Here is a 144,179-nt window from a genome sequence, read left to right on the forward strand (position 1 = left end):
CCCTGTGATCCGTAGATCTACGCTCTCTCTATTGAGCTAAGCGGGCAGGCTTAAAAAGTATGTTTTTATTTTGTGTTTTTTTTGTTGGGTTTAGAGTCAAACTGACAAAATTTATGTATTATGGCAAAATTTCCAGCTTTTGATGACGAAGAGCTCGAGTGCAGGACAAGTCGCCTTTTTTTAGTGATCTGAAGTCAGCAACTTTAAAACCACTCTATTATGGAGACCCTGGATTCAGAGTGATATACTGTATTCACTTATAAAAACATGCATGTACTATATAAAATATGTAGAAAGCTATCCATATCCATCACAACTGAATTTGAATATTCAGCCTACTTATAAAAAAACACATACTGGGCAATATCAGTTTTTAACAATTCTATTTTATAGATATTATCATTTTAAAATTTATGACAATAGGACTAGGTGGGCTGGATTCATTCAACACTGAGCTATACAGATCACAATACTGGTACACAGAAATGTGCCATATTGTTTGAAATGAGCTTTTGACATGTCCTGCGAGTGTATCCAATTGATACGCACACAACAAGCCTAACTGAAATGGGCATAAATCTGGCTAAATCGGTGTACCGGGCAAAATCGGCTTAAACAATCAAGCCCTCCTAGTGTGTTGTACATCTAGAGTCATGTCCCTTTAATTTATATTGATATTATATATGACTCTAAAGAACTAAAAAGGAGGGTGACAATATTAGATTTCTAAATTAAAGCAGCTATAAACTAACCATAAAAAACCTTGTCAATTGTAACAAACAGTCATTGGGTGGGGGAAATACTTATTTTAGGAAACAATGTCATTGTGATTCGATCACTTAAAACAATTTAAAAATTCAAGAAGTTAATCAACCATTTTGGAAAATCTTTTGACTGTCACTAATTTATTACTTATACATGAATTTAGGTCTTGCAAAATCTGGAAGAAATTCAAGACAAACACTTTCGCAGAATATGTGAATCAAACAATAACATTGCAAAAATATAGGAATCAAACCTTTTCTATCAGCTTTAAGCGTAAACAAATTCATCTAGCACTACATTTACTACTAAATCGATATATCATCCCTGAATTGAATGCAGAAGGAACTTAGTATAATGTTTATGAAGCCTAAGTTCTAAAACAAATATGTGATTTTGCGTCACAGTCTATAAAGTATTCAACGTTTACATCCAGGTCTACTGTCTATTTCACAGAATAAAAAGAACTCAAGTTGAAATGTACTTAGATTTAGCGCAAAATTCAAGGTGATGGCATACACTTGAAGCGTTCAAATGCCGCTTTTTCAAGCAATTCTCTCTGCGATGGGTGCGCTATTTTAATCATTTCATATGCTCGTTGTCTAAGGTTTTTACCAAACAGATAGGCAATACCATATTCGGTGACAATATAATGGACATGCGCCCTGGTCGTGACAACACCAGCACCTGAAAATAACATAAAAACGTTTTTCATGTAAAATTTTCCTCGAAGAAAATAATCTGAAATGAAACTTCTTGTTACCTGACAATTATCATCGTTATACCCCATTATCATTCATGAGCAACTGAGCCGCTTTGATTATGTGATGCTGTGTGACAACTCTTCAAAACATTATTCTTTAATATCTTATTCATGTGACCTCACTGTTACATGTCATATGACTGCCCCTTCATTGTGTGTGTATTTAAGCTTATTTATAGTCGCCACTGGTAACCAATATGGGCCACTCCTCCTGAAGACTGTTAGTAATGTTAGTTGGAGAATTGTGCAAGATACAGAAGACACTGATTCCAGAAGCTTCCCTGGTTCTTTATCATGCCAGGTGTAAAGCACCCATACATGGCACCCATACGTGGGACTCTTATCCAAATTTTAGTAATTTTTAGTTAGAGGAGCGGGGGCTCTAACTCACGACCCCTTATTTCGTAGTCAGACAGTGTTACCACTGGACCACTGCATACATGCTTCAGCCCCTTCATTTTCAATATAACCTGTTTAAGTACCTAATGATCTTCAGTTTTTGCAAGCGTCTGCTGATACCTAGAGATCTTCAGTTTTTGCAAGCGTCTGCTGATCATTTTCATGATAGTGATACAAGCAAACCATGCATCAAGTGATATTCTGTTTCTCGGGCTGACAACAGACATGTCATTGTCACTCTTATGCTATATTATTATAGTTACTGTCTCAAGAATCAAAGTTTTAATTTCATCATCATCATTTATAAAATTTACTTAAAGAGAACTTGTATGCAGCCATATGTTGTAAATGTACCTATGTTGATCTGAAATCAATCTAATAAGTACACAGTCACACTGCATTCCCTACACAGTCACACTTCATTCCCTACACAGTCACACTGCATTCCCTACACAGTCACACTTCATTCCCTACACAGTCACACTTCATTCCCTCGAACTTGACCAGGTTATGCCAATATTTTTGTAGGTTTAAACTTTAAAGTCACAACGAAATAGTTAAGGACATTATTACAGCTACTTTTCTGCTTTAAGATGGCGGACCTTTCAAGAACTAATTAATACAATAGCAGGCATCTAAAAGGAACCACTAGCTTTTTGTAGACCATCCACCTGGTGACTTTTTCATATGAACTAATTCAGCCTCAAGCAAGGTCAAACCTGAAGTAGTTAGGGGCAAGTAATCCAATCATAAGTGCTGGAGAGGCTAAACCTCTTCGAACAAGTCATCAATACAGGCTACCAGTTGTGATGATAAAGTAACCCTTACCCTGCTAAATTTCTATAATGAACTTGTCCATCTTTCAATTTGGACAGTACGATTAACTGTTAAAAGGGGTGCATACAAAAAAGATACTGACTAAATGGCGAACAGTGCAGATCATGGTCAGACTGCACAGATGTGCAGGCTGATCATGTTCTGCACTGGTCGCAAAGGTAGAATCAATCGTGTCCAGCATGGTAAGGGTTAACTTGAGATGACTTTTCTACAATTCCTGACTCTGAAGTCATGCTGCCATCATAATTACTAACCTTCTTTCAAAGTAGGAACAACACGTGATATTCCCTCATCTGTTGTGGATGTGCAGGCTATAATTGGTTTACCCTCTCCATCCAAACTCAAGGCTGCTCCTCTGACAAAGTCAATCTGGCCACCAAAACCTGGAAAACAAATAGTTGTAACTTATTTCAGGTTTTTCAGTCTTTTACTGATTCATAATTATTAATAGTAGTTTTGGCTGTTCTGAAACCACACATTAGTTTATAAAAATGTATACTTTACTTGTACAGAATTATATTTTACTGTATAAATACACAAGTTAGAGCCTCAATTTCAAGAAAGTGGCTGAAACAGCAAGAAATATTAAAGGGACTAACCCATGCATTTTAGACAAAAATAATTTCTCTCAAAATTCTCTGAAAAGTAAGAACGTATACGCTGAAAGTGACTAGTGGTATAAATTTAATGACATGATTTTCACAAGAAATTCTTATAAATAATCAAAAATATTGTGCAGAAGGTAGTAAATGGTTGTAAGGGTTTTGAAATAGTACAGAAAATTTACATAATTCTTGCATTTTTACCAACATCTAACTTTTATTTTCGCCTACTTTATCATTTTACAGTGTCATATAAACATTCTATGCCAAACTTGGTGGAAATGAACATGTTGAAAAAATTCACCCGATGTTGCAGGCTGATGTAGCATATCTTTAAGAAAAATTGTTGTGTAGACATATAAGATGCTTGCCTTTGAAAATGATTTATTTTATTAGCATACGAAAATCATTTTGTTAAAACAAGATGACCATAATGACATAATGAAATTTCGCTCTACCATTTTGAGCAGTGACAAGTTTTTTTGTGGCCTTAGAACGAATTTTAATAAGGTACACCACACATGAGCCTACTCCCCCCTCCAGTGTTGAACTGAGTATGACATCGTTATTTCTATTATTTGACATAGTGACCTAGTTTTTGAGCACAAGTGACCTAGATATCATCAAGATAAACAATTCTGACCAATTTTCATGAAGATCCATTGAAAAATATGACCTCTAGAGAGGTCACAAGGTTCTTCTATTATTTGACCTAATGACCTAGTTTTTGAAGGCACGTGACCCACTTTTGAACTTGACCTAGATATCATCAAGATGAACATTCTCACCAATTTTCATGAAATATCTCATGAAAAATATGGCCTCTAGAGGTCACAAGGTTTTTCTATTTTTCGACCTACTGACCTAGTTTTTGACGACAACCGTTCGAACATGACCAATTCACAACTGAACTTCAATTCAGAAGATCCATGAGAATGCCTCTAGAGTCAAGTTTTCTATTTACTATCAAGATGATACATTCTACTGATCAAGATTTTCATTGAAGATCTCTTGAAAAATATGGCCTCTAGAGAGGTCACAAGGTTTTTCTATTTTTAGATGTACTGACCTAGTTATTGACCGCACGTGACCCAGTTTCGATCTTGACCTAGATATCATCAAGGTGAACATTCTGACTAATTTTCATAAAGATCCCATGAAAAATGTGGCCTCTAGAGAGGTCATAAAGTTTTTCTTTTTTCAGACCTACTGACCTAGTTTTTGACCACACGTGACCCAGTTTCAAACTTGATCTAGATATCATCAAGGTGAACATTCTGACCAATTTTCATGAAGATCCATTGAGAAATATGGCCTCTAGAGAGGTCACAAGGTTTTTCTATTTTTAGACCTACTGACCTAGTTTTTGACCCCACGTGACCCAGTTTCAAACTTGACCTAGATATCATCAAGGTGAACATTCTGACCAATTTTCATGAAGATCAATTGAGAAATATGGCCTCTAGAGAGGTCACAAGGTTTTTCTATTTTTAGACCTACTGACCTAGTTTTTGACCCAACGTGACCCATTTTCGAACTTGACCTAGATATCATCAAGGTGAACACTCTGACCTATTTTCATGAAGATCTCATGAAAAATATGGCCTCTAGAGAGGTCACAAGGTTTTTCTTTTTTAGACCTACTGACCTAGTTTTTGATCGCACGTGACCCAGTTTCGAACTTGACCTAGATATCATCAAGATGAACATTCTAACCAACTTCCATAAAGATCCCATGAAAAATGTGACCTCTAGAGTGGTCACAAGCAAAAGTTTACGCATGCACGCACGCACGGACGATGGACGCCACGCGATCACAAAAGCTCACCTTGTCACTTTGTGACAGGTGAGCTAAAAATTAGTTTTTCAAACAAAACAACATTTCAGGTAACATAACAAGAGCTGTCAGTGGACAGCGCGCTCGACTATTCTCAGTATACAATAAGCATATTCTAAGTCGAAAAGGGGCCATAATTCAGTCAAAATGCTTGATAGAGTTGCCTCCTCCTTTTTACAGACTGGGGTCATGATGGTAAACAAGTTTGCAAAATATGAAAACAATATCTCAATGGACTTTGAAACTATTTGGGGTGGTACGCAAACTTTAACATTTATTCTAAGTCAAAAAGGGGCCATAATTCAGTCAAAATGCTTGATAGAGTTGCCTCCTCCTTTTTACAGACTGGGGTCATGATGGTAAACAAGTATGCAAAATATGAAAGCAATATCTCAATGGACTTTGAAAACGTTTGGGGTGGTACGCAAACTTTAAAATTTGTGTGACGCCCACGCTAACGCCGACGCCGGGGCGAGTAGGATAGCTCCCCTATTCTTCGAATAGTCAAGCTAAAAACAGGTAACAATCTCAATCCTGGAAAATGTCTACAACATACATTTACCAAGTCTGCACAAAATGTGTTTAAGGACTGTTAAAAGATATAGAACACTGAAACTACTAACTTTTCTCTAATTTTGTTTGTTTGTTTTGTTTTAGGTTTAACGCCGTTTTTCAACAGTATTGCAGTCATATAACGGCGGGCAGTTAACCTAACCAGTGTTCCTGGATTCTGTACCAGTACAAACCTGTTCTCCGCAAGTAACTGCAAACTTCCCCACATGAATCAGAGGTGGAGGACTAATGATTTCAGACACAATGTCATTTATCAAATAGTCACGGAGAACATACGCCCCGTCCGAGCATCGAACTCACAACCCCGCGATCCGTAGTCCGACGCTCTACCTACTGAGCTAAGCGGGCGGGCCTTTTCTCTAATAAACTGTTTTAACAGAAACTATGCAAGAAGAGCTCCACAAAGAGGGGCAATATTCCCCCTGTTTCAGATCAGATGAGATGTTTGTTTAGGGTTGGGGTGTAATGTCACTGTAGGAGGGGGAGGAAGGAGGTTAATGTATGCATGTGTGGTGTGTGTGTGGTGGTGGGGGGGACTGTAATGTGATCACCACTAATCTATATTCTAAGTTTAAAGTCAATTCCTTCAATAGTTCTTAAGTTGTGCCCTAGACACAAAACATGACGGACAGATTTGTCCTTGCTGCAACATTGACTTCTGACCTACCAAACCCATTCATGCCTGTTGTTATACTTAAGCACACAAATATAAAAGTGTTGTTTTTTGGTGGGGGGGGGGGGGGGGGGGTAGGGAGTCGGTGGGCGAGGGGGCATGTGCAGCAAAAACTTGGAAGAAAAAACAAGAGGACCATGATGGTCCTGAATCGCTCACCTCTTCCCACATGACCCAGTTTTGAGTATGACGTCGTTTTTTCTATTATTTGACATAGTGACCTAGTTTTTGAGCTCATGTTACCCAGTTTTGAACTTGACCTAGATATTATCAAGATAAAAATTCTGATCAATTTTCATGAAGATCCATTGAAAAATATGGTCTCTAGAGAGGTCACAAGGTTTTTCTATTATTTGACCTATTGACCTAGTTTTCGAAGGTACATGACCCTGTTTTGAACTTGACCTAGATATCATCAAGGTGAATATTCTCACTACTTTTCATGAAGATCTCATGAAAAATATTGCCTCTAGAGAGGTCAAAAGGTTTTTCTATTTTTATACCAACTGGCCTAGTTTTTGAACGCACGTGACCCAGTTTCGAAACTGACCTAGATATCAAGTTAAGCATTCAGATCAATTTTCATGAAGATCCATTGAAAAATATGGCCTCTAGGGAGGTCAAAAGATTTTTCTAATTTTAATCCTACTGACCTAGTTTTTGACCGCAGTTGACCCAGTTTCAAAACTGACCTAGATATCATCAAGATGAACATTCAAACCAACTTTCATACAGATCCCATGAAAAGTATGGCCTCTAGAGAGGTCACAAGGTTTTTTTATTATTTGACCTACTGACCTAGTTTTTAAGGCACGTGACCCAGTTTCAAACTTGACCTAGAATATCATCAAGGTGAACATTCTGACCAATTTTCATGAAGATCCATTCAAGGGTATGGCCTCTAGAGAGGTCACAAGGTTTTTCTATTTCAAGACCTACTGACCTAGTTTTTGATCGCAGTTAACCCAGTTTCAAACTTAACCTATATATCATCAAGATAAACACTCAGACCAACTTTCATACAGATCCCATGAAAAATATGGCCTCTAGAGAGGTCACAACGTTTATTCATTATTTGACCTACAGACCTACTTTTTGACGGCATGTGACCCGCTTACGAACTTGACCTAGATATCATCAAGATGAACATTCTGACTAATTTTTATGGAGATCCATTCATAGGTATGGCCTCTAGACAGGTCAAGCTTTTTCTATTTTTAGACCTCCTGACCTAGTTTTTGACCGCACATGACCCTGTTTTGAACTTGACCTAGATATCATCAAGATGAACATTCAGACCAACTTTCATACAGATCCCATGAAAAATATGGCCTTTAGAGAGGTCACAAGGTTTTTCTATTATTTGACCTACTGACCTAGTTTTTGATGGCACGTGATCCAGTTTCGAACTTGAACTAGATATCATCAAGGTGAACATTCTGACCAATTTTCATGAAGATCTCCTGAAATATATGGCCTCTAGAGAGGTCACAAGGTTTTTCTATTTTTAGACCTCCTGACCTAGTTTTTGACCGCACATGACCCTGTTTTGAACTTGACCTAGATATCATCAAGATGAACATTCAGACCAACTTTCATACAGATCCCATGAAAAATATGGCCTTTAGAGAGGTCACAAGGTTTTTCTATTATTTGACCTACTGACCTACTTTTTGATGGCACGTGACCCAGGTTCAAACTTGACCTAGATATCATTAAGGTGAACGTTCTGATAAATTTTCATGAAGATCTTGTGAAATATATGGCCTCTAGAGAGGTCACAAGGTTTTTCTATTTTTAGACCTACTGACCTAGTTTTTGATGGCACGTGACCCAGTTTCGAACATGAACTAGATATCATCAAGGTGAACATTCTGACCAATTTTCATGAAGATCTCCTGAAATATATGGCCTCTAGAGAGGTCACAAGGTTTTTCTATTTTTAGACCTACTGACCTAGTTTTTGATGGCACGTGACCCAGTTTCGAACTTGACCTAGATATCATCAAGCTGAACATTCTGACCAACTTTCATAAAGATCCCATGAAAAATGTGACCTCTAGAGTGGTCACAAGCAAAAGTTTACGGACGCACGTACGGACGACGGACACCGCACGATCACAAAAGCTCACCTTGTCAATTTGTGACAGGTGAGCTAAAAAATACCTACCTGCCTACCAAAATTTTTCTGGTCAAGTATCCTCAACCTTTAGCCTACTGGCAGCAAGTGGTTTTGCCTTTGCGATGAATGCATGATGATCATAATTTGAACTGTTTGCTATTCAGTCAGTAAATTTTCAGTGAATACCCCTTTGATTAATAAGGGGTACTGCCCAAACTAATGATGGACCAGCTCTGTTGGCCATTTTGTGCAGGGAAGCGGAAATGTTGGCAATATGTACAACTAGGCTTGGTACTGATCACTCCTGTGAAGTTTTGTCAAAATCCGGCCAGCAGTTTGACCTGTGAATTCGGAAAAGATTTTTCTATTTTTAGCTCTTGCAGCCATTTTGTTCAGCAAAGCAGAACATGCAGGCAATATGCACAACTAGGCTTAGTACTGATTACTCTTGTGAAGTTTCGTTGAAATCCGGCCAGCAGTTTGACCTGTGAAAGCGGTACAAGTTTAATGGGGACGGACGGACAGACAGACGGCGAAGGCAAAAACAATATGTCTCCTACAGGGGAGACATAATTACTTAAAGTACCTACCAGAGTACATGTAACTTCCAATGGAATCGGAGCACACCTGTCCTGTAAGATCAACTTCAAGGCAGGTATTGATGCTTGTCACACGTGGGTTCTGGCAAATCAGCGAAATATTGTTGGTAAAGTCACATTCATGCATAGCTGGAAGAATAGCAAAATAGATACACAAATCAAATATAAATTCATCTATAAGTAAGTTGCAAGAAAAGTTCAAACATTATGTTTTGACTATATGTGTTTTGTACCCTGACACCATCAACAACAGATTCTGTCCAACAAACAATAATAATTATGAGCCGTGCCATGAGAAAACCAACATAGTGGGTTTGCTACCAGCATGGATCCAGACCAGCCTGCGCTTCTGCGCAGTCTGGTCAGGATCCATGCTGTTCGCTTTCAAAGCCTAATGGAATTTGAGAAACTAATAGCGAACAGCATGAATCCTGACCAGACTGCGCGGATGCGCAGGCTGGTCTGGATCCATGCTGGTTGCAAACCCACTATGTTGGTTTTCTCATGGCGCGGATCATATCCCTTTGATATATCTTGTTAATGCCACTTCAAACAATACACTTAAACACACTATATTACTTTCTTTTGCTAAAATTTCAATGAACACAATTTTTTCAACTTCATAAAAACGAGAGCATAAAACTGTATGGGTTGAACCCAAATAATCATTAATTTTTGTGGGGCATGGAAAATCCATGAAACTTAAATCATAAAGATTACCAAAGGACAACTATTTAATTAAAGTTTACATTTTGTGAAATGACGCACTAAATTATAAATGAAATTCATGGCAATCCATGACAGTAAGTTCCTTATGAATATCAGTGATGCCATAAAAATCAACAACCTTTTCTAACATTAAACAGAATTTTTTTTAACTCAAATCTGTAAAAAGTCAAAAAATAAAAATGATCATACAAACAAATGAGTTATCATCCAAGAACTTATATAACTTTCCGGTTCCCATGCCAAAACTGGCCACTATTTTTCCAGTCTGGATGCTTTTTTTGGCGTTTGTGAGTGCACCCTTCTCTACGAGATTTACCACTGTGTCACTCATCATTTCAGAGTGGAAGCCCAGATCTTTGTGGTTGTATAATTTATGCAGAACAGCATCTGGCAAATTTCCAATACCTATAATAAATACATTCACATGTACTAACTTAGGGACTTAGTGGTTGTATTATTTATGCAGAACCGCATCTGGCAAATTTCCAATACCTACAATAAATACATTCACATGTACTAACTTAGGGACTCCGAGTGAGCAATGACTGTTATACTGTGAAATCATTAATATTTGTGGGGGACTACTTTTCGTGGATTTCGTGGATGAGTCAATCCACAAAATCTAATCCCAATGAACAAGTCAAATTCCCATTCATTTTATGTTCAAAAGTTAAAATCCACGGATTCATATCCCCATGAAATTGCCGTTTTGACCAAAACCACGAAATTTCTACCCACGAAATTAAGTGATTTTACAGTATTTCTTCATCCCATTAAATGTCATTCCAGTACTACCTGCACTTAGTTCTTATTGGAATTTTAGTTTCAAAGAAAACCTAGGTTGCTCACCTGAGAAACACACCAAATTTCATGAACCTCAACTGAAAAATACAGCCTCTATCACATACAAAAGCTTTTTCTTTGATTTGTCCTAGCGACCTAGTTTTTGACCCCAGATGACCCATATTCAAACTTGACCTTAATTTCATCAAGGCTATCATTCTGATAAAATTTCATGAAGATCAATTGAAAAATACAGCCTCTATCGCATACACAAGGTTTTTCTTTGATTTGACCTAGTGACCTAGTTTTTGACACAGATGACCCATTTTCGAACTTGGCCTAGATTTCATCAAGGTTATCATTCTGACAAAATTTCATGAAAATCAGTTGAAAAATACAGCCTCTATTGCATACACAAGGTTTTTCTTTGATTTGACCTAGTGACCTAGTTTCTGACTGCAGATGACCCATTTTCGAACTTGGCCCAGATTTCATCAAGGTAATCATTCTGACCAAAATTCATGAAGATCAATTGAAAAATACAGCCTCTATCGCATACACAAGGTTTTTCTTTGATTTGATCTAGCGACCTAGTTTTTGACCCCAGATGACCCATTTTCGAACTTGGCCTAGATTTCATCAAGGTTAACATTCTGACAAAATTTCATGAAAATCTGTTGAAAAATACAGCCTCTATCGCACACACAAGGGTTTTCTTTGATTTGACCTAGTGACCTAGTTTTTGAACCCAGATGACCCATTTTCGAACATTGGCCTAGATTTTATCAAGGTAATCATTCTGACCAAAATTCATGAAGATCAATTGAAAAATACAGTCTCTATCGCATACACAAGGTTTTTCTTTGATTTGATCTAGTGACCTAGTTTTTGACCCCAGTTGACCCATTTTCGAATCTGGCCTAGATTTCATCAAGGTAATCATTCTGACAAAATTTCATGAAGATAGTTGAAAAATACAGCCTCTATCGCATACACAAGCTAAATGTTGACAGACAGACAGACAGACAGACAAACGACGGACATCGGGCGATCACAAAAACTCACCTGAAAAACAACAACATAAAATTACTTATTTGCCACTTGAATATGTATAACCAAATTACTGGGGAAGAAGAAGATAAAATAGTATATACTCCACATTTATTTTACATTTTTCAGTGAACTTTTACTGAATTAGATAAAAATATATCTGAAATACCTCAAATATGTTTTTCACTCATTACACATCTAGTGAGACTTGTTCTGTATTTACAAATAATTGACCATAAGCACGTATAATTTTACAACAGAAGGCTACAGTGATAGTGAAGTGTCTCATAACAGTTAACTTTTTCGTAAACCTGAATTAAATCAAGAGGGTATCAAATATGCAACATTTGTTTAAAACCATTGATTTTTCTATCTTACACTGCAAAAAAAAAATGAATTTCCTCTCCATACAAATGTATTACAAGCCTTATTGTCCATGTATATATAAATATATATGCTAATTAGAAACATTTTCATTGGTTGAAACAGATACCTGTCTGAAGTGTAGCCCCGTCCTCCACTAGATTATCAGATATCAGTCGCGCAATCTCGTTAATTTCCGGAGTCCTGATAATTGGCATTATTTCCGGCAAGGGTGTATTGTGTTCTACCATACAATCAATGTGAGACTGATGTATAAGCCCGTCACCCAGTGTTCTAGGCATATGTTCATTAACTTGAGCTAAAAATGAATAGATATATATTTAGTTCAAACCTATGAATACCATACTATAAAGTATTAACAAGGGAAGTTTCACAATTTCATACAATATCTATCGACCATTTAATCTATAATGTTCATACGCTAACATCAAGTCTTACCTATGTTGCAGTTGGACACTAAAAAGTGCAGACTCTACCCCACCAAAATATACATTGTCGTACTTAAATATACATTGTAGTACCTAAATATACATTGTTCTACCTAAATATACATTGTAGTACCTAAATATACATTGTTCTACCTAAATATACATTGTAGTAGCTAAATATACATTGTCTTACCTAAATATACATTGTAGTACCTAATATATACATTGTTGTACCTAAATATACATTGCCATAGCTAAATATACAATGCCGTAGCTAAATATACATTGTTGTACCTAAATATGTATTGTCGTACCTAAATATACATTGCTGTACCTAAATATGAATTGTCATACCTAAATATGCATACTCATACCTAAATATATACTGTCATATGCAAATATACACTGCCATACCTAACTATACATTGCCGTACCTAAATATGCATTGCCATACCTAAATATACATTGCCGTACCTAAATATGTATCGTCATACCTAAATATGCATTGCTGTACCTAAATATGTATTGTCGTACCTAAATATGCATTGCCATACCTAACAAGGCAGTCTGAAAGACAGCTAAATCCCCCGCCACTGCTATGGATAGTGAAAGAGTAAAACCTGATTTTAGCTGTGACCTTGACCTTGAACTGACATGGCTGACTCATGAATTCTGCACAACATCTTGATGAGGTGATCATTTGACCAAAGTTTCATGAAAATCCTTCCAGGGGTTTAGGAGATACAGAGCTGAAACCTTTGACCTTCAGTTGTGACCTTGACCTTGAGTTGACATGGCTGACTCATGAGTTCTTGATGAGGTGATCATTTGACCCAAGTTTGATGAAAATCCTTCAAGGGGTTAAGGAGATACAGAGTGGACACCAAACGGAAGGCTCAAACCTTCGACCCTTAATTGTGACCTTGACCTTGAGCTGGTATGGTTGACTCATAATTTCTGCACATCGTTCTGATGAGGTAATCATTTGACCTAAGTTTTATAAAATTCCTTCAAGGGGGTTTAGGAGATATAGAGCGGACACAAAATGGAAGGCTCAAACCTTTGACCTTCAGTTGTGACCTTGACCTTGAGCCGACATGGCTGACTCATAAGTTCTGCACATCGCCTTGATGAGGTGATCGTTTGACCCAAGTTTGATGAAAATCCTTCAAGGGGTTTAGGAGATATAGAGCGGACACAAAATGGAAGATTCAAACCTTTGACCCTAAGTTGTGACCTTGACCTTGAGCCGGCATGACTGACTCATGGGTTCTGCACATCGTCTTGATGAGGTGATCCTTTGACCCAACTTGGCAAGTTTTATAACAAGAGGACCATGATGGTCCTGAATTGCTCACCTCTTCCCACATGACCCAGTTTTGAGTATGATGTCGTTTTTTCTATTATTTGACATAGTAACCTAGTTTTTGAGCTCATGTGACCCAGTTTTGAACTTGACCTAGATATTATCAAGATAAAAATTCTGACCAATTTTCATGAAGATCCATTGAAAAATATGGTCTCTAGAGAGGTCACAAGGTTTTCCTATTATTTGACCTATTGACCTAGTTTTCGAAGGTACGTGACCCTGTTTTGAACTTTACCTAGATATCATCAAGGTGAACATTCTCACTAATTTTCCTGAAGATCTCATGAAAAATATGGCCTCTAGAGAGGTCACAAGGTTTTTCTATTTTTATACCTACTGGCCTAGTTTGACCGCACGTGACCCAGTTTCAAAACTGACCTAGATATCATCAAGGTGAACATTCAGATCAATTTTCATGAAGATCCATTGAAAAATATGGCCTCTAGAGAGGTCAAGAGATTTTAATAATTTTAGACCTACTGACCTAGTTTTTGACCGCAGTTGACCCAGTTTCGAACTTGACCTAGATATCATCAAGATGAACATTCTGACCAACTTTCATACAGATCCCATGAAAAGTATGGCCTCTAGAGAGGTCACAAGGTTTTTTTATTATTTGACCTACTGACCTAGTTTTTTAAGGCACGTGACCCAGTTTCAAACTTGACCTAGATATCATCAAGGTGAACATTCTGACCAATTTTCATGAAGATCCATTCAAGGGTATGGCCTCTAGAGAGGTCACAACGTTTTTTCATTATTTGACCTACTGACCTACTTTTTGAAGGCACGTGACCCACTTTCGAACACGTGACCCACTTTCGAACTTGACCTAGATATCATCAAGATGAATATTCTTACCAATTCTTATGGAGATCCATTCACAAGTATGGCCTCTAAAGAGGTCACAAGGTTTTTCTATTTTTAGACCTACTGACCTAGGTTTTGACCGCACATGACCCTGTTTCGATCTTGGCCTAGATATCATCAAGATGAACATTCAGACCAACTTTCATACAGATCCCATGAAATATATGGCCTCTAGAGAGGTCACAAGGTTTTTCTATTTTTAGACCTACTGACCTAGTTTTTGATGGCACGTGACCCAGTTTCGAACTTGACCTAGATATCATCAAGATAAACATTCAGACCAACTTTCATACAGATCCCATGAAAAATATGGCCTTTAGAGAGGTCACAAGGTTTTTCTATTATTTGACCTAATGACCTAGTTTTTAATGGCACGTGACCCAGTTTCCAACTTGACCTAGATATCATCAAGGTGAACGTTCTGACCAATTTTCATGAAGATCTTATGAAATATATGGCCTCTAGAGAGGTCACAAGGTTTTTCTATTTTTAGACCTACTGACCTAGTTTTTGACAGCACGTGACCCAGTTTCAAACTTGACCTAGATATCATCAAAGTGAACATTCTGACTTATTTTCATGAAGATCTTGTGAAATATATGGCCTCTAGAGAGGTCACAAGATTTTTCTATTTTAAGACCTACTGACCTAGTTTTTGAAGGCATGTGACCCAGTTTCGAACTTGACCTAGATATCATCAAGATGAACATTCTGACCAACTTTCATAAAGATCCCACAAAAAATGTGACCTCTAGAGTGGTCAGAAGCAAAAGTTTACGGACGGACGGACTGACGCACGGACGGACGGACGACGGACGCTGCATGATCACAAAAGCTCACCTTGTCACTATGTGACAGGTGAGCTAAAAATCCTTCAAGGGGTTTAGGAGATATGGACAGGACACGATTTTGTTACGGACGGAAAGACCGACGGACGGAAGGACGGACGGACGCAGACCATTCCTATAATCCCTCCGCCACGGCGGGGAATTAATAACTATACATTGCCATACCTAAATATGCATTGCCATACCTAAATATACATTGCCGTACCTAAATATGTATCGTCATACCTAAATACACATTACCGTACCTAAATATGTATTGTCGTACCTAAATATGCATTGCCTTATCTTAATATACATAGTCATACCTAAATATACATTGTCATATGCAAATATACATTGCCATACCTAACTTTACATTGTTGTACCTAAATATGCATTGCCCTATCTAATACAAATTGGCCAAGCTTAATATATCATGCCCAAGCTTACTATACATTGCCCTAGCTCAATATACATTGTCCTAGCTTATTATACATTGTCCTAGCTTAATATACATTGCCCTAGCTTAATATACATTGTCCTAGCTTAATATACAATATACATGACCATAGCTTAATACACACTGCCCTATCTTAATATACATTGCACTAGCTTAATACACACTGCCCTAGCTTAATATACATTTCACTAGCTTAATACATATTGCCCTAGCTTAATACACATTGCCCTAGTTTAATATACATTGCACTAGCTTAATACAGACTGCCCTAGCCTAATATACTTTGCACTATCTTAAAACATTGCATTTCTTTAATATACATTGCGCTAGCTTTATATACACTGCCCTACTTTAATATAAATTGTCCTAGCTTTATATACACTGCCCTTCTTTAATATACATTGCCCTAGCTTTATATACACTGCCTTACTTTAATATACATTGTCCTAGCTTTATATACACTGCCCTACTTTAATACATATTGTCCTGTCTGAATATACACTATCCAGCCAATATTAACATCAGCCTACCTATGACATACATGCACTTTAAACCTCTGGTAAAGTTAAATGCCCTTACCTATAATATAATCAGCAGCTTGGATAGCAGCTCTTGTACAATCAACACTTACACCCAGAGAACAGAATCCGTGCTGATCTGGTGGACTGACATGTATCAAGGCAACATCCAACCTATACACAAAACAGCATATAGTGAAAGCATTCACCAATTATGTCTTTGTACAGATTAAATTGTTTGCTTATTGTGCTTAATAAAATGTTGGGAATAACAACATATTCCAACAGTACTTGAAATACGAACAATTTTCCTGGCAAAAATCTTCCAACAACTTCCTCACATGAATCAGAAGTGGATAACAACTTCCTCACATGAATCAGAAGTAGATAACAACTTCCTCACATGAATCAGGAGTAGATAACAACTTCCTCACATGAATCAAAAGTAGATAACAACTTCCTCACATGAATCAGAAGTGGATAACAACTTCCTCACATGAATCAGAAGTGGATAACAACTTCCTCACATGAATCAGGAGTGGATAACAACTTCCTCACATGAATCAGGAGTGGATAACAACTTCCTCACATGAATCAGGAGTGGATAACAACTTCCTCACATGAATCAGGAGTAGATAACAACTTCCTCACATGAATCAGGAGTAGATAACAACTTCCTCACATGAATCAGAAGTGGATAACAACTTCCTCACATGAATCAGAAGTGGATAACAACTTCCTCACATGAATCAGAAGTGGATAACAACTTCCTCACATGAATCAGGAGTGGATAACAACTTCCTCACATGAATCAGGAGTGGATAACAACTTCCTCACATGAATCAGGAGTGGATAACAACTTCCTCACATGAATCAGAAGTGGATAACAACTTCCTCACATGAATCAGAAGTGGATAACAACTTCCTCACATGAATCAGAAGTGGATAACAACTTCCTCACATGAATCAGAAGTGGATAACAACTTCCTCACATGAATCAAAAGTAGATAACAACTTCCTCACATGAATCAGGAGTGGATAACAACTTCCTCACATGAATCAGAAGTGGATAACAACTTCCTCACATGAATCAGGAGTAGATAACAACTTCCTCACATGAATCAGAAGTGGATAACAACTTCCTCACATGAATCAGAAGTGGATAACAACTTCCTCACATGAATCAGAAGTGGATAACAACTTCCTCACATGAATCAGGAGTAGATAACAACTTCCTCACATGAATCAGAAGTGGATAACAACTTCCTCACATGAATCAGGAGTAGATAACAACTTCCTCACATGAATCAGAAGTGGATAACAACTTCCTCACATGAATCAGAAGTGGATAACAACTTCCTCACATGAATCAAAAGTAGATAACAACTTCCTCACATGAATCAGGAGTAGATAACAACTTCCTCACAATGAATGTCAGGTAGAAAACAACTTCCTCACATGAATGTCAGGTAGAAAACAACTCCATCACATGAATGACAGGCGGTTAACAATTCCCTCACATGATAAGATGCGAGAAAAAAACTTCGTCAAAAGAATAACAGGTGGATAACAACTTCCTGACATGAATGACTGATGGGAAGCAACTTCCACACATGCGCTGGAAAATAAACACATTTCTGAAAATTTAGCTAGAAGACAAAACTTGTGACCTCCTTACTAGGTTTATAACCTAATCACTTTCCCAAAGTAAGATTAAACTACATACTTGTAAATCTTTCTCCTGAACAGAAGTGGAATTTCACTGAGGAAGATTGACACTGCATCTGCTCGTCCCTCAGCTATGGCCTTCCTACAGTTTGCTCCAATGAACAGCGACTTTGATCGAAAAATACCTTAAGCACAAATGTACCGCATAATAATCATACATGTATCCCGTTATGGAGATTATAACACAAGGTAGTGGACTCGCAATGACACTTGGCAAATTCCGCATAACGTAAAATCATTTAATTTCGTGGGGCATGAAATTTCGTGGTTTTGGTTAAAACAGCGATTTTGTGGGGATATGGATTCGTGGATTTCAACTTTGAAACATAAAATGAATGGGAATTTTACTTGTTCATTGGGATTAAATTTCGTGGATTGACTCAACCACGAAATGTACGAAAATTAGTCCGCCACGAATATTAATGATTTCACAGTAACGTACTCTCGTTATGCAGTTCGCCATTCTCTCAACGTAAATACAGCTGAATGTGCACTCGACTTTTGGAAATTTCCAAAAAGATAAACGGAGAATGTGGAAATCGCATGCAGTGAGTATGTAATTTGGCAAATAACATTACTGGTTTACTACCTTAACCCTTATCATGCTGGACACGACTGATTCTGCCTTTGGGAACAATGTAGATCATGATCAAGATGTGCACTGTTCGTCATTCAGTCAGTATATTTTTGGTAAGCAGCCCTTTTAACAGTTAATGGTACTGTCCAAAGTGAAAGATGGACAAGTTCATTATAGAAATTTAGCAGGGTAAGGGTTAAAAGCATTCTGCCACATGAATAATATATCAGAATAATTAAAAAGTTGTATAGCTATCAACAACACCATAACTTTTTGATTTCCTCAGAGAAGAGAGCTTTTAAGAAATAACACTAAATAACCATTTTCTGCTTGGAATACTTTGCTTTCCTTTTTTTCTGTTTCATTTCAAAATTAATTAAATTAATTATTAGGAGTAAACTATTATTACTTTATACGAATGTATACAGTACCTTCATACTCTGGTTCAGTGTAAGTTGCAGGACCGACAGTTGGTATATGTATTAACTCAACATCTTTTAAAGCGGCTTTCTTTCCATAGTCAGCCAGCACTGACAGAAGGTAGTTTGGTGTTGCAGCACATCCATGGACAAATATTTTGTGACCTGAATATAAAATATAATTCTCTAAATTATACACTTAGAGAAATGATTCTTAATTCTTTTAATTGCTGTGGTCACTATATGCATCCACCCTGAAAAGTGTGGCATTCTATATGTCCAACTCTATTATATGTGGACCTCAACCACACTGGAGTATACCTTCAATGGCCATACCCTTCAATGGGTTCGGAAACAAAATAACTCTGAGAACATGTTACCAAGAGCGTCTTTGTCACATTACCATATCCACAAGACAGTGAAGGGCAGCACACTTGCGTTCCTTCAATGTTACCTCCACATTATCAATTAAGAGGCTAAGGGCACCACCTTCAAAAGACATTATGTGATCAAACCTGGAGTATCAATCCATAGTCTGGAACCCATACAAAGTAGGAGCAGAAACACATGAGCCGTGCCATGAGAAAACCAACATAGTGGGTATGCGACCAGCATGGATCCAGACCAGCCTGCGCATCTGCGCAGTCTGGTCAGGATCCATGCTGTTCACTAATAGTTTCTCCAATTCCAATAGGCTTTAAAAGCGAACAGCATGGAGCCTGACCAGACTGCGCGGATGCGCAGGCTGGTCTGGATCCATGCTGGTCGCATACCCACTATGTTGGTTTTCCCATGGAACGGCTCACATATTGGAGTTGGTCAAGAAGAGTGCTGAAAGACCAACAGATATTACAACATCAGCAGTGTATCCTCCAAGCTAGATCACCTGTGATGAGAAACATTCGAGTCCTGACAGACTACGGCCCAACTGATCATGATGTACAAATCACTGATGACCTTGTGGACATTCCAGCCAGCCAGTATCTCAGCCTAGCCTAGGACTATACCAGATTCTCCCATTGTCTCCCCATCTTACTGCAGATCTATACGTATTCTTTCCAAAACCATTACTGCATTGAACATTTTGCCAGCTGAAGTTGCAAAACCCCTGACATGCTATCCTTGCCATCACCCTCACTCTAGTTTACAGCAGCCTTGCTAAAAGTATTTACTGGTGATCCCCATTGCCATGCTGGGTGCAGCCACTGTAACCAGATAGGTCTGGGCCGAAGAGATGAACAGGCAGATTGACACACGTTTTTATTTCTTTATTTCAACTCTTGCAATCGTTCATCCTCTATCCTTCATTATCTTTTTTTACCTAGCACAGCCCATTGTGTAATTTTCAAGTGTGAGCTGCTTCGAGGTATGATGCAGATTCCAGTGTTTCCAAAAATAAGACTTATCTTGATTTGCAGGGAATGGTTTGCTGGTTATGTCGAAAACCCTACGATAACTAGAAGATGCTTTTGAAGAAAAACGCATGTCTCCCCCAATGCAAAGTCATAATAAGCAAGAAGTCAATAGGGGACAGAAGAATAAGTCAAAGAGACACTGATGGTTAGCTGCAACAGGGATCATATACTTGGCATGTCCAATCATCCGACTAAGTTTCATCAGTCTGGGCCTAGAGGCCTAGTTATGAATTGGAAACGGTTTTCCATGTTAAGGCCCCTGTGACCTTGACCTTTGATCGAGTGACCCCAAAATCAATAAGGGTCATCCACTCTGCATGTCCAACCATCCTATGAAGTTTCAACATTCTGTGTCAAATGGTTCTCGAGTAATTGATCGGAAATGGTTTTCCATGTTCAGGCCCCTGTGACCTTGACCTTAGCTCAAGTGACCCCAAAAACATCAAAGGTAGTCTACTCTGTAAGTCCTATGATCCTATGAAGTTTGAAGTTTCTGGGTCAAATGGTTCTCAAGCTTGACCTTTGATCTAGTAACCCCAAAAATAGTAGGGGTCATCTACCCTGTAAGCCTATCACCCTAATAAGTTTGAAGGTTCTAGGTCAAATGATTCTCCAGCTATTGATCGAAAATGAAGTGTGATGGACGGATGGCCCCTGTGACCTTGACCTTTGATGGAGTGGCCCCAAAAACAATAGGGATCATCCACTCTGTAAGTCCTATCACCCTATGGAGTTTGAAGGTTCTAGGTCAAATAGTTCTAAAGTTACTGACTGGAACTGGATTTCCATGTTCTGGCCCCTGTGACCTTTTTCTTTATAGAATGACCCCAAAATCAATAGGTGTCATCTACTCTGCATGTCCAATCATTCTATAAAGTTTCAACATTCTAGGTCAAGTTGTTCTAAAGTTATTGATCGGAAATGGTTTTCCATGTTCAGGCCCCTGTGACCTTGACCTTTAACAGAGTGACCCCAAAAAGAATAGGGGTCGTCTACTCCATAAGCTCTGCCATCCTGTGAAGTTTGAAGGTTCTAGGTCAAATCGTTCTCCAGTTATTGATTGGAAATGAAGTATGACGGATGGACGACAGGGCAAAAACAATAATAATGGTTAACCTTTTTTGTCTTTTCATAGACGAAAATGTATTGATTCATAAAATAAGTAGCTACCACATTAAGAAGCAGTAATCTTTACATATATTTTCATTTCACATTTTAAAAAACCAGTTCAATCAATAATCAAAAACTGATCAGAAACCAGTCGGACTATTTTGGATGGTCAATCATGAAAATGAACCGACTAAGCATCCCTATCTAAATCTCTATAGATTGTTAAGACCTGCCAGTAGTCAAAATAATTCAACGTTTAGATTGTTTTATAACTGTGACTGGGCAATCTAAAATAATGGAGGGTAATTCACAGTACACAGTCATGTTACGTCATTTGTTTTTTTCGCTTGCACATACAGTCGAATACCATTACCTCGATATTCAAGGGACTTTAAAAACTGCATCGACGTATCCGAAGTTCGACATAACGATATCGACTATCTGAGACTATTTTGTTCTTGTGTCGGACGTCCATTTGAATGTGCTTCGATAACGAAAATTACGCACATTGTTACTCAATCCTAAATGGCAGATTTTTACTCTGTCAAACAAAATATTTCATCCAAATTAGTTGTTATATTGGAAAACAGTTTTCCTGTTTGCAAGGTGTTTTATAAGACTAATTACTGGGAATTAAATGCAAACTTCCTGACATTTAAATTGGATTAAAGATTAAATAACAAACAAAACAAACACACAAACTAACTTGAATATGATTAATACATCGCCGGACAACAATAGGTTGATTTTCACACCTTACAAATAACATGGATATTTTTTGACAAGCTGTGATATCGACGAAGCCAGGTGCAAAAACAGTTAGTTAAGTTGACGGGACTGAAAAATCTCATCGAGCTAAACAAAATATCGAGCTAATCATATCGAGGTAATGATAAATAATTACATTAAGATAAATAGGGAAAAATCGGGACCGACTCAAACACATCGTCCTAACCGGAGTATCGAGCTAAACGATATCGAGGTAACGATATTCAACTGTATTGGCATGTAGATGTTGTAAACATTAATCGTGTACAATACATACATAGGTTTAAATCACCAGAAAATTCGTAATTTTGGAAATTGATAATTTTTACATAAATCAATGAGGAAACGAATCCCCTTTTAGCGTCGGCAGCGATGAAAATTCTATCGGAAATTTCCTCCACTATTTTGGTCTTTCGAGTACGTGCTTGACGCGAGTGGAGATACTGCCCATATAAAAATTATCTCAATATTTCCTAGGATCGTGTCAAATTTGTTGGACTAGACCTGTAACCCTGTAGTGTTTTAGTAGACCACTGGTGCCAGACCAGAAAGAAAATGCCTCTGTATATGTTATACCCTACCCCTAGGTATTCTGTAAGAACCATGGTCATGAAGGGGAAAATATACTAACCCGTTTCAATCGCGCATTTCATACCTAAAGCACGCAGTTCGGTAAATGTGTACTATGGATAGCAAACAACTGGTAATTTATCTTCCATTGTGTACTGGATACATTTCTTCAATACTTCTTATCTTACAAAAATAACGCGTAGTTTATAGCTTTTTCAATGTTACACAAAAAACTTGCTTGACCTTCCCTGGTGAAGTTCCGTTCTAGATTACAAAACCATTCTTATTGGCTGTTGTGAAAATGTATGTCAATCGTCATTTTACTACACGTGTTTGCTAATATGTGAAAATGCAGCATAAATGTGCAAAATGAATAAAACAAGTGAATGAAGTATTGCCATGCAATACAAAGTCCCCTACTGGAAGGCACCTAATTTTCTCTACTGCAGTATAACATAATGAACTGATATCTGTCAATGATGTATAAACAATATTGTACTACATATACAATATGTTATAACAACACACTTGGATTAAAATGTGCATATATAAAAACCCACAGTTGTTTTCATATTGATTTTTTTTGGCTGATTATAAAAATGTTATCATGTAAGTTATTTATAGTAACAACAAAGGGAAATTAATCTTTAAAAAAAAAAGAAAATCTAAATAATATAAGTCCACAAGAAACTCTTTACCAGGTAGAGATAGATCAAAATACACCTAAAAATTGGATGTAACATGCATGCTGTACCACAGAAAAGTGGTCTTGATTTTTCTCTACTGCCAGTAATAAAAAAGTTACAATAAAATCTATTTATAGTAATAACAAAGGAACGTAATTCTAAATACAAGGGTGCCTCATGGTGGTGAACATTTGGTCCAAGTTACATCAAAATCCCTCCATGCATGAAGAAGAAATGTTCCGTACAAAGTCATTCTTGAATTTGACCTTTGACCTCTAAATATGACCTTGACCTTAGACCTAGGGACCTGGTTCTTGCGCATGACATGTTGTCTCATCCAGGGGAATATTTGTGCCAAATGATATCTAAATTCTGCTTTGCATGACAAAGTTATAGACCGGATATGAAAAAAATCCTCTTGACCTTTGATCTCAAAGTGTGACCTTGACCTTTAAGCTAGGGTACTGGGTGTTGCGCATGACACGTCGTCACATCATGGGGAACATTTATGCCAAGTAATATTGTAATCCCTTGATGGATGACAGAGATCTGGATCGGACAAGGAAAAAAACCTTATTGACCTTTGACCTCCAATTGTGACCTTGACCTTTGAGCTAAGGGTCTGGGCTTTGCGCATGACATATTGTCTCATCACGGGGAACATTTGTGCCAAGTAATATTAAAATCCCTTCATGGATGGCAGAGTTATGGACGGGACAAGAAAAAAACTCTGTTGACCTTTGACCCTCAATTGTGACCTTGACCTTTGAGTTCATCATAGGGAACACTTGTGCTAAGTGATATTAAAATCCCTTAATGAATGTCAGAGTTATGGACCGGACACGAAACAGACCCTGTTCATGCTATGTTAACATTTGACTGCTAAGTGTGACCTTGACCTTTGAGCTAGGGGTCTGAAAGTTGTGCATGACACATCGTCTTATTATGAGGTACATTTGTGCCAAGTAATACTAAAATCCCTTCATGGATGGGAGAGCTATGCACCGGACAGGAAAAAAGCCTTGTTGACCTTTGACCTCCAATTGTGACCTTGACCTTTAAGCTAGGGGTCCAGGTTTTGCACATGACACCTCGTCTCCTCATGGGGAACATTTGTGCCAAGTAATATTAAAATCTCTTCATGGATAGGAGAGTTATGGACCGGACAGGAAAAAAGCCCTGTTGACCTTTGACCTCCAATTGTGACCTTGACCTTTGAGCTAGGGGTCCGGGATTTGCGCATGACACGTCATCTCATCATGGGGAACATTTGTGCCAAGTAATACTAAAATCCCTTCAAGGATGGGAGAGTTGTGGACCGAACAGGAAAAAAGCCCTGTTGACCTTTGACCTCAAATTGTGACCTTGACCTTTGAGCTAGGGGTCCAGGTTTTGCGCATGACACGTCGTCTTATCATGGGGAACATTTGTGCCAAGTAATATTAAAATCCCTTCATGGATGACAGAGTTATGGACCGGACACGAAATTGCGGACGGACGGACGGAATGACGGAAAAGTGCATTCCTATAGTCCCCGAAACTGGTTTTCAACCAGTAGGGGACTAATAAACAGAACAGAATGATGTAGACCAATGTTACGATGATTTCAAATTAAAAATCATTATACAAGATGAATTTCATTCATCATTTAGAGTTTTAGTGTAAAATTGTGAATTTTTTAAATTCTGTTTTTGTTTGTTTACGTTTCGCCTGACATGTGCACACTGCCGTGACCTCTAGACCGGATGTTCATTAGGAAGGTCACGCAAGTTTTTTCTGTAACGTTGACAAAAGCATAATATATGTTGATAATCTCAGCAATATGCAATATAGAGACAATGTGACTGGTGCACATAAAGATAAATTATCGCTTGTTCAATATACTAGGTACCCATTCACCGAACTGTGTGTTTAAGTTGAGAAATGTACGATTGAAACGGGTTAGTATATTTTCCCCTTCATGACCATGGTTCTTAAAGAATACCTAGGGGTAAGGTATAACAATTTCTTTCTTCTGGTGCCAGTGAAGTAGACCATCAAAATGGTATCTCAACCAACTGACTCGATTCTACATATTCTCCTAATTAAATCATGCAAGCAAGTGGTATAACTAAAACAAGAGGGCCATAATGGCCCTATATCGCTCACCTGTCATCATTGCACTTAAGGACAAGAAAGTCAAAAAATCATAATCAAGATCAATTAAAAGAATCATAAGAATATAGTTGAAATTTTCTTAAAGGTACAGATATGTCAAAATACATTCCTCAATTAGGGGTACCATCCATGTTGTACCATAGGAAAGAGGTCTCGGTTTTTCTCTAAGGCCAACAGTAAAAAACTTACTAAATAAGCTATTTATAGTAACATAAAAGGGAAGTAATTAAAAAAATAAGGATCTGCCAAATAAAAACAAGAGCACTGCAATGCAACGCAAATGCAGAGCTATATACACACAAAACAAAGTCATATGACCTTTGAACCCTAAGTGTGACCTTGACCTTGAAGTGAGCCATCCGAAACATGTGCTCTGCACATCGATTCGATGAGGTGAACATTTGTGTCAGGTTTCTTTGAAATCCTTCAAGGGGTTCAAGAATCACAGAGTGGAAGGGAAATTGCTAACCAACAGACAGACAGACAGACGGACACGGAGGCAATAACATCATACATCTCTTAGGGCGTATAAAAAGGAATCAAGATCTTATGGTGATACAATTTAAGTTGTGTGCAAGTTTGGTTAAAATCAAATCATAAATGAAGCTGCTATTGTGCAGACAAAGTCAAAATAGCTAGTTTTGGCCCTTTCAGGGGCCATAACTCTGGAACCCATTATGGGATCTGGCAAGTTCAAGAACGGAACCAAGATCTTATGGTGACACAAGTTTTTGTGCAAGTTTGATTAAATTCAAATCATAAATGAAGCTGCTATTGCGCAGACAAGGTCAAAATAGCTAATTTTGGCCCTATCAGGGGCCATAACTCTGGAACCCATAAAGGAATCTGGCCAGTTCAAGAAAGGAACCAAGACCTTGTGGTGATACAATTTGTGTGCAAGTTTGGTTAAAATCAAATCATAAATGAAGCTGCTACTGCGCAGACAAGGTCAAAATAGCTAATTTTGGCCCTTTCAGGGACCATAACTCTGAAACCCATTAAGGGATCTGGCCGGTTCAAGAAAGGAACCAAGATCTTATGGTGACACAAGTTTTGTGCAAGTTTGATTAAATTCAAATCATAAATGAAGCTGCTTTTGTGCAGACAAGGTCAAAAGAGCTAATTTTGGCCCTTTCAGGGGCCATAACTCTGGAACCAATAATGGGATCTGGCCAGATCAAGAAAGGAACCAAGATCTTATGGTGATACAAGTTGTGTGCAAGTTTTGGTAAAAATCAAATCATAAATGAAGCTGCTTTTGTGCAGACAAGGTCAAAATAGCTAATTTTGGCCCTTTCAGCGGCCATAACTCTGGAACCCATAAGGGGATCTGGCCAATTCAAGAAAGGAACCAAGTTGTGTGCAAGTTTTGGTAAAAATCAAATCATAAATAAAGCTGCTATTGTGCAGACAAGGTCAAAATAGCTAATTTTGGTCCTTTCAGGGGCCATAACTCTGGAACCCATAAGGGGATCTGGCCAGTTCAAGAAAAGATACAAGTTGTGTGCAAGTTTGGTTAAAATAAAATCATAAATGAAACCACTATCGTGCAGACAAAAAATTGTGGACGGACGACGGACGGACATAGGGCGATCACAAAAGCTCACCCTGTCACTACGTGACAGATGAGCTAAAAAAAGGAAAACAAAATTCCACCTGTTACAGCTGATTGTCAGAATAAACAAATGTTTTGCGGTCACGTACTGACCTGACTGAATCGCTTGGACAGCTTCTTCGGCACATTTCTTCGCCGGTTCGCGATCATGTTGAGGACTGAGTGCATCTGGTGAATAAATAAAAAAAGAACGACGCGAACCGATACTTGTCACTCGCGGCAATAGCCGTGAAAATGGTTTAAAAAGCGCTGACATTATTATTTTCCAGGCTCCGCTACCTTCTTGTGTACATGTCCATTCGAGGGTCAAGGCCGGTTACGGCCAAGGTCTCTGTTCTTCTACAATTCAAAGAGCGTTTTTTTAATCAAGACGTCATCTGTATTAAACGAGTCATATTGGTTCCATGTACGCCTCACAAATTCAATGATAAAATTAGAGGAAGCAGGGTTCAAGACTTACCTTAAATTGACATTTCTTTGAGGTCAGGTTTGTTTTTAGTTTGGGGCTCAAATATTACAGTAATTCAGGTATGGCATTGCGTAAACTTGGCAGGGCCCTGCAGATACTGGAGACGCACTCCATTCTCAGACATCTGAGACGTGGTTACTACTTATATACGCCGGAACCGATACATCCCCTACCAGACAAAACCCCAGACTGGAAAACTGCTGATGAGGCTTTGCAAGTTGTGCAGTCAGGTGAATCATCATTTAATACTTGGTTTTCATAATTTGTTTGAATGTTGCAAACATCCCTGACTTTCTGCAGTAAATGCTTCAGACTTTTCATTTTCTACTTAAAAATAATGAGACGTCTATCTGTTTGGTATAACTGGACGTTTAGTCAAAATAATTTGACGGTCAGACTGTACATTTGTAACGGGCAATCTAAATGTCAAAACTTCGAAGGACCAAAATTATGGAGGATAAATCACAGTACAAAGTCATATAAATTGGTTTTATCGCTTGCGCATATTGCTGTGTACGTATATTAATCCTGACTGTACATACATGGAAATTATTTGATAATTTTACATAAATCAATGAGGAATTGAATCCCCTTTTGATACATGTAAGTTTCATTTGAATTTATCTTGTATCTGCAACAAAATCAGCATTTAAAACCCAAATCGGCAGCGATGACAATTTCATCTGAAATTGCCTCCACTATTTTGGTCTTTCGAGTGTTTGACGCAAATGGAGATATTCACTCAGATATTGCTCATAAGAAAAATATCTCAGTATTTCTTAGGAATGCATCAAAGTAGTTGGACTAACTGGATGTCTTGTCTGTGTTGTAACCGTCCGGTAACTGGATGCCTAGTCTGTTCTCAAGGAGTTTTCTAAATGTCCAGTAAATCATTTTTTTAGGAATAGTGCAATGAATGAATTAAATTTATTATTTTCTGTTTGCCTAAGGTAGTGCTAGCTATAGTCATATTTACCTGTTGTAAACAAATCCTAGACTGATCATGAATGTTAACCAAAAGATATTCTAGGAAGTGTCCTTCAATGGTTGTAGTGTCAATATGATAAACCACTTGTACTGATTTAAACAAATTTTAATTACAGGTCAGAGGATATTTGTGCATGGTGCAGCAGCCACACCATGTCACCTCATTGAGGCTATGTGTAGACATGGTACCAGGGCAGATATCAGAGGGTGTGAAGTAATGCATATTCATACTGAAGGGCCGGGCTTATACAATGAACCAGAATATGACCGTAATTATATTTACATTTGTACCGGAGTTTGTGAATAGTCTTTTTTGAAAAGCATCATTTTGTAAATTTTTAACTTACCTGAGGCCTTGCTTAGTGTTGTCTTCTGTCTGTCCATCTTCTTTCTGTCTGTCCACATTTATAGCTTCTCATCAACAGTTCATGATAGTGCATTCATTTTTTACTTGATTTTGACAAAACTTGCACACATCTGTGCCAGATTTGATACTTTAATATAATATTGGCACCAGTGTTCCGTGTCTTTGAAAATGCAAAAGAGCCTACCTTTAAGCTTGTGTGTACTACAGTCTTTATTTGAGTCGTGCCCTGAGAAAAGCAACATAGTGGGTTTGCAACCAGCATGGATCCAGACCAGACTGTGCATCTGCGCAGTCTGGTCGGGATCCATACTGTTCGCTTTCAAAGTCTATTGGAATTAGAGACACTTATAGCGAACAGCATGGATCCTGACCAGACTGCATGAATGCGCAGGCTGGTCTGAATCCATGCTGGTCGCAAAGCCACTATGTTGGTTTTCTCATGGCGTGGCTTATTTACTTTGTATCTATACCATGTAGTTATCAGAACATCTATTAATAAATAAAGGTACCAGGATGAATACAAATTAACTTAACAAAAGCTACTGCTGCCATAATAAAAGAGCATTACTCTTGTAATAAGTTACATGGTTGGAGCAGATATCAAGGTGTAAAAATAAAATTGTTTGTTTCCGGTTTCCTGACCTACCCTAAATTTTTGGCCCGACCCTAAATGTTTTTATGGCCTTGGAGAATTTTTTTTCAACTTTTTAATAAAAAAAAAAATACAAAACTGCACTTTTTATGCTTTAAACATGGCCAGTGATAGTAGAAATCAACTGATTCTCTAAAGGTATAATCCCCTTATTTGTATTCATTTTTTGACACAAAAATATTTTTTGAAAAGTCTCACTTAACAAAAAAAAATCCTTCCCCCTCAAAAAAAATTTCCAACCTATCTATCCTAAAAATTTTTGAGCATTTTACCGGAAACAAAGAATTTCTTTTTTAGGCCTAAATGGACAAAAGATCTTGGTGTCTTTTTTTAAACCTGCTGGGTGGGATTTTTGGTGCAGTAGAAATGTGCCTTTGAAATAGCATAGGTAGCTGATTTTAAGGGTGTACACACTATTGTGCCTTCATTTATTTTTTTATGTCAGGCTCAGGGTCCTAAGATCAAGTTCATAGTTTAAAAATCACTTATATGGGCCAAAACTTTATAATTTATTGTTGATTCTAAAATAATTGTACCGGGATATTTCTGATGACTGATTGTCCATGACCCTCAGGTTAGCGACTTGGGATTATTTGGTTCCCTTGTTTCGTTTTACTGTTGCTTCTAGTTTAAATTTGTAAGTTGTACAGGCAAGTACAGGTCTGCTAATCACTTGCCTTTAAATAAAATTAATAAACTAACGTTTCTCGTAAAACTAATGCATAGCAATTTTAAATATGCATTTAATTCTTCTGAAAGAGTATGGATGTTTCAAGGGTCTACATTGAAATTGCATTTTTCTTATTACCTCATTTGATATTTGCTCAGTGTGAGCTGTTTAGTATAATGGATGATCCGGCATACTGGTTCATTGTCTTCCATCAACTTTTTTACTTAATCATCTTATCTTAACCCACTTGTTAGAATTAAACCATACTTGCCCTGTAGCACCCTGGCATGGTTCTTTCTCAATTTTAATTAAGAAATAATAAGTTCCCAAATGTGGTTTATCGTAGAATAACCCGAGTTTTGAGTTCTCATGCGTAAGAATATATCACGAAAGCCTTCGTAAAACTCGGGTTATTCTACGATAAATCACACTTGGGAACTTGTTATTTCGATTCTAACACGACATACAAGTACAGAAGTATTAGAAGAAATGGTTACTACTTTTCACGGCTGTGCTACGCACCTGTATTGGATGACGTTATTGCACGCAAGTGGTTTATTGCAGAATAACCCGAGATAGATTTTGCTCTACATGTTTGTAGGTTATTTGCTGATCGTGTTAGAATCAAATTTAGCCAAAGCTAGAAATAGAAAATCCTTAAAATGACTTCTTCTCATCAATCACTTATGGATCTTTGCCAAACTTGATCTGTAGCGTCATTATATAGACCTTTCTCAAACTGTTCATATAGTTACGCTTGGCCTCTTTTAGAAACTGTAGGGTTAAAGTCCCATTATTTCTCTGAAATAGCATTATTTTCCTTAGAAAGAAGACCACAAAACATTGTCAGATTGTAGAGCTCCCTAAATGGTACAGAAACAGCATATATTTGGTCTATGTTGACACTTTATCCTTCGAAAAATAATTGCTGCAATACGCCTTTTAAATGTATGGATGACAAAATACTGTCAGTGTTTACATTTTTAGTCAGCAGGTCTTTCCGATGACAGTTTGTAATAACTCGGAAGGACGCATAATTGAATGGTGTCATTCACACAAAAATTCAAGATCGAAGCTCTGCACACACCAAAAAACGAAAAAGAACTTACTCTGAGCGCTTCAACACAAATTGCTTGTCAAGATGTGTTTTCTTGTGTACTTGCTAGTTTAAACTGGATCTTTTGCACCCTTGGTTGGTCCTCTCCCTCAAGTTTATCGTAATGGAACTGCTTAATAGATGCTCACTAAACTTGTTCAAAAAGTGAGGTCAAAATTCACCTCAGGTGAGTGACTGAGGCCCATTGCAGCCTTCTGTTAAAATGTAAATTAGAATTCTTTCTTTAGTAAAAGAAAAGAAGGACTCAAAATCATGTAAGTACTGATATCAAGGAATATGAGACAGCATCCCTCAACAGTAGATTCCTATACAAGATGAACTATTCTAGCATTAGACACATGTAACCAGGGTTAGACACTAACTTATTTGAACAGGGTGCACAAAGGAATCTCTACCTTTTAAATCTTGGGGTCCTCCTCAAGTTTTGGGATCCCTCTTAATATGATATATGAAAAAATCACAACAAATGTCAAAACAAGTCGAGAATTCTTATTTCAAGTTTATATCACATAGATGCTTTACATGCATGCAATCTGTAAGCATCTGTTAACTGTTGATTTTTTATTATTCAGGACCAACAATAACTTTCCACCTTAGGTACATACATATTTTAACTGTTTATTAGTAAAATATCTTACAATATTTTTCAAACAGAAATTAATCTTTATTTTTATTTATCATTGACCAAAAAAAAACAGGTATCCTGACAGCACGCCATCTTTTACAAGCTGGTATTCCTCCTCAAAATTTGGGATCCTCGTGCCCCCGGGACACTGTTAGTGTCTAACCCTGGTGTATATTTTAAAACTCCCTCCCAATTACACCCGCCGGAAGCGACACAATATGTGGTCCCTGCATTTTCCATATATATTATTCCAATAATATTGCAAAACCTACTTAACATGTATTATCTGTTGAATTGAACTGATAGTTTACCTGTCCATGGTCCCTGGTCCCTTCAGGCTTAAATGAGCCGTACCATGAGAAAACCAACATAGTGCATCTGCAACCAGCATGGATCCAGACAAGCCTGCGCATCCACGCAGTCTGGTCTGGATCCATGCTGTTCGCTTTCAAAGTCTATTGCAATTAGAGAAACCGTTTGCGAACAGCATGGATCCTGATCAGACAGTGCGGATGCGCAGGCTGGTCTGGATCCATGCTGGTTGCAAATGCGCTATGTTGGTTTTCTCATGGTGCGGCTCAAATGGTTTTTAATCACACTGCTTCAGCTGACACATCAAACAGACACCACCATAAAAATGTGGCATAGGCCAGCACCGGGTCATGCACTTGGTTTTTTGCTAGACTGATTTGAAAAATTTAGACCATAAGCAAGTTTAATTTCATAATTGAAGTCTTTGGGAAAATCACAGATGTTATGACATTAAACATTTCTACAACATGGATTTTAATGTAACAAATCTCAGACTTGTAAATTTACATACTTTCTATCATACGGTCATATAAAATGTGTAGGATTTGGGCTAGTTTTTGAGATATTTGTACATGTTTAAAGAGATCCGCAGATTTCAATATTACTTTATAACGGTATTTGGAAATAATTCACATGTTAACATTTTTAATATCAATTATTTAATCTTTAGAAAGAATTTTATTAGTAATATTCCTGGTTTTATCAGTTAACACACTGTATATAGTATGATATACATTTCCAGATAATGGAACCAGGCTTTATTCTAAGTTATCCAGATAAATGCAGAACTACCTTAATCAAATGTAAGGGTTAAAGCCCACCTGCATAGCTCAATAGGGAGAGTGCAGATATACGAAATGCGGGGTCATGAGTTTGATCCCCAGGAGGGGTATATTATGTTTTCTGTGATGGTTTGATAAAAGACATTGTGTCTGAAATCAATCGTCCTCCACCTCTGATTCATGTAGGGAAGTTGGCAGTTACTTGCAGAGAACAAGTTTGTACTGGTACAGAATCCAGGAACACTGGTTAGGTTAACTGCCCACAATTACATAACTAAAATACTGTTGAAAAATGGCGTTAAACCCAAAACAAACAAGAAAATACAATGTTATTCTTGTATATAATGTTCATTAACTTGATTCAACAGACAACCTCTGTTAACGGACACCTTTACCTGTTATTTGATGTTTAACTTTTACCCTGCTAAATTTCTAAAATGCACTGGTCTTTCATTCAATTTTGGCAGTACCACTTCTTATTTAAAGGTGTGTTCACTGAAGTGCAGACCATGATCAGCCTGCACGGATGTGCAGGCTGATCTTGGTCTGCACAGGTCGCAAAGGCAGAATCTCTTGCCACTAGCAGGCTAAATGTTAAGACATACTTTATTGTATTCAACATGACTAAAAATAGTCTGAAATCTCTTTAAAGATCCGACATTTATTCTGAATTGTCTTTCGATTGAAAAGTGTTGAGCTGGTATGTGTATATGTGTGTAATAGGATCACACTCTATATTATAAGGAAATGTCCACTTTGTAGAGATCTTTATCATACTTGCATACATGTATTGATTCTATTTTCCATGTATTCATAAAACTCTGTTAAAGATATTTAAATGCTATTTACAGATATGTTCAGGTCAAACTCACTTTTCGTTGGTGGAAATTCTAGGAAAGCGATCCATGAGGGCAGGGCTGATGCTATTCCAATATTTCTGAGTGAAATACCGAGGCTATTTCGACACAAGGTAATAGTAATAAAACTGCTGATTTTTAGCAGTAATACTAGTAATTATAATTAAAACAATTATTTAAGAAACAAATAATGGTTTTGTAGTTAAAACTTGGACCTGTTTATTGCCAATCAAAAAATGTTGTCCAAAGAACTTTAACCTTTACCTATAGACTTACCTTAAGCCCTCTTTACACAAGGGAAACAATCTGTTTATTGAAAGAAATTGTTGAGTGAACACCATCTGACAATCATAATCTTGTCCATGTTATACCAGTGCAATAGAAAAGTAAGCTATCTTATAATGTTACCTGCTATACATGATAACACAATCATGCATCTAACAGTCCTGATTCAGAAATTGTTTTCCTTGATTTTCTCATATTTCTTGATATTTTCCCCATACTTTGGCGTATATACATGGCTAGCAGAGATCAGCAATAGCTTTCTCAACAAAGTTTACCTTCTGAAATTCTGTGGGTTTTAACATTCTAAAAAAATCATCTGTTTGTGGACAAATTTCACCACAAAAATGTCTCACTCCCCCAGGGCAGTAAATGATTTGATCTTTACATATTTTTCTTTTCAAAGTGTTGATCTTTACAGTAATTGCTACTAATTATGCATGATTTTTTCGTCACAGGCTCTTGTATGAATAGGGATCCTGATGAATTGTGTCTTTTATGTTTAAGTCTACCTGTTCTTTTTTTGTAGATTATTCACCTTGATATAGCTCTGGTGACAGTAAGCCCACCAGACAAACATGGATTCTGTTCTCTCGGGACAAGTGTGGACTGCACAAGATCTGCTGTTCAAAATGCTAAATATATCATTGGTAAGACAAATAAATAAATCCTTAAATTGTTAATCCTGGAGAAATAGTCATAAGTTCTTCATGTTGTGTGAAGTTTTCATATCTGTTGGACATAATTAGCTCGACTATACAAAGTATAAGGAGAGCTATCCTACTCGACCCGGCGTCGGCGTCTTTCAGCGTCCCCACCTTGGTTAAAGTTTTTTTACACTTTCTCTTTTTTCAACTTATCTCTGTAATTACTTGATGGATTTGATTCAAACTTGAAATAGTTATTCCTCATCATCACCCACATCATCTGACATAAGGGCCATAACTCTGGTACCAATATTTCATGATTTATCTCCCCTTTTCACTTAGTTTTTAAGGTTAAAGTTTTGGTGCACTTTCACTCTATCTCTGTTCTTACTGAATGGATTTGATTCAAACTTAAAATACTTGTTTAACATATCACCCACATCATATGACACAAGATGCATAACTCTAGCACAAATTTTTTATGAATTATTCCTCCTTTTTACTTAGAATTTCAGGTTAAAGTTTTGATGCACTTTCACTCTATCTCAGTTATTACTGAATGGATTTGATTCAGACTTAAAATCGTTGTTCAACATCATCACCCACGCCATATGACACAAGGTGCATAACTCTGGCACCAATTTTTCATGAATTATTACCTCTTTTTACTTAGAATTTTAGGTTAAAGTTTTGATGCACTTTCACTCTATCACTGTTATTACTGAATGGATTTGATTCAAACTTAAAATAGTTGTTCAACATCATCACCCACACCATTTGGCACAAGGTGCATAACTCTTGCACCAATTTTTCATGAATTATTCCCCCTTTTTACTAAGAATTTCACGTTAAAGTTTTGATGCACTTCCACTTTATCTCTGTTAGTACTGAATGGATTTGATTCAAACTTAAAATAGTTGTTCAACATCATCACCCACACCACTTAACACAAGGTGCATAACTCTGGCACCAATTTTTCATGAATTATGCCCCCTTTTACTTAGAATTAAATGTTAGTTTTGATGCATTTTCACTATATCTCAGTTATTATGAAATGCATTTGATTCAAACTTGAAGTAGTTGTTCCACATCATCACCCACATCATATGATACAAGATGCATAACTCTTGCACCAATATTTAATTAATTATGCCCCCTTTTTGCTTAGGCTGTACTTGTATAGTGTTTTGATACACTTTATCTGTACTTCTCTTATTACTTAATATTTTTGACACAGACTCAGGCTATTGTGCAATATCTTCACCCACCATTGGAGTTAATAAACACTCCAGTGACAGCTCCAGTTTTCTCAGATGTGCCCAGTTTCACTATCCAGCATCAAAATAGTCGAGCACGCTGTCTCCTGTGACACCTCTTGTTTTTTGCCCCCAGTCAGTTCCCCCACCCCCTCCATAGAAAAATCAACATTTGACTTTTCTCCCCTCCCCACCTCTGCTCCCCCCCCCCCCCCCCACACACACACCCCACCCACTCCATTTAGTTTTACCCCATATTTAATTTTAAAGTTGAGCGTGCTGTCTTACAGCTGTTGTTACACTTTCTAATTCACTTGGACATGTGCACTTTTCATAACAAATAACTGACTGATTTTGTTAATACTTTATTTTAAAGCCCAACTTTAATAAACTTGGAATTCATACATTGTTTGTAGCCCAAGTAAATAAGCATTTGCCTCGGACATTTGGTGATGGTATTATTCACGAGTCGCATGTTGATGCTATGGTACAGTGGGATGAACCGTTACATGAAATGGCAATTGGTGAGCTGTCTCCGGAAGAAGAGAAAATCGGGAAATTGATCGCCGATAATCTGGTAGAAGATGGTGCCACCTTACAGATGGGTAAGTTTAACAAATTGATAGGATTCAAGACAAGTTATGTCAAACTTGTGCTTGTGTGTCCTTTTGTTTGTCTGCCTGTCCACCTGAACATTTGGCTGAGCTTCTTCAATTTTCAAAATGTAGATATCAGCACGCTTTGATCAAACTTGCAAATATTATGTTTAATTCCCTACCAGGTAAAATTAGGGGCCTCTCCTCGAGGACCCTTTGCAAAATTTTTAGTCTGTATTAAATCAAAAAGTATTTTAGGTATTCCAATGAAACTTGGTATGGTGATAAAGGAGATTTTAGAGTACAGAGATTATGTGTACCCTATAATTTTTTTGCTTTTTCAAAATTTCTTTTGCCATGTAAACATAGTTAAAAGCTATAACAAATTTTTTATATGCAAGAAGATTTATGAAACACTGATCATTACTGTGTAGGGCTTTGAAAAGACTGTTGTTTTTTTGTGTGTTTAAAGAGCAAGTGAAATTTGCTTATTTGTTGTTTTTTTGGGTTAAGGGCCATTCTTCAACAGTATTTCTAGCAATTAAAATAAGCCGTGTTCCTGGATTCTGTACCGGTTATAGCCTGTTCTCCGCAAGTAACCTACCAACCTCTCCACAAGAATTAGAGGTGGAAGACTAAAAATTTCAGGCACAATGTCTTTTTTTCAAATCGTCACAGAGAACAACACTTCTCATGGGGATCAAACTCTTGACCCTCTTTGCTCTCCCTATTGCTAAATGGGCGGGCAGAAAATGAAATAAAACCCTGTTATTAGCCTTATTAACTACTTTAATAAAATATATGTTTTATTATGTGCTACAGGTATAGGGGCTATACCAGATGCTGTGCTAGCACAACTCGGCAATCATAAAAACCTCGGCATCCACTCAGAGATGTTCTCTGATGGTGTAGTTGATCTGTGTGAAAAAGGGGCAATAACCAATACAGAGAAAACCATCTTGACTGGGAAAATTGCGAGCAGTTTTGCTGTTGGATCAAAGAGATTATATGACTTCATGGACAACAATCCATTTGTTGGTAGGTCATATTTTTTTTCATAAGAGATGAAATATACATAATTGTCAGAATAATTTGTATATTTGATATATTGATAACGTAACACATAAGCACAGATAGTGATTGACTTCTATTTCATTGCTCAAGATATAAAGGCATAGGCACTTCCCTGGGTCATATAATTCGTATCTTGACGATGATTTTCATTTCTGTGGTAATCAGAAGATAAAAAAAATATCATTTATATGGTCACAATGACAAATTGCCTCTCAGTTCCTGAAACACTCCAAAAAGAATGATGATTTGTTATCAGATTGAACGTTTAATCGAAGGGAAACTACTTTTTTAACTTGGTGACATCACAGATGCCTTTGTCCGATAGGTGACCAATTTGAAACAATTTTAACTACTCGGAATAACTGAGTGCAATTTTCAAGCGCCAGTACACGCATACTAACTACTAACTTGTTTTACATTTTATCAGATATTTTTTCTTAAAACTGATAAAAATGATACCGATAAAATGATGTTACGCTACTTTTTGCTTGTACAAATCGAGTCACATGTTTTACACGTTCTGTTTGTTTATGACTGATTTACTGAACCTTTATGCATTAACCCTTACCCTGCTAAATTTCTAAAATGAACTTGTCAATCTTTCAATTTGGACAGAACCATTAACTGTTAAAAGGGGTGCTTACCAAAAAGATACTGACTGAATGGCGAACAGTGCAGATCTTGATCAGACTGCATGGATGTGCAGGCTGATCATGATCTGCACTGGTTGCAAAGGCAGAATCAGTCATGTCCAGCATGGTAAGGGTTAAGAAGATCACAGTTCACATCGAGTCTGACTCGTTTATAAGATGCCACAACTTAGGGAATATGACAAGTTTAAGCCCTTTTGCTTCTTGTGTAAAGTGAAAATGTCATTGATGTTGCAAGACAGTTAAACTGTTGTCAGTATGGAATAATCAATATGGGACAGTGTTTACACCAATCTGGGAGCATCAGAGATGATGTATGTAAGGTAACAACTGCAAGTCAAGTCTGTTACATGACATAAATGCATCTTCATAACGGGTTTAAAACCACTCCAGGGGCCTCCGTGGCCGAGTAGTTAAGGTCGCTGACTTCAAATCACTTGCCCCTCATCGATGTGGGTTCGAGCCTCACTCAGGGCATTGAATTCTTCATGTGAGGAAGCCATCCAGATGGCTTTAATACGGAAGGTTGGTGATTCTATCCAGGTGCCCGCTCGTGATGAAATAATTCACGGAGGGGCACCTGGCGTCTTTCTCCACTATCAAAGCTGGAAAGGTGCCATATGACCTATAATTGTGTTGGTGCGACGTTAGACCCAGCAAAAACAAAAACAGAAAACAGGTTTAAAACCACTACAAGTAAAAGATTACAGGATGTTTGATTTAATTATGTACATGTTTACGGTATGCATTTTGATCATATTTTGAATATTTCTTATTTTCTGTTTCGCCAGAGATGTGTGATGTAGCATTTACTAACAATTCGGCAGTTATCAGCCAGAACCCAAAGGTGACAGCCATTAATTCATGTATAGAGGTTGATCTCACAGGTCAGATTTGTGCTGATTCTATTGGTACAAAAATTTACTCAGGTAAATCGGATGATCTATTGTGTTCTTTTTTTGTTTGTGTGCTTGGAAGATTAATGTGTCTGACACTGACTGAACAATATTCTTGTTTATTTGGTCAGTAGATAGATATTCAAAGTCAAGGCCACAGTGACCTCGATATTTAATATTTAAGAAATAATTTATAGCAAAACAGTGTTTTAACACTATTTATACATGATGGGCGGTTATACATCGGGGGTAATAATTTCACGACGTATAACCGCCCATCGTGTATAAATTGCATTCAAACACTGTTTTGCTATAAATTATTTCGATTCTAATACGTCTTTATTGTAAAATTAAGATCCAATATGATAGAACTGTTTCTTCATGCATGCATTGCGCCAAATGGGAGGTCGTCACGCTCCTTTGTTTATATACGCCAGGACCAGAAATGATATTAAGTCTTGCGGAAAAATTCAGTTTGGGCAAAAATGATGGCAAATTATTGTGCAAAGAAAATAACCAACTCAGTATGTGTGTAAATGAATCAAAACAGTTGTGCAATGTGACATTTTGTTTTAAATATGCTATTAAATAAAGTGTTTGATCAAATTTGTAAGCACTATTTCTAGATAAATATCACGTCGACGTTATGTCAACATAATATCGTTGTGATGATTTAAGCATTGCTAGTCATATTAGAATACTTCTTATCAGTAGCAGAGGAAGGCTCATATGTACTGCTGTCAAACTTTATAGCAGGATTGTCTATGGTCAATTAATGACCCCTGTTGTTTTAGATATTAGGAGGTCAAAGGTTATGGTTAATATGACCTTAACACTGAAGATGGTTTTACATATATATAGTTAGACGTACTCAGGACACCATGTCTGTTCAGGAACCACATGCATTAAGAGACAGTTTTTTTTTCAGTTCCTTTTTATGTTGTTAAATGAGAAAATATGTTACATTAAGGGACCACTTTTTACCATTCCCTAAGGTGGTCTGTTAATGTAAGTTTGCAATTGGAAAACCAAGTCTACAATCGTCAAGCTTAATTATATGATAGTCTTTGGTCAGTTGATTACATATCGTATTTGGGTCTGTATGTCAATGGTCAGGGTCACAGCATACAGTCTAAAAAGTACACACCCAGTTACCTCCAGTAGGCCATTTCTGGAGTTGGGGCATAATAGGTTTACAAACGACCTTTGTTTTATTGTTTTTACCTGTTCAAATGTATATCTTTAGAAAATAAGCCTTGCATCATTTTATTGTGATATTGTAAACTTGCAGGATTTGGAGGCCAGATTGATTTTATACGAGGGGCAGCTATATGTTTGGATGGAAGAGGTAAACCAATTATTGCAATGCCGTCGGCAACTCGGCGAGGAGAAACTAAAATAGTCCCTACTCTCAAACTTGGTAAGTAACAAGTCATCAGGAAATCAGAAAAGATCGAAAAATTTTGAAAAGAAATAGAAACCTTTAAAAGGACTGTTTGTTCATGTGAGGAAGCCATCCAGCTGGCTTACGGAAGGTCAGTGGTTCTACCCAGATGCCAGCTTGTGATGAAATAATGCATGGATGGGCACCTGGGGCCTTCCTCCACCATCAAAGCAAGAAAGTCGCCATATGACCTATAATTGTGTCGGTGGGACATTAAACCCAACAAAATAAAATAAACAAATAAAAGGACTGTAGCAAAACCTATCACTTGCATTAAAGTGTTAAGCAGGATATACATTAGAAAGTGGTCTTCAATTTTTGGAATTACAGAATTTAATGTCAGCATGTAAATGCCTAATCTAACGAAATGGAACACAAAAATCATGAAAATCTTAGCTACATTTACATAAATTATTTCAGAATAACAACATATATGGACAATTTTCACCACCTGTGTTAAACACTTAAAACCTGGCTTTCATCATCAACATTCCTTCATCTCAAGAAATCAAAAGTTTAACATGGTCTGTTTCTTTTCTGGTCCATAACTCTGCCATTTATCAAGGGATTTGAAAATAATTTGACACAGATGTTAACCATATTGAGAAGATGTGTCGCATATATGACCCGGATTTCTCAGGTAAAGGCCAAGGTCAAAAAATGATTCATACCTAAACTATTCTAGCATATTTTGCGCAGACAATTGTAGCATTCTTGGGCATGCTTCGGGGGCATTTGTCACCAATAGTGACAGCTCTGGTTATACAGTTTTTTATGCATACTGTTGTTAATTTTGGATATTTCAGTAGCTTGAGGGGACATTTTCTTATGTGAAATCAACATACCCTTTTGCTGTAGCATGTCTGATGAATAAAACTGCAGGTTGCTAAGATAAGAGGCAAATAGTAAGACCAGTTTAGACAATGGATACTTTGTTTCAACTTGAACACTTAAGGGCTAATATAGAGATTAAAGATTTGTCAATTTGGGATAAGGCAGACCGTAGCTTCATGTGTTGACATACTTTACTCTGCAGCTTTCTTCTCAGGCCTGTTACAATTAATTAGATTTCTTTTACAATATTAAATGAAAGAGAAAAAAATCTAGTTTACTAGAAAGGGTGGTTTGAAAATGATAAAGAACAAAATGCACCTGAATTATCCTGATAAAGGCATTAACAGAAACATTGACCCTTACCCTGCTGAATTTCTATAATGAACTTGACCATCTTTCAATTTGGACTGTACCATTAACTGTTAAAAGGGGGAGCTTACCAAAAAGATACTGACTGAATGGCGAACAGTGCAGATCTTGATCAGACTGCACAGATGTGCAGGCTGATCATGATCTACACTGGTTGCAAAGGCAGAATCGAATGTGTCCAGCATGGTAAGGGATAAAATGCTACTGATAAAAATTTAAAAAAAAATTTAAAGAGTTTTTTTTTTTAATTTCAGGATCTGGTGTTGTGACTACACGTGCACATGTGCATTATGTAGTCACAGAATATGGTATAGCTTATCTATTTGGCAAAAGTTTAAGAGAAAGAGCCTATGAACTTATACAGATAGCTCATCCGGACCATAGGGAGTTTCTTGAAAAAGCTGCATTTGAAAGACTAAGGTGTATGCCTGCTCCATTTAAATAGACCCTAGTTATTGTAGAAAAGAACATTTGTTATAAATAGATAGGTCCGTTTGTAGTAGATCTTTTACAGGAGATGCTGTAGTGTTCAATAACTAGAAAGTGCTTTTTATATGGTACCTGTAATGGTAACATGTAATTTATTACCGGTACATAGAATTGATGTTGTTTTTCGTTGACAAAACAAAGTTAGGATTAAAAATTGATATCATATTTTAACTATAGTGCCCATCAGTTATAGTTGATATATCCAGTAGAGGTGATTGGATCAGGGTTGACATTACTCCTTTGTTTTCGAACGCTACATATACCTTTGCTAGCAATACTGTGCTGACAACAGTGGATATAAGAACAAAATTCTGTAGGAAATCTGCACACATTCTGATAACCCTTTGCTTAGAGCAAAGATACATCAAGTGGTCTAAATCATACTATTAAACTGTACATAAAAGTGAACTTAACAATTAAATGTATTTTTTTGAGGATGGAATTTATATATAATACTGTAGATTTGGATACATTCACAATGGTTTTAGTTTTGATAGTATTCATAAATAATAGCATTTGTGAATTCAAAATATTTGTAAATATTAAAATTTTAACCTACATCATGTTCTAAAACACAAACATTCACATTTTGTGAATTCTTTACACTGCAAATGAGGCTGCAAACAATAAAATTGCTAAATTAAGGTTACATGGATCTACGGTATATTTGAGTTGTATGTTGCATACATAGCTTTAATACCTTATGAAATTGCTAAATAAAGGTTACATAAAAATTATCCAATATACATTAAATATGGATTATGTATTGCTAACCTCATGAAATTGCTAAATTAAGGTTACGTGAAAATTACCCAATATACATAAAATATTGGTTTTATATTGCTAACCTCATGAAATTGCTAAATTAAGGTTACATGAAAACTACCCAATGTGCATTAAATATTGGTTTTATATTGCTAACCTCATGAAATTGCTAAATTAAGGTTACATGAAAACTACCCAATGTGCATTAAATATTGGTTTTATATTGCTAACCTCATGAAATTGCTAAATTAAGGTTACGTGAAAATTACCCAATATACATAAAATATGAGTTATGTATTGCTAACCTCATGAAATTGCTAAATTAAGGTTACGTGAAAATTACCCAATATACATAAAATATGGGTTATATATTGCTAACCTCATGAAATTGCTAAATTAAGGTTACATGAAAACTACCCAATGTGCATTAAATATTGGTTTTATATTGCTAACCTCATGAAATTACTAAATAAAGGTTACATGAAAATTACCCAATGTGCATTAAATATTGGTTTTATATTGCTAACCTCATGAAAATGCTAAATTAAGACTTCATGAAAACTACCCAATCCATAGTATGAGTAGGTTATATGTTGCATAGCTATCATTACCTGATGAGATTGTATTTGTTGTAGTGCATTAATTGAAACAGTTTATATACTGCTCATTCTAGGAAATATAGTTAGTGTTTCTGGTAAAAAAATCTTGATATTGTTGTTATTTATTACTTGTCAGATTTTGTTACTAAAGTTCAAGTTGATTTTGATAATGTATGTGTTTGTGCGTTTTGTTTGGGTTAAGTGAAAAAAAAGCAGAAAGGTGCCGTAATATTATATGTTTAACAGTATCAGGACATATCCCTTTTTTTATTTGCAAGATGGATATACTACATAAACATCAACACATCACAAAAATCCAAGTTAATGCTTAACCCTTAGCCTGCTAAATTTCTAAAATGGACTGGTCCATTATTCAATTTGGGCAGTACCACTTATTATTCAAAGGGGTTTTCACAGAAAATTTACTGACTGAACAGGGAACAGTTGCAGACCGTGCAGGCTGATCTTAGTCTGCACTGGTCACCAAGGCAAAACCACTTGCCGCCAGCAGGCTAAAGGTTAATCTAAGATTTTATGCTAAGTGTGGTGTAAAATTCATGCTTTAAGTAATTTGTACCTATTGTTTTTTGATATGTGATTTATTGATGTGAAGATTGCATATAGTTTAAGCTGAGCAGTACTTCGTCTTCCTTAGTATTTAATCAGATTCTACGGGTAAGTTGATTTTGACTGTGAAAATACTTTGTTAACTTGATTCAGAGCTGTCTCTGCTGTTAGCAAATGACACCTTTTGTAGTCCTGAATTTGACTTAGAGATATTCTAAATAATTTTAGGGCAACATTGTTTGGGTTTCATTCATTTCTATTCCAGTTCAGTTTATATAAGTACACTTTTAGCAGCTTGCACGTGTTATTTTACACTGCAACCAGAAACTGGAATGATTTTCATAAATTTTTATAGTTTTGCATGTACAATTTATTTATGACCTATAATTGTGTTGGTGCAATGTTAAACCCAACAAAATAAATAAATAATTCCCTGTAAAGGGAACCTTGTCAGAGGTCTTTAATTTTAATTTTAAATCCTCATTTGCATTGACAAAGAGTTATACAGAGATAACCATATAAAAAGGTCATAAAATTAAAACAAATCATCTGTTTTTTTAGTCTTTGTCTTTGTTCTCCCAAATAGGGAATAGTTCATGTAATACTGTCATACTTTTGGCTACTCCTAGCAGGAAGCCTCGTTCAAAAATTGATTTTTAGCAACACATTTTTCATCATAAGCTCTGTGATCAAATTTGTTTCATCTGTTAAGAGATTCAAAAGATGTTTTCAAAAATATGAAGGTTAATATACTTTCTAAATATAGCATAATAGATGCAATTCTTTGAGGATTTTAGCAAATAAAATTTCACAAAATATTAAACGACACCTTAAGAGAGAAACTAACTTAAAAAAAATAAGAAAAAAAGTTGATTTCCAGATTTTATTTACTTCACAACAGCGGGTGTTAAGTGCTGTGTGGCGGCCGTAAAAAGTCGCCCCGACTTCATCTCAGTGTTGTTATATTTTCTGGTCCTTCTGGATCATTGATTTCAACTCATTTAGATTTGAAGAATGAATACTGCTTAAGCCGGTGCTAGGGGGCGTGGGCAGTGTTGCTTTTTCCATTACTGCCCATGAACAGACTCAATCAAACCGAGTCTGCAATTTTCACTATTTGCCTTGTTCTCGGTGCTTCCGAGGGATCTACTTTCCAGATTTTATTGATTACCAGCTGGAATTTTAGGGCTTTTTATAAATATTTATTTTACAAAACCAGATCCATGACACGACTAAATCTGATTACAATTAAGTATTGGTTATTCTTGAATGCATGAAGCCAAACATTGAACTTCATAAATAATTTCTTCTCCTTCTTAAAAGTATTATTTTCCAACATAGTGGGTTTGCAACCAGCATGGATCCAGACAAGCCTGCACATCCGCGCAGTCTGGTCATGATCCATGCTGTTCGCTAACAGTTTCTCTAATTGCTATAGGCTCTGAAAGCGAACAGCATGGATCCTGACCAGACTGCGTGGATGCGCAGGCTGGTCTGGATCCATGCTGGTCGCAAACCCACTATATTTTGTTGGTTTTCTCATGGCACGGCTCATTTACTTATTTTGAAATACTAGGATATTCATACTTTTTCAAACGTGTTTATTATTTTTAAATATGAGATATAATTGTTTACAATTTATCCCAGTAATGCTGCTAGAAACCAAACTGCAGTCATTATCAGTTAGATTTACATTTTTAGGCTGCGCATATTTTTTATTCATAATTATGGTTGTTTAATGATATTTACATTGTCTTGGGCATTATTCTGGATTAGATTGTTAAAAGGTATTTGAACAAATATTTAGTGCTTGTGTAAGTTATGTTATAATAACCCAGTGTCAATCGGTTGAGTTAATCAAACTGAGGGGCCTCCGTGGCTGAGTGGTTACGGTCACTGACTTCAAATCACTTGCCCCTCATCGATGTGGGTTCGAGCCTCACTCAGGACATTAAATTCTTCATGTGAGGAAGCCATCCAGCTGGCTTACGGAAAGTCGATGGTTTTACCCAGGTGCCCGCTCTTGATGAAATAATGCATGGAGGGGCACCTGGGGTCATCCTCCACCATCAAAGCTGGAACGTTGCCACATGACCTATAATTGTGCCGGTGTGATGAAATTAAACTGACTGTTCATAAGAAAGGGTGCATCACAAACTGCATGTATAAAGAAATATTTGTCAAATTTTATTTAAAAAATCACGCTTTTAAATCATACTCAGGTAATTATACAGTATTTTCATGTCAAAACTTTATGACATTTCATACTATTAATGAAAGCCTATCATTAACTAAGTATACTGATGTAAGATTGTGTAGCTGCATTCTCTAAAGACTCGGGAATTGGACAAACCCCTCCTGGGATAAACCACCATCCTCTAATTCATGATGAAGCCGAAAAGTCACATCCCGATGTTTAAACAGGGAAGACTTAAACATAAACAACTGAAATTTCAAGGTGAATACCTACCCCAGCCCAACATCACTTCTTTGAAAGTTCAAAGAAGATAAAACGTTTCCCATTATTTTGACAAGGTAATAATAATAAAGTTACAGCACAGTGTTAGCGCTTTCATCCTTCTTGATGAAAAGCACAGGAACGGTTTTGCCTGCAGTGATAATTTAACGGGAGAGCTTTTGCCTGCCAATATATTTAAGAGGAGTGGTTTTGCCTGCCATGATAATTTAAAAGGTGGTTTTGCCTGCCATGATAATTTAACAAGTAGTGGTTTTGCCTGCTGTGATAGTTTAAGAGGAGTGGTTTTGTCTGCTTTGATAATTTAAGGGGTTGTTTTTACCTGCCATGATAATGTAACAATGAGAGGTTTTGCATGCCATGTAAGTTTAATGGGAGAGGTTCTTCCTGCCGTGATGATACAACTTGAGAAGTTTTGCCTGTCACGATAATTTAACAGGAGAGGTTTTGCCTGCCATGAGAATTTTACCGGGAACGCTTTTGCTTCCGTGATAATTTAATGGGAAAGGTTTTGCCTGTCTTGATAATTTCATGGGAAAGGTTTGCCTGTCGTGATAATTTATGGCAGAGGTTTTGCCTGTCGTGAAAGGTTAACAGGAGGGTTTTTTCCTACCTGTAAAAACATAGAGTGGGGCTTTGTCTGCTAGTACGCAGGTCCTGCTGCATCGTAACTATAAATTCTTACCTGTGGCTGTGAAAGATTTCAACTTCTCACGGCTACAGCTGGAAAAGATTGATCAAGCCGACTCTGGTGCCAAGTCCTTACTCTACTACAGTTGTAAATTCTTATTGCTACGGCTGGGCAAGTTTGCACAAGCGGCCACATGTAAAACACACAAACAAACCAGCGAAGTTCATTGTATATACCTGCCATATTCGCCACTGTTATTTAAAAATTGTCTGATAGTAGTTTTTTAGCTCACCTGTCACAAAGTGACAAGGTGAGCTTTTGTGATCGCGCGGTGTCTGTCGTCCGTCAGTGCGTCCATCCGTCCGTAAACTTTTGCTTGTGACCACTCTAGAGGTCACATTTTTTTGTGGGATCTTTATGAAAATTGGTCAGAATGTTCATCTTGCTGATATCTAGGTCAAGTTCGAAACTGGGTCACATGCCATCAAAAACTAGGTCAGCAGGTCTAAAAATAGAAAAACCTTGTGACCTCTCTAGAGGCCATATATTTCATAAGACCTTCATGAAAATTAGTCAGAATGTTCACCTTGATGATATCTAGGTCAAGTTCGAAACTGGGTCACGTGCCATCAAAAACTAGGTCAGTAGGTCTAAAAATATAAAAACCTTGTGACCTCTCTAGAGGCCATATATTTCATGGGATCTTTATGAAAGTTGGTCTGAATGTTCATCTTGATGATATCTAGGTCAAGTTCGAAACTGGGTCACGTGCCTTAAAAAACTAGGTCAGTATGTCTAAAAATAGAAAAACCTTTTGACCTCTCTAGAGGCCATATATTTCATGATATCTTCATGAAAATTGGTCAGAATGTTCATCTTGATGATATCTAGGTCAAGTTCGAAAGCGGGTCACGTGCCATCAAAAACTAGGTCAGTAGGTCAAATAATAGAAAAACCTTGTGACCTCTCCAGAGGCCATATTTTTCATGGGATCTGTATGAAAGTCGGTCTGAATGTTGATCTTGATGATACATAGGTCAGGTTAGAAACTGGGTCAACTGCGATCAAAAACTAGGTCAGTAGGTCAAATAATAGAAAAACCTTGCGACCTCTCTAGAGGCCATACCCTTGAATGGATCTTCATGAAAATTAGTCAGAATGTTCACCTTGATGATATCTAGGTCAAGTTTGAAATGGGTCACGTGCCATATTTTTCAATGGATCTTCATGAAAATTGGTCAGCACTTTTATCTTGATAATATCTAGGTCAACGACGTCATACTCAAAACTGGGTCATGTGGGAAGAGGTGAGCGATTCAGGACCATCATGGTCCTCTTGTTTAATATTTTGATATGTATTGAATTTTATCTTAGATGCAAATGTATTTTAGTAGTTCAGTGTTTTATTTCATATACATTGTAGTTCTTTATGTCCATTATTTTTTTGATATTACAGATTGTTACTCCTTGATGTTTGTAAGTTCAATCGATCATTTTAATACAATTTATGCATATTCATCTACGACTTGACTAACGGTATTTTCAGTTGTTGAACTATTGGAGATTGACTTAAAGAAATGAAAATAGTAATTATTTCTATTTCAATTTTTCCTCTCAGTAAAGACCCTGTATAATGTTGTTTATCTGTTAATCAGCCATCCCACGAGTTTGTTAAAATCTTTGCTTAGACTATGTTTATTTTGTTTGTTTGAATATATTATGTTAATAATTAAGTTGTAGAATGACACTCTTGTACTATAAACAATATTTCATTTTCCTCGTTATAGTTATATACTTCGTTCTTGCTTAACCTTTAGCCTGCTAAATTTCTAAAATGGAATGGTCCATCATTCAATTTGGGCAGTACCATTTATTATTTGAAGGGATGTTCACTGAAAATTTACTGACTGAATAGCGAACAGTGCAGACCATGATCATTCTGCACTGGTCGCAAAGGCAGAATCACTTGCCGCCAGCAGACTAAAGGTTAAGAAAGTTAAGTGCACTGTCAGTTAGATATTACTTGTATACCATTAACTAAGGGCCTTAAACACAACAAAATGAAATCCTAATTCCATAGCAGTCACGATCATGGTCAAAATGTCAGTTTCGGAGAAATTGAAGGATCTTTCCTCAATTAAATGGCCATATATCACTAAAATTGTCAATACATATATATTAGTGCACAGAAGTCCAGAAGAAAAAAAACGTGTTTTCATTCACTGTTTGTATTGTAGAGTAGATGTAGTTTAGGTTTAAGGTTTGTTAATCTTAAATTATTTTTACTGCTTAACTAATTTACATTATTTTTATATGTTATATACGATATTTGAAAGGGTACCTGGAGAAAAACAGTTGAAACAGTAAGTCCATATTAAAGTATATATTTTAGTGAATGATTATTGTCATAGCTTATATCATCTGGACGACCGGCCATCGAATGCTGATTCGATTGGTTTGTGTAAGAATTATTCCACAGTAATTGCGTAATTGCTTTAGATATTTTAAGTTTTTGTTAAATCACCCTTACGTTAAAATGATGTCACGTTAACGGACGATGGCGTCAATGTGTTTGTTGCGACCAAGAAAGAGCTACTATATTTTATCACCTGTTTTAGAGAAAGGGCATATTAGAATCGCAATAATGTAAAGAAAAATCGAGTATACTTGAATTAATACTCCAAAATTGTTTTTACGTCGCCAGAATAATTCACTCGGGCTTTACCCTCGTGAAATTATTCCGCGGCCGTATAACCTCTTTCGTGTATTAATAACGTTAAAAAACGATTATTCTATTCATTATTTCTTCAATTCATAACTTTATCATGACATCACAGTACATTAGGGGTTCTAACTGACCAATCAGAGAGTTACATTTTCGAGTACCAGCCAGTTTCCACTTGGGTATAACGAAGTATATTTACAATGAACATATAGTTACTTTAGAAATGAATATCACACTGTTTTAGAAAATCAAATTAAGATTTTTCACTGCACATGCCCCAGATGATGCTACGAACAACAAAACTTTGAAGTTTCATTGAAATATTTTTTCGATTTAATACCTTTATTTTAGTTAAAAGTTTGAGATTTTACACAAGGAGTCTATGATAAAGTCCTAGTAAAATGTAATCATTACCAAAGTGAAATTAGTAGCATTCCGCAATGTTTTGGACATGTTAAAATTATGAATACACACTGTTGTACCAAGATTTATAAACGTGTTAAATACACTACACAGAATTAATGTAATATAGATGGCACCAAAATGTTTGAAAAAAAAGTTGAACATACTATGGTGTAAGATATTACCTGTGTATCAGTAAGCTGTTTTTCTGTAAGTGCCCAATCTATTCATTATTGTCGCACTTCCATTTATCTGCAATACAATTAACTTGAACAAAGATTGCGTAGAGTTCTATTTTATCTACTTCTTTTATAGCTGCAAACTTCCAACCGTAAAGAGTTTGAACACCAAGCATACGTTTTATCTCTAAACAGTCGATTGCAACTGCGTTTAATGAAACGTTTTTATAATTTTACGAAATGCAAAAAAAAAAAAAAAAAAAAATCGGAAAGTTTGCATGGCCCAGTATTGTACGTCACCATAGAAATTAGTTGTTGTATTTCTTATAGCAAAGGTGTCTTTAGATGACTCTAAAATTTCAGAACTATACCTGAACTAAAGTAGTAAAATATATTGAAATATTGATAAAGTGTTACATTTTGACGTGCGTCTTTCCATCCAGCTTTATATTTTCGTATGTTAGGAAAATCATGTCTAGCCAAGAACTATTTGTATGGTCGGATTTCAAATCAAATTGGCACGAACGGTCACATTAACAGCCCGTAGCTCAAAGGTCAAAACCGGAGATCAAAGATTATAAGTAGTTTTTAGCTCGACTTTTCGAAGAAAATGTAGAGCTATTGCACTCGCCCCGGCGTCGGTGTCGGCGTTGGCGTCGCCGTTGGTTAAAGATTTTGATAAAGTCAAATATCTCTGTTACTATCAAAGCTATTGACTTGAAACTTAAAATGTTTATTTACTATCAAAGTCTACACCAGGAGAAACAATCCCCATAACTCTGATTTGAACTTTGACAGAATTATGCCTTTTTAACTTAGATTGTTTTGTTAAAATTTTTAATAAAGTCAAATATCTCTGTTTCTATTAAAGCTTTTGACTTGAAACTCAAAATAATTATTTACTATCAAAGTCTACACCAGGAGACACAATTCTCATAACTATAGTTTGAATTTTAACAGAGTTATGCCCCTTTTTAACTTGGATTTTTTTTTTACTGGCAAAGCTCAAATTCAGAGTCAAGCACTGAGAAAAGTCGAGCGCGCTGTCTTACGGACAGCTCTTGTTTTTCTTGTTATATCTATAACTTATACAGGAATAGATTCCTTGAAAAGCTAGCAATGCTTTTGGTTTGTATTCGCCTTTTTTGACCGCCCGGGCGTCAACATTTTCCGCTTCCAAACTCTTGGTCGTTAGAAAATGTTACAGCTTTCAAACTGACATGATTACTAAGCACCGCTTGAGGAGGATCCTTACTGTTTTGTAGTCAACGGTCAATGTTACAGTGTCTTGGAAACTTAAATTTGTTTCCGGATTCTTAAATATAAATGGTACGGCTTTCGAACTTAAGAAAATGACTGATTTCTACAGGAGAAAGTTGACAATTGTTTTTGGGATCAGTACTTTAAAAGGTAAAGGTCACAGAGACTCCACTTACGTAGTTTTTCGTTTCTTGGCTCTGAAGTCGAGAAGTATTAAGCTACAGCTTCAAACTAAACAGTGTTTTGGGTCAGTAGGTCAGGTGACCAGGTCACGGTGATCTGGATACTGAAAATGATTGCCGAATCAGGGCAGTAAAAGCGGGCATTAAAACACAGCTGTCAGCAAGACGAGAAATGAGAAATATAATTTAGATAGCAAGTAAAATGTTGTTTTTGTTTCTGGTGGTGTAGATGACCGGGGGTGGTAAGGGTAAGAAGAGAGGAATGTTATACTAAGAAACAAATACTAGTAAGTGAACAGGAAGATACAAAAAATACAGGAGAGAGGGAGTTTTGTGTTGGTAGGGATGTTGATCATAGATATTAAGGCACAATATTAAGAATCTGAACTGAAAGTAATAAACAAAGAGGAGGGTTTGACCTTGACCTGTGGTCCATTGACTCCAAAATCAGCAGGAATCTTCCTCTATTGGTTCTGACATGTTGTGTAAAGTTTGAAAACGAGCTATTGTCCTTTATAACACAAGGCCTGTCGTATTCTGCTTGCAAATGGGCATATTTTGTCCTGGTACGCGGAGCTCCAATAAACTTTTCCGTCTCTATCAAATGTAAAAGAAAAGATATAGTCTATGCTAGTATAGTGATTATATCGATATTACGTATTTGAAAGAATCGATGTTGTCACCATATGTGATATGCATAAGGTGACATTGCTGTACATTTGCAGCAATAGATTTACAGTATTGGCCATACTTTGACGTGCTTAGAGTACATACAACAAAAATAATCAATTTCACGAAGCGTTTTATTTAAAAATATAAATAACAAACAAAATATACAAATACATTAACATGAGGCACGTTTAGGTTATGTACGGATAGTGGCACTTATTTACAAAAATGTATTTACTAAAGTCGAAGAAAGAAGGCAACGTTTGGAATTCATTCGCATGAGCGACCAGACTGTTTGTCCCTTCTTGAAGGATATTTGTCTAAGCACGTTTTGCCAGTTTTCATGTCTAGTTAGGCAATAAATGGTATCGAAACGTGTTTCCATCATCGACGTTTCAAGTTCTCGAGAACGTTCCCGTAAGCGGTCTGGACTGACCTGTCACCGATGTTGGTGTATAGAGAATAACGTACAGAACGACAAAGTCTGGATTTTTTTTACTTGGATCAAGATAGATGAAATTTCTGTTACCAAAAAAAGAAATAAAAACAATAACCGCTCAATGACTAGACAGGAATGAGATATTGTGGATAAAATAACTGTTATTGTTTTCAACTGTTACCAATAGGGATGTCCAGTTTTAACAAAATGTAGGGCCAAGTTATATATGCTGGAATATATTCAGGCGATAGGCCTGTTCAGTGTCACCGATACACTTCGGTGGCATATGTCAATTTTCAGCAACAGCTCTTGTGGAAGGCGGTCCGAGGTCGTCGAATAATCCAGTGAACAATCGCAAGATACGGAAGGTGCGGGAATGCCATTTAGTAAGTGCTACCATATTTCGATTTTAAAAGTGCTGATGAGGCATATCATGCCAAAGGTTTAGTAAATATGATAAACATTACATGAAGGAAATTAAACGTTTGCACAAAACATGTGTTAGGCAAAATAAGTACAAGCTACTGCAACCTGATTACAAACTGATAATTTGTAGTGCCGATTAATGAAACACTGAAAATTCATAGAGGTATTCTTATTTCTAGATGAACAACTCTGTCCATACCCGGTAACTATTTCTGTTTCCACGTAATAAAAACAGCGCATGGCATGTATTCTTGTTATAATACTTCATCTATTTCGCCAATTTGTTAAAGAAATTTTGTTTCAAACTGGCCCCATTTTCACGAAAAAGGTAATTGCTTACCTAAGTCTGTTATTTTAAATGCTTGTTTTTCCCTTTGTGCGTCTTCAGTGTTAACTTTTCATTTATATCAGAACCGTATATGACTATTTCACAGACAAAAACACAACAATTCTGAATTTTACAGAAAATGAAGTATAGAAATAAGAAATACCCGGTATACTTTAGCAAATACTTCAGTTCGTTATATCGTGCTTAAATAGAAATATCATACTTGCATGACTGAAATAAGTACTATAGGCAAATACTGCTAACCTTAATATGATTTAGCTATAAGTACGTTGTTACAGAATTAAATAACTTAAGCAGTAACACGATTTTAAAATAACAGATTTAACTGAGTAATTAAGTTTTTTCGTGAAATTTGGATCTGGTCTTGAAATTATGTCTAGGAGAAACAGTTGAACATACTATGGTGTAAGATATGACCTGTGTAACAACAAGCTGATTTTCTTTAAGTGTCCAATCTGTTATTATTATTAATACAATTAACTTGTACAAAGATTGTGTACATTTCTTTTTTATCAGGAAAAACACTTTGCTGCTGGGGTAATAGTAATTATAAACTCGCTTTCATTGCCTTAACCTTTTGCTTGCTGGCGGCAAGTGATTTTTCCTTTGAGACCGGTGCAAACTAAGATAAGGCTGATCATGATCTGCAGCTGTTCGCTTTTCAGTCAGTAAATTTTCAGTTAACACCCCTTTGAATAATAAGTGATACTGACCAATTAGACTAATAGAACGGTCCATTTTTGAATATTTCGCAGGGTAAAGGTTAATATTTCGCCTACGATGAGAAGGTCAAAGACCATATAAAAAGTCACATTTCATGAACGCAGCATAATCCTGAAATATCATTTATGTAAATGTAGGCATGATAGACATGCCCACAAATACATAGACACAGAATACGGGGCACCGTCCTGGAATAGTCTGTGGCGAAACACCACTAGACAAAGAATTACATTAGCCAACCAGCGGGGCACCGTCTTGAAATTGTCGGTAACAAAACGCCACTAGGGAATTTTAACCTAGACAAAGAATTACATTTAGCCAACCAGCGGGGCACCGTTTTGGAGTCGACAGTGGCAAAACACTATCTAGACAAAGAATTATAGTCAGCCAACCAGCGGGGCGCCGTCTAGGAATCATCAGTGGCAAAACACCACTATGGAATTTAAACCTGGTCAAAGAATTACATTTAGACAAACAGCGGAGCACCGTCTTGGAATCGCCAGTGGCAAAACACCACTAGGGAATTTAAAACTAGACAAGAATTACATTTAGACAAACGGCGAGGCACCGTCTTGGAATCGTCAGTGGCGAAACACCACTAGGGAATTTAAAACTAGACAAAGAATTACATTCAGACAAACAGCGGGGCACCGTCTTGGAATCGTCAGTGGCAAAACACCACTAGGGAATTTAAACCTAGACAAAGAATTACATTTAGATAAACAGCGAGGCAACGTACGTAATGTTGACAAAAACCAGTAAACCACAGGCATGATCTTGTAAAAATACACAAATGTATAAACACTAAAGAATTCTATCAAGTGACCTAGGTACATACGGATGAAGAAGCCCCTAGATGTAGAACAGTTTCAAAGTTTCACTTTCACTCCTCGATCAATGCATGTACTAAATGACTTTGCAGCAGTGAAACACCATAAAACGAACAACACCCAAGAAAAGTACAAAAACAGTTAAGTCTTTAAAAACTGCATATTAAATAATATATAAGTGCATTACCTGTTCTAAAAAAATCGAACAAGCTTCCAACTGTAAAGAGTTTGAACATCAAGCATACGTTTTATCTCAAAACAATTGATTACAACTTTGTTTAGTGAATCGTTTTTGTGATTTTATTAAATACAAAGAATTGGAGAGTTGCCATTACCCAGTATTGTATATCAAAGATAGAAATTATTGTGGTTGTTCCTATAGCAGAGATGTCTTTAGATGACTCAAATTTCAAAACTATAACTACGTATAGTAGTAAAATTTACTGAAATACTGATATAGTGTTACCTATTGACGTGCGTCTTTTTATCTAGCTTTATGTTTTCGTTTGTTTGGAAAATCATGTCTGGCCAAGAGCTATTTCGTGTATGGTCGGGTTTCGAATCAAATTGGCACTAACGATCACTTTATTAACCCGTAACTCAAACATCAAAATCAGAGATAAAAAATTTAAAGTAACTGTTCTGGTCATATCTTAAAGTTTTTTGTGCAGGGATAGATTCCTTGAAAACTTCTTACCTGCTAGCAATGCTTTTTGTTTGTATGCGCCTGTTTTTTGTTTTGTTTTGTATTTTCATAAATAAGAATGGGACGTATAACATTATATGACCGTCCGGGCGTCAGCATTTTCTGTTTCCGAACTCTTAGTCGTCAAAAAGTATAAGGGTAACAGTTTTCAAACTTCTAATATGATAACTAAGCATCGCTTGAGGAGGATTCTTACTGTTCTGAAGTCAAAGGTCAATGTTACAGTGTCTTGGAAACTTTTTTTTTCCGGGCTCTTAAATATAATTGGTACGGCTTTCGAACTTAAGATAATGACTGATTTTTACAAGAGAAAGTTGACTATTGCATTTGGGATCAGTACTTTAAAAAGTCAAGGTCACAGAGACTTCACTTCTTGTAGTTTTTCGTTTCTGGGTTCTGAAGTCAATAAGTATTAAGCTACAGCCTCAAACTAAACAGAAGATGATCCCTTTTGTTTTGGGTGAGAAGGTCAGGTGACTAGGTCACAGTGATCTGGATACTTAAAATGATTGCCGAAACAGGGCAGGCATTAAAAGCAACAGCTGGCAGCAAGACGAGAAGATGAGAAATACAAATAAGACAGAAAGTAAAATGTTTCTGGTGGTGTAGATGACAGGTGTTGGTAAGGTTAAGAAGAGAGGAATGTGAAACTAAGAAACAAATAACTGAACAAAATACAAAAAATACAGGAGAGAGGGAGTTATGTGTTGGTAAATTAAGACACAATATTAAGAATCTGAACTTAAAGTAATAAACAAACAGAGGAGGGTTTGATCTTGACCTAAGGGATATTGATCCAAACAGCAGCAGGGAGCTTCCTCTATTGGTTCTGAGATGTTGCTATGTCCTTTATGACATATTAAAGACCTGTCCTATTCTGCTTGCTAATAGACATAATTTGTCCCGTTACGCGGAGCTCCAATAAACTTTTTTTGTCTCTATCAAAAGTAAAAGAACAGATAATAGTCTGTGTTAGTTTAGTGATTTTATCGATATTACGTATTTAAAAGAACCAATCTTGTTAACATTTGTTGGAAGGAAATGCATAATGTGACATTGCTGTACACATTTACTGTATTGGTATTACTTTGACGTGCTTAGAGTAAACAGAAACACTAATATACAACAAAAAAATCAATTTCACGAAGCATTTTATTTCAAAAATATAAATAAGAAACAAAATATACATATGAGGAACATGAGGCACGTTTAGGTATGTACGGAAAATGGCACTTATTTACAAAATGTAATTACTAAAGTTAAAGAAGGCAACATTTGGAATTCATCCGCATGAGCGACCAGACTGTTTATCCTTTCTTGATGGATATTTGTCTGAGCACAACAATTTTTCTCTATTTTGCTAGTTTTTCATGTCTAGTAAGTTAACAAATGGTATAAAAACCTGTTTCCATCAACGGCAATCTTTTAGTTTCGTTTCAAGTCTGGACTGACCTTTTGTCACCGATGTTGGTGTATAGAGAAAAACTTACAAATAGACCTTAGTCTGGAATTTTCTTTACTTGGATCAAGATCAAATTTCTGTTACCAAAAACATGGAAAAGAATCCGCTCAATAACTAGACAGGAATGAGATATTGTAGATAATATAACTGTTCTTGTTTTCCACTGTTACCAATAGGGATGTCCAGTATAATAAAATTTAGGTTCAGTTTTATATGTTGGAATATAATCAGGCGATAGACCTGTTCAGTTTTACCGATACACTTCGGTGGCATTATGTTAATTACAGCAACAACTCTTGTGGAAGGCGGGCTGTGGAATAGTGTCCGAGGTCGTCGAATAATCCAGCGAACAATCGCAAGATACGGAAGGTGCGGGAGTGCCATTTAGTAAGTGCTACTATATTTCGATTTAAAAGTGATGGTGAGGCATACCATATGTCAAAGGTTTGGTAAATATGGTAAACATAACATGAATGTGTTGAAACATTTGCATAAAACATGTGTTTGGCAAAATAAGTAACAAGCTACTGCAATCTGATTATAAACTGATAAAATGTAATGTTGATTAATGAAACACTGAAAATTAATAGAGGTACTCTTGTTTCTAGATGAACATCTCTGTCCATACCCGGTAAGTATTTCTGTTTCCACGTAAAAATAACTGAGCGCACTTGGTATGTATTCTTGTTATAATAATTTACCTATTTCGCCCCAAAACAAATGATGTTATTATATAAATAACTTTGCTCTTGTGAAAGGCATGCCTTTTACCTACTTTGTTATTTGTTAGAAGCGTTGTTTGATTTTATTACTATTGTATTTTTGTTGTTGTTATATAAAACAAACACTTCTCGTGCATACTAGTTGTTCTTGTTTGCATATAACACATACTACCAGCGCACGTTAGTAATTCTTGTTGTATGCTGCAAATATTCCCTGCGCATGGTAGTAATTCTTCTTTATATATAACAAATATTCCCCGCGCATGGTAGTTATTCTTGTTTGTATATAACAAATACTCCCCGCGCATGGTAGTAATTCTTGTTTGTATATAACAAATATTCCCTGCGCATGGTAGTTATTTTTGTTTGTATATAACAAATACTCCCCGCGCATTGTAGTTATTCTTGTTTGTATATAACAAATACTTCCGGCGCATTGTAGTAATTTTTGTTTGTATATAACAAATACTCCCCGCGCATGGTAGTTAGTTATCCTTGTTTGTATATAACAAATACTCCCGGCGCATTGTAGTAATATTTGTTTGTATATAACAAATACTGTCTGCTACTCCCCGCGCATGGTAGTTATTCTTGTTTGTATATAACAAATACTCCCCGCTCATGGTAGTTATTCTTGTTTGCATATAACAAATACTCCCCAGGCATGGTAGTAATTCTTGTTGAAAGTAACAAATAGTCCCCGCACATTGTAGTAATTTTTGTTTGTATATAACAAATACTCTCTGCTCAAGACAGTTTTTGTTGTTTGTATATAACAATTACTCCCGGCGCATGGTAGTTATTCTTGTTTACTATTCAAAATGAAAGATGTTCTTGTTTAAAACTATAACTGAGTGCACTTAGTAGATATTCTTGTTTGTAGCTACATAGTTAATACTGTTTACACTCCTTAGGTATAATAAGGTCACCATATATGACATTTGTTTGTCGGATTCATGTAACTTCCTACTGGACAATTAAACTCGTCCGAAAATTCCTTCAGATTCTGTAAAGCTCCAGTAATTCTGAAAAAGAGAGATTTTTCCTGTTTTCAGCACAACTGAAGTATTTTTTCGAAGAAATATAGGTTTTCACAACGTCATAAAGCGTGAAATATTCTGCTGGATCCAGATTTCTCTATGTATTGTAAAATAAATAGTACATCCGATCGACTAAATCCCGTAAATATATTTTTATTTATGAAAATAACGCTTGCTTGAGAAACTATGGAAAATGATACATTTTTTTCTCTCTCTCTCTCTTAAAAATGACAATGACCTAGAATAGCCCAGGAAGCAACAAAGTTGGTTACATAAGAGGAAGTAAAGGAATATTTTATGCATAACCTAAATACCGAAGACAAATGATATACCTAAATCTGCCAGGACTGTGTGTATCGGTATGCACCATGTTAATTTCAAACTGCTTTGTCGCTACTCCACACCAGCCCTTGTAAATATATTACAGTATGATTCATAATTTACATAGAGAAACTATTGTAACATAGACTTCAAATATTAATTGACAATGAAAACTACATGTTGCGTCAAATAGATCCACTGTATGTCTGAAATGTTCGGTTAATTCTCAAGTAATAGTTATTTATTCATTTATTTTTTTTTTTGGTAGGACCGGGGGTTGGTGGGGGGGGGGGGGGGTTAAGAGTCACATCGACACAATATAGGTCATATTGGGACATTAAAGCTTCTATTGGAGGAGGAAGACACCCAGTTGCCCCGACGTAATGTTTCAGGCATGTGCTGGCATTTGGTTAGATCCGTCGACCTTCCGTAAGCCACTTGTGTTACCTCCTCACACGAAGAATTCTTCACCCCAAGTGAAGTTTCGGACCCATGTCGATGAGGAGCAAATGATTCGAAGGCAGCTTCCATAACCACTCGGCTACGAAGGCCCCTCAGGTAATATTTAAAGGTAGTATTCGAACCCTGTATGAAATGTATCGACGGAAATAATTTAAGGGGCAATGAAATTCTAAAATGTTTATGACAATAATTTTAGAAAATATATAATTTACCTGAGCAAAATTTATAAAAAATAATTGGTTATGTGTAAAATTAACTCCTGGTAACTTCGGTTCTGTTTGCTTGCTTTTTGTCCGCCAGTTTTGATATGCCTGTGTAAGAATAAATACAACTTCTGATACATGTTTCGGAAATATTCACCCGAAAACGGAGATACAGTATGACCTAGTCCAACAATCTTGATATTATTTGTATTTCCCATCGAAGTATAGTGAAATTCAAGGGCAAAATTGATACATACTATAATAAATAATAAGCTAAACTGGAAGCTGAACATATATCATTGGCTTAAAAGTTTTTATATTGTTACAATACCTTATAACTTTGCTGCACTCCGCCGTTGTCCGCTATGTTCTCACCCTGGGTATACTCTCCGTCTAACTGTAAATACCAAGAATTTTTATGTCAACTGTAAATGTCAAGAACATTTATGTCAGCTGTGAATGTCAAGAACATTTATGTCAACTGTAAATGCCAAAATCATTTATTTCAGCTGTAAGTGCTTAGAACATTTATGTCAACAGTAAGTACCGAGAACAGTTATTTGAGCTGTAAGTGCTGAGAACTTTTATGTCAGCTGTTAGTGCAACGAACATTTATGTCAACAGTAAATGCCAGGAACAGTTATGTCAAATATAAATGCCAAGAACAGTTATGTCAGTCTTAAGTGCCAAGAACATGTTTTTCAACTGTAAATGCGAAGAGCATTTCTACCTGCTCTTTATGTTGTCCAACATTGCATCGCATGCGTTTGTACACACCACATTATATTACAAAACTTACATTTAATTTTGCCAGTGGCATCACATACTTGTTGTACTGATCTATAATGCATTTTGTTTCGTTTGTAAATCTCTGAATTGCTTCGTCACTCCACCACTGTCTTCGGTTGCCATCCTTGTCATATTTTCTTCCTTTGTGTATACATATATATTATAAATCAGTCTCGACCGATTTACCAAAAAGAAAAAAAACAAGAGGGTCATGATGGCCGTATATCGCTCACCTGAGTACCATTCAAGTTTGGACATAGTGCACATAGGCATACATATTAAATATCATCAGGATAAAAATTTTCTAGTAACAGTCCCTTTTGACCTAGTCAGGGCCAATTTCCATACCAAGTTTGAGGGTCCTAGGCTCAAATGCTGCATTTTTGTACTAACATGACTATTCCTTACCCTGGAAGACTTAAATAACATTTAAAACCAATCTCATTAGATGCTGCTGATATACATTCGTTTACATAAAATAAAGGGAGGTAATCTGTCATAAATTCAGTAAAAAGTTATCTCCCCTGATTGTCCGAGTCCATCTGATGGCACAAATGACATTTCAAATCAATATCTTCATTGGTTACTGAGATACACCCATTTTAACTTGAAACAAAGGGAGGTAATTGACATAAAATCAGTCCATAGCTATCTGCCTTGATTGCCTCAGTCCAACTAAAGACAATAATGAAATTTCAAATGAGTTCTATAAATATTTACCGAGATAAATCCATTTTTATTAAAATCAGGGGAGGTAATCATGCATTGGAATATGCATGTAGAAGATACAAAGTACAAGCCTATACAACAATATTAAGTATTAAAGTTAAGTATTCATATCGATAACTGTTCAATTAAGAGTTATCTAATATGACTATTTCTTAGCATGGAAGGCATAAATAACATTTCAAACCAATCTCATTAGAAGCTGCTAAGGTGTATTCATTTAGATAAAAAAGGGAGGTAATTTGTCATAAATTCAGTCAATATGTATCTTCACTGATTGTCCAAGTCCATCTGTTAACAAAAATGAAATTTCAGATCAGTATCTTCATTAGTTACGGAGATATACCCATTTTAATTTGAAATAAAGGGAGGTAATTTGACATAAAATCAGTCCATAGTTATCTACCCTGATTGTCTCAGTCCAACTAATGACAATACTAAAATTTCAGATATGTTCTATAAGAACTTACTGATATAAATCTATTTTGATTACAATCAGGGGAGGTAATCAGATATAAATAACTCTGGAACCTACGATTGGAGTTGACAGATTTGTCATGGAATCAAAGATTTATTGTTGTTGAAGATATTTTGGAAGCTTGTATCAAATCAAACCATAAATGAAGTCTCTATATGGTTGCAAAAGCCAAAATAGCAAATTTTGGACCTTTAAGGGGCCATAACTCTGGAAGCCATAAAGAAACCAAGATCTTGTGGTGATACAAGTTGTGTGCAAGTTTGGTTAAAATCAAATCATAAATGAAGCTACTATTGTGCAGATAAGGTCAAAATAGCTAATTCTGGCCCTTTCAGGGGCCATCACTCTGGAACCCATAACGGAATCTGGCCTGTTCAAGAATGAACCAAGATCTTATGGTGATACAAATTGTGTGCAAGTTTGGTTAAAATAAAATCATAAATAAAGCTGCTCTTGTGCAGACAAGGTCAAAATAGCTCATTTTTGCCCTTTCAGGGGCCATAACTCTGGAACCCATAATGGAATCTGGCCAAGAAAAGAACCAAGATCTTATGGTGATACAAATTATGTGCAAGTTTGGTAAAAATAAAATCATAAATGAAACCTCTATCGTGCAGACAAGAAATTGTTGACAGACTGACGGACGCACAGACGACGGACGAAGGGTGATCACAAAAGCTCACCTTGTCACTATGTGACAGGTGAGCTAAAAAAACAAAAACAAAAAACTTGATCAGTCCGATAAACTAGTGAATATATTCAACATTTTCTGTAATTTGTGTCTCTTAAGAAGAACAAAAAAGGAAATACTACCGTCGTGCTCTTGAAAAGGTTTATTGCGATTCAGCTTCAGTGATATATATTGTAGAATACAGCCAGTCAGACACATACATTAAGTGAAATATTGTAGCAAGTTTGTCATTACCAAATTAAAGTTTGCAAAACATGTCTTAACATCTGCGTATTGGAAGGAAGTTGCAGAAATTGAAATATGTTACAAAGATATTATAAACTTAAAATACTTGTCATCCCAACTGTATATGTACATACCAATTTAAGATAGTGTAGTCACTCATATAAATATATGTATGATACATATATTTAGAACTTTAAGTGAATCGACACTTAGTGAATAATATCACGAAAACTAAAATTACGCCAAAAATAACTTGCCTATATCATCAAAAGCGTGAGTTATTTCATGCCCAATGAGAAAACCAATGCTGCCATAATTCATTGACCTGAAATATTTCATTTTAGTTTTCGATGACATTTGGCATATTATTTGACATAAGATATAAGAAGAATAATTTAGTCTTCATAATTCTTCATAATTCCTGCGGCCAACGTCATTAATTTGGTGATTCTTCGTGAAATCCAAATATAATTTTTTTTATCTTTTTTAATGCACATTTTTTTCAAACTTTGAATGCCTCTTTGCCCAGAAAACTCGCAATTGCAGTAAACAATTATTTCAAAGTTACCAGAAATGTAATCTTTTAAGCAACATTATAACTGCGCATATAAAATTTACCTGCCGAAAATTTCTAAACATTGTAATGAAGTAAATTTTGAAAGCATTCATAAGGCTTATAACAGCATATACTAGTATGAAAGATACAATTTAAGTGATTAATGGTGGTTACCTAGGCTGATATTTACTGTAATAGGGAGGCTGCAACATTCCGGCTGGGAACGCTATGAATGTAAAATTCAATAAACAAAATTAAGAAATCATTCTCAGAATCTTTGAAAAAAGGGTCAGAATAGTAGCGTCCTAAAACTTGCTATCTATTTTTACAGGCAACACATAACTGACTTCATTGTTGTTTGTGAATATATTTTTTACGGGCGAATAATATTGAAACGATGCTTATTTTTTCATTATGTAGATACATTTTAATTGAATTCTAAAACAAAACTTTAATTTCTTAAATGAAGAATGAAATGTATCTTTGAAATAAGACTGAAGTAAAACTTCCGTGTTTTTTTACAATGTTAAAGCGGTAAACATATCGTTACTTACAGATAAGGTTTAACAAAGGGGTATAGTAGGCGTTTACGATTGAGGGCGGAGTTTCCCATCTAAAATGTAAAACAAAAATACAATAAGTGATCACATCATATGTATAGCTACAAGCATAAACTGAGAGACTTAACAGGTTGCGGCAATACGATGCCCCTAAAGTGACATGTTACGCACTTTTTTTCCATTTAGGTAATGTGAGACTCTTTTTATTTCGTTTAAACGAAAATCATTTCGTTTTAACGAAATAACTATTTCGTTTAAACGAAATAGTTATTTCGTTAAAACGAAATGATTTCGTTTAAACGAAATAGTTATTTAGTTAAGCAACGAAATGATTTCGTTTAAACGAAATAAAAAAAGTTTCACATTACCTAAGTGGAAAAAAGTGCGTAACATGTCACTTTAGGGGCACCGTACAGCAAGATCAGATATACTTCTACATATTTTCATTTGTATAACCATGGTACTACGTTTTTGTACGAACAAACTGAAAAAAAATGAATAGGAAGCAAAAGAAACTGACATCACCAAATATTTTGAAATCCTTGAGGATTTATTTCCGAAACAAAACAATATCCATTAGCCTAAATGTCAGGGAAAATGATTGCATAGACGTTTGAAGTTATTACAAAACGGCTATGAAATATTTCAAAATGCTTACGTACCGGATTATTCTGACGAGATTTATTGAACTACATAACAACATGAGACAGATTTAGTATTTTTTAATGTTATGATATGTAACGATGGAAATACTGACAGAAAATACTTATTAGGTATAATTTAGCACCAGTACCTAGAATCTTCTTTTTTATATGGTTCTCTTAGAGACTGCAATGCATTTCTACTCCACACCTTTGTGATACGGAGCATGTTGCCAAAGTATTCATCCTCCTTCACGTCCATCTAAAGAAATGGTTACAAGGTAGGTCAGTAAGCTGTATTACATATTTACACAATCATGGAAAACTAAATGACGAAACATATATAGCAAAACATACTTGACGCTCTGAAAGAGTGTGAAAATTCCAATCTTATATTGTACGTAGTAATATGCATTTTGCTACGAATGAAATGTGCGGTTTTCTTACACTAAATAATTTTACCAACGACATCATGACAGTTGTCTTATAACTCAATGAATCGCGGGAACTCACCTTGTAGATCATAGGTCTTGCTGCTATGAATCATCATGGTTTAATCAAACCAGACAATAACGAGACAGCAAAGAGAGCAAGTTTTGATTGTATTTAAAGCCAAGTTAAGGTTTTCAAGTTCAAAGTTCAAGGACGTCGTTGTTGAAAATTCTGTATTTACTAGGACAACGACAATGGTAAGATACAGCCCGGCCGCGGGGGCTTCCGTGACCGAGTCATGAAGGTCACTGACTTTAAATCACTTGCCCCTCACCGATGTGGGTTCGAGCCCCACTCTTAGCGTTGAATTCTTCTTGTGAGGAAGCCATCCAGTTGTCTTACGGAAGGTCGATGGATCAACCCAGGTGCCCGACAGTGATGAAATAATGTACGGAGGGGCACCTTGGGTCTTCCTCCATCATCAAAGCTGGAAAGTCGCCATATGACCTATAATTGTATCGGTTCGACCCTAAATCCAACAAAAACAAAACAAACAGCCCGGCTGCTTAATCTGACAGTATTTACAAGACCAATGACTCTGGTAAAATACAACCTGACAACATTACCTTAAGTCCGTTTGGAGTAATAACTACTAAAACCATACCCGATAGAAAGAAAAATGATTCAACCGAAAGTGACTATGATACACAAAACTTACTCTGGCAGTAAGATACTTATATTGTTAACAAAGCTACTTATCTAATTTCAATTTAAGCAAAGATACGAATTTGTCACAGTTATGTAGATTCAATAGCAAAAAAAAAAAGTTTCATAAACATTTGTACATCATTTCAGACATAAGTTCCTTTGACCATTGCCAAGCTTTTGGCTCTCTTAATGTATTCTAACCATGCGACGTTAATAGAACATATAAAACAAATTGACCTACGTCTTTGTAATAATCATTCAGCGCTGTATCGTTTAGTATGAAATCGTCATATCCAATTTTCTCTCGAATGTGTAACGCCTGTCAATAGAAATTCAAAATGCACTTATAAACAATTAAAAACAAAAAGATGTATTTAATTTACTTATAATGTTATATAAGAACCTCTTTGTAAAGATAAGCTAACGGCATTGTAAATAATTATAACTATTTCAAAGCAATACCAAAGTCAAACGTACAAATCCGATACACAACCACCAAAAATTAATAACTTTTATGTACACTTGCATATTGTTTAACCGGTGTCTAAACTTTTTGCTGATACGGCCATGTTTTGTCCTTTCTTACAACTATGAGTTGCGGTTCCAATATATCAATATATTGTTATTCTTACAACGTTAAGCCGAGATTGTATACAGGACATTTTGACACAACTTTAAGCTGCAACCACCATTTTTTCTTTCATCACAACTATGAACCAGGGTTTTAACATATTATCATTGTAACAACTTTCAGCCAAGAATTTTGTATACTTTACAGTTTGGCACAACTAATTGCCGTGACCACCATATTTGTCTTTGTCACAACTATGAACTAGAGTTTCAGCATATTGTTATTGTCAATTTTTGCAGCCGGGAATTTTGTATATTGTAAAATTTGGCACATATTGGCTGATACCATCACCATATTTGGTCTTTTTCACAATTATGAGCAGAAGCTTTAGAATATTCTTATTGTCACAACTAGTAGCTGAGACTCCGTACATTGCATACTTTGTCAAAACTGTTAGCCGAGGTCTCAGTGTATAGGTATTTTGCAATTCATGGCCGAGGCTTCCGTTTCATATTTTGTCACACCTATCACCTCATACATTTTGTATAGGTATTTTTGCAACCATTATCAAATGCTTAAATACTGTTTATATCATAAGCAGAATTCTCCATATAACAATCAGCCAAGGCCTCCATATAAATGTATTTGCTTCTTTAAAACAATAGTCCAGGCCTCCATATACGAGTATTTATTTGCATTTATCTATTTGTAACAGTTACCTGCGGAGGTAGACGAAATATAATTTTAGGAACTAAATACCTGTCCATTACAAACGGACTAAAAGAGAGACCCATGATAATGATATCAATTAGCAGTGCGAAAATGGTAAAACCAGGCACTATTTGGGAAACATATTGCTATTTAGTTCAGATGCATTAATACATTTTTCACTATGTGCATTCTTCAATGGTCTGATTGGTAAGATAGAAGATATAAAGAACATCTTAATGAAAATCTGAATGAAAGTCTAGACATCAATTTTATCACATTTTTGATAGCGTAATTGATTCCCACTTGTGTATTAATTGTTACGATATAAAAAACCGAACTTTCATTTGTTTTTAATATAAATAATCTGAAAAAGCAAATTTTACCTACTTTATCCTTAGCAACGGCTCTTGTCTCTTCATCCATCCAACTTAATTCACTCAGACGCTCGTTGAAGGCTTCTCTTATATCGTGTATCATATCTAATGCCTATAATTTCAAAGAGAATTTTTTATAGAATGAGGCATACTGGAGAACTACTTGAATTATCTGACACGTGGGGAGAAGAATAAAAGAAGTATTTTGATAGAAAATTAATTGACTACAGGCGAGTTTCAATAATTTTGCACATATGAATTTATGGCAACATTTTTGCCACATTTAAGACTGAGTCAGCTTAGTTGTACAAACGCACAATAAAATATGTAAAATAATGAAATTGGTATTAAAAGATGAAGTGTAGATCTACAGCGCTTTAGTGAGAAGGTTTGACTCGAATTGTTTTGTTCAACTATCAGCACATCAATGTATCCGATAAACTCTTAGACAATGCAGCAACTTCTTGGCACGAGACAGACAACTCACCTTATCTTTTGATTCTTCGTCGAACGCTTCTCTGACAAACAGTCGACCAACTGCCATACCAAATGTATTCACGGTTCTATGTGAGCATTTCTTCCAACGTGATTCCTTAACAGTTGTCCCGTCACGGACCTAACACAGAAAACAAACCCTTTTTCTACATGTTGTGACAGATCCTTTAAATGCCCGAACCAATTGCATGTATCCTGTTTCCTTATCTAATTTTTGAGGGTTATTTCAAATATATTCACTTCATGACGGAAAGAAATGTCTTATTTTTTTTAAAAATAAACTGTGTTTTCATATTGCATCTTTACACCAGTTATTGGCGGGTTTATGTACTTGTCGAACACTCATTTCAATATCTGTAAGGATCAACCAAAATAATCTAGATTGCGATCAATTTATGATAAGAATATAATTTTATAGATAATAAATTATTTTGTTTATATGTCTCATTCGTTACGACTTAGTGAATAACACGAGTCATGCGAATACACTTGTGTATTCTTCCTTAAGTTACATATAAAGTTTCTTGATAGATATCTTTATATTGACATAAACACTCACAATAGCATTTGGATTGATATAAATCACCGACAAAATGTTTTATTCATTGTGATAAAATACTTACCTTTCTAAATTTTTCATATTCATCGACAAAGCGTTTTGGTAATCGTCTGACAAATCGTGAAACCACTGACCAAGTCATATAGTTTTTCAAGGTTCTGAAATTAGATTAAAAGAGTCACAGAAATTGTCCGATATATAATAGACAACTTCGGACACAGTTTGAAAATTTAAATATCATAATTGTATGGTTATTAAAATCTTAGTCCAAAATATGCTCCGATATTTAGCGTATATAATGTTCTAAAATAAATTACATAAATTACAGGATCGTATCATTGTAACATATATATCTTATTACCCTGAAAGTATTTTAAAATTTTACGAATCATTTATAGTCTACTTAATGACAGCAAAAGTTTTTATTTTGCTGTTCAAAAATAACTATCAAGTAAGTTTGAAATGGTTCAAAATTCAACAATCTCTATTTAAGTACATGGAAACATTTTAATTGTTGCTTTGTTTAACAAAATGCCATTTTTAAACGACTTGTTCTCTTCGCCATCACACCTTGTATCTTGTTGTTCGAGAATTTTGAACACTTCTTTGTAATATTTCGGGGCTTCCAATATAACAAGTTCAAGGCCATCTATTGTAATGTTTTCTTCGGATATAGCCATAACCTTCTGTATGAGGTCGTGCCAGTTCAACTGAAATGAATCAACAATTGCTTTTGCTTTATATTCTATGGCATCTAAACAGTAAACACCATATGCAAGACTTCGTCATAACTGCTTAATAAATACACATTGCGAGTTAATAATCGTTCAAAAAAATAAGGTAGCGGTCATGTAAGGAAATAGTACGATATCTGCTGTGTTTTTATGTAAATATGACCGAAACTGACGTTCATCCGTTCCGAAACTGGCATAATTCAATTATGTGAATTCAACTTGCACGAGTTTCCCATACCTTCACATGTCCGCTTGTAGGAGGAGAATATTGTTGTGTTAAATCTTCTATAGTCATCTTGTTGTATGCATCATCTCTACTTCGCCGTTCAAGTTTTGTAGACGTAAGCTTCATAGATAACAAAAAATGCGAAAAATTAAAAAGAAGGTCTTGAAAATTTGAAGAAGTTATCATCACTTTTCAAGACTTACAATGCTTTTGATTAAGTCCTTCTACATTCTCATGGCTCATAGGTGCTTTGGAATGTCGGTTGCCATGACAACATAAATAACATTTATTTGTAAAATATGGTAGAATTCGATTTGTATTAGAAAACTGAATTACAATATACTAGTTCTAGTTTGCCAATAACATTTGTAAATATTAAATCATGTATAGAAAACGAAACAATAATCTTTTGCAACTAGAAAATAAATTCTATTATAACTATATATATACTATTCTATAAATGTATCATGTCACTAAGACAGGAAGAGCCCAGTCATATGAATATACTATTTTCGGAAAGGTGAAGTAAACATTATACACAAACTAAGATAATCGTATCTTAGAAGAACCCGTAAGACTTCAATTCTGTTTTTCAGGAACATTTGCTACATATGGCTGGTAAATGTACATGCCATTAGACTAAAATTAATGAGAAATTTAATATTCTTTGTTAAAAATGGTATTATTATTTCTGGTAAAAGCAACTAGTCACTCAGTCATTATGTGAAAAGTTCCAGTATGTATAAAGCATTGAACACACTAGAATTCGTAGTGTTCTGTACTTAGCGCATGATCAATTTTCTGTTGTATAAGAACAAAAGAAGAAGAATTTTCTTCATTAAAGTTCCTACATTGGCTAGTAATGTATCTAATGCAAACACAGCTTCCATATCTGACTTTGCCGTGTCAATGTCTGCTCCAAGAAGTACAGCAATATTGGTTATATATTTGATGTAAGCTTCTCGCAGCTTCTTCTGGTCTTTATCGAAGTAGTATTCTCTTGTCAAACCTAACGTGGGTTCTCCAATCTGAAAGATGTGCAATGTTAAAATAATAAACTAAATTAGAAATTTTCATTGGATTTGATATGTATATACATCGGTTATATATTTAAGCCAAACAGTTTTGGTTTTCAGTGCATGTACTTTGTACTCAAAATTTGTTGACAAAGAAAAAATGACTTAAGCTGTCTTGTCTATTTAAATTGTCACCAGGGCTGTTCAATAAATTTCAGGAAAAGTGTTCTCGTGGCTTCACTTATCATCAAAAATCGATGAATTTGTTGTATAATGTAGATAAATGAATATCTAATTCAACATCGGAAACCATCTTTCCTTTGGACAAATTATAATGAAATACTGTTATCCGTAGCAATGTCATTTAACGTTATGACGCCAAAAATGTCCCTTTTCCTATTTTGCATTGACTAAAGCATTACTTTCCAATTATTACATTTCTAAAAAGCATTTTCCTTATGCAGATTAACAATTACTCGAACATTTGCGTTAAGGCAATTGCTTAAAATCATAAATGTAGCACCATTAAGAATGTTTTGCCATTGATTTGTTTTGGTATAAATGTAGCACCATTAAGAATGTTTTGCCGTTGATTTGTTTTGGTATAAATGTAGCACCATTAAGAATGTTTTGCCGTTGATTTGTTTTGGTATAAATGTAGCACCATTAAGAATGTTTTGCCATTGATTTGTTTTGATATACATTGATTTGTTTTGATATAAATGTAGCACCATTAAGAATGTTTTGCCGTTAATTTGTTTTGGTAATTGCTGGATTACGGGCGTTGAACAGAGATCAGTGATAAAAGTTTGTGTTTTGGATCGAAAATCAAGATAAGCGACAATTAGTTTACTGCATATGGTATTTAAAAATAATGTCTTGAACAAAACAACATTTTATCAGTGGTATTGACAATTTAAAAGTGACTGGTAGGTATCACTGACGATCCGAATTTTGGAAAGAAAAATGTATAGGAAGATCCTTTGGAAGCATGGAACACAACCAAGCAAACTGATTGCAGACTCTGACACCTACCAATGTGTCACAGTTCAACATGCCCAGTCTCATCAATAACACAAGCAACTACTGAACAACTTTCAACGACCCTGGACTGGGTAAGCAGTAGTAATGTTGCCATGGTTACCGGACAGCTTTCAACGATCTTGGACAGGGTAAGCAGTAGTAATGTTGTCATGGAAGCGATACATAAATTGTTTATGTTCGGAAATTTGTAATTCAATGGTTTCATTTCAATGTGTTCAAATTTTGAAATGTCATCAAAATAGGGTATGAACTACTATTCTAGGTGTTTTTCATGGAATCTTATAATAAAAGAACAAAATGAGTGCTATTTACCGTGATGATTCGTTTACCACTGTCTCGTTCATCTAAACCTACGTAAACTTGGAAAAATGGTGACAAACCATGAACTCTTATTTTCATGAGGTCAGAAACTAGGTCAAAGTCAGATCTATCCCAGTTACCACCAGGATTGGTACCTAATACTGGCCAACCGCCGATTAATTCAAGTTCGTCTGTTATCACATTCGTGTCCAGGTGTTCAATTTGAGCTATATAAAATATATACGCAATTAAAACAGATGCTAAATATGTGTATTTCCATGGAAGCAGATAATTTATTTGCTTAGCCTGTACTATCGATACATGTCCAAATTACAATTGATTTGTCAAGATCAAATTAGATAAAAGACAGAAATACTTCAAAAGAGGAAACGTAATTTGAAAACGGCGATATTCAACCTGCTTTAAGACCTAATACTCCTAAAATATCCATGTTATCAATAATTATATTATCATTGGCACTTTATAGTAGTTTATTACATCTTAAAATAACCCAGGGTAATTGATAAACTTATTCAAGGCCCAACAGAGTTTGATGAATTGTTTATAGTTACTTTCGTTCATACAGGACTGGTAAAAGTACCGAGCTTTTCTCACCGCATCGACCTCACTCTCTAAATCACCCTCGAGTAAATCTGAAAAAAGTAGTTTTATTTTACACATTTTATTGCTCCTTTTGTAAATCTGTATTTCTACTGTAACATTGTACTGTTAGTTACATAGAACGTTTGTTCATGATATTTAAAATGCAATTATTTATTGCATGCTTTAATTGTTTGTACCTTTATAATTAATGTTAAAAGTCTTCGTCGTTCTTGTTAAGGGTATAGGGGAAGTGCTGCCAGTGAAATATGGTCCAAAATGCAACAAAATGGATGAAACAATGAATTAATACCGGGTATATACAAATGTATAAATTTACAATGAAGCAAAAGCAAAGAGCAATTAAAATTTGTTTAGTATGACCTTTAAAGTTGATTATTTTCCTTAATTGTCGTTCTAATTAACAAAGAACAAAATGGGGAAAAAATCACACCATATTTTTTCATCACTCGAACAAATTTCACTCTTAAAAGCTTATTGTTTATGGTACCTACATAACAAAGGGACTATAACATCATAACTTGCAATAACGATATTTTCAAAAGTAGGTAGACAAGTATGTCAGTGTAAGAAACCGTTACATGAAAAGATTAAACTACATTTATATACACCATTGTAATTCAAAATATTTGATTTCATTTTTAACAGCTACGAAATACATAACAAACAAAGGGACTTAGAAAAGGAGGAGGTTCAATATTGAACGAATTTTCTATGACAAGTATCACTTTACGTAGTTTTATTTTAATACAGTGTAAGAAGGTATGGTGTTTGCTATAAATAATGTATTGTTCAAAGGAATATTCGATTAATGGAAAAAAATGTCTTGCAATTTACCTGTAAAAACTTGTATTTTCTGTTTGCAAAATTAACTTCGGTTCGGCCTAAAAGTTGGCAATATTACCCAAACGTAATTGTAAACACGATACATTCAAATATGTAAGAAGTTAATAATGATAGAACAGGGAATGATTCAAATGAATAAGAAATCTTACATTTTATTGTAACTTTTACATTTTCCCTCACAACACCATAAGTGTAAAGGTTAGACCTGTCTTCAGGTACCACGTGCTTCTTCATCCACGAACCGCACGCGAAATCATAGAAATTGTCACATGGATCCACGCTGTAATCAATCGAGCTGATAACACGTGCAGCTGAAATTTGGACAAATAATTTTATTAACAACAACAGGGTGATGTTTCTCAAAAGAACCGAAGTTTATATATATATATGCTATTATGCTGCAGCATACAAAGTTTATTTATTTCCCTAGTTTATAGCAATCAGTTTTAGATGTTGTTCCGCCAAAATGTCTTTCTATGTATAAAGATAAGACATCGTCACATTATCAAATAAAAAGTAGCTAGAAACGAAGCTCTAGACCATATAAATATGATTGGCCACGCATTGTTTTAAATAATACAATCCTAACAATGCCTTAAAGTAGTTTTCTTATGATTACGTTTTATATCATTCTAAAACGCGTCCCGAATCATTTTTGATTTAAATAGATCTACGGATCTGTTTAAATGATCCTTAAAAATATTGATGAAAAAATAAACAATTTTTACTTTAGACTTATTATAAGTATTCTACTTGAATCCGACCCTCATTTTCAAAGTGTATTTTATATTTTATTTTCTCTAGTGCCAATAAAAATTAGCATACCTCTTAACTATGTTTGCAAAGTAAGCTGTCTGAAGTATAAATGTCTAAGTAGTTATTAGAAATACAGGTGAACTGAATTAGTCAATGACGATGTTATACACAATATCAAAGATTGTCTGAACCTAATTACAAAATGTGATAACAAGCGTAAGTGTATAGTACCGAAAATGACATAATAATGTTTAAAGTACACTCACCAACCTCCGAACATTCTTTCGTCAGACATACCTCTGAAGAAAAGAAAAGAAACATTATAAAAGAAATCAGTAAATTTCACTTTTTAACATCTTATTGAATTGTATTTGCGAAATCACTGTAAAGTCAAAGTACTCTGCATTGGGGGATTTCTTAGACGGGCGTGCCAATAAAGTCATTTATTTTCTTGGTACGTTTCAGTTCTCGTAACATCACTTTTACAAACGTTTGATGAAAACATATATATCAACTGGTATAGAAATCTCTCGAAACATTTTATTAATATAGATCTAATAGAGATTTAAACAACAACAACAATAACAACAACAAAAACACAACAACAACAAAGATGACCGCATTGGAACGTTCAGTGTGGTGTTTAAACCGGTTAATGGTGCACAAAACCTTACTCGTAATCAATCCAGTTGGATTCCAAAGGTACAGGAAAGTATACATAAAAGTAGTACCCTCACACACGCAAAAACAACGAAAATAGAACCTAAATAACCATTTACGGATGTAATCAGAACCTCAAAACGTCCATTCTACAGATAGAGGAGCAACTCCAGTTTAAACATGTCGGCACAGTTCAACTTTTTATACTTTTTGGTATTATCATTATTTTGCTTTCAAAATGAAGGAGGCATGTTTTATACTGTCTAAAATCGCACTGAAATGTCCACTAGAGATAACTAATTTTCGGACTCAGACGTTTAACACATGCACATGAGATCAAAAATCTATGTCGGCGATCTAGGGTTAAATTAAATTGCATGGCACTGAAATTTAAATATCGGGACAATTACTAAACGGTTATGCTCAAGTTAATGATATACATCTTGAACAAAACATCGCCTTTTTCAATATGTGTCAATCATTTGTATATTGACCGCGTATCTTTTGTGTCGGCAATTTGGACAACAGATACGTTACAACATCTATTCACTTGAAATACTCAGGTACGTAGTGCATTTTCCGGAACGACTATTGACAGTTTGAATGTTTAATGATATGATTATGAAAATAATATTTATTTATTAACGAAATAAACATATTGTAGAAAATAAAATAAGATGATGTTGAACTGCCACCGTATTTCAATTTGTTTTTAACAGATACGTTACGAAGTGTTTCATTCAGCATACATTTATATTGCATTTATCTAAAAATGTTACTGGACAGTGTGGTAGAACACGTGTTTAACTTTGTATCCGAGTTAAAGTGTTTAACTTTTAGTCCAGATTTCATATTTTTCACTTACGAAAACATATTAAAAACAGATACGTTACAAACAACAGCTACGTTATACGACTATGCTATAAAAGTGTAAAAATGTTTGAATGGTTTGAATAATAATCATCTTAACTTAAAGTTTTTTGATTATGGTTTTATTATTGATATCTGGAGTTTATAAGACATCATAAATTTTGAATAAAACAGATACGTTACAATTTCTATTTTCTATGTTAGATGTTCGAATTAAAGTTTTTCTATACAAAACATAGACATTTTGTATTATATTTCTTTATTTTCAAATAGAATCATATCAAAATGTATGGAATATAAAGCAAATGTAACGACAGTCAATCAATTTAAAAATGCGACAGATACGTTTATACGAAATGGGTAGACTATTTTCACCAAAAAGACTGTATTTTAGGATATATCTAAGAACCAACAGTTCATATAGTATGTTTCCCTCATCAATTAAAGTACATTAATCTACATTATGATATACATCTTATTTCATAATCCAATATGAAGTGCGTTCTATGACAACTGATATTTGTGTAAATTACGTTACTTTTCCCATACAGTTTGATTTATTTTATCAATCATAATATAAAAATAACTTCATTTCTTATTAAACTATAAAGAGTATTTAGTCTGAACAGGTAAATAACGAACACAAATATTGTTATGTGTTATATTAAAATATTTTTTTGAATGAAAATTTGCAGTGTAACGTATCTGTCGCTGATTTACAGCTATCTTTGTAAAATCAATGAAATAACGAAAAATTGTCGATAGTGAACTAAAATATTTAATCTGTGTACTCCAAAGGCATGAAACAACTAAATAAAAACAAATCTGATTTTATTTGGGAACATCAGATGTGGGGACAATTTTACTGTCCAAGTTGCTCCTCTATCTGTAGAATGGACGAAAAGACAATAAAGCAAAACACCTGTCTTACTAGTTTACGGAAGGTCGGCGGTTGAACCCACGTGCCGCCCATAATGAAATTATACTCGGAGGGGCACCTGGAGTTTTCCCCAACCACCATAATATAGAAAGTTACCATTTGACTTATAATTGTGTTGGTGTCACGTTAGAACTTTAAAATATACAGAGATGTAATTCTCGGTCAACACCTGGCATGGCATTTTTCCCTCGAAGTTGGTTTTGTATAAAACATGAAATAAAATAATCTGTAATTGTGTCACCTTCTCCTTTGTACTTCATCTTTACTGCAAGAACTGCTGCCAGTACGATGATAACAATCAAAGCTAACACAAAAAGTATCGCCAAGACTTTCTCTAAACACGTCCTCTTCTTGGTATCCTTTTCACTGAAATTAAAGTCATCCAATAACCAAACCATCTTGCATTAAAATATCTTATCTTCAAATGCAGAACAATCTCATAAAATGCATTTAACTATATTAAATAGATATTTATAAATTAATTGTGTATGTAGAGTTACACTCCTATCAAATTTCATAAAGTTACAGTCCGATAGTGGTAAATCTAGTTCACATTTTTACTGTTTCTGAATATACATGTATCAAGTGGATAATAAATAAAACCTAGTGCATCGCTCTGTTAATAAAATAGACCTGTTAATTTTATGTTCTAGTAACATCCGATTTTCAAATGGGAACAAATTACGGTCTGGTATACCTATAACATTCTCATTATATTCGTATCATTACGTTTTCTCAATTTATCAGTCACATCATACTTATTTTATTATATATCCACGAATTTTCCGTCTGAAATACAGCAAGAATACATATATTTGTATTAAACTCCCATCGGATACGGAAAATATATAAAAAAAAGAGATTTATTACTTTTGTCGTGACGTCACTGTGACGTCAGGAATGATGTAATGAATGCGTCTCATCGTTCCATGCGTCAAAGAAAATGTCATGGTTCCAAATGAATTTACAGTTTTACAGTTTTATTTATCTAAACTTATAGTCAATATTGTGGCTGATAAAACACCAGAAATAGGTAATGGTGTATATAATAAACGGGCCAAATCCACTCGACCCGAGTACAACACTGCAGTGCAGGTCAAGGTACTCTTATAAATAATAACTCTATTAGATCTATATCTATTGATATTGTGTATAATTGTACTGTTATTAGACAGAATAGACATAAAGACACACTGGAATGACCATTCTGAATTTCTCTCTACATGGAAACTGTCTAGATGTAACGTCTGTTCAAACACAATAACACGGTATGTAGAATCATGGTCTGTTACTAAGTGAAGCTTTTTGATTTTAGTTTCTTGATAACTTTAATACCCGGCCTTTCTTTGTTGGATTCTTTATTTTCAGCTGACACAAATAGACAGATAATTACTTTCAGTAACGCACAAAGAGGTATTAACAAGGTGTTCTCTAAGTTGCCGTATGTTATATTACTGATCAATATGTTAACAATAGCATAACGATGAATCCTAAACTGTGTAAACAATTTTATTCGAATACAGGACCATTTTTAATACATTTCATTTGTTAGTTAAATTTATTAGTAGTATTTAAGAAGAAATGTACCAGTTGTTTACATGTATATGCAGTCAGTATATTTATATCAATGTGAAGATTTACCTGCTACCATTTTCTAGGTAAACGTCTTCTTGCAATCCTCGCTTCTCAGCCATTGTGCCGTCTACTGAAAAAGTAAATAAACAAACATATATCTGAATGTTACATTCACCTCTTTCCAAATCTTTCCTACTCATGAATCGCAACCTCATTCCGCACTTCATCAATTATGAATGCACTTAAGCAACTAAAAGCACGTGAAAATGACTTTATGAAAGCATAGAAAACAGATACCCTACCCTATAGATGGCCAACATATAATGTACGTGTATGCTGAATTAGCATTTGATAATACAACATTTTGTTTACGATTCTGATTAAAAGAGTTAAAACTTAAATGTTCCATAGTTTTCCACACTTACTTCCGCTAGCATCGCCTTATATCACATTTTAAGAAACACATCAAAACTTACAAACAAAATCGTGAAATCTGTTTTATATAACATAAATACAAACTTGCCCTTTCTAGGTTTGTAGGTTTTATGTTTTTGGATTGTTTATCCGCCATTCCTTTAACCGAATTATGATGCTATAAAACTTACATTTTTCATTTGCAAACCTGTTTATTTAGTGCATCTTGTTTGCTGATTAGATGCATGAGCATGTCCACGTATATTTTATCTATTACGACTTCAAAAGAACTATGCATATCTTCTTGTTTGAAAAGGAAAACAGCACACTGTTTCATAAATTCGTATGTGACGATTGACTAATATGTCATGCGCTGTGTACGCATGCTTGAATAATCGATATTAATTTTTCTATTTATTATGACACTATCCATACAAAAAATCTATACCAGAGATAATTTGAACTTTAGCACTGTAATTTTCCCTCGTATAAATTATGAATACCCCGTGCTAAATTTGGTTTGAAATGAAATAGTAATTTAAAAATGCTTTTGTGACAATGACATCACACACTGACCTAATAGGGTTTTTTTAGTCATGGCAATTTTCCTATTGCTTTAATAAAATCATAAAAAAACCTTTAATGAAAAGGATTCATGACCTGAAGAGATGATGGACACTACGATGTTAACTTTGATTTTTTTTTTTTGGTTTGATATTTGAATCCCGCTCAGAGAAGGTGCGTTATATATTGCTTTACAAAGTCTTCGAATACATGCCTATATGGTTTGATTGTTAAACTTTATATACAGAAACGAAAATTTGCAGGTTTTACATATCATATCTTTGGTTATCATTACATTTGTATACACCTGATTATACATGTGTAGTGTTATCTATTTTAATTATCATGTATTTTTGGAAGATGTTAGGGATTAAGAGTGAATTGTTTGCATCAGTAACCGATTAATGATCCCCACCGGTGTTTCTGCTACTGGCCGTTACAAGGCGGTGTCCCGATATGTTACTTTGTTTTGATTATTTTACTTTATGTTTTACTCTTTCTATGTATACATTTACATATATCAACTCTTAGCCTGCCTTTGTGACAAGTGCAGATCAAGATCAGCCTGCACATCAGTGTAATACAATCAGCTTCGGGTTCATACAGAGCTGCACGTGCAATATTCTCTGCATCATAAAATATAACAAAAATCATCAAGTTTATTCACATTCAGATTTATATCGATATCAGAAATATGTTCTTTATCTCTAAATTCCCATATCTGTGATTGAGATCACGTATAAGTAATGGTAAAAATGAACAACAAGAACAAAAAAAAAAAAAAAACGTTTTGAAACAAAATGTTCAGCGTTTATTCATAAATCACAACATTAAAAATCATATCAAATTGGTAACAAGTCAGGTCAGAAGCGAAAAGTTGGGATGTGAATTGATGTAAAAAAAAAAAAAAAAGGAAAATATCAAACAGGGAATGCCACGCACCAAAAACGTAGCCTCCTCAAAACGAAACCCCCAGCACGCAGACGCGTGCACCACACACACATACACACACACACCCAAAGCCAACACATAAGGACAAAACGAACAACACACACGCACACAAAGCCAACACATAAGACGAAACGAACAAACAAAGGAACACAGTGGGGCACCGCCTTGGAACGGTCAGTGGCAAAAACACCACTGGGGAGCTTAAACCGGTTTATGGTGCACCTAACCTCACTCTTACCCCCGCCATGTTCCAAAGACATGGGACAGTGTAAATAAAAGTAATCCACTCCAGGTGAATCTCTTACACACGTAATGGAAACAAAAAGGCATGGCATGTAAAACACAAAAATGCTCGTGTATAAATATATAAAAAACAAACCTTAAGAACCAAAAACGTATGTACTCAATGCCTTTTCAGAAGACAGAGCAACAAGAGAAACACCCTAAAGGGCCCGACGAAACAGGCCAGACGACAAATATCAAAACAGTTCAGTCCTGGTAGGATTTAAAAACTGCTTATCATAGAGTCCTCCCCCTCTTCCGTCAGACGCAATCAAAGAGGGAAGTGTAGTGTCCAACTGTAAACGGGTTGAACACTAAACATGCGGTATGTCTCAAAACAGTTGGGTCGTAACCTCTTTTAATAAAACGTTTGATAATCTTTCCAAATACGTTTGGAAAATTACCGTGACCCAAGATCTTACGAAGTTTGTAAACCACATCCCCATAAAAAACGTGTTTAGAAATACCTTCTCGCAGAAGTGTCTTTAAATTACTATTGAATTTTAAAACTAAATCAGAATTACGATAATAAAATTTAGCAAAATATTTACGCAATTTGTAATAACGGTAGCCTTGCTGAAGAAGTTTACCTGTAATATATTGATTACGTTCATTGAAATGCTTGACATGACTACACACATGGCAAACCGAATTAATTGAGGAATATATACCCCATAAGATGTAGCCTGAGGTACATCCCCATCCAAATGGGGAAAATTTACAATACTAAAATTAAAATCATCCCTCTTGTCATAAATTTTGGTATGTATAAAATTGTCATAAATAGAGAGATGTAAATCTAAAAATGAAGCATCAGTATCCGAATTGTTAGTTTTAATTAACTGAAGCTCCCTAGGATAAATAGTACCCACCAATTGACCAAAAAACGGATTATCCATATTAAGAATATCATCTAGATAGTGTGAAAACTTCATTTAATTGTTAACCAATATGGTAAAAATAATAAAACAAGAATTTGTTGTTCAACTGTTAAACTCAACCCCGAGAATAATTATAAAAGGCCAAAGAAGCAACACTGATTTCAACAGTTAAAATAAAAGTATTAGCGCATAGTTGTAAACTGGCATTTCTTGTTCCATGTTTGTCCCTTCTTTTTTATCTAAGGATGTTTCTGAAAAGTACTATCACCTTGTACATTGTTATATCATTAGTGAAATTGCTGTGAGTGAAATGGAATTGACTTATTCTAATACAAAACGTAATACAAGGTGTATGATATAAGTAAAACTGTGATAGGATTGGTGCAGGTAAGACTTTTAAGATACTTGTTTTGTTGTCAACTGATACTTCCTCATTTATATATTTAAACGTTGCCTGTGCAAATGTATAATTCGTATGTTTGACGAGATTGTAAGAATGTACAATGTTGTCATGATGTTTAAAAGTAGTGACCAAAGTCTAATGAATTTCCCTTCACTCAATTACGATTTATAAAGTTTGTTTTGTATGTATACGTATTACAAGGATTACAAAGAAAAACAGACTTGTTTCTTATCAAAGGTTTGTTATAACAACACCAGACACGTATTGGAATTTCTGGCATTGCTGTCGTCGGCAATCTGAACTAATTAATAACAGTACTCCTTATTACTTTAACCTGGTATTACAGATGTTAACTTTTTGTTACGCATGATTCTTATGTTTACAACTAGTTAGTAAAGAACCTACAGGTGTGTTTCTTTCTTTTGTTCTTGTTGACCGCTTTTCAGACATTTTTTTCGGGTGAAGTAAATTAGCACAATTTATCACAACGTTATATTTCCATATGTAAATTTTAATTTAGTTTACCTGTTGGTACAAAACTTAGTCACTGAAACAGTAAACATGCATTTTTATATCATACCCATATACTGTGGTTTCAAAATACTTCCAATGTACATATTAAATGATTTTATAGGGAAATATAATTTTAAGTCAATGATCACATTGATGTGATAATTATTTTGATACCTTTTGGTTCACAAGAAAGGTATACTGTGATCTGTTTTATTTTCTTCGTGGTGTGTCATACAAGACAACAATAGCTTACCGCTGATAAAGAACACATGATGTTGTTGGCCAAGAATTGGCCAAAACACTATTCAAATTGAATAACTTGTCTTTCTTATTCAACAATACTTGTTGCCAATTGTTCTGCGTTACGTACAAACTTTTGTACGTACCAGATTAAAGTTATCAACAGATGTAAATTATTTTACTAATATATAAACCGTTTACATAAATTAATTATGTGAAATAACAATTAAAACAAAAAGTATGAAATAAATTCTAAGAAAGTTGTAAATAGTTCAGACAATATAGATAAAGCAAGTCGTTCGAATACATACTGTTTAAAAGTATATCAAAACTCAATAACTTGAAATTATTAAAGAACATAAATGTATTCCGAAAATTGGTCACGTGATTTAATTAAAGATCGTTAAACGTGTAACAACATGTAATATACATATGATTTAATATAACAACAATTTAAATTCAGTTATATGTCATGAAACAGAAAAATAGAATAGTTGTTTCAAGCATTATAATTCATGTATGTGCTATTGGACACATTATTAGATAATCTATGCATAACATATGAAAATGATTAAATGAATATCATGCAATTAAACTGGCTCAGTATGAGAAAATCAGGGAATGTATGAGGAAATACGGACCAACAACATGTAATATACATATAATTTAAAATATCTTTAATTATATTATGATATGTAATAAAACTGAAAAATGAAATAGCTAGTTCAAGCATTATTATCCATGTTTGAACTATTGGACACAATATAAGATAAACTTTGCATATGAAACTGACTGAATCAATACGAAACAACTGAACTGGCTCAATACGAGAAAATCAGGGTAAGGAGCAATATGAAAACAAAAACACCTCAGGACCAATACGAGAAAACAGAGACCAAACAAAGTGAGGGAGCCAATTCGGACTTCTATTGATTAAGTGATTTCATATTGGCCTTATTAATTGTCCCCTCGTTCTTCGTCATTGGCCCAGTACGACTACCCTTGGAGAAATAACAAAATAAATGTGAAATCCTATAAGTATGAAAAATGTACTAATGCTACGCTTTGTCAAATAAAAAAAAATTAAAATGGATGTTGTTTTTATTAGAACATAGTCATATTTACATATTTTGCCAATTGATGCAGAACCCAAACCACTTACGTAAAATATTTTGTTAACATTTTGTCTTGTAAAACGCATGTCTTTTTTTTTTGTATACACGTGCTTATATTGTATTTTATTGTATAATATTTTTGTCCGATCTTTGAATCTAGCGTTGTAGCGGTAAGTGTTCCCGCTACACGGAAACTTGATAAACATTCCTTTCTCTGTGAAAGCATCCAAAGATTTCTTACAAAGGACCAAGTACACAGGAAAGCATTCTAAAATTTAAAGATAGATACTATGTTTTGTACTTCACGGCTGCAAGGCCAAAAATAAATAAATGTTTAGTTCCTCAGGCCCCGCCGCATACGATTTTGACCCGGCGCATCTAAATTTTGTTATCAAAGAAAAATTGATGAAATTCGCGAAAAAAGAAAATTCAACAAAAAAATGAGGAGGAAAGAACGAAAATAAGTGGGTACGAATAAATCGTCAAGAACGGTTACTCTGTTCATCTTGGTTAATAGGCGTTTGGTATTCTGTTTATTCTATAAGCGTACATTATACATTGATAAATCGTGCCAAAACGAAACTACAAAATTCAAGTTGATATCTTTTTATTGCATTGAGAAAACTGCTTGTTTAATATGGGTCATTTTACGCCCGTTTTCAGCATTATTTCAGTTATATCAGTTGGCCAGTTCACCTAACCATCACTCCTGGGAAAGACCAATACTAGACCCTAAAGTCCGTAAGCAACTGCGTACTTTCTCACATAAAGAATCCTAGTTGGTTGCAGGGCTCGAACCTACGACCCTGTTTCAGTCAGAGGTTTACAAGTCCAGGACTGTATCCCCTACACCACGAACCCGGGCTTAATATAGGCTGCCGGGCATTGATTGAATCTGCAAACATTCCACCATAGTGTTCCTATCAGCACAAATTGAAAAACATCATCAAACATATTATATACAAACTTTCATGGTGCTTTCATTCCAGTTTCTTTTAATAGATAATTTGTTATAGCTCAATTGTCACATAGTGACAATGTGAGCTTTTGTGATCATGCATTGTCTGTCGTCAATTTCGTCTGGTGTCCATGCTTCAACAATTTCTTGTTTAATATATATTGTAATTTTCTCAGAATATATTGAGTGCCAAATGCAACCTTCAGAACAAGTATTGTTCTTATAAATTATTATCTACATAAGATGCAAGGTCTTTAAGTGTGTTAAAAATAGATGTACAATACTGGATTCCATAAAAAAAGGGCAATGTCGTTAATAAAAAAGAAAATAAACAAAAAATCCGCACTGAAGCAAAAAAAGGTGGCCTGAGAAACTAAACATTATTCTTTTTTATACATGCAATGAAACACGGAGAAACCACATTAATTTCTTATAATTAGTAAAAGGAAGGTAAGGGTAGATTTCCCGGAAGCATAGGGCACCCCAAACACAGTGTGAGAGCAGCCATGCATCGTCAAGTAGGTCCACATCAAACAGAAACGGTATGGGGAAGAAAAAGCAGACAGGCTTCTTTTAAAGTCCCACAAAAAGTAAATTTTAATTATATACAAGATACAAAAATGGGCAAGGAGCCGAGAAAGAAAAAAAAGACACACAGGAAAAAGAAAAAACAACACAGCCGGGCACCGCCCAGGGACGATCGGTGGCCAAAAAATGATGCTACCTAACCTCACACTTAGTAAAAGGAGAGGGGCGTATATGCAAGGGGCGATGGAAGGGGGGGGGGGGGGAATAAGGAAAATGGTGGGCACATAACCTCACTCATAATAAAAGGAGAAGGGCATAAATGTAAGAGGGCGATTGGGGGGTGGGGTGGGGATTGGGGGAGAGGAAAGAAACACCAATAACAAACAAGACAACATATGAAACATAAAATACGAAACGGAAAAAAACAAGTTGAAAATAGGGGCACCGCCTTGGAACGGTTAGTAACATGTATAAAGAAAACTGGGGGGAGAGGGGGCGAGGGGGTGTCAACGCGTTCAGGACATGCCAATCTCGAACTTTCCCTATTTTTAACAAGTTAACAGAATAACTCTTCGCTGAGAAAGCCCGAAATATTTTAGTTAAAAATTCCAGATTGTATCAAATAAAACATATTCAATGCAATCTCGGTAGAGCAACACCCTTTGGGACATACAAATATTGACTGTTATGCCAAGGTTCTTGTTCTGGAGAAGTTATTTTGGTAGTATATTTCAGCTTAGGGAAATTTTGATGATGTTGTTATAGAGAGGTTTTTGCCCAAGAGAGGGCCGCTCTGGAGCGGTTGTACTGTAAATAGTTATAAAAAACATTACATCAATATACTAAAAAATTTGAAAATATGTAACATTAAAATGGTTATCATTTATCTTAGAAAAATGTCTACATACAACTCCGCATATCTAACACATTCAAACATCTTTGTTTACATGTGTAGATCTATTTATAAATACAAGTTAGTTTAGAAATTATAAAACCATTTTACGTTGGAGTTTTTGAAAATAAATTATCTACATCTGAATCTATAATTCCAATGGAAATTACATTAACATTCCATGTCGTTTTGTTCTGATAAAACAAAACAAGTAATTTAACATTAAACAAGAATACTTTGTACAGAATGTATTACGGCATTAAAATCAAACATTATCGGGAAAAAATGGCAAGAAGTATTACATTTTCGCATAAAATTAAAAATCGACATGATAAGGGAGCTTCCGGAAGTTGAATTTGCAAGAATTCTGTATATTGCATAGAATTTTACAAGGGTAATACGTTTAAGTTCCCAGGATCATTTCATTTTTATTATCTCTATCTAAGGATAAAAAAATCATGAAAAATAAAGTACATCATTTCCTGATATTTTCTAAAAAAAACATAATTCATTTTATTGGTTCTGCTTACGTTACTTATATGCCCTTTAACTTTTCATGCTTTAACGACTAGCATTACGAATGTTCGTCTCTCTGAGTAAAATTTAAGATAAAGTAGGTCTGAAAGCTTTTGCATATATTATTTGAATGAAACTGAAGCATTTTGATAAATATTTCAAATGTGATGTTTCCTTACATGTACTTTTTGTCACTCTAATTTTTATACGGACAAACAACTATTATACTTCACTTATTGTAATGCGCTTTATGCAATGTTTGATTTAGTTAGTGGCTTAATAAATGATGTTAATACATTCTATCTTTTATTTTTTGTACTTTTCAAGTATTTGTATAATTCTACTGAAAAATCAAACTTTTATATTTCAAGTAACACAGTATTTAGACACCAATTGTTCGCACAAAAGTTACATAATTTTGTAGGTGCAATTAAACAACAAATATTTTATAAAGAACGAATCAAATATCAAGATTTTTTCCTTATCAATTATAGACATAGAGTATGAAAAATAGCAGGACAGTACGCTAAATCTCCTATGGCAAATAGACAAAAATGTTCTTAAGTCATCTCGACACAGTTTAAGAAGTCAGTCACACTTTCAGTCATAAAAGTCGAGGAAGGCACCATATACCGAACTGTATTTCAAGAAAGGAAATTAAAAGAAATCTCGTCCAAAGAGCCAAAGTCAAAGCGAGGACAGACCAGCAAGTAATCGCTCATCAAGGCACTGCAAACGGTGGGTACTATATTTACTGTAATCTATATTCACACATGATCCAGACATTTCATCAAATTACAATTGCGTAACTTCGAACCCCCCGAAAATGTAATATTTAGGTAATTTGTTTATCAATCAGATAATTGTTTTAATAAAGCGAAATCAAATTAACAGCTGCAATATTCAAATAAAAATGAACATACCTTTCTTTGTTTCAACGTAATATATTCCGTATTATAGACCACAAGTCGTGTTAGTCAAAATTATTATTAACATCTTAGAAGATAAAGCAGGTAGTCCTCCGTAATATAGCACACATAGGAGATAAATTGTCAAATTCTATTAAAAATACAGTTATTTTTTTCTGAGTGTGAGATCTGCAAAAAATCCAATGAAAAATATGTCGATGCTGTTATAAATATTTAAACCAAATAAAAATGCTATGCAAAAATATTGCTTTACGTACAACATGTAATAAATTATAGCTTTTTAACTCAAATGCTATCGGAAAACATGTCAAGAAGTATATTTTCGCCGAGTTGATAAGAAAACCTCAGATGATTGGATACCTTCACAAAATATTTGCCAGAACTATACAGTGCCAAAAGTTATGTAACAGAGTTAAACAAGCGAAGGCAGAAATTGGTTAATGGGTCATGCAGTTCAGTTCACAGCATCATTCCATTTTCGCCATTAAATGGAAGTAGAAATTTTAGGTTTGAACAATCAAATTAATTTTTCAATCATACATTCAGATATTGACAAATAGTGCTTCGTTAATGAAGAAAGAGGAAAACAGGATAGCATGTATACAATTTAATAAACTAACTTAGAAAATTAGAAAAAGTTATTTCTAGCAGTTTCAAAGGACATCGGACATTATGCTAGGGATTTTGCCCTCAGTTCAATGCTATTTCTTGACTTCAATAGCTAATAGTTTTATGTAATAGCTTCAAATACTGATAAATAAGTTATATTCCTATCAAACTGTCACAGAACATAGTTTTATTTCACATTCGTTTTCTTGAAATTCGAACAGTTTGTAACTAAGGGTCATATTTTTGAAAAATTTAAAATGTGTATTTTTAGTTAAATTAAGCGTTGGGATTTAAGGTATGTCTACTATGAAATATTTTAACACAATAAATAAACTTATACCATGCAGATTGTCAGTTTTATTGACATTTTTAAAAATAAACGTAAAGGAAAAAATAAAAGTGGAACAAAACTTTTGGTCCTATAACTGTACTCTAATTATTTCCACTCGAGTGCCCATGATAACTGATATGCATTGATCATAGCCTATTGTTTGTTTTCTATACATCTACTGCTATACTGTATGTATACACATGTACAATACTGACCGGGCATTATGTGGAGGATTATTATTGAATACATGCAGTGATGTAGCTGGCCATACATTGGCGTAGTTGGCCTTTTTCAGCTGAAGCAGAGTGGTGCAGGAGACTGCCTATTCCACTGTGGGTTAAGGGATGCCTAACTTTTAGCATTTTATATCTTTCGAACAGAACTTTGCTAGTTAGGTTCAACATATATGTAGATATTCTTGGGGTGTCTGTGTTAGTTCTTTGAGGTCCTTACTAGTATTTCGGTTGGCTTCAAAATAAGTTTCGGATGTGTGAGCGAATTGATGTTAATTCTGGGGGTGTCAGTGTAAGTTCTGGGCGAGTCAGTATTAGTTCTTTGGTTGTCAGTGTTAGTTCTGGAAGCAACTGGGTCAGTTAAGAAGATGGTTTCTGGTTTAGTTCTGTTAGGGTACTAGTATAGGATGCTGGATCGAATAAAAGCAAATGATATTCTTAAAACGCATTCTATGTTTGCTTCAACTGTGTCCTACAAAAGGTAAAAAGATTGCACCAAAGTGGCACTATTCCCACAGAAGTTCGTCTATATCTCTTTGTCATGTTAACGTTGAAGACACATATATATGTAATATGTCTAAGCCATTTTGCTTGGTTCTTGACTTACGACGGACTCAGTTGTCTCGATCCTGATGACACGCAATCGACGGACTAAGACTGTCAAGAGTGATTGAAAAATTCATAAGATATACCTATAAGGATCAGTCTGCTTTTTGACTTCCTATATCCGCTATTTATTTAGTTTAGTATTTTCTGTGCTTGAAATATTTACAAAAATGAAGAAAGCTGTAGATATGTAAGGTTTAGGAAACACATGCAATAAGTGTCAAATATTTATATAAAATTCATTTGCTGACACCCTGTACATAGTTTTTTTTCAATTTTAAACACTTCCCCCCTTGTGACCAAGGACCATTTTTGCAGCATACGTATGTAATAATTATTTACAAAGTCATGTGAAATATTTTGTTGCGTCACTAGGGGGAAAGATGTTAAAAACGTAAAAATGAATTATGTTCATACTTTAATAGAAAAGAGAATGAGAAACTTGTAAAATGATGTCGCATTTATCAAGAAATGGTCTTCAACTATCGTAACTATGCAATTTCAAAAGTCTAGCCCTATGTCACTTTTTCCGTAATCGGATAGGCAATTTGAATAGGAAAATGTCCGAGGTCCTTTCGTATAACTCATGATAAATACGTTTTGAATATATGTAATTTCTTATACATGTAAAATGAATCAGAAGAAGAAACAGCATGGACAATGTACACTGATTAACAACAAACTGATTCCATTGAGAGCAGGCATCTACTTATCAGTAACACTAATATACCAATATTCAAAATATAACATAATAATAGTAAAACAAAAGTTTGTTGCGCTGTAGTAAAAACTCAACCCTGAGAATACTTGAGCAATTTTGACTTCAACTATTAAAATAAGTGTATCAGCGCATAGTTGTTGAGCGGCATTTTTTGCTCTAAGTTTGTACATGTAATAGATCTCTTCATTTATATCTTAGTATGTTTCTGAAAAGTATTATAACCTTGTACGTTGTTATATCATTATTTGCTGTGGGTGACATGAAACTGACTTATTCTAATACAAGACGAAATACAATGTGTATGATATATACGTTTTCCTTTATATATTGGATGTTTTAGTTTGAAACGTTGCCTGTGCAAATGAATAATTCGTACTGTTTCAACGAGATTTCAAGAATGTACAATCTTAAATTGCCATGATGTTTCAAAGTAGTGATTAAAGTCTTATGAATTACCCTTCACTCAGTACGATTTAGAAAGTATGTATACGTATTACAAAGATTACACAGAAAAACAGAACTGTTTCTTTTCAAAGGCTTTGTTATAATATCAGACACGTATTGGAATTTCTGGCATTGCTGTCGCCGGCAATCTGAACTAATTAATAGCAATACATCATATTACGTTAACCTGGAAATACATAAAATATGTTAACTTTTTGTTACGCATGACTCTTATGTTCACAACTAATTAGTAAATAACTGAAAAGTGTGTTTCTTTCTTTTGTTCTTGTTGGCCGCTTTTCAGACTTTTTTCGGGCGAAGTAAATTAGAACAATTTATCACCAAACGTTACATTTCCATATGAAAATTTGTATTTAATTTACCTGTTGGTACAAAACTTAGTCACTGGAACAGAAAACTTTTTTGTGTCATATTCATAAACAATAACTGCCCACGCTGCTTAAAAATACTTTCAAGGTACATATTAAATGATATTCAAGTATGTACTATGTAAATATAATTTCATATCAATGACCAAATAGATATGAAAATTATTTTGATCCCTTTTGGATAACAAGAAAGATGTATATTGTTCTGTTTTATTTTCTTCGTGACAACAGTAGTTTAGCACTGATAAATAACTCCAGATGTTGTTGGTCAAGTATTGGCCAAAACACTATTCAAATTGAACGTGTCTTTCTTATTAAACAAAAATCGCAGACAATTGTTTTATGTTACATACAAAATATTTTGCATACCAGATAAAGTTACCAACAGACGTGAATCATATTACTAATATATAAACAAAGTAAATAGTTCAGACAATATAGATAATGTAAGTCGTTCGAATACATCCTGTTAAAAAGTATATCAAAAGTCAATAACTTGAATTTATTAAAGCAAAATAAATGTAGAAATCCGAAAATTGGTCCCGTGATTTAATTAAAGATCGTTAAACGTGTAACAACATGTTATATACATATGATTTGAAATAACAACAATTAATTTATATGTCATAAAACAGCTGTTTCAAGCATTATCATTCATGTATGTGCTACTGGACACAATATTAGATAAACTGTGTATATGAAACTGATTGAATGAATACCATACAACTAAACTGACTTAATATGAGAAAGTCAGGGTAGGTATGAGAAAATAAGGACCAACAACTTGTAATATACATATGATTTAAAATAACTATAATTTTATTATCATATGTCATAAAACTGAGTAATAAATAAAATAGCTAGTTCAAGCATTATTATTCATGTATGTACTATTGGACATGATATTAGATAAACTGTGCATATATAACGGATTGAATCAATACGAAACAACTAAACTGACTCAATACGAGAAAATCAGGGTACGAATGAAAAAATAAGGACCAATATGAAAAAAACCTCGGGACCAATACGAGAAATCAGAAGCCAAACAAATGGAGGGAGCCAATTCGGAGTTCTATTGATTAACCTTTAGCCTGCTGGCGGCAAGCGATTCTTCCTTTGCGACCAGTGCATACCAAGATGTACGGATGTGCAGGCTGATCATTGTCTTTACTGTTCGCGATTCAGTTCGTAATTTTTCAGCGAACACCCCTTCGAATAACAAATGGTATTGCCCAAAATAAATGATCACTCCAGTTTAGAAATTAAGCGGGGTAAAAGTTAAGTGATTTCATATTGGCCTTATTAATTGTCCCCTCGGTCTTCGTCATTGGGCCAGTACGACCACCCTTGGGGAGATAATAAGGAAAATGTGAAATCCTATGATTATGAAAAATGAACTAATGCTACGCTTTATCAGATAAAAAACTTAAAAATGATGTTGTTTTTATCAGAATATAGTCAAATTTACATATTTTGCCAATTAATGCAGAACCCAAACTACTTACGTAAAAGATGTTTTTAACATTTTGTCTTGTAAAACGTATGTTTTTTGTATACATTTGCTTATGTTTTGCTATAATGTTGTGTAATACGTAATGTTGTATTTTATTGTAAAATATTTTTGTCCGACCTTTGAATCTAGCGTTGTGGCGGTACGTGTTCCCGCTACACGGAAACTTGATCTGTGAAAACATCCAAAGATTTCTTACAAAGGACCAAGTACATAGGAAAGCATTCTAAAATTTAAAGACGGATACTATGTTTTGTATTTTCTGGTTGTAAGTTCGTTTCAGAGTAGACGCGTTAAAACCCCTACAGCAAATACGTGCAATGAAACACGAACAAACCACATTCATTTCTTACAATATGTAAAAAGAAGGTATGGGCAGATTTCCTGGAAGCATAGAACACTCCAAACACAGCGTGAGAGCAGCCATGCATAGTCAAGTATACCCACATTAAACAGAAACGGTATAGACGGGTTGCTTTAAAAATCCAACAGCAAGTTAACTTTAATTATATGCAAGATACAAAAATGGACAAGGAGCAGAGAAAGACTAAAAAAAGACAAGCAGAAAAAAACACAGTGGCGCATCGCTCAGGGACGGTCGATGGCCAAAAGCTGATGGGTACCTAACATCACACATAGTAAAAGGAGAGGAGGCGTAAATGCAAGGGGCGGTGGAGGGGGGAAATAAGGAAAATGGTGGTCACCTAACCTCACTCATAATAAAAGGAGAGGGGCGTAAATGTAAGAGGTCGATTGGGGCGGGGAAGGGGGTGAGAGGAAAGAAACACCAACATCAAACAAGACAACATACGCAACATAAAATACGAAACGGACAAAAACAAGTTGAGAATAGGGGCACCGCCAACATATAAAAAGGAAACTAGGGGGTTTAAACGCGATCAGGGCATGCCAGTCTCGCACTTACCATATTTTAACAAGGTAATAGGACAGTGTAATAAAATAACTCCCTACTGAGAAAGGCTCTTACATTGGTGACAAAATACCAGGTCGTATTAGAGTCATGCTTATATGTTTCAACAATTTGAACATGTGTAACACTAGCATGGCTATCATTCATCTTACAAAAATGTCAACATTCAACTCGGCCTATCTAACACATTCAAACATCTTTGTTTACATGATAAATACAAGTTAGTTTAGAAATTATAAAACCATTTTACGTTGGAGTTTTTGAAAATAAATTATCTACATCTGAATCTATAATTCCGATTGAAATTACATTAACATTCCATGTCTTTGTGCTCTGATAAAACAAAACAAGTAATTTAACATTAAACAAGAATACTTGTACAGAATGTATTACGGCATCGAAATCAAACGTTATCGGAAAAATATGGCAAGAAGTATTACATTTTCGCATAAAATAAAAATTCGACATGATAAGGTAGCTTCAAGAAGTTGAATACCTTTGCAAAATATTTGCCAGAACTCTTTATATTGTATAGAATTTAACAAGGGTAATACTTTTCAGTATCGTAAATTAACAGAAATTTTGACCAAAGAGCCGAAGTCAAACCGCCGACGGATCAGCACGTAATCGCTCATAATGACACTGCAAACGGTGGATAGTATATTAACTGTAATCTATATTCACACTTGATCCAGACAGTTAATCAAATTAAAATAGTATTACACCGAACCCCTCAAAAATGTAATACTTAGGTAATCTGTTATCCATAAGATAATTTTTTTAATAAAGCAAAATCAACAGCTGCAATAATCAAACAAAAATGAACATACCTTTCTTTGTTTCAACGTAATATATTCCGTATTATAGACCACAAGTCGTGTTAGTCAAAATTATTATTAACATCTTAGAAGATAAAGCAGGTAATATAGCACACTTAGCAGGTAAATTGTCAAATTTTATCAAAAATACAGTTTTTTCCTGTGAAACATGCAAGATTCCAATGAAAAATATGTCGATGCTCTTATAAATATCAAAACCAAGTAAATGATATGCAACAATATTGCTTTACGTACAACATGTAATAAATTATAGCATTTTAACTCAAATGTTATCGGAAAACATGTCAAGAAAGAACTACATTTTCGCCGAAAATAAGAATGCGAATTGATAAGGTAACCTCAGGTGGTTGGATACCTTTTCAAAATATTTGACAGAACTATATAGTGCCAAAAGTTATACAAAAAAAAAATACATTCAGTTACAAGCAAGTGGAAATTTAAGGTTTGATAAATCAATTTGTCTATGATACATTCAGATATTGACAAATAGTGATCCTCTTTTTATATTATTATTACTATTATACCCGATTTATATAGCGCCCGTTTCATGATAAACACGTTCGTTCAAAGGCGCTTTACATATAACAAACGCAGCCATACCGGGCGCGAAATTCATCTTCAAGTAGTACAGACAAGAGCGATCTGACCAGAGGGATAGAATGAGATAAAACCCTCTGAACACATAGAGATAATTTTCCCCAGATATCTAGCTGCTTAAAATTTCGTGCAATTCATGACAAATATGCTACATTTTGAGCGCATGTAATTTATTGTACATGTACATGTACTAATGAATAACTGAAGAAACAGCATGAACGATTTAAAGGTGGTCAGTCACCTCATGACATTTTTAAGTTTTGATATATTCTGTCTGAGATTTATTTAAGGAATGAAAAGACCCATTACGTAGGTTTAAGTCCATATTACAAATAAATATATATATATTACTATTTTTATTTTTGCAATAACCTCATTTTAATATAAAAGTATTTAAAAGCTGGCTATTTCTTCTGATTCCAATATACCTTGTAGTTTTACATTTGACATTGGGATATTTCAACTACCTGAAACAATAGGCAAGTACTAAACCAGCGTGTATCTTAGATTTTCATCTATTTTCAATCTATCTTGGTAATGCGCAACCGAGATAGGCAAAGGGATATAATAATAATTTAAAAATCTCATTTCTTATGAATTTAGGCAATATATATATCTAAAAAATGTATGTCAATGTAAATCTTTGAAAAATGTAATACCATAGTCCTTATATTCATATAATTCCTAAGGAAAACTATGTCTACTAAATCTATACTTATGCTTAAAATAACGCTATATTTGTTGGGCAACCAGAATAAGGAAATCATATTTTGAAAAATATTTCCAGAGAAAATCTAATATGTATTAAAACCTCAGTGATCACAAACAATTAGTTGGTAAAGTTTGGAACAAATACATTCAGATATGATTAATCATCTTTAACTTACCCTGATTAAAAATAATTGATTCTTATGACAGGAGGCATAAAATGATGAGATCGGAGCAACAGTGGAATAGATAATTTTCTAGTGAAACGAAATTCCGAATACACAGATCCTATTACTTAATTGGCGGATATGTTTTCAACCGACATAAACGTTCCCTTTTTCTCTTTGTTTGTTTTTGTTTTTTTTTTTTGCATAAACATTGCTAGATTTTAAAGTGTCTAGTAATGGTTTAAAACGTCTTGGCCCGCTATTTAATATAGATAACCCGAAGAACATTAAACAATTCTTTGAAAATGAGACATATTCAAAGGAAACTTTGAACATTCGTTATAATATTTCGTCAAACAAGACATTCTACCTTAAAGTTTGTCCCAGACAGACGCGCAAAGGTTAAGATTATTGTTGTTGATCAGGTTCCATATTTTATTAATTTTCAGATGTTTTGTTTAGTGTAACATTTCCAGGTACGTACGAGAGCTCTTTCTATTGCCTCTACTAATTAATAACATTGTTTCGTGTTGTTTTATCTGTTCTAATGGTTGTTCAACACATGAAATTATTGATGTGACTATTACAAATAAAAATGATTTTTTTCCTTGACGGGGTTTGTCTGTATGGAAGCTAAAACATACAAATCATTTGAGCAAGAGTCTTTGGTTTTGCAAGACATATCTCAGGTTTTCAGAATTTTTTAACCCAGCTGATCACATTGAAAGATATTTATATAAGATAGTCTGACTGACTACCAGTCTCTGAACTTCATCGAAATTCAATATCATCAGCAGTCATCCTCACATGGAGGTACTGCAAAAAACGGGAAGTATTACAATGTAAAATGCCACAACTTTTAGAATACCAGATGTTTAACAGAGCATTGTAGAAGGCAGCTCTTGAGCATTCTGCACCCGAGTGCAAATGACAGATTTAGTCAGCAACAGACTTTTAATACTTTATTAATAGTGTTTTCTTTTCTTCAGGAGCAGAGACTTTTCCTATTCCTCTTTTGACCAAGAAAGCGCTACACTTTACACATTTAGGAATTTCGATTCGTTGTTTCATTGCTGACTACCTCAAGAACATTCAATAATCCATGATGCTAGAGTAAAATGTGTACATTTAATATAGTTATGTTTTGTTAAGTTAGATTCTTTATCGTATGTATACCAAACAAAAGGCACAGTAATAGTTCAGAATAAATCAAATATCACCTATCTATTAGTGCTGTTGCTATATTGTCTGTTATAACAATACCATTATTTCTTTTATCTATCCAAACTAATTTAATTAATTGATTACACTAATTCCTAGTGTTTAACCTGTTATATTGTTATTAGAGTTGTTCAACTGACTGATAAAATTAGCGTTGCGAATTTTTCCCCCTATTTTATTCATAACTCTCTTACATGTATTATCCATCGTATAATACAGCACCTTCTAAAGTATTTTATCCATTTTATTTATCACCTTTTTACATGTATTGTCAATTTCAATCTTATCCATACTCTTTTATGAGTATTATCACCCTCTAAAGTGTAGTATCCATTTTATTCATCGCAATTTTATGTGTATTATGAATGTTATTCATACTCTCTTACGTGTATTATCCATTTTATTCATCACCCTCTTACGTATATTATTCATTTTATTCATTACCTTCTTTCGAGTATTATTAATTTCATTCACCACTCTTTTACGTGTATTCTAAATTTTATTCACCACCCACTTACGTGCATTTTCCATCTGTACGGCAGCCGAAGCATACATACATTGGTATCGGTGTGCCAGTAAAATTTATACTGCTTTGCTTTACTCTTCATAATTATTTAAGCCAATTTATCATTGTCAGATATATCACAATCGAAAAATTTCACTGATTCCCAGTCTCGAACCTTTTCCTTGAAATTCATTTTTAATGGCATACCCCTGTTTTTGGAATGACAAGGTATGAACACAGAGCAAAGATAAGCAAGGATTTCTGAGACAGACTAATGATTAATGTGCATAGGTTCGAAAGTGGAGGAAAATACTGGTAATCTAATTAAACGCCGTACTAACGTATTTTGTACATTGGCATAGCATAGGGAATAAATGAATGAATAGAATGTTGTCTTTGATTTCCCTAGATTGTAAGATATTCTAATGACAAATAAGATGATATGAGAATATCAGTGTTAATTAATTAGCAAACATAAAACGTGCAGCTTATACCGATTAATTGTACAGTTCACTGCGATTATTACATATACTGTTCATTTGTTTAAACGCAACATACAACTTTATTTTGCTTGGCCTTAACCATTTTTTGGATTAGCGATGTGCTATAAATATTTGCCCGATATATATTTGACCTCTTTTCAATTACTAGTAATCCGTCATTCATGATCCAATCTAAATTTAGCCGTATGCAGATAAGGTTGTGTGCGTACGAATTCATGTATCGTTTAAAGTTATCATTGTACAGTGTTGAAAATTATTATGTTTCATCATTCATTGTATATTGTCCATACTCTTCTCATGTTTCTTTGTCACCGCTTATGAATGAATGCATAGGCGAAGAACTGTATATATGTTCATATGCCTAATAAAACATTGAATTGAAAAATTGAATTCCTTTTGAAAATGATTAGTTACCACCTTAAGATTTACTTTCCAATAATTGTTGACATTTTTTATGTAAAAAAATTAAAGTGTGTGGAATATGCTGGGGCTGTCCGCTTTGATCAAATTGAGCAGGAGTGATTTTTTTCGGATCGGGGATGCCATGCATTGGTCAACACTTTTTTCCATATCCCAGATTAACGGCAATGAAGATTTGAAATGCATTTGTTGACCACTGAGTCTGCCAAATTGTGCACCATATTATAGATCTGAACCATTTAAATAGAAAAAACAAATATGCTTTTTTTCACTTTGACAGCTTGAAAAGACAATACAGATGACAGATTTCATAATCACCTTCCATAGGCAACTTCGAAAGAAAATGTATATTCCAAGTTAGAGATAACGAAATGTTGAGCTGTAGTTCAGTAATACTTTATGTTTCATTCTTGCAAACTTTTGTACTTTTTAATGAATGATGATTTTTTTGTGAAGGAATGATGGCTTTAATGTATAAGTATTATATTAAGGAATGCATTTTTTATTTTCATTTATTCTTCATAGTCAATGGACATCGATTGTTCACAGAGTTAACACCAATTTAAAAACAAGTAGATCTACTTCAAAATATATCAAAGAGCGAATATGAATTTATATCGGACAAACGTAAATCAGGATGTTCTTCATTAAATATTATCACAGTATCAAACAAAACGTACGATATTCGGCTAACACAATTATACCAGGTACTTTTCATATCCGTTAAAATATTCTAATATACAATACATATTTATGCAATAACAAAAACCTGGTATTACAGATGTAAACTTTTTGTTACGCGTGACTCTTACGTTTACAATTAGTTAGTAAAGAACTTACAGGCGTGTTTCTTTCTTTTGTTCTTGTTGACCGCTTTTCAGACATTTTTCGGGTGAAGTAAAGTAGAATAATTTATCACAACGTTATATTTCCCCATGGAAATTTGTATTTAGTTAACCTGTTGGTACAAAACTTAGTCATTGAAACAGTAAGCATTTTTATATCATATCCATGGACTATAACTGCTCACGTTTAGAAGTGACTGCAGTTTAAATGTACAGATTAAATGGTATAAAAGGGGAATATAATTTTAGTTCAATGATAACATAAATATGGTAATCATTTTGATACCTTGTGATTCACAAGAAAATGTGGGTTTTTTTCGGGTTGTATCATACAAGCCAACAATAGCTTAGTGCTGATAAAGAACACATGATGATGTTGGTCAAGAAATAGCCAAAATAATATTCAAATTGAATAACTTGTCTTTCGTATTTAACAATAATCGTTGACCATTGTTTTGTGTTACATACAAACTACTGGGCATACCAGATAAAAGTCATAAACAAACGTGAATCAGTTTACTAGTATATAAACCGCTTTGATATGTAAAACAATTTTAAACCAATTAAAACAAAATATATAATAAATTCTACGAAAGTTGTAAATAGTTCAGTCGATAATGCTAGTCGTTTGAATATATACTGTTTAATTATCAAAACTCAATAACTTGAATTTATCAAAGAACATAAATGTAGAAATCCGAAAGTTCGTTCCGTGATTTAATTATAGAATGATGTTAAACATGCAATAACATGTAATATACATGTGATTTAAAATAAATATAATTTTAATATGATATGTCATAAAACAGAATAATAAAAGAGCAATTTTAGTTATCATTAGTCATGTATATGCTATTGGACACAATATTAGATAAATTGTGCGTAACATATGAAACTAACTGAATCAATACCAAATGACTAAACTGACTCAATACGAGAAAATCAGAGAAAATAAGGACCAATATAAAAAACCACCTCAGGACCAATACGAGAAAACAGGGGCCAAACAAATTGAGGGAGTCAATTCGGAGTTCTATTTATTGAGTGATTTCATATTGGCCTTATTAATTGTCCCCTTGGTCTTCGTCATTGGGCCAGTGCGACCACCCTTGGAGAAATAACAAGGAAAAATTGAAATGGTTTAATTATGAGAAATGTACTAATGCTACGCTTTTCCAGCTACACGAAACTTGATAAACATTCCTTTCTCTGTGAAAACATCCAAAGATTTCTTACAAAGGAACAAGTTCTAAATTTTAAAGCCTGATACTATGTTTTGTACTTTGCGGCTGTAAGTTCCTTTCACAGTAGTCGCGTTAAAACCCCTACAGCAAATACGTGCAATGAAACACGGACAAACCACATTCATTTCTAGTAATTAGTAAAAAGAAGGTAAGGGTAGATTTCCCGGTAGCATAGATCATCCCAAACACAGCGTGAGATCAGCATGCATAGTCAAGTAGGCTCAAATAAAACAGAAACGGGTTGCTTTAAAAATCCAACAACAAGTAAATTTTAATTATATGCAAGATACAGTCAATTGGGAGCAAAAGCAAAATAGGCAAAGAGCAGAGAAGAAAAAAAAAGACAAGCAGGAAAAAAACAAAGTGGGGCGCCGCCCAGGGACGGTCGGTGGCCAAAAAATATGGGTACCTAACCTTACACATAGTAAAAGGAGAGGGGGCGTAAATGCAAGGGGCGATGGAAGCTGAATAAAGAAAATGAAGGAAACCTAACCTCACCCATAATAAAAGGAGAGGGGCGTAAATGCAAGAGGGTGGGGTGGGGGAGTGGGTAAGACCAAAACAAACAAGACAACATACGTAACATAAAATACGAAACGGACAAAATAAAACTGAATAAAGGAAACTGAGGGGTTTAAACGCGTTCAGGGCATACCAATCTCGCACTTGCCCTATATTTAACAATTTAACAGGACAGTGTAATAAAATAACTCCTCGCTGAGAATAGCTGTAACATTTTAATTACAAAATTCTAAATTGTATCAAGTAAAACATATAAATAGGGTAATACTAAAGTATAATTACACCAATGTACACAACAATTTGAAAATGTGTAACACTAAAATGGTTAAAATGTCTCCATACAACTAGACATACCTAACAAATTCAAACATCTTTGTTTACATGTGTAGATCTATTTTTAAATACAAGTTAGTTTTGAAATTACAAAACCATTTTACGTTGGAGTATTTTAATACAAATTATCTACATCTGAATCTTTAATTTCGAAGGAAATTACATCAACATTCCACGTCTTTGTGCTCTGGTAAATAAAACTAAGTAATATAACATTAAACAAAAAGTTTTTGTACAGAATGTGTTCTGGCATTAAAATGAAAGGTTATCGGAAAAAATGGCAAGAAGTATTACATTTTCGCATAAAATAAAAATTCGACATGATAAGGTAGCTTCAGGAAGTTGAATAACTTTGCAAAATATTTGCCAGAACTCTTTATATTGCCTAGTATTTTACAAGAGTAATACTTTTCAGTTCCCAGAATCATTTCATTTTTATCATCTGTATCTTAGAATAAAAATATTATGAGTAATAAAGAACAAAGTGTACACCATTTCCTGATATTTGCTAAAAAACTTAATTCATTTTATTTCTTTCTGCATACTTTACTCACTTGCATCGCCCTTGAACTTATTATGCCTTAATTTCAAAGAATTTCCATCTCTCTCTCTGAGTAAATGTAAGGTAAACAAGGTCTTTTGCATTGATAAAATCAGACTGAAGCGTTTTGATGTTTCGTTACACATGTACCTTTTGTCACTCTACTTTTTATACAGACAAACAACTTTTATACTTCACTTATTCCAAGAAAATTATCTATCACTGTTGTAATGAGCTTTATGCAATGTGTGATTCAGTAAGTGGCTTAATAAATGATGAAAATAAATTTTATCTTTAAATTTTTGTATTTTTCAAGTATTTGTATAATTCTAGGGAAAAATCAAAATTTTATTTTTAAAGTAACAGACTCTAGACAACGATTGTTCACACAAAAGTTACATAAATATATAAGTACAACTAAACAATAATTATTTATAAAATGATATGATAGAACGAATCATAAATCTGGATTCTTTTCCTTATTAATTATAGACACAGAATATGAAAAAGAGCAGGACAATACTAGTATGCTAAACACTTCTATGGCAAATAGTTAAAAATGTTCTTAATTTCGACACAGTTAAAGAAATCAGTCATGCTTTTAGTCATAAAGATCGGGGAAGACACCATATACCGAACATTATTTCAAGAAAGGAAATTAATAGAAATCTCGACCAAAGAGACAACGGACCAGCAAGTAACCACTCATAAAGGCACTGCAGACGGTGGGTACTATATTTACTGTAATATATATTCACACATGATCCAGACATTTAATCAAATTACAACTGCATAACATCGAACTCCCAAAGAAGTAATACTTCGATAAAATGTTTATCCACCAGATAACTTATTGCATAACATCGAACACCCCCCACCCCCCAAAAAATTACTTAGGTAATTTATTTATCCACCAGATAACTTTTTTAATAAAGCAAAATCAAATTTACAGCTGCAAAATTTATCTAAAAATGAACAAACCTTTCTTTGTTTCAATGCAATATTCCGTTTTTACAATAACATTTTAGAAGATAAAGCAGGTAGTCCTCCTTAATATGGCACAAATAGGAGGTAAATTGTCAAATTCTATTTTAAAAAGTAGAGTTATTATATCTGCGAGACCTGCAAGAATCCAATGAAAATATGTCGATGCTCTTATAAAATATCAAAACCAAGTAAAAATGTTATGCACGAATATTGCTTTACGTACAACATGTAATAAATTATAGCTTTTTAACTCAAATGCTATCGGAAAACATGTCAAGAAGTATATTTTCGCCGAGTTGATAAGGTAACCTCAGGTGGTTGTATACTTTCACAAAATATTTACCAGAACTATACAGTGCCAAAAGTTATGTAACAGAATTAAACGAGCGATGGCAGAAATTGGTTAATGGGTCATGAAGTTCAGTTCAAAGCATCATTCCATTTTTTGTCCAAAAAAGACATTCAGTTAAAAGGAAGTGAAAATTTTAGTCTATGATACAGTCAGATATTGTCAAACAGTGCTCCTCTTTTTATACCTAGCAGCTTTAAATTTTGTGCAATTCATGACAAATACGCTACCTTTTGAACACATATTATTTATCATGCATGTATATGTACTAATAAATGATCAGAAGAAACAGCATAAACGGTTTATAGGTGGTCAGTCACCTCTCAGCAACATTTTATGACATTATTCAGTTTTGATATATTCTGTCAGAGATTTATTTAAGGAATGAAAATATTCATTTAGGTCCATATTACAAATTAATATATATAACTACTTTTATGATATTTTGAAATTACCTCCCTTTAATATAAAAGTATTTAAATGCGGGCTATATCTTTTGATTCCAATATGCGTTCTAGCTTTAGTATTTGATAGATATTGGGATATTTCAAATACATGGAACAAAGGTAAGAACTAAAACGCCGTGTATCTTAGATATTCAACTATTTTCAAATTATCTTGGTTAATCTTGCGCAGTCGAGAAAGGCAAAGGGCGGTAATGATTATTTAAGAAAAACTTCCATTTCTTACGCATTTAGGCAAAACATACACTTCTCAATGCAAATCTTTGAAAGGTATAATACAATCTAAGATAGGATGACTAAGATAGATAATTTTCAGGTGAAACGAAATTCCGAATAAATAGACCCTCTTACTTTCCATTCCTTGCATATTGGCGGATATTTTGTCAACTCTTACGACAAAAAACTATCCCTTTTTCTTTTTTCTTTGCATTTTAAAGTGTCTGGTATTGGTTTAAAACGTTTGGCCCGCTGTTCAATATAGATAACCTAAAGAACATTCAACGGTCTTTTGAAACTGGGACATATGTAGAGGAAAGTATGAACATTCGTAATAATATTTCGCCAAACAAGACATTCTATCTTACATTTTGTTCCAGACAGACGCGCAAAGGACTTTAAAAATTGATAAAATATCTTATACCTACTACAGTACAACCTCTCCAGAGCGGCCCTCTCTTAAGTAAAATTTCCCTCAGCTGATATATACTATTAAATTAACCTCTCCACAACAAAAACCACTACATAACAGTCAATATTTATATCTCCAAAAAGGTGTTGCTCTACAGAGGTTGCATTGTACTCTTGTTGATTATATTCCATATTTTATTGATTTTCAGCTGTTTTGCTTGATGTAACAATTCCACCTATTGTTCCGTGTTGTCTTATCTGTTATAATGGTTGTCCAACACATGAAATTTTTGTTGTGACTATTACAAAAATTGACTTTTTTCCTTTACGGAGTTTATCTATATCGATGCTTAAACATATAAATCATGTTTTGTAATTCTTATTTAAGGTTTTCAGAATTATTTAACTCAGCTAATTACATTGGAAGATATTTGTATAAGACAGTCAGACTGACTACCAGTCTCTGAACTTCTTTGAAATTCTTTTGACATATCGATATCATCAGCAGTCATTCTCACATGGAGGCACTGCAAAAAAACGGAAAGTATTACAATGTTTTCTCCATTCAGTCTCGCCTGATCCTGCCAAGAAATCAAATTACAATACCAGAAAAGATAGATTATGTACGTGCATAAGTAATTTTATTAATCCGACAGATAAAGTTTCCAGTTCAGCAAAATCAAAGTTATCGCTCAATATTCAAATATACAAAATGAACATACCTCTGTAGCAATGCAATATTCCGTATTGTAAAAACAGATACACAAGCAGTGGTAGTCCTACTTATATTTGATATCTTTAGCAGATATAACATGTAGTCCTACTTAATATGACGCAAATAGGAAGTAAATTGTCATTTTTTATCGCGGTAAAAACAAAATTACAGTTTAATATTTATGTTTTAGTCTTCTGCGAGACGTGCAAGAATTAAATGAAAAATTATATATTTTTTTTGTGATTTGATTAATAAATGAAACATTATGCAATAACGTTAGTTTATGTACACCATGTATTAAAAAGCTCAAATGTAATCGGGAAACATGTAAAAAGTAACTACATTGAGATGATAAGGTAGCTTCAGGGGGTTAGGTACCTGTGGTAAAATGCTACAACCTGCCAGATGTTTAACAGAGGATTGTAGAAGGCAGTTCTTGAGCATTCTGCACCCGAGTGCAAATGACAGATTTAGTCAGCAACAGACTTTTAATATTTCATTAATAGTGTTTTCTTCTCTTCAGGAGCAGAAAACCTTTCCTATTCCTATTTTGAACAAGAAAGCACTACACTTTACACCTTTAGGAATTTTGATTCGCTTTTTCATTGCTGAGTAACTTATGAACATTCAATAATCCATGATGCTGAGTAAAATGTGTATATTTCTAATTATGTTTTGTTAAGTTAGAATTTTTATCGTATCTATTCCAAACAAAACGCACAGTAATAGTTCAGAAAAAACCAATATCACCTCTCTATTAGTGGTGTTGCCCATGCTTACATACTATATTGTAGACAGATGTACAAGTATATCAATTGTTTTGTCTGTTATAACAATACCATTATTTCTTTTATCTGTCCTAACTAATTCAACTAATTAATTACACTAATTCGTGTTGTGTTAACCTGTTATATTGTTATAAGGGTTGTTCAACTGATAAAATTATTGTTGTGACTTATTTTTTCCCCTGTTTTATTCATCACCCTCTCACACGTACTATCCACTACATTCAGCACCCTCTAACGTGTATTTTCTATTATATAAATCACCCTTTTATATGTATTTTCAATTTTATTCATATTCTATTACGTGTTTTATCCATTTTATTCATAACCCTCTAACTTGTATTTTTCATTTTATTCATTACCTTCTTATGAGTATTATTCTTTGTAATATCCAATTTATTCATCATCTTCTTACGTGTATTATCAATTTTGTACCCGCCCGCTTAGCTCCATAGGAACAACGTCGGTCTACGCATCGCGGGGTCGTGAGTTCGATCCTCTGGCGGGGCGTATGTTCTCCGTGACGATTTGATAAAAGACATTGTGTCTGAAAACCTCTGATTCATGTGGGGAAGTTGGCAATTACTTGCGGAGAACAGGTTGTACTGGTTCAGAATCCAGGAACACTGGTTAGGTTAACTGCCCGACGTTACATGACTGAAAAACTTGAAAAACGGCGTTTAACCCAAAACAAACAAAAAATTATCAATTTTGTTCCTTACCCTCGAAGGTATTCATCGCAATTTTACGTTTATTATGAATGTTATTCATACTCTCTTACGTGTATTATCCATTTCATTCATCACCCTCTTACGTATATTATTCATTTTATTCGTTATTTTCTTACGAGTATCATTCATTTTATTCACCACTCTCTTAGGTGTATCATTAATTTTATTCACCTTCCACTTACGTGCATTGTCCATCTGTACGGCAGCCGAAGCTTATATACAATGTATACAATGGAAGTGATGTGACAGTAAGATCTATAATGCTTAGCTTTTGATGGTATTTAACTCTTCATAATTATTTAAGCCAAATAATCATTCATTTGAATGACTTCACTGATTACCAGTCTCGATCTTTTTTCTTGAAATTATTTTTTTTTACATTAATGACATACCTTATCTGTAGGGCATGGTATCTCTATGGAATACCCTATGATTTTGGAATGACAAGGTATGAACACAGAGCTAAGATAAGCAAGGGTTTCTCAGACAGACTAATGATTAATGTGCATTGGGTTGAAAGTGGAGAAAACTACTGGTAATCTAATTAAACGCCGTACTAACATGTTTTGTACGTTGGCATATTCTAGGTAATAAATGAATGAATAGAATGTTGTTTTTGATTTCACTAGATTGGAAGATATTCTAATGACAAATAAGAAGATGTGAGAATATCAGTGTTTAATTAATTATGGTTATAACAAATGATGTACATATTTTTGTTATTGTTTCAAAAATATATTGTTCAATTTATTCCTATTGAAAATGGTTAGTTTTCTTTCCAATCATTGTTGACGATTTTTATGTAACAAAGTTAAAGTGTGGAATGTGCTGGGACTGTCCGCTTTGGGGTGAATTCTTTTCGGATCCTCGTTAAATATTATCACAGTATCAAACAAAACGTCCGATATTCGGCTAACACAATTTTACGAGGTAGTTTTTATACAATTAATATTGATGCAATATATAAAACAAAAATGTACATACCTTTGCAGTACAATAATCCGTATTGTTAGAATAGAAACACGAGCCAGGGTATTCAAACTCAGTTCATATCTGTAATACATAGCTCACGTTTAATATCTATCACAGATTTAGTATGTAGTTCGACTAAATGTAAAAGAGGTAGGAAGAAAATTGTCAACATTCATAACGGACAAAACAAAATTGTTTTTATATTTTCAAGCCTTTCTTATTTAATTATTATTAGGTTAACATCCGTTTTCTATCGCTATATAAACATAGTTAGAAAAGTTACCTTTAGTTACTATTGGATGCCTTACCAGCGTTCGACTGTTTTCTGCCAGACGATTTGTCTTCTGTCGGTAATCACAAAAAAGCAAATACCTCATCAAGTATTTGAACCTAGGCCTTGTGCATTACCTATTTAGAAAAAAAGCACTAAGAACAGTGTTTGATTTAAAAAATAATTTATAGCAAAAGAGTGCTTTAACACTATTTATGCACGATGGGCGGTTATACGTCGGGCGTAATAATTTCACGAGGGCGCAAATTATTTGTACAACGTATTACCGCCCGAGTATATAAATAGAATATAGTAGCGCTCATTCTTGGTCGCAACAAAAACATTGACGTCACCGCACGTTAACGTAACGTCATTGTAGCGTATAAGAGTGTTTTAACAGAGAAAAGCATATTAGAGTATGAAATATTTACCTTAAATTGATTCAGTATTATAGTACTTACATATATTAGATTGGCTTGAATTATTTTTATTTTCTGCAGGAAAACTAGTTTTTGGAAAAATCCTTAGTATGATCAAAATAGAAGGTAAAGGTAAATTAACACCAGTAAGATGTCTGCACTAAGATAGAATAACGTCACACAGTACAAAAATTAAACGTTATTAAATAACCATATTAACGCGTCAGCGACCCATTCTTACATGAAAAATTATCAATAACTGCAAATGAAATATCATAAATTTCAGCAATATAAAATCACCTCAACTCCGTGAATGCAATTGTAAGTGACGTCTCCTTCAAATTCAACGCCAACCGGTTGTTCGAATCTGAAATAAACAACATTTTGTCTAAGGCAGTCACGAGTGGTCTGACATAAAAATGACGCCATAAGATCAACTCAAGTAAACAGCATTAAAAACTTTTGAATTACTGAAGAAAACCCAGAGGTTTAGTTGAAAGACAGCTAAAGCATCAATTAGCAATAATTGTATTAAGTTGATTAGGCATAGTACTATATTAACATTTGATATAAAAAGGCAATGTCAATTGTAAACAGTTTTTTTCGCCGTTTATCTTATTGACACCTTTTCAAAATGGTACTTAAACAAAGGAAACAATTTTGAAATGATGGTGCAATTCATATATTTCTCCTTTATCTGAATGCACTAATTCTTTATTTGTCTATCCAAAGCCATGTATAAATACTTCGAAATTTATCAAATGTCTTACATGATCACTGTCTGTCACACTGTTGATAGGAACAACATCTCCTTGTTTGCTTTGCTCGCCTCTTACTGCAAGTAAGATAAGTCCTGATACCCTTTATACAGCAGAAATTCACTAAATACGTATTTTGATTTCGTTCCAGAAGTAAATGTTAGATAGTTAAAAGTTGTTGTTCCTAGTCGTTTACATGGCTACACGTACATAATATATAGTTAGGCCTAACAACGAGTAATTGTCTCGGTGTTGTCAGTCATGTCGAAGTGGTCAAGTAAGTTTTTAATATTAAGCTACATGTTACAGCGTATCTTTGGTTTAAGAGCGGTACATGTATTGCTCATTTTAAAATTAGTTTCAGTTAAAAGTGATCAATCACATTTAAGCAGCATTTTACAACAATTTTTACTTTTCCAACATTCTTTTACAGAGCAACTTATTGAGAGGTAATTAAACGAGCAACACTCCTAAGCCACCTAGCATTGACTTACGTGGAACTGAAATGTCACTGAGTGGACCCCATGATCCCAAAAGCTGTTTCATATTTTCTGGCCCTTTGAGATAAAAGAGAACAGTAATGGAGTTCCGTTTGTGCCGGTGCTGGAGGCGTGGTGTTGTTGCGCTTTTCATTACCTGTGATGAGCAGACTCTATCATACCGTACCTGCCATTGTGTTGTTTTGTTGCGTTCTATGCTTTCAAAAGTTCTTTTAAGATATTCAATTTACTTTCATGCTCTAAGACCTTAACAGAGCTGTAATAATACCTATAAAATACACGTAACTGCATTTACGTTCTTGTGATTTCCTACTATCACTTTACAATGCGTTATTGCAGTGCATATTTCGTAAAAAAATAACCAACAACAAAATGCAAAACAAAAGAAATTTATTAAACACGTTAATGTAAGGAAGAATAACCATATATTTTTCAAGCTTTCAATTCTAAGACGACACCTATTTAATTGATCAAAAGATATCGATCACTGCACGTTTGTTTTAGAGAAGTTTAAAGGACATTTGGTCAAATCTTCAAAGACAACACCTAATTACTTGATCAAAAGATATCACTGCATGTTTGTTTTAGAGAAGTTAAAGGGATATTTGGTCAAATCTTCAAAGACAACACCAAATTAATTGATCAAAAGATATCACTGCATATTAGGTTTAGAGAAGTTTAAAGGACATTTTGTCAAATCTTCAAAGACAACGCCTAATTAATTGATCAAAAGATATCACTGCATGTTTGTTTTAGAGAAGTTTAAAGGACATTTGGTCAAATCTTCAAAGACAACACCTAATTAATTAATCAAAAGATATCACTGCATGTTTGTTTTAGAGAAGTTTAAAGGATATTTGGTCATATCTTCAAAGACAGCACCCAATTATTTGATCAAAAGATATCACTGCATGTTTGTTTTAGAGAAGTTACATAAGCTGGTGCCGTATAGAAACATAAGTCATTTTGTGTGACCTTACACTAAAAATTTAATACAGGACGAACGCGTGTTTATACAGGAAACTCGTCAGGAAATTAAGGATGTGGCTATCAATTTGAAACAAGTAAGTGATCAATACAATTAAGTTACAACATGAAGAGATAAATATCATGGGAAATGCGTGATACTCTGGCGAACTAAGGTCAGAGTTAACAAAGTCAAACGTTCGGAAAATGTACTTTCATAATCTATTGTTTCTCTTTAAAATCAAAAGGTCCTTGTTTGTTTAAACTGACAAAATAAAAATCATTTGTCTTATTGGTAAAACAAAACAGGAAGAAAGATGATATTAAAGTTCGTCCTAAATATTGATAGATTAGGATGTATACATATCAGCATCAGGGTAATCTATATGATCATGTATGTGTAAAACATTCATCTATTTTAACTGTCATTTCACATACCATCCACAATTATTCAAGTGTTTATCTTAGTTTTACCTTAGTTTACAAAGCAGTTACCTTATTCATGTTCAGTCGTTACGTTACTTTACCAAGTAATAATAATGCTGCCGTTTCCATTTCAGGCCAAATACGATGGGTGTTACAAAATACTCGGAAAGTACTTTCATTTCTTTACTTATCGAAAAAATTCGATGAATTAATTACATTTGTATATAATAAAAAAAAAGTGAATTAAGGTCATATATTAAAACAAAATATTTTTTTGAGATTCTAGTCACCATGGTAACAGCATTTAATGTTTTCCAGCCCAATGTTGTCCCTATTCTCATTTATCATTACCTTAAGTTTTTCTTGTTCCTTACTTATTGTCCAAGCCACATTTTCCTTAAACAGATTAATAATTACGTGAAAGGTCCCTGCTTCGCCAATAATTTAACACTATTAGAATGTTTGACATCACCTGAAAACTTGCGTTGAACAGGAATCATTGATTAAGAGGTATGTTTTTGACTAGAAAATCGAGAAATGCTGTGTAAGGCATTAAAGAATATTGCAATGTCATGAAAATATAAGAACTCTTTGACAACTTTCAGTGAGTCAAAGGTCAGTGTCCCATCTCATCAATAATACTTGGATGTTATGTGTGCCGGCTTTATTCTTGGACAAAAGGTGCAAAAGTCAATTTGTACAGCATGGGATTTTGAATCACTGGCAATTGCGAAATGTGCTGGTTGTTTGTTTGACATTTCAGCACACTGGGTAAACGGCAGTTACGTTTCCACAGAAACAACAAATACATCAAGTTTATGCTGTATTGATTTACACAATTTAATTCTAACTTGTGGTATTTTGAAATTTCAACGACGTAGGCTCTGGAGTAAAGATGTTAGATGTTATCCCTGGTATTTTGAAAATCCTTCGTAATTACACTGTTTCGCTTCAGGTTTAACGTTAGTTTACCAACAAAAACATATGTAAAGCTAAACCTTGGGCAATAAAAAAAAACATTCTTTGTTGACAGGTAGCCTACCAGCAAAGGACCCATTATGGTTAAACGAGAAAGAGAAAACAAGGTCCTTTATAAGCAAGTTTTATAGTACATGTAGTTGTTTTAGTACAGTCTTTACTACTATGCTAAACATTTAATTAGAATTCAAATAAAAAAAGAAAAATATAATTTGTTACAGAAAATTGATAAAATGTACTTAACAGAACACACGGATTAAAGGTGGGAGTTATTAGGTGAGAGTTATAAGACCGTTGATAATAGGTGCGAGTTTTTAGAACATTGATAACAGGTGAAAGTGATAAGAAAGTTGATACCAGGTGTGAGTTATTAGAACGTTGATAACAGGTGAGAGTTATCAGAACGTTGATTCTTCTTGTCGTTCGCATCTACACTGTCAGACCAGTAGCCTCGATGAAACTTGTGGTTTGCCGAAGATCCTCAATGCCTCCATACAGTTTCTGGTGGATCGAGGTATCTATCGGCCAAGTCGCAACTCGCTCCTGGTCATGCCTTTTACATCTCTGTAGTATATGCTGCGCAGTCTGATCTTCTTCACCACATGGACAAGTTGGCGATGATGTCAGTCTGTATTTCTTGTACATGTGAGCATTGAGCTTGTTGTGCCCTGAGCGGAGCCTAACCATCATCACTTGTTCAGACCGATCAAGGAGATGAAAAGCATCTTCCTCCGTCCTTGGTCTCGTTAGTGCCTTGATGATGGTGACTTTCTCCTTGGAACTCACAGATTCTGTTGGTTGTTCTGACTGAGCTCCTAGCTTTGCCAGTTTGTCTGCCTCTTCATTGTCTGCAAGTCCACAATGGGATGGAATCCACTGAAGTGCTACTTTGTAGGTTATACTCAGGCTCTGCATTCTCCTGGCTAGCTGCGGGGCTTTATTGTTGATCAGAGCTTCCATGACAGACAGTGCATCTGTGAGAAAGACGACTGAGGAGCTTTCTTCTGCCGAGTCTTCAACCATTGAGACGGCCTTCTAGAGTGCTTCAGTCTCTGCCTTGTAATTGCTGCAGTGTTTTCCTGTGGTTGCATGTAGTGTTTCTCTCTTGCCGGATGGGTATTGAATGAAAACTCCTGCTCCTCCATCTTTGACGGTGCATATGGCTGATCCGTCTGTATAGACATGAGTCCATTATTCCGGAGGATAGTCTTCATTGATCATAGCAAGTGTGAGGCTCTTCCGAATGCCTTCATCCTCTTGCTTCCCGCGGTCAAGACGAGGAACAGCTATGTCTACACAGCTATTAGAACGTCGATAACAGGTGAGAGTTATTAGAACGTTGATAACAGGTGAGAGTTATTAGAACGTTGATAACAGTTGATAGTTATTAGAACGTTGATGACAGGTGAGAGTTATTAGAACGTTGATAAAAGGTGAAAGTTATTAGAACGTTGATAACAGGTGAGAGTTATTAGAACGTTGATAAACGATGAAAGTTATTAGAACGTTGATAAAAGGTGAAAGTTATAAGAACGCTGATAACAGGTGAGAGTTATTAGAACGTTGATAAAATGTGCGAGTTTTTAGAACGTTGATACCAGGTGAGTGTTATTAGAACGTTGATAAAATGTGAAAGTTATTATAACGTTGATGACAGGTCTGAGATATTAGAACGTTGATGACAGGTGAGAGTTATTAGAACGTTGATAAAAGGTGAAAGTTATTAGAACGTTGATAACAGGTGAGAGTTATTAGAACGTTGATAAACGATGAAAGTTATTAGAACGTTGATAAAAGGTGAAAGTTATAAGAACGCTGATAACAGGTGAGAGTTATTAGAACGTTGATAAAATGTGCGAGTTTTTAGAACGTTGATACCAGGTGAGTGTTATTAGAACGTTGATAAAATGTGAAAGTTATTATAACGTTGATGACAGGTCTGAGATATTAGAACGTTGATAAAAGGTGAGAGTTATTAGAACGTTGATAACAGGTGAGAATTATTAGAACGTTGATAAAAGGTGCGAGTTTTTAGAACGTTGATATCAGGTGAGTGTTATTAGAACGTTGATAAAAGGTGAAAGTTATTAGAACGTTGATGACAGGTCTGATATATTAGAACTTTGATAAAAGGTGAGTTATTAGAACGTTGATAAAAGGTAAGAGTTATAAGAACGTTGATAAAAGGTGAACACATAAAGATTATCTAATATCAGCGCTCATCGTTTCTAGATTTTCAACTTTCCTAGCCACATAAAAGCAGGAGTTCAGGGTTTCGGACAGAAGAGGGAGGAAGAACCAATGGTTGTCTCCATTTTTTTGTAACAGAGAAATATTATACATTAGTTCGTCCTAACGATAGTTATAGTGTTAACTTATTTATCTCATCTTAATCGCAAAAGAGTAGGTAGGATCCTATTATTACGCCTTATTGAAACACCATCCGCATGGAAAGTTATTTCAGTAAGTGTAGACCGAGTGCTGAAACGACAGATCAAAGACCTTGTGAAATCTACATAGTGTTTGCATTCTTATGCATAACGGTATTGATTAAGGGCAAACTGGTCCAGCGTGAATCAGCCACAGAAGTCTAATTAAGGCTATTGTTTGTTTAACTGTCATTTCAGTGTGGTTTAAATGTGATATTGCAGTAAACAAATGTGATACAAAATATCTTTGTACATGACTACTTTTCTTTTCATTTTGGTATCAGTTTTTAGATAACTCTTCAAATGAAATAAGAATAAGCACTCTGAAATAGGTATAGCTGTGTGATAGCGCTGTGAAAATTGTCCATTTACACAAGTAAGGTGCATCCATTACTCATGGACTGGAAATACTGTAGTGTGTCATATGTTTTGAAATAATGCATAAAGGTGGCGTATTTTGCGACAAAGAAATACTAACAAAAATACTTTTTTTGTAAATTTTGAAATATTTGCACAATCAAAATCGCGCAAAATTTAAAGCCAATCGGAAAACTGACTTTTTGAACACAGATGTACAGTGTTCAACTAACATATCTATTTCACTTTGTTTTGGATGAAAATGACATAAACTATATTAACTGCTTGTCTAAATGGCTGTTGATTAATATAATATTAATACTGCTGCATAATGAGCACACACCCCTACTTTAAATTCACGTCGCATTCAATTTTTCTAATATCTCATACCTCAACATAGTTAAAAAGGAAATCAACAGTGAATGTTGACAGTTTTTGTGCTCTTAGGCTAAACGAATAAAAAATGATTGTTCTCCGTCTTAATCCCTCATTTAATAATTAATTAAGCCGTAATTTTTGACTGGTAGTTCTGTTATTCATCACCTTTAAGAATTATGCAAATATTTCCACACTCGAAACGTGTCATGTCGAGATTTCTCAACAATATTACGGTACAAAAGTGTTTATTCATATACAGCTAAGATCGTCGCTAAGACAGCATCATGATTTTGTATGTGTACAAACTGAGCGTTGAATGAAATAAACTTTGAAACTTTGATATCGCTTTCGGAATACATATAACTAAAGCAAAGGCATTATTTAGAATTACATATGAAGTCTTTATCAAACTATATGAAAATACTTCTTGTTCTATTATTATATACGCTTCATCACACGTTTACATGTATAAATGCAGTTTAGATTAGAGTTGTTATGTACTTTCCAAATGCTGATAATTATACCCCAAATTCAGCCATTTTAGAGGATATCGGCTGGAATCCTGTATCAAACATTTGTTCGAAAACTGTTATTTTAATGTTAATATAAACTAATTGGTATGAACGAGTCAATGTTAAACAGGCAGGTGTTTAAACGCGCAAAGAACAAAAGTAGTTATAAATGTAAAATCAAAATATCTGAGTATTTCAAAATGGAAAATATATTACAATGACAGATTTTGCTTATCAAACGGATTTTAAAACGTAATTTTACCTAACAGTTTAAGTGAATTTGTGGATATCAATGTTGTAAACCATAAAACTGCTTGTAGCGTTGCAGTAGGGAATGACCTTAGATTGTTATATACATTTAAACAAAATTTTGAAGTGAAAAAAATATTGTAAAATTGTTTTAAACGATTATATCGAGGTGTACTTGCTGTATTTAGGTGTTGTTTATTCCTACAAAGAGAAGCTGTTGATAACGGTCTTCCTCAGGCTGCTGTTTTAATGCAGTTGAGGTTATTGCTTTGTTCATGTTACAATACTTCATTTTTTTTCGCAAATATTGTCTACCAGAAGCCCTCAGAATCAATATAAATTTGACAGCTTTATTTGATACTGAGAATGTAGACTTTTTGCTGTTGTTTTATTGTGTACCAAGAAGAAAAGCTATGGTAAAAGATTTCAGTCTCCTGGAAATGTGACTCTATATCATCTATTATCAGTGTATGTACGAATGTGTAAAGGATTGGCATGTATACAAAATAAATAGACAACCTAAAACATGGAAAAAAGACAAATAGACAATTATAGAGATACAGAGTGGCATCGCCTTGGAAAGGCCAGTGGCAAAAACAACAATGTGTAGTTAAAACTTGACAATTCTACATAAACCTTCATTATTTTCAAACACTCGTTAGAACCAAGACAATGATAAAATTTGAACAGCCATATTCAAAGAATGATGCATCACTGGTTAACTGTACATAAATCTGCGCTCATTTTTGCCTTTTTGTTTAGTCTTATAGACATTTGCAAACTAAGATGGAGTGAGAACTGCTATCAAGGGGTTCATCTCAACATTATTTAATTCTATCATGTGCGGTAGAAAGATTTACCTATTACGGCGATAAAGTCAGGCTTATTATGCCATCACTTTGCGGTAAGGGATATAGATTGGCCTTTGTCCGTTCTTCCGTCAGAGAACATTTGTGCGACCCCAAAAGTTATTCTATAAGAATATGATGAGCATTAGAAGTTGCGCACCTAAGTTTGTTTTTGTTTTAAGCTCAGCTTGAGCTCAAGGTTAATTATTTGTATGGTACTGTGTCCGTCGTTCGTCTTCGTTCGTCGTTCGTAATGTCACTGTTAACATTCTAGATGTCACAATTTCAGCCGAATTTTAATGAAATATTGTCAGAATGTCTGTCTATACTGCAAAATTGGGTTATATTGGCTCAAACACTAGGTCACATGGTCTATTCATAGTAAAAAATCTCATAACATTCTAGACGTCATTTTTTCTACTATATCAAGTTTGGATATTGCCTAATATCTGACCATATTTGATACAGAGCAGGAACAGTATCATGGTCTCTATCTAGAGTATTAACAATGTTTTTATTGATATATAGCAACTTGGATTTTGACCTCAGAAAACGTAGTTTGGAAACTGACCTGAAATATATAGGGAGAAACATTCTGACAATGTTTGAGATAGATGAGGTAGAGAATATGGCCTCTAGACTTATTTTCACCTTGACTTGACTTTACTTGATTTTACCTATTGACCTAAAGTTTATTGCCAGATAACCCAGTCTCATACTTAATCCTCTAACCATGTTTATTATAAATCTTGTAGAAACGAAGGCTTCTAGAGTGTAAATAAGTTTGTTCTATGACTTGACCTTGTGACCTTGTTTTTTTACTAAGTCTCAAACTTGTCAGACACTTTGTTAAGACAAACATTCTGACCAAGTCGCATTATGATTGAGCCAGAATTGTGACCACTAGAGTAATTAAAATGAAATTGTTTTTCCACGGACCTCGATGGCAGACGGCGGGCGACGGATGCAAGGTGATCACACTTGTTCATCTTGAGCAACAGACATACAAACAGACAAACAAAGCAAATCTAAAATATCCCCGCAGCAATGTTGAGGCATAATAAGCCCAATTTTATCACCGTTATAGGCTCCTTTTACCTACAATACATTATGTTGAGATGAACTCCTTGAAATATAGATTGTCCTCACAGTTCATACTCCGTTTTAGCTTGAAAATGCCTAATAGGGAGACCGTAGATATACGGACCGATGGACCATGAGTTCGATCCCCATGCAAGGGGTGTTCTACGTGATGGTTTGATGAAGAATATTGTGTCTGAAGCCATTCGTACTATACCTCTCATGCGGAGAAGTTGGCAGTTACTTGCGTAGAATAGGTCAGTACTGGTATAGAATGCAGAGACACTGTTTAAGGTAACTGCCCACATTACAAAACTGAAATCATCAGAAATGGTGTTAAAACAAACAAATCCTTTTGTACTCCGACCAGGCGAACCCCCAGTATATGAATCGTAGTTTAATCAAGCCATGAAATTGTTCTATATCATTAAGTTTTGCTTTTTTATTAGTACTCCCACTATAAATGTTTCTAAAATGTTTCTGAATATTATACTTAGAATCAAATGTTATGAAATGCATGCAGTATAATGAATAAAACATCAAACTTATTGGAATCGTATCCATAAGTGAAGAAATACAATATCAAAAAAGAATGCAAGTAGATATGTTAGTTCAGAGAGTTGGATATCTTTACAAAAGATCAGAAAACACTACAAAACAAAGTTGAACTGCTTTCATCAGGTTCGTGTTTAGTCTAGGGCTAATTATTGAAACGAATCAATACGATAACAAAATTGTTACTATTTATAGGTAGCCATGAAAAAAAAATGAAGTATCATTTGATTACTTTATCGTATATACGTATTTATTACGGAAGCGCAAAAAGAACAATCACATTACATTATTTGTCTGTTAATGTTTGATGTCTTCACACGTGCTTGATGTATATATCTAGCAATTAAGCTAAGATGATAAGGGCTGCTTTTAAATCAATTTATATTATAAAATTAAATCTTCCTAAATACAATACTTTCCGTAAAGAGTGCGTGGGGTCATTAGTCAGCTGACCAGCTGGATAAGAAGATGCAATGCTATAAAGTACATAAACTAAACTATGTTGGTGTAATAACAAGTTTGTATTTAGAGTAAATTTAGTCTATTTCTAAACGTTAACAGAACAAAAATTGTACATTCCTACATGTTTGATGGCATTTAAGCAAATGAAATGTGGGCCTGCTGTTCCATCGCTTTCTGTAAAAAGTTACTCATAGAATTATTTTTGTACCTATTTGTTTTAATCTATTTAATCTGTTTTCTTTCATTTTTTTTCTAAACGTCAGTTACCAGTTTCTCAAATCGAATCGGTTTGTGAATTTCCAAACAGGCGACAGATTGCAAATGATGATTTACATTCATACGAGAAAAAAACAACACTTTTACAGCAGTTTTGACCTATGCACCATTAACATGTTTCTAGTAGAGTAATAGTATAGTCTCTCACATTTTAATCAGGTTATAAAGATAAACATTTTATTTGCATGAGGTTTTACATCCGTGATTTTATTTGCATGTTAGATGAATATGAAAAGATAAATTGATTTTACCCTTTGGTGTTACAATTTTGTAATTTTTCCTCCTTATCTGAATCCGAAATAATTACATCTACACAGTACCGGTATGTGTTTTTACAATATCATTTATAACCTAGAAATAAAACGGTATAAAATGTATCTCTTTAAGTAAAAAAATATAATAAATTACATAAAAAATCTAACGTTATCAGAAACATATCAAGAAATGACGGTAATATGGCATGAATGGATTGGATTACTTCAGGTACTCGGATACCTTCATAGTGAACTGCCAAAACTCTAAATTAAACGCCATCAAAATGAAATTAGGGAGGAAATATTGGAAATAGTTTCATATGCAAAACAATCATCTCCATCTGACATGCTCCGCTCGAAGTATGTCAAATAATGATTAAATCTATGAATATATTCTTTTCATCGATGTAAACCCGGTCACATTTTTAGTTATAAAGAATTCCTATTGACTCGAGGATGGTGTCAAAACCACAAATGGATTTTAGTTATAAAGAGCTCTTATTGACTCGAGGGTGGTGTCAAAACACAAATGGACTTGTGCAAAAATCTTCATGTGCGCGATTCTGCAGTGACGTTGTTTCAATATTCATCTGAATAAAAAATCGATGATATACTATTCTTGCACTTGAATGATGTCCACAAAGTGCGTAGTCCGAGACTGAATCCACTGTCCAAGGTCGATAAACCCTCGTATCGACTGAACCTAAGAAGCAGCCAATTATTTAGTATCGAACCTTGAATGTTTCTTGAGAAAAAAGAGTAATCAAATCAAAACATTTGCAGAAGCAGTATTGCTTTCACTGTTTGGTCTTAAATTGTGTTCGCCATCACATTGTTATGTTTTTTGTTTGTTGGATTTAACGTTTTACCGGCACAATTTAAGGTCATATCACAACTTTCCAGCTTTGATGGCGGAGAAAGACTCCAGGTGCCCCTACGTGCATTATTTCATCACGGGCGGGCAACTGGGTAGAACCACCGACCTTCCGTAAGCCAGCTGAATGGCTTCTTCACATGAAGAATTCAACGCCCCGTGTGAGGCTCGAACCCATATCAGTGAGGGGCAAGTGGCTCAAAGTCAGCGGCCTTTACCACTCAGCCAAGGAGGCCCCTTCACATTGTTATGGTGTCACAATGTTATGATATCACAGCTGAAAATCAAAGTGTTTTTGGTCTAGCCTACATGTTAATACGACCTTTTAACATTAAACATATGACTGTGTTTAAACTTAAGTAAAGGATAATAAAAATAAATTCAATTATAAAATAATTTATTGACATGGGATAAGTCACCATCAGGCTACGTCCTCGGTCAATATCACCTTTCTCTAACCGACAAATCTTCATATTGGGCGACTTACTTCGAGATAATCGGAATTCGACTTCAGATGATATTTTGTACACGTGTTTTCGGGACAAGAATTGAAAATGTATTCGATATAGCCGGAAGTTTTAGATAGGCGTATTCGAGATATCCGGAGTTTCAACTGTATCTTTCTCCGAGTAAACATCATATGCAATACCTTTACGATTGACATAGCCGCAAATGAACATGTAAAATCTAGTGTTCACGATTGAAAGGTGTTGGATATTACATGTAAAAACACAAATATCTTTTTATTTCGTGTTTTTCAATGGTTTTCACCAAAGTTTATCTTTCGATTTTTTTCTTCACCCCGCGAATAATTTCTATATCATGCAATTAACGTGTATCTCCCTTTTGCAGAATTGTTTGTGTTGTTGTGGTGGTTGGAAAAGTGTTTACATTTATCATCCGTCTGTATGATAATCAAATGATTTTTAACCATGAAGCAACGAGGAATAGATGTTATATACCAGAAAAGTCTATAACATAACAAAAAAAATCTTTGAAAAGATTCTTTGGAAAGATAGAACACAATTAAGCAACATAATAACAGACTTAGTTTGACTGAGTCTGTTCCTAAGAGGCAATAAAATGTGCAACACTCCTCACACCACAGAGCACCGGCTTAAGGGTCAGTGACGATTTTTATTCTGTGCTTGGACATCATAAATTTTAGGACATAGTTTCAGGAGACATACATGTACTATACTGCACTTTGTAAATCTCTTTGTTGTTTAAAGTTTGTCCCTTGCCTTTCTTCCCAGTTCTACCCGAGACGAAACAATGTTCAAGATATACGTATGACAAAATGCCAGAAAATGTAACTGAAAATTTATTTTATCATTGATAACGTTTTGATAGATTACTTCCTTTCATTGTTTTATTGCGCAGGAAATGCGTTGATAGTGTCTGCTAAAGATGTCAACAATGAACAATATACTACATAAAACATCGACCGAATTCCTTTTTTCCCCAACATTTTTGTTACTTGTTTGTCCTTACACGTCTTGTATAATCGTTTGAGAAAGAATGTTGTTAAAAATCTGAGCATGTATCAAAATACACGTTCTGTTTTTATTAACTTTTTCTTCATAATTTTATTATTATTATGTTTCTTAAAAGTCGTGTCTAGTATCATCTGATAGAAAAGCGACCTCTCACCAACAAACATTTGTTATAGAACTGGACTAGTTATGCTTTTAATACAAATCGATGTTTACAATTGACAAATTGATTTCCTAAAATCTGTAGTAAATACATAGTTGTCGTATAATATTATTAAGAAATAATTTATAGCAAAAGAGTGATTTAACACTATTTATGCACAATGGGCAGTTATACGTCGGGCGTAATAATTTCACTCGGGCTGCGTCCTCGTGAAATTATTTGTACGACGTATTACTGCCCGAGTGTATAAATAGTGTTAAAACACTCTTTTACTATAAATTATTTCGATTCTAATATGCCCTTAACCTAGTCATTAGATAAAAATATATTAGCGCTCTTTCTTGGTCGCAACAAAAACATTGACGTCACCGCACGTTAACGTGACGTCATTTTAGTGTAAGAGTGTTTTAACAGAGAAAAGCATATTAGAATTTACAATAAATTCTCATTATCATATTTTTATTATACCTTTGAATTGATTGATTAAGCTAGAATAAAATTCAGTCAGCACCTGGATAATTCTGACAAAACAATCCCCAATACCACTCATCAAAACTCGTCTGTTTTTATCTGTTAGTCACAACACTGAAATCATATGCAACAAAAATACAAATAATTACAACGTGAATTAGACCAAGTGTAATCAATTAATCGAGTTAGTAGAGACAGCAATGGGAAGGAATTCTCTAACGTGTCATTAACTGCCAGGAACGTATGTCTAGAGTTGGATGCCGAACAAACAAAATACAAATGTTTGTTAGTGGGAGGTATAAATCTGATTATTTGATAAAGCAAACAACGTTCACGTACAGAAAAGTTTAACAATAATTTAAACAGGTTATAACACCATTAGTTCGTATAATTGATTAGTTGAATCAAATTAGTATGACCACCAGAGGGTTAAATTCTCATACGGTTATGTTGTTGTTAAAATAGATAAGGCGGAAATTCCACAGGTCTCTCAACACAACAAAAACAAAAATATTGCAGACTCGGTTTGATTGAGCCTGTTCATGGACGGTAGTGAAAATGGATGCTACCGTCCACGCCTTCTAGTCCCGGTTTGAGCAGAACTCAACATTTACACATGCTACAAGTACAAAAAAGCAGTTTAGAGACATCCGCAGATGTGTTCATACGGCGGTGCACATGGAAATTTCAATGATACACTAGCGTGTAATTCCATGAAAAGTGGCGTATGGTCCCCAAGTCAGCAATAGTCAGGAATGTGTGTGTTCCCCTTTCTCCAAAATAATTGATAAAGACACAGAATTCTGTAAAATGAAGATGATCCTTTGTGAAATTTTATTCGTTTATATTCTTTATAATACGAAATGTAAGCAAATATTTCAGCGTTTTCTAATATTTATGATCTTTATAATATGAGTTTAATATTAAAACTCTTTATATAGTACGTTTTCATTACTTTTTTTTTTATTTATATACTACTTACATTTTACTAACAGCAGTATAATATGCCACATTACACGCATTTAACGTGTTTTGATTACCCGCTTTATTTGCATGAAGTGATATCTGTATGATAGATGAATTAGAAATCATTTTATCTTTAGATTCACAGACAATTTTAGGTCTTTAGAGAAATGTAAAAACGTGTTAATCGCTACTTTACTTTGAAACATCATGGCAACAATCCACATTATTGCATTCCCATCAAACAAAAATAATTGTACATTTGCATAGGCAAAATTTAGAAAGGCATTTCTAAACGAAAACAGTCAAGATCTGAAACAAAAAGTATCAATTGACATTCGACTTACGACAATGATAATTGATGATATCTGTACTAGGTCTTAACCCTTACCCTGCTAAATTTCTATAATGAACTTGTCCATCTTTCAATTTGGACAGAAGCATCAATTGTTAACAGGGGTGCATTCCAAATAGATACTGGCTGGATGTCGAACAGTGCAGGGCATGGTCAGACTGCATGCATGTGCAGGCTGTTCATGATCTGCACCGGTCGCAAAGGCAGAAACAATCGTGTTCAGCATGATAAGGGTTAACTGCTTTACATTTGTCATTTACATAGTGTTTCGTTCTTAAGTTCGAATTAGTTGATTTTATGTTAGTGACTGCTTTTGATATACGATGGTGACAGTCCTTGAAAATAAGAAAATGTATATGTTAAAAGCTTATATATAAATAAAAGTGATCCAATATCTGTTCAAACATGAAAGAAAAAGCCGCACTATGACAAATTCAGTACTGAAAATGTTTACGGGCTGAGAGTCACTTTTAGCACCAGAAACTATTGTCATTTCAAACCTGTTTTGTTGCTTGTTTCTGCCTAAGCATATAAATATATACAATGCATTGAATTTACGTCCTCTGCTTACATACTTATTTTTTGGTAGAATATATCTATTATAACTAGACATGTTACAGACAAGATATGGTTCTTAATGTTGCATTTTATGCCCATAACTACATGTATTTTCATTACATTTTATTCGAATGGTTTATTTATACCAGAATGAGTACATAAAACGGCGTAGTGATTTCAAAAACAGATTTATGATTGAGTGATGATTCAGATATTGCCAACATCAGTATAAATCTGATGTAAATAACTGTTCTGTTTCCTGATATACCATATCAGATATATTTTTGTAATAATTTATATGCCATATGCAGCTCTGGATACAACTGATGATGCATTTTCAATGAAGAACAAATATTCATAAGCTGAAAATTGTACAAAAACGATATGCATTATTTTTGAAGCGAAAATTCATTTTGTAAAAACAACACATCTTTTTCTGCTTAAAGTCGAAGTGATTTAAATTCTGTGTTATAGATTGTGAGGTGAATTTCGTATATACTGTTATATACATCATGGGGTCAGTAAATTTAAGAAATTTATATTAAACACATGAGTAAATTGTCCAACTAGTCTCTTCATATTTAGAAACATATTTCAAAAGATTACATAGTTGCCATCCGTATTGAATATAAAGATGACCCGAAAATTTGAAGAGCTGTCATTTAATCGAAGTTACTTTTTAATCGGTAAATAATGTTGTGTTTTTTTCTCAAAAAATACTGAGTTTCTTTTTGTTTCAACGAAAACTGTAATACTATACAAGCGTATGAGTTACAGACTATCTTACAGTTTTGATTCAATTAGCGATAACTCTCAGAAGTAAAACTATAATCTGATTAATTTTGCAATGTCCGCTAAAGGACAAAAAAACACTTATGATTAATACAAATGAATCAATCATCCTCTGAAGTACATATTTTCGAGATAAGTAAGGCAGATTGCGAAGACAAACATACCAAATATGTGATAATATAGCATAGAGGTTTATGTTTATTTGCTTTCCAGAACACACAGGACAATGGCAAAAAGATGTTAACATAGAAAGTCTTAAAAATTAGCGTGCGTAGACATATCGGTTTGATTACCGTTTCCAGTTCTACTTGTCATATCCATAATGATATTTCTCTTTGTTCTGCTTATGCTAAAAACATTGAGTACATACGTTCACGGTTCCATATGATTTGATTGGTACATTTTTACATGAACATATTGTGTTTTACAAAGTGGGAAGGTAAAGTTGCAATCACTTAAATTCCCATATTAAACTATCAATTTATAGCTGGTTATATAAACGTATATCACTACAGTATTCCTAGAATGTATTAGCAAGATATCCACTGTTCAAGAATTCCCTTCTTGGACTTGGGTGGGCTGCGAGTGATGAATCTCATTTCTTTCAATATGGACATATACAAACGTCCGGACACCATAGCGCACTCTGATAGTGAGAAAGGCGAGATTTCTTCTCACCGGCAAAAAAAGACCCGAACTCCGAAATCTGTTAAGGATTTACTTACAGTGGACCTACTCTGAAGTTGAGAAGGCAGCACACGTGCGCAATCTACATGATATCGCAACTTTCTCCAACTTACAATATAAGTACATTGTGCACCGTACGCTGAACTCCTATCGGGATGGTGGGGTGGGGAGAGGCTATTCATTGCCCCGATCTGGATTGGGTATCGAAAACGCAAATTGTGCAAGGCCTTGCTGACCATTTTGTTACAGATGTTTGACGTGTCAAAATAAAACGACTAAGCAAATAAATTATTATACTTACTTTTGGCACTCATTTTCTTCCTCCGTTAATATAAATTGCTAAAGTTACTGCTACAATTGTTTTAAGTTCTGACGTCATGAGACCAGGTGCAAAAGAGAATATATTTGTCCAAAACACAACCAAACTAGTCACTCACATGCACTCGCCCAATATGTTGTCTGAAGTGCGGCAAGCATCATTCAACTTTGTCTCGAGTCTGCAAGAAATGGAAAATCAAAAAGTAAATCGTCTTTGTTAAATTCAACGGGGCATTTGATTGCAAGAAGCCAGGCAACTGACCGGTTCAGGATTTACACTTCCAATTTATACGTCAGTTTATATGTCAAAAATCCAAATCTAATTCAAGCTAAAGGACACTGTATATGGATGGAGAGGATGGTGACAATCCGCCATTATCTCCTCCACCGCCCAACAGGCAGTATAAAGGAGGTGATAATTAAAACGGTCCCACCAACTGAGTCAGTGCAACACTTACCTATTATTTTGGATTGAAGTCCTCAATATTAGTAAATAAATATCATTAAATGAGAAGTAGAATAATCCAGTGGCATTGTCATGTACATAAGGCTAATTGTGATCAAATGCTCCTCCTTCTATCACGATACAGTCCTGAATCACTCATGAAAAAAAAAAGTTAAAATTTATTACTTAGTATACAAATTATTATTAGAAATGCATGTCTACGCAGACGAATCGAGTGACAGACTGTAAAAAGCATCCCCTTACTTGAACTCCGTGTTGTTAAATTTTCCGGGCCTTTGTGTTCCTGGAATCCATTCAATTTTATTCTAATATGATTCTTCTTAACCCGATACTAAGGGGTGTGAGTGGCACTGTACATTTTATTACTTCTGATCAACAAAGTCAGTCAAACCGTGTCTGCTATGTGCGTTCGATGCATCAAAGAATCCACCTTACTGATCTGTTAACTATCCGAAGAGCAGCCTTTAACTTCCGGATGGCGGCTGTAAAAAGTCTCCCCGTACTGGGACTCATTGTTGTTATATTCACGTTTCCTTTAGGGTCAATGTATTTAAATAGATTTCAACTCTCCGGTGCTAGAGGGCGTGAGGGGTGTTGCACTTTCCATATAATTACCTCTATTGAACAGACTAAACTTAGATTTAGATTTTTACAGCAAATGCTTACAAACAATTTAAATAGCTAATGAAAATCGTGACATTCATATGTTTCTAAATTAAATTCTAGGTCATGGATTAAGTTTGGGATATGATTCAAATATTCAGTAGTAAAGGGAAAACATTGAATTTTAGTAATTTTAATGAATCATACCAGTCAATTTCCTCTACAAAAGGAGATACTGGAAATATTCTAGGTGAATGTTGTTTCTAAAAACTCTTCGTCAAGCAGTTATGATCAACATTTTCAAATACCAAAGTAACGAAAGAAACATATTTTAGATTTTAGTTCAAATAATGACGAAAACTATAATGAACCCTTTTCAGGCATAAAAATAGAATCAGAGTCAACATTGCGAGCCTTGGCTTTTTCTTTACAGTACAAAATAACTGTTATTGATGAAGCAAAGAATTTTAGAATTAACTAGTATATTGCTGTACCATATGTAGAATATCTGAAAGTCAAATACTTCAAAACTTCAATCTTTTAAAGGTAATTTAAAATAGATTGCAAGAATATATTGAATCTCTACTTAGCATTGAATAGGTCCAAACTAGATTACGGCTGTACTGATGAGACAAACATAATCTTGTTTGCAAATGTTAGATACAAGGTATTCATAATTTTGTTTGTGCGTTTGGATAGTTTGTATGTACAGAACAAATAAACACTCTTTACACACACGCCAAGAAAAAAAAACTCATTTGCAATACGTTTTAAGATACCGACAAACACCTTTAACTCTGCTCATAAAATCACTTTCAAACCCAAATACTTGGATTGCTATGAGAAAAACACAAAACAAATCAAACCGTTTGGTTTCCGCATTAAATCTTCTTTTTTTTTTTTTTTTGGATGAAACAAACTTTGAATTAAAGAATATAAAAGATGTTTTTCCGGATACACAGCTAATTATCCTTCCTTTTCCAACAGTTCTTCGTTTTTGTACGACAAATACCCCAAACATTTCATGTTAGACGTGTTAGCAAAGAGAAACAGTCGTTTGAGAAAGCCATAACCGTTTTCATTGTTATATTTGCATTTTGTTATTGTAACCTTTCACTATGAATCATTTCATAGCGTATAGCTTAGTGCAATGTCATGAAAATACGAAATTAAATGAGGTTAAGTTTGTTGTAGCATTTATCAAACTATAACCAAACGATTATGATATTTAAGAACTTCGAGAAACCATGTGATCTGGTCATTTGTTTCACTATTGTCAGATGTTTACCGGAACGATTCTTCGATAAATGCTACACAACTTAGAAAAGTACAATATTTTGTACAGGTGGTTAATGAATTCAAATGTAAATCTGTTCGTTTATCTGCATTTATGATTGATAATGATATACGTGTTACGAAACTGTGGAAAAGAAGACGATATAAACATGTCCGCCACCTTTCTCCTCGTGTAAATCACTAACAATCAAGGCCAAAGTCCAACAGGAAAGTCACATTCAAAGAGCGAAGCCACATATACAATTTGAAAAGTGGGTACCTGTAAATGTATACACATGTAACCCTTGTAAAATAGGAAAATGATTGTGAAATGAAATATAAAGAACAACATATTAGGATTTAGACATTTGAAAATATTAAAAAGATATACATTGAAAATGAATATAATTTGTCCGCGATGGGACAAATGTAGAAGAATTACGTTGGAAGAAATACTTCCAAAGAATCTTGCGTACATTTGGTATTTATTCATTTATTTATGTCTCATCAATGTACACTAATTACATATACATAATAAAACAGTGTATAGTGCTTACAGACATTCAAATTTGAATTACACGAGACTATTTCTAAAATAAACATTCCATCATCTTTTAAAACACAATTCTTATTTCAATGAATAAGTGATATTAAGAGAGGCACAGAATATTTCCTGTCGTAATCTAAAATGTTCATATAGAGTTAAAAAAGGGAATCCATGATAAAACCATGTAATCTTCTAATATTACCTATTCAACGCATATCACATTTGACCTGAATACATTATTCTAGCATGTGTAACGTATGTTAAACACTTAAGAGACATAACAACAATGTTAATCTTACAGAGAGTAATTGTTACATATTCTGAAGAAGACAGCAAAGTACTGTCTGTTAAAATCTAGTTAAAACAGGGTATGTAAGACCTGATCATGAAAATCTAAGTAATTTGGTATGGATGTTGGCAGTGTTCGAGAAGCGTTCGACGAAGAATCAAAATGTAAGGTCAGTTATCGCACTTTGTTTTATCTCTAAATCCATGCCCATGTTGCTACATGGTCTGATTTGGTACATTGGTGTGCGCCATAGATTATGTTTTTATTCTGTACAGACTTACTGTTTAAACTTAGCTAAACACAGAGATGTTTCGCTCAGTCGGTTCAGCCAACAAGCTGCCTTCTTGTCACGGTGACGCAAATCTTGTTTGTGTGGCTGAAGCGTCTTCTTCCATAACAGAATCTGCAGCAAACACGATTTACACACTTACACAAATCAGTTTTTAGAATTAGATATCAAACCACCAAAACAGTAACATAGATTTTCACAAAATAGAATATACGCACTACAAAATGTATTTCAAATTTTTGTATTATTGTTTTATTATCGTTATGCTGTTTCTTGCAACATATGTGAGACAGGTAGAATTATGAATCTTTAATTCTTTTGTCCAACGTACCATACTATATCTTTTATTGCTATTCCTCAAAACATTTCTTTTGTCTTCCTCCTTTCTAAGATTGATGGTCACTGAGTGGACATATATCTCACCAACTTGAAAGAACATAATGTAGATTTTAATGAATAAGTGTTGTTGTATATTTTCTTGGTTCTCATAGTGGAGGGGATGGAGTTGTGCATTTATTACTGTTGCAATATTCGTTGTTGTTGCATTCTATGCTTCCAAGGGATCTTTTTACAGATTTATTATTCAAAACTTTTTCAACAAAATGAATGATATAGCAATCTGTTAAGTTGGTACACATAAACATATTTGATTACTAATGATGGAACATGGCATTAACATATCAACAACATAAAACAAAGTATGACAAGAAATAAACATCATGAAAAACTTAGAACTTAATAATTGACAGAAAATCTTTGGAAAATGTTTACACATCTTTATTACGACCATTACTGACTATTCAGAAGTTGTTTGGGAAAATATCACAAACTATTAAGAATCGCAACTTGACGCAATCCGGTTAGAGACAACCCTAATCAAAAGCACATGTAAGGACTACCGACGGCAAACACAGTGAAGAGCGGTCATACATATGAAAATATATAATACAAACACATAGTGTATAACAAAATGGACGAACTTACCATTTATATAAGGAGTTATATAAGAATGACAAATAGTATGAAATTAGGCACTGCCTCCATCGGGAATCGTTACAGTCCATCAGCTTGCTCAGAAATATGCGTTTGTATCGTTTTAAAGGTAGATTTTGGAATAAAAAAAAACAATACTGCCCATATTTGTACTGATGTGCAAGACGTTGCGGTTCGGACAAGTTAGTGGACGCTAATTACGCACAAGGAAAAAGCGTATTGATTTGCTAAAAAATCCGAAGTCAGACGCTCTGTGCACGTGCCGGAAGGACAAATTTTTAATTCGATAGTATATCTCATTCGATATAAATCGCATGTTACCGTAGAGGGATCGATTCCCTATTAATAGTCGAATGTTTTATTTTCAAAATAGGGTTTCACAACGATAATACATTTGACAAGAACAGTTACTTTTACAGTTATATCAATGTTTCACAAATTAATTACAAAAAACACTTATTTTTAATTTGTAGTTTTACAAGAAATACTTAGTTTTATATTTTATATTACAAGTATTGTTTTACATGTTAGATAGGAAACCATGCTTTCAGTAAAGCAATACCTCATATCAACAGCAAAACTTTAAATACGTATGATAAGAATATGTACAATAATGTATTATATCCCTTCCCACTTTAATTGATACTATGTCCTTGTGATTTAATTACCACTTTTCACTTAGTAATAATCTGGCTTCAGAAACGATGCATCGCGTTGTATTTATTAGTTTATACTAATAGTGGGTCATTCTTTTTTACTGTCATGGTTAGACTCTGTAGCCTAGTGGTAGAGCCTCCGCTTTGAGAGCGGGAGGACGTGGGTTCGACTCCTGGCCTTGTCATAGCAAAGACGTAAAAAAGTGGTACTGGTAGCTTCCTCGCTTGGCGCTCAGCATTAAGAGGATAGTGCTAGGACTGGTCAGCCTGATGTCAGTATAATGTTACTGGGTCGGGTATCATGTCACATGTGTACGGCGTGATATTACAGTGAGGCAGAACTATAAAGTTTGGCATTGTGCTCATTGCTACAAGTAGACACCGTCGTTTATATGACTGAAAAAATGTTGAAAAAGACGTTAAACCCAAACACACACACATACTGTTATAGTTAATTTATTAGTTCATACTAATAGTTGGACATTCTTTCTTACTGTTACGGCTAATCTATCAGTTTATACTAATATTGGGACATTCTTTCTTACTGTTAAGGCTAATCTATCAGTTTATACTAATATTGGGACATTCTTTCTTACTGTTATGGCTAATCTATCAGTTTATACTAATATTGGGACATTCTTTCTTACTGTTATGGCTAATCTATCAGTTTATACTAATATTGGGACAATCTTTCTTACCTTACTGTTATAGTTATATATCAACAGAACTAGTTTTGCCATCGTGTTCTTTTTCAAACACCATTAAGTTGATCCCTTTAGTCAAACATTTCATGAGAACCCGAGATCAGGCTTGTTTTTTTAGAAGGATTTAACATATTTTCTGTCAGGGCAGAGAAAATGTACATCCATCCATTCTGTATAGACTATGTTAGGTGAGATATCATTGACCCAGTGCAACAGCTGAAAAAACTTAAAACCTTTCGCAATAGAAAAGAAAAGAAGTTTGTGTAAACATTATTCCTAAATTTCATTCGATCCTCTTTTGTAACACTTGTGAATTGTGGCATACTCTAAATTCATTATCTGCTTTGTCTGTCTATAGAGTTACCTGTGAGAAAATGCCTTCATATACACATATTTTTGGGGGGAAATATTTTCTCCATATTTTTAATCATAAACCTGCGGAAATAACGAAACCTGTGTCATTTTGCTATGATTAATAAGGTATAGAAATAAAACTTTGTGAAATATATGAGCCGTGCCATGAGAAAACCAACATAGTGGGTTTGCGACCAGCATGGATCCAGATCCGCGCAGTCTGCTCAGGATTCATGCTGTTCGCTAACAGTATCTCTAATTCCAACAGGCTTTGAAAGCGAACAGCATGGATCCTGACCAGTCTGGTCTGGATCCATGCTGGTCGCAAAGCCACTGTGTTGGTTTTCTCATGGCACGGCTCATTTCATGATAGCTATCACAATGTTATGAATCATTAGAATAAAATTAAAATCTTATCGGACAAATGTCAAGAACTGACGTAGAACCCACAAATTAAAGAATAAAATGAGAATGCCAGTGGATAAAATGCCCGATATTTCAGTAAAACAATGCCAACACCTGCCAACTGGCACATGTGATCAAAATAAAAATCTGAAATGTAGTACGAAGTCTCGTGCATCTGTTTTAAAAACACTTGTTTCTATTTCTGACTGACGTTTTATTTTTATTTTTACTTTCAGATCTATATTGATGATATGCTAGCAAATTGAATTCTATGGTGGATTTTCTGACATTATTATCATACAGATCAATCATAGATTGATAAAAATCTTTAATTTTGTTTTGCCATTGTTGACATCATGTAGCCGATGTAAAGAACATAAGTCCCTCCTTAACCCTCATCATGCTGGACACGACTGAGTCTGCCTTTGTGACCAGTGTAAATAACGATCAACCTGCACATCCCTGCAGTCTGATCATGATCTGCACTGTTCGCCATTCAATCAGTATCTTTTTGTTAAGCATATCTTTTAACAGTTATTGTCCAAATTTAAAGATGGACAAGTTCATTATAGAAATTTAGCAGGGTAAGGGTTAAAAGGAAAAGTATAGAGAGGCGTCTTGAGTTAGTGATTGGTATTTGACTGTGTGACCTAGAGAAAACGAAACATAACTTTTTGATCGGCTAATATCATTTGCTCTTTCAATATTGACAATAATAATATCAGTTTAATAAATTACAGTTTCTGAGATTTAAAAGAGCTAAAACTTCCCTATTTTGTACATATAGCCCTACTGTATATGTAACAGTGAAAGAGCTCGGAACAGAGCTTGTTTCAGTAAACAGATTATTATTGATTCATCGGAGCCCAAGTATTTGTACATGTACTAGTATTATATAAAAAAAACGTAGAAATTGATGTATATACTTTCGTTTGTTTTCCCTTGATGTTTATTCCCTTATATCACTCTGGACAGGTATACAAACATTTCAATGCAATGACAGGCAATAACAGACACATGATAGAAATTCCATCCATTGGCTGCCTCTGTCTCGATTGATTAATTACTCTAATATATGTTGCCTTTATCTTATTTTTTTCGCATATGATTCCAGTATTGTGAGTAATGAAGTAAATCGAACGAGTGTGTTTTTGCAATAATTTGATTAACTTAATCAATCAAGCTTTGTCAGAAGCATCTGACGAATGCGGTAAAGTGTTCTGAATTATTTTTGGTAATAAAGCATTATGCCTGATTTGATAAGATAGCCTATTTCATTTTTTGTTTTCATGCATTTAGGTAGGAGAAAATATGTAAATAAATAAACCAGTTTCTGCGTTTCATTTTTTGTCTTTATCTTAAATTGCGTATAATGGTATGAGAGAGGGAGAAAAAAATATTTTGTGAAAATGTTAATGAATAAAATAGTTATTTATCATACTATTATGACCAGTTTCCTACATATTTTGCAGTTTGTTTTGATTGATCGTTAAAAGTAATGGTGACTTTATCTTAAATTCATTAACATATATCTCCCACTAACAGACGTTCGTTTTTGTTCCATGCTGTTTATTCTTCTATGGCACTGCATAGCGCAGATACTGCCACTGATTTTCCATAGGTTTCCATTATATTAGAAAAGATGACCAATGAAATGTGATTCTTTCAAAAAGTTAGCATGGCGGATATCAAAACATAATAATTTTATGTAGGTGTAACAATTGTTTTACGATTTCTCTTCAAACATACCTACCCACTTTGTTGAATGTCATGCTGATGCCAAATTCTATTTACAGGATATTTAAAACGTGCCGCAGCCTATTAAAACGTGTAACATATTTACGACTTAGAACATGATGGTTGACATGGAGAGTATATGCAAAATTAATCAACCATTTTTCTAGCACAAAGATTATATTTTTGTGTTTTCTCACTGGAGTAATTTTGTAAACATGACGGAAGATTAGTTATTTTTCATTTTATGATGATCTCTTACCTCCATTTTTTTTGCAGTTTGTTTTGATTAATCTTTCGACATAATGGAGTAATTGTCATCAAAGTTTCAAAACAAAGATGATAAACTAGGAAACACTCTGAAAAAAAAAAAACATTTATCAATGTTTATCCCGCTTCTCTTCATGTTTTTGTAGGGATAATGCATGTTTTTCGTGTTATAACGTCTGCAGAATCCCGACGGATTGGTTGGTGCCCGAGCCCGTAGGGCGAGGGTACCAACATATCCCGAGGGATTCTGAAGATGTTATAACACGAAAAGAACATGCGCTAACGCTATTCTAGCATAAAATGCGGAAAAAAACCAACTAATAAATGAATATATTATCCCTCAACGTCATTAAATTTCCATGAAATGCGCAGGAATATCTGAGTTGTTTTTTTTTTCACGTTGACGTCATTTCCATTTGAATTATCCGTTTTGGGGCCGTAATACGTTTACGCTTTGCCATGGAACGCGCATATATAAAATGGTGTTATAACAGCACGTGAGCGCGAGAATCTCTCTGTTAACACATGTTTTCTTTTCTGTTAAAACATCCCCGAAAAGTGATAAGAACAGCAGATTTATGCTAGAATATTCTTTAAAACACTGCCTAGGTCAGGCATTTCTACTGATTTTCTATAGGCTTCCTTTATAAAAAATGACCTTGGCATATACCCCAAACTTGTAAGATGGCCATTGTTAGCATGTCAGATCCCAAACATATAGTAATTTTATATAGGTGTACAATTTCTCTTCAAACACATCTCCATTTTTTGCAGTGGATGCATTGGTCGAGAGGACTAAGACGCTTTTCTACGGAGGTGAAGGTCCCTGGTTCGAATCCTGGCTATTATTGATAATAGTATAAATTTTGTAAACGCGTTGAAAACGTGTTGAAAAATTTGTTATTTATCATTTTACGATGATCCGTTTTCTGCATTTTTTGCAGTTGGTTGTGATTGATAGTTTGACGTAATGGTGCAATTACTTTCAAATCTTCAAACATTTAAAAAAATGATATCGGCATAAAACATATTAGTTTTCATAGTTTTCTGTAACACAGATTAAGGACATGACAAACGTAAGATGTTTACCGTAATTATATAGCAAATAATCTGTTTATAAGAAATGCAGTTGATAGACATGGTTCTATAAAACAGCGGATAAAAGGTGATAAGGACGTGTATACTAATGAATACCCAGTGGGTGAGAAAATGAATATAAATATAACATTGACAGTAGAACACATCAACATATTTCACGAATTTCAATGTTATAATACATCTTTTATATTATTACTTAAAGTGGGGTGCCTCCGTGGCCAAATGACTTCAAATCACTTGACCCTAATCATTGTGGGTTCGAAACCCGACTTAAGGTGTAGCATTCTTCATGTGAGGAAGCCGTCAAGCTGGCTTACGGAAGATCGGTGGTTCTATCAAGGTGCCCGCCCATGCCAGGAATAAAGCCCGGAGAGGCAAGGTGAAAAGCTAGAAAAGTCGCAATAAACAAAAGAGAAACAACTTAATAGACTCATAAAATTCTTTTGAGATTAAGATACGTTAACTTTGATAAAATTTCTTTCTTTCTTCATTCTCTGTAAAAAAATATGTCTTCTTAAGCTCAACTCAACACACAATGTCAGTGATAAAAAATGATGCAAACTCTTCCAGAGATATTTTAAAGAGACTGTAACGCATGACTACTTACGTACCTATAACACAAGAACTTGTAGTTATAGTAAATACGATGTATATGTAAATTTGTTGACGCTGTTATTGTAGTAGACGTTCATAAGAACACATATCTAAAAGCGATAATTTAATTATATAACCACATGTTCTGATGCTTTTCAGTTATATGCTTTCTGTTATATCATATTTACTGCATCGCCATATTCGTATATATGCTTTAGGTCTCTGACCTTTTGGAAGATCAAACTTGTTAAAACTTAATTGTGATAGCGTTTATAGCAAATGATTAATTTTATCGGACAGTGTTTATGAGTCACGTGATAACTTGTGTGGTTTACTTCAAACTGATAATCTAAAGAGCATATCAAATTCTCTTACTATGTCCATTTCCAGTATAAAAGAGACAGCACAGTTATGTATCTTTTATAAAATGCATCAACACTATGTTTTAATGTTATTGTCATTGTTATTCTTATTTCTATATTCACTGTTTTTACTATATTCACGGTTTTTGATAAAAAAACATATTCTCTTGAGACCCCCTGCTGTGCTGAAATTACATTAAAATAAACAGCTTTATATAATTACTGAGAAACAGCAGATAACTGAAGTCTTATATATTTATTAAGGGGTGGGGTTACATACAGCAGTGAATCTTGGCCTTATAATGATTCTTACATGATCCAGCGAGGTACAGATTATAAATAAAATCGGAGTATATTCCGATTTACTAAAATACAATTTCGCTTAAGCCTGACCTGCGTCGCATATTTCATTGCCTCTCATGAACAGACTCAATTAAACCAAGACTGCTATAACTTAGCTTAGTTACGTTCTATGCTTCTGAATATATTGGAGCCGCTCAATGAGGAAACCAACATAGTGGTTTTGCGACCAGCATGGATCCAGACCCGCCTGCGCATCCGCGTAGTCTGGTCAGAATCCATGCTGTTCGCTGACGGTTTCTCTAACTGCAATAGGCTTTGAAAGCGAACAGCATGGATCCTGACCAGACTGCTCTGCTGGATCCATGCTGGCCGCAAACGCACTATATTGGTTTTCTCATGGCGTTGCTCGTTTTATTTACTCGGAAGTTGAATTTTGATTATCTGCCGCTGCTGTACCGCATGGTTACTGAGATGAACAAGTGACCTTATCAGATGACCAAGCTGATTTTTCAGAGTAAATAAAAACATGATATGATAAGGTTTGGCAAATATCGGAAGACAACAAACTACATGGTCCAGTAGCAATAGACTAATAATTGAACTTTAACTTCTAAGTCTCGTTGGATTTATTAATTCCTTTGCAAATGACCACATAGGATAATGCGTCGTTTACATTACCTCAGTCAAATCGAGTATGCTATCATTTACTCAGGTTCGTTAACTTATGTTGTAAAGAGTCTCCTCAAAGAGTTTATGAATTTCTTATAAATACAAAGAAATTCTTTTGCTAGTGTAACTGATTTGTTTCACCCAACCAATTGGGCGATTTATGTTTGTCACAAACATATACTATTGTGCATCGATCATCACTGCTAATATGGGTCTTCTAATTATTTCCTTTGTGTAATCTTTAAGCGAAGCTATATCAAATTACATCTGGTATTCCAAAGGTCACATATTTTCTTCTATGGTACCGATCATACGTTAGTTGTTTATATATTTCTACAAGGTACATATACTTCTGTTTTAATATTTTGATACTTAAAGGTGGATAATCACATTTTGGCCATGTAACTTAGATTTTCACTGGAGGTATTTTCAAAATTTCATTTTCCTATCCTGGTTGCCCAACCAAGATAGAGTTATTTTATCATAAGTATAAATTTGATAAACATACTTTGCCTAAGGAAATGTATAAATATTAGACATATTGTAATATATTTGTAAAATATTTGCATTAAAAATGATGTATTTAGATGGAATTCATTAGAAACGCAAGTTTGAAAAATTATTATTACATCCCTTTGCCTATCTTGGTTGCGCAACCAAGATAGATTGGAAATAAATAATTTCAGAAGCTACACACAGCTTTTAAACTTGCATTTTGGTTCAGATTGTTCAATATTTGATATGTCTATCAAATGCAAGTGTAAAACTAGACGTTGTATCGAAATAAAAAGAAATATCCAGCTTTTTATATACTTTCATATTAAAGGGGAGTAATTACAAAATTTTATAAAAATAATAAAATATACATTCCAAATAGGAATCTAACTCTATGTAATCGGTCTTTTTGTTCCTTAAATAATTCTTTACCAGAATATACAAAAAGTAAAAAATGTCATTAAATGTTGTTTAAATGTGATTGACCACCTTTAAAAGCTATGTCTACAGCCATTTATCAGTCTTGTAATTAATTTACTTAATCAGTCTTTTTCTCCGTATTCAAATATTCTAATTTTATTTTCTATTGTAAAAATAAAACTTTTTAGTATTTATGTACATACTTATAAAATTATATTATTTCGATGTAAATGAGATGTGGAACCAAAATTTGTAGTCCTGTTTGGCGCCATCTAACCTATGCTGTGTTGGTGCGCCGTAAAACCCAAATAAATAAATAAATAGATATAAAATTATAATGGATTTAACAAAGTCAAGTAAGTTTGTCAACGAAGAAGAAATGCTTGATAACTAAGCAATTGACTTAAATATTTCAACTATAGTATGTTTGAAGTTCTGCCGTAAGCCTAACCATGATGCGTAGAAAATGTCTTCTGACTTATACGCTTCGTTTGCATGACTAAAACTTGCAATCAAGATAAATGTGAACTCCTAGCAGTGAGTTGGATATTTTGTTGCTTATAACCTGAATCTAATATCTTGAGAGTATTGCATCTACACATTGTAAATAAATAATAAGTGTAATACATTACAGCATCGAACGTCAGATCTTATCGGAAACATGTCAAGACAAATCTCCGTAGAAGCAGAAAAGAAGAATGCGATTAGATAATTGTTATTGTGTTTTGTGTTTTAGTAATGCAGAATAATTTGATAGTATTAGTGTGTCTGAAAACTGTAACTAACATGTGCAGATATTTTGGGACATGTCTCATCAGGTATGCAATATCGGCCATTTATACCTCAAACGTAATGATCTAAAACTGATATCTAACTCATTTTCATCGTCATAACGACTTAGTTGGCATACTATAAAGTACTCTGTGTAAGTAATGCATTTGTTTTACTCACCCCTGACTTTTCACAAAATTGTATTTTTGATGATTTTTCTCGCCATGGTATAGACGAATGTTGTGGCATTATCACATTTACTCTCCCCGTCCGCCATTGGCAACACACGTATTCCACGGTGTCTGTCCTTTTCTATGTATTTTGACACGAATAACAATTGTAGCTTTCAAAGCTGTGTTTAAATATATAATCAGACTAGACCTGTGCAAAATATAGAAACTACGCTTGTTGAAGAAAATTATCTAAATAAAAACCAAAATTCCAGTCCTTTTTCATTCTTGTTAATTTTAACCAAGCTCTTATTGCCCTGTGAATCGTCTACTTACCTTTGAAAAGAATACTGATACTATTCAAAATTAGGTCATAGCCAAAGATTTTTCAGCCTCGGTTTTGTTGAACAGTAGGGTTGCTTAACAGCTTTTACAAAAAGCTAAGTTTACACAATTGAATGAAGTCCATGACACAAAGGACCAGAAATATATAAACTGGTTACGGCAACTACATGGCGCTTATAGACTCTTTGTACTTCTGTCATAATTAAAAAAAAATATTTGTTTAGTAGGTATTAAAGATTTCCCAGTTCCCACTATTCCTTCATTTCTTAGAGCTAAAAGATAATATTATAAAGAATATTCCTGCTTGAGGAAAGTTAATTTTACATTGATTATAATTCATGTGATATATCTCTTTATTGGGTTCTGAAATTTTCTAATTACGTTACACACTATTACATGTATATAATCTTGTTGTGTGCCTTATCTTATTATGACAGTGTTTATTGCTGACAGTGCTTCTATTCAGTGTTGTTTCACATGAGTATTTTCTGTTTAATATATCGTACTTAGACCAATGTCAGAATAATTTTTGATACATTTTAATAACAAAACACACAAACACAGACAGTGCTTAACTCCCTTTTCATTCTATCATTGCTATGATTATAGCTGCGCTGTCGATAAATCATTTAAAAGAAGACGTTTGACCTCCATGAACTGAAGAAGAGTTGCAGTATTGTGACTATGTTTCGAGCTTTAAGCCCAGCGCATATAAGTTATACTTTTGATGTTGTCGGATACTGTAGATGACAGCAGCATAGACACAAAGTTTAGTAATCTACTGAGGCAGTAGGAGAGTTCCAGCTTACAGACGAGAAGACATAGTGGCTTTACCTATACGGTAGTTGAATGCCATATTTGATCTTAGCATCAGTTTCAGTCTGAAAATCTTTGCGATGGGACTCGTATGTTGTTGATTCAAAGACATCGTCTGACGGAAACTTCAACAAATAGATCAATCAAGTATAGTACCCTCAGCCTATTGGAGTTTGTGCTGATTATCATTAGTTGAAGGTTGTTAATTTATAACATCGAGCACGAAAATACTGAGCTGACAATTGAAATCATTTACAAATCATTGGTAAACGAATCATTTGGGCGAGATAGCCGGAGGAAAAGCTTATATATGAGATATATAGGTCTCAACAGCTTTACGTTTTAACATAGGACATTCAACACAGTTTTTGAGCTAGTCCAAGGCAGAGTAACCTTAGCGATTAGACCAATTTCATTGCTCAAGATATAAAATGCGTGAGCACACCCCTGGGTCCTATAACTTGTATCTTGACAAACGTAGTTAGCGTTAAGAGGGAGATTTGGTGCACACCAAAAACCGAGTGGCGTTTTGTCACTGACCATTATGAGGCGGTGCCCCACTGTACTGTATTCCTTTATTTGTTTGTTTTGTTATTTGATTTATTCTCTCTATGTTTTTGTGTGAATGTCAGTCTTTTACACATCTATACATAATCTGCTTAAGGGAGGGGTTCGTTTTGAGGAGGTTGCACTCTCGGGAGTTGGCGATTTACTTTTTCATTGAATAATGGTAAGGTTGGTATGCTAACAGCATATGAGTCTGAAGCAACCTTTATATATTTATTTAAGGATTTCTTTCATATGAAAATTGACTTTTCTAATATAAATACATTATAAAATAGGGTAATTTCTTCATTTTTTCTGAAAGAAAGCATACTCTACAGCCAGGAACATGGTAGTAAAGTGTATATTTGTTTCTTTGACGCAAAACAGGCGTTTGACAGAGTTTGGCATCAAGGTCTGCTTTGGAAACTGTACAATTGTTCAGTTGATGACAATATATTTCTCTCCTTTGTCAGCATGTACGATAAAATGAAAAGTTGTGGTCGCACAAATGGTTCGGTTTCTCAGTTTTTTGACGTACTTCAGGGAACCAGACAATGGGGGATAGCTTCTCCGACACTTTATCTACTTTACATAAATGACCTTATCAATGAATTGGAATCTAGTGGACTTGGTATTTGTTTATATAATATTCATGTAAGCTCTCCAACAGTGGCAGATGACATGGTTTTGATTTCATATTCTAAATCTGGTCTCCAGGGCATGATGCATATATGTTACAATTATTCTTTGAAATGGCGTTATCTATATAATGCTTCCAAATGCTGCGTAGTAACATATAATGACTCTGTGATAAACGAAATAAGCGGTCTATCCTTGGGAACTGAGGCCATTCCAGCTGGATCTCATTATAAACATTTAGGAATCATTTGTGATAAACAATTAAACATGAATTTGGCAATTCGCGAGGCAGATGTAAAACTACGCCAAACGTTTTTTAGCCTTTTAAACTGTGGACTTCGTCCAGGAGGGCTTAACCCTTTAACCATGTTGACAATATATAACTCGGTAGTAATTCCAAAGGCTCTCTACGGGTGTGAAATGTGGAATTCCCTATGCCAGACATATATACTCAGACTGGAAAGAAGCCATCGACTTTGTTTGAAACGATTGCAGGGACTGTCGATATATTCTTCCAACGATATTGCCCTTGGAGCACTCGGTGTATATTCCATTGAATCAATTGTTGATATAAAAAAAGTTACAGTCCTTTGGTCAAATTTGCCGACTACCTGAAAAATATATTGCCAAGCGGCTTTTCATTCACAGACTGACCAGATATTTGAACATGGATTGTCAAACCCAAGGCTTAGTTCCAGACTTGTACAGAGTTTTGAATAAATATAGCCTGATGGATAGTCTTACCACTTTTCTGGCATCTGGTCGTTTCCCGTCGTCGAAACATGTTTGGTGCACCAGAGTTAAGACAAGTGTCCATAATCTTCATTATAACAACCGAAAAGTTAGGTTTGAGCGAGTTGTGGAGAGAGCTATTTTTGAATATATATTCAAGACTGAAAAACCTTGTATAATATGGAGGCTATGCCTTGACCAGCCATCCCTTAAGCCTATCTGCATAACAGCTATTAATTGTCTAAGTCGTTTGTGCTCAAATGGGAGTACAGAAATATGTAACAAGTGTAACTGCTGTACCGATAACATTGTACTTCATAAAATACACCACTGCTTTAAAAATAGAGAACTCAGAAAATCACTGTTCCGAAGTATTATTCAGTTCTTTGGCTATGAAGTGTTTTTTTCAATATATGAGATTCAGTGAGACCCGACAAGTCTGTGAACTTGTCTCTGGTTTGTTCTGTTTATCAGGAAATGCGCATGATAAATTTCATAAGATAGCTCTCAAGTTTTGCATTATCTGTTCATGTAATATTACTGTTAACGAAAATGTTCAGCTGGAAATTTATCATAACTTGCTCTTGCTTTTCGTTTCGGTAAGATCTTGTTCTCATGATGATATTTCAATACTGGTAATTCGAGGTTGTCGGTATGCTCATTGCTACAATTACATATTTGCATAGCATAATAATGATACTTGTAATATTCATCTGTTTATATAAAAGTAGTTGGAGCGAATATGTACCGCTTGACATTAAATATAACTTGCTCTTGCTTTTCGTTTCTGTAAGATCATGTTCGTATTATCTCAATAGCGGTTATTGAAACACTTGATATTAAAGATATCTGCACACGTTTGGGTAGTTATTGTAAACATCTTAAATAACTTGAAATAGTTACATGAGTGTTGATTTTATCTGTATATTTAGTACATGTTTGTAAAATTGTATT

At 34.5% G+C, this 144,179-nt stretch overlaps 3 protein-coding genes across 11 annotated transcripts; 1 reads left to right on the plus strand and 2 right to left on the minus strand.

Annotated features, from left to right (window-relative positions):
* Positions 1-309: 309 nt before the first annotated feature.
* LOC123527228 (4-hydroxybutyrate coenzyme A transferase-like) lies at positions 310-27,953 on the minus strand. Its single transcript, XM_045306562.2, has 9 exons — positions 27,724-27,953; positions 19,322-19,474; positions 18,312-18,438; positions 16,647-16,759; positions 12,223-12,411; positions 10,086-10,301; positions 9,159-9,296; positions 3,016-3,144; positions 310-1,449 (listed from the first exon to the last, which is right to left on the minus strand). The coding sequence occupies exons 1-9, from the start codon at positions 27,884-27,886 to the stop codon at positions 1,265-1,267; spliced, it is 1,413 nt and encodes a 470-aa protein (XP_045162497.2). The 5' UTR covers positions 27,887-27,953; the 3' UTR covers positions 310-1,264.
* A 107-nt stretch (positions 27,954-28,060) lies between these two features.
* LOC123527227 (4-hydroxybutyrate coenzyme A transferase-like) lies at positions 28,061-51,452 on the plus strand. Of its 3 annotated transcripts, XR_008367045.1 has the most exons (10): positions 28,061-28,329; positions 29,203-29,355; positions 34,463-34,581; positions 35,280-35,400; positions 37,070-37,258; positions 38,072-38,287; positions 39,765-39,902; positions 41,161-41,289; positions 42,771-47,598; positions 47,629-51,452. XR_008367045.1 is itself a non-coding variant. In XM_045306559.2 (9 exons), the coding sequence occupies exons 1-9, from the start codon at positions 28,161-28,163 to the stop codon at positions 42,959-42,961; spliced, it is 1,425 nt and encodes a 474-aa protein (XP_045162494.2). In that variant the 5' UTR covers positions 28,061-28,160; the 3' UTR covers positions 42,962-51,452. The 3 variants fall into 3 exon arrangements, 2 of the variants coding, with proteins under 2 accessions (XP_045162494.2, XP_045162495.1); XM_045306559.2 differs by having other exon boundaries at positions 42,771-51,452; XM_045306560.2 differs by lacking the exons at positions 28,061-28,329; positions 29,203-29,355 and adding an exon at positions 31,983-32,058 and having other exon boundaries at positions 42,771-51,452.
* Positions 51,453-58,071: 6,619 nt separating this feature from the next.
* Positions 58,072-109,935, minus strand: LOC123527229 (neprilysin-1-like). Of its 7 annotated transcripts, none has more exons than XM_045306567.2 (26): positions 109,746-109,935; positions 109,276-109,342; positions 108,594-108,693; positions 108,298-108,366; positions 79,314-79,374; positions 77,914-78,038; positions 75,469-75,501; positions 74,596-74,757; positions 73,552-73,632; positions 72,992-73,206; positions 71,471-71,647; positions 70,632-70,739; positions 70,230-70,369; positions 69,724-69,817; positions 69,093-69,221; positions 68,619-68,717; positions 67,191-67,268; positions 65,962-66,071; positions 65,163-65,221; positions 64,783-64,834; positions 64,310-64,377; positions 61,943-62,073; positions 61,475-61,540; positions 61,153-61,251; positions 60,490-60,566; positions 58,072-60,142 (listed from the first exon to the last, which is right to left on the minus strand). In XM_045306567.2, exons 5-26 carry the CDS (start codon positions 79,364-79,366, stop codon positions 60,043-60,045), a joined length of 2,256 nt encoding a protein of 751 aa, XP_045162502.2. In that variant the 5' UTR covers positions 79,367-79,374; positions 108,298-108,366; positions 108,594-108,693; positions 109,276-109,342; positions 109,746-109,935; the 3' UTR covers positions 58,072-60,042. The 7 variants fall into 7 exon arrangements, 6 of the variants coding, with proteins under 6 accessions (XP_045162502.2, XP_045162500.2, XP_045162501.2 ...); XM_045306565.2 differs by having other exon boundaries at positions 79,314-79,377; XM_045306566.2 differs by having other exon boundaries at positions 108,569-108,693.
* Positions 109,936-144,179: the final 34,244 nt, after the last annotated feature.

The sequence above is a fragment of the Mercenaria mercenaria genome, chromosome 14 (assembly GCF_021730395.1).
Source record: "Mercenaria mercenaria strain notata chromosome 14, MADL_Memer_1, whole genome shotgun sequence".
In the NCBI taxonomy this organism is placed as follows: domain Eukaryota; kingdom Metazoa; phylum Mollusca; class Bivalvia; order Venerida; family Veneridae; genus Mercenaria; species Mercenaria mercenaria.

Excerpts from the sequence above, each read along its gene's own strand:
- LOC123527228 (XM_045306562.2), bottom strand. The coding sequence starts at position 27,886 with ATGTCAGCGCTTTTTAAACCATTTTCACGGCTATTGCCGCGAGTGACA. Across the intron at positions 19,475-27,723 it reads TGTCCAAGCGATTCAGTCAG|GTCACAAAATATTTGTCCAT; the intron begins GTCAGTACGTGA and ends TTTTATATTCAG. Across the intron at positions 18,439-19,321 it reads CACTGAACCAGAGTATGAAG|GTATTTTTCGATCAAAGTCG; the intron begins GTACTGTATACA and ends TTTGTGCTTAAG.
- LOC123527227 (XM_045306559.2), top strand. The coding sequence starts at position 28,161 with ATGGCATTGCGTAAACTTGGCAGGGCCCTGCAGATACTGGAGACGCAC. Across the intron at positions 28,330-29,202 it reads TTTGCAAGTTGTGCAGTCAG|GTCAGAGGATATTTGTGCAT; the intron begins GTGAATCATCAT and ends TTTTAATTACAG. Across the intron at positions 34,582-35,279 it reads CGAGGCTATTTCGACACAAG|ATTATTCACCTTGATATAGC; the intron begins GTAATAGTAATA and ends CTTTTTTTGTAG.
- LOC123527229 (XM_045306563.2), bottom strand. Across the intron at positions 64,835-65,162 it reads CCCTTTGTTAAACCTTATCT|CGTTCCCAGCCGGAATGTTG; the intron begins GTAAGTAACGAT and ends TTACATTCATAG. Across the intron at positions 64,378-64,782 it reads TACAGTAAATATCAGCCTAG|GTCAATGAATTATGGCAGCA; the intron begins GTAACCACCATT and ends GAAATATTTCAG.